This window comes from Spermophilus citellus (genome assembly GCF_964194105.1).
Source record: "Spermophilus citellus genome assembly, chromosome: 3".
Lineage (NCBI taxonomy): Eukaryota > Metazoa > Chordata > Mammalia > Rodentia > Sciuridae > Spermophilus > Spermophilus citellus.
In genome coordinates, this window is record NC_138184.1 from 12,033,548 (window position 1) to 12,176,499 (window position 142,952).

Genomic DNA, 142,952 nt, shown 5'->3' on the forward strand with positions numbered 1-142,952 from the left:
ATACCCGAACTGCCCAGTAAATATTCCTCCTGATCCTCTGGTTGTTTAATAACTTAGGACCCTGTGTAGCCCCGTGCGTAGGCATTCAAGGCCCAAACCAATCAGTTTGAATGTGTACCCCGCTTAGAAGTGACCAATCACCCCCGCCCGCCCTGTTCCCGCCAATGAATGTACTAATTAAGTCTAAGAATTGTTGTTTGATTTTCCCGCGGTGTATGGTGATTTGTTAAAGGAGACTGTGATGTGTGTAAAGTCCCCGCCCTCCCCAAAAAGTGTATTTAAGCACTGCTCAACCCCTGCCCGGGGCTCTGGGCTGCTCTCTCTTCCTGAGTAGGCACGGAGCCCCAGCATGCTGGATCAATAAATCCCCTTCTGCCAATTGCATGAGTGGTCTCTTGGTGGTCTCTTCCTCCGACGCTTCGCCGGTCCCTTACAATAAAGAGGAAAGGTTTATTTTGCTTCCTGGTTTTAGTCCGTGGTCACTCGGCCCCATTGCTTTGGGACAGTGGTGACGTAGTCCATCATAGCAGGAGCCATCAGCAAATTGGCTGCACTGTTAACGTCTGTGCAGAATGTGACTCTCCCTGTACTCTCCATGGCCACCAGCCCCATCGGAGGCACCATCACCTCTTGCCAGCGTGAAACAGAACCCTCCCATGGTTCTGTTTCATGTGGAATAAGAGCTGGACTTAGTCCATCAGGAGGTCAGGGGTGGCCCCCCAGAATCTGTATTTCTAACGTATTCTCAGGTAATGGTGAGGTTGCTGGTCTGGGGACCACCTCACGAGAATCGCTGGGCTAGATCTCCCTGACCCTGGGGGTGCAGCCTTCATACCGTGGTCTTTGTGGACGGCGCTCCTGGAGTTGTGCAGTGCACCGGTTGCACAGCTGCTCCAGGCAGCCCTGCCCGGTCCTGGGTGTCCCCCCTCCCCCCTGACTTCTTTTTCTCTGTGCTTTAGTGGATCATCCAGAGATCAAAGCTGGGAGGAAATCCACAAAGGCAAATTAAGGTCCCACTTCCTTTGCCACTGCCAGAAGTGACTTCCTCTCTTAGAAACTCTGTTCATTCATTTGTGAAATGAAATCAGTAATACCCACCTCCTAGTGTTCCGGGACAGGAACCCCCAGCGCCCCCACCCTGTTCATGGTTTTATTTTTCTTCTTAACATTTATCACCGTCTAAAGGGAACCCATCTGACTCGTTGATCTTGTGTTATTTTGTCAGTCTCAGGAGCAGATTTTGTCCATCTTGTTGACTGACTTATTCCTTCCTCACCTAGCATGGGGCAGGCCCACAGATGTAGGCTGGGATTTAAGTGTGTCCCCAAATTTCATATGTTGGAAACTTAATCCCCAAAGTCATGTTAATGGTAGTGAAGAGACGAAAACCTTTACAGGTGATTTAAAAGAATTTTTTTTTTTTTTTTGGGAAACCTGGCATTGAACTCAGGGGCTCTCGACCACTGAGCCACATCCCCAGCCCTTTTTTTCTTATTTTGAGACAGAGTCTCACCCAGTTGCTTAGGGCCTCATTAAGTTGCTGAGGCTGGCCTTGAACTCGAAATCCTCCTGCCTCAGCCTCCAGAGCTGCTGGGATAACAGGCATGTGCCACCCACACTCAGCTAGAGGTGATTTAGTTTTGGGGAGGAACCCTCGTGAATGGAGGGAATGACTTTGTTTGGAAAAACAAGTTCTCTCTGGTGAGCTGGCTCATCTCACCATGGATATGTTCTGCCATGTTATGATGGTGCCAAAAAGCCCTCCCCAGATGTGGATATCATGCCCTTGGACACCCCAGCCTCTGGCCTCTGAAACCATGATCTAAATAAAACTTTCTACTTTATAAGCTACACAGTCTCAGGTATTCTGTCATAGCAACAAAAAACAGATTCAAGGGGCTGAATATTTGTCAAACAAACCCCAAATGAATAATTGAAGAGGGCATTTGGGGGGGATCAGTCACATGGTTGCATGAAAAGTTCCCACTGCCTGGCACCTAGTAGGTGCCCAATATGTGCTCGCTCTTACTGTCACCATGTAACTAGAAGGTCACTCTCCAAGTAGACATTGTCTAACTGGAAAGCCAAACAAGATGCTACGATGAGCAGCCCTCGCCATGGAGGCATAAGGGGTCCCAGCCAGGAAGACCCTGGAGGCGGCCCGGGGGTCCTTGTTCCCAAGGCCCCAGGGCTCAAGAGTTTCAGCCAGCGCGTGCTTACCCAGGGTTGGGGATGAGAAGGTGACGGTGTTATGGTAGGGTGACATAAAACAGTGTGTGTGCCCGTGGGAAGGGGTCGGGTCTCTGTCACCCATGAGACATGCTCTTCCTGTTTTTTCCTCTATCAGTCACCCGACAAGGAGAGCTTCCTGTGCCCCCACGCTGCTCCCCAGGTGCCTGGTTTCTTGCCTGGGGCTCCCTGCCCCTCCTTCCTCCTCTGCCGCCCATCCCCGGGGTCTATTAGTATTATGTGGCCAAAGCCCAAGAACCTCAGGTGGCCCCGGGGGTGGGGATGGAAATTCTGGGTGATGTCTGCACCTCTGCACGGTCTGCTGGGTGGGAGATGGGATGCTCTGGGTTTTCAGGTCTAGGGTAAGCCCCTCGGGGAAAATTGGCTTCTGCCTACGGGGTGAACACTTGCCTCTAATCCAGGCTCTGAGGATGCCTGGGGATTGCGGTCTCCGGGAGAGTGGCTGGTGGCATTTTGATTCTGATTTTGTGGTACGGGGGGTTGAACCCAGCATTTCACACCAGCTGGATGAGTGTTGTGCCACCGAACTACATCCCAGCCTTCTAAGAATTCCAAGCTGAGACCCGGTCTTGCCAAGGTGCTGAGGCTGGTTGAATTGCGATCCTCCTGCCTCGGCCTCCTGAGTCATGGGGTTACAGATGTGCACCACCACACCCAGCCTGGCTGGCATTTGAAAGACACGTGAGCCTGAAGGGGTCTGACTTTGGGGGTCATCTTAACCAGGACTTGGCAGGCAGGACGGTCACTCATTCATTCTCTGAGCACCACATTACCACATGGCAGGCAGTAACACGCAGTGAACAGGACAGACACAGATCCCTGCCTTTGCAGAGCAGAGCTCCTAACGGCGGGGAGACAGGCAGTGAATAAAATCAGGAAAGCCAGGTGTGGTAGCCACCCCTGTAATCCCAACAACATGGGAGGCTGAGGCAGGAGGATCTCAAGTTCAAGACCAGCCTCAGCAACTTAGCGAGGCCCTAAGCAACTCAGTGAGACTCTGTCTCTAAATAAAATATAAAAAGGGCTGGGGACGGGGCTCAGTGGTCAAGCACCCCTGGGTTCAATCCCCAGTGAGTCCCCCCACCCCCCCAAAAAAATAATAAGATTAAGAAGTGACATAAACAGAATGTCTGATGGCAACAAAATGGTGCTAACTGTTAAGAAGGAAAAATTGGGTTCGGGAATATGAGAAGGGACATCTTGAAATTCTAAATGGTGCTGTTTTGGAAGGTCTCACTGATGATTCTGGACGCAAGACCAGCGGGTGCTCTCCACGGGGCTGGGCACAGCCTCCAAGTCCCTTCCTTGGCTTCTAGGAGACTCCCCCGTCCCCTGTATCTTTAGAGGCCACCTTTCCAGCAAGAATTTCCTGACTGTTGGGAGCTGCCCTGGATGCAGCACCTTTAAGTCCTGATGCACCAGGTTCTGAACGACTACTGCCTTCAGCCTGGCCCAGATCGCAGTCACTGGGTGTCACCCCAGCTGGGATAGGAAGGTGTGGCTCCAGGAGCAGGCGGCACCCGCTGGGGCTGAGTGACACTCACCTGTCCCTTTGTAATCCCCCCCTTTGCCCTTTTGGGGATAGAATGTTCCGTGGAACCTCGCCTGTGTGTCCCCTAGATAAGAATGAAGAATTCCAGAGGCTCGCTCTCTTTCCACCGAACCTTAGGGTCGGGGAGCCGTCACGAAGTTTGAAAAGGCACCTCTGGGTGTGCGCGCCCTCTCTTCGCTGTTTTTCTTAGGTTGTCGGAAGGGTCAGATTTGGGAACCCAGCATAGGGCTCCGGCTAGGACAGGGGGCCACAAATGGAGGCCGCGCGGGGATGTTTTAGGGTAGTTGATAAAGTGTGTAGGGTTCCAGGGTTGCCCTCCTCATGAGCTCGTTATGACTTACTGTGAAGCTAATGTGGACGTTGAAATTCCAGAAGGGTTCTGCTTCTAAAAGGTAAAGTGTCATTTAAATTTTTTGTTTTTATTACTTTCTGAAATTGTTTGGGCGATTTAAACTGAACTAGTAAACCGGCTGAGCCTCTCTCTGCATCCTTATCAAATATTCAGATGGGGTGGGCTGTGACTCACCTGCTCTTTGGGGACGAATACCAGGCTTTAGACACTATTCCCTACGGGGTCTGTAACTAGACCCCACCGCCAGCATATTCTGCCCTTTCAAAAACCTAAATTGTTGAATGTGGGCTACCCTGGGGCCGGCCAATGCTGGCGTCTGCCACTGAGACCCATTTTGAGTGCTTAAAAATTTTATTTTTATGTTTGAGGTGCCTGCATGCTAGGGGAGACGGGAGCCACCCATAGCTCTGCGCCTCCCGCCCTGTTTCGATTGCACCTGAAGCTTTTATAAATGTAAGCATCTAACGGTCGTCTTAGTCCATTCATGCTGCTATAACAAAATGCCTGAGATTGGATCATTTACAACAAGGAAATTTCTTTCCCACGGTTCTGGAGCCTGGAAATCCGAGCAGGAGGCACAGGAGGTTTTACTTGGGTCTGGGGAGGGTATCTTCTCTGCTTCCAGTGAGGGCGCCCTGTCTCCACCCCCCAGAGGGATCAATGCCTTGCCCTCCCATGGCCACAGAGGTGGCAGGCCAGGCAGCTCTCCGTACCCTCGTCCATAAGGGCATTAATGCTGTCCATGAGCACAGAACCCTCATGGCTTGATCACGTCCCCCAAAGCCCCACCTCTTAGTATTACCACAAAGAGGATGACGTTCCCAGCATGGAGGGACACATGGAGGGACACCTACCTTCAGACCACATCCATCGTCCTGCTGGTGCTGCTTGAGCTGCGTGGTATCTACACAAACGCACACGCTGGGGTCACACCCAGGACCCCCACTGAACCACCACCCAGCCTTGCCGTCCACACATTCTGAGACGTTTTCCCTTTCGTTCGGTTCAGTGTATCTTCAATTTCACTTCTGAACTCTCTCTGAGCCGTGGGTGTTATTTAATCTACAAACAGTGGGGGATTTCCCAGATATCACTGTCACCGATCTCCAGTTTTTTAAAGATTTTTTTTATTTGTTCTACTTAGTTGCCCGGGACAGCAGAATGCACTTGGATTCATCGCACACGAGTGGAGCGCAACATTTTGATGCTCTGACTGGACACGGGGGAGACACGCACCACCCGCGCGGTCACACCCGTGCCTAGGGAGATGATGTCCGCCCGGATCCACCGTCTTTCCTACCCCATAGCCCCTCCCCGCCCCCCCCCCCCGCCCCTTCCCAGGCTCTCCCTGATTTCCAGTTATTTTTGTTTATGAAATTAAGCTCGTCATGACTTCGATTCTGTGATTGTTCTTTTTATCAAGACCCCCGTGGACCCCCAATTTCCTTCTCCTGCTTTCTTCTTTCTTCTTCTTCTTCTATGTATGACTAACATAACTTTCTAAAGATATCTGGCTCATTTGTTTATTCGTTTATTTGCAGTGCGGAGGATTAAACAACAGCCTTGTGCATGTGAGAAAAATGCTCCCTCACTGAACTATGTAGTAATTGATTTTACTCACTTTCTTTCCACCGGTGACCGCTCTGACGGTAGGGATTTCCTTGTTGTTTAGGCATGAATCCTTGGTGCCTAGCACACAGCTTAATACTTAGTAGGTGGTCGACACATGTCTGTTGAATGGATGAATGAACAAATTGGACAGGTTAGGAGACCAACAATCAGAGATGTTGTTCTATTCCTCGGAGGTCACAGAGCATGAATGGGGCAGAGCTGGGGTTCTTCAGGGTCCAAAGCCTTATGTTAGACTCAGGGGATGTGCCTGGATTCCACTACCAGTCCCTGAATACCTACTGTGCGCCGGGTCCAGCGGGATGGCATTGGCCATGCGTCCACCGTCTTTACACAGTAGGACCACTAGCCTTTCTTGGGCTTGCCTTGCTCCAGGCCCAGCTGCGTCAGTGAACTCCCTTGATGTGCGGAGATGCCATCAGCTCGTCCTTCTGACCCATTTGCCTGACCCCTGGACATGTCTACGTCCATCTGGAGCCTGCTGCTCGGCGGTGCTTAGCAAGTTGGCCGAGCAGATAGGCTCTTCCGTCTCAGACAAGCCTCTCCTTCCCCCCGTAGAATGGGCACATGCACCCCTGAGGCAGGTGGGGAGGCCTGTGGCATTAGGCCCACCACGGGGGAAAGCCCAGCCCCTGGGGTGCGCTGTCGGTGGAAAGCAGAGCTGATCTGCTGCCCCTCTGGGGCCACCCCGTCCCCACGTGCTGGGGAAGACTTTCCATCGGGAGACCAGGTTGTTTATATCGAGACTCTTAGTGGAACATAAATTCCATTGTGTTTAAGCCACTTTTTTTTTGCGGGGGGGGGGTGTACCAGGGATTGAACTCAGGGGCACTCGCCCACTGAGCCACATCTTAGCCCTATTTTGTATTTTATTTAGAGACAGAGTCTCACTGAGTTGCTTAGTGCCTCACCATGGCTGAGGCTGGCTTTGGACTTGCGATCCTCCTGCCTCGGCCTCCTGAGCTGCTCTTGTTTTGAGGCTGCAAAACTCAACTCTAGCTCGGACCCACGTCTGCAGGATTTTCCTCCTTGTTTAAGCCAGTTTGAGTTGCGTTTCCTTTTACTCTCAGTGGAAATCCCTGAAAGAGGGGTCCTGAGGGGGTCTTAGCTTTTGGGGTGTGTTTTAGTTTCCTAAGATGAACTGAAATAACGTCTCATAAATTCCATGGTTTAAACAACAGGATTGGGTCCCTTCCAGTTCTGGAGTTCAAAAGACCCGAATCGGTTCCCGGGCCGACACCAAGGCCTGGCGGCTGCAGGGAGGAGGTGGAGGGGGTGGGGGGGTGGGGGTGGGGGGGCCCTGTTCTCCAGTTTTTTCCAGCTTCTAGAACCACTTTCTCTGCACTCCTTGTGCGGTCGACTCAGATCCCCGCACACTCGAGCATTCGGTCCTGGGACCTCGTAGTGGGTTGAATTGTGTCTCCCCCTGATTAACTGTCCAAGTCCTGACCCCGTGGAGATGGAACCGACCTCATCTGGGCAAAAGGGACTTTGCTGAAGTCAGTAAGTGAAGCGTCTAAAGATGGGATCGGGGACCTCTGTGTCAGGAACCATCTGTATAAGGAAGCTTTCCTCCTAATTAAAAATGCAATTTGTGAGCGAATCCTTTGAGTCTGTGTGAGAATCCAGTTCCTTGAGGAATCAAGGGTGGGGGACAAAGAACCCACTCCCTCACCGAGGCCCCACCTCCTACGGCTTCCACTACCTCCTGGTGGCTCCACCACCTGGGGTCCAAGGCTTTAGCAGGAGATTCTGGGGGACTTTTAGCTGGGCGTGGTGTCACATATCTATAATCCCAGCTACTTAGGAGGCTGAGGTAGGAGGATCACGAGTTTGAGGCCAGCCTCAGCAACTTAGTAAAACTCTTGTCTCAAAAAAAAAAAAAAAAAAAAAAAAAAAAAAAAAACAACCCAAAAAACAAAAAACAAAACAAAACCTGGGGATGTAGCTCAAGGGTAGAGTGTGCTTGGGTTCAATCCCCAGTACTGCAAAACAAAAACAAGAAAAAGAAACTAAAATCCTTTCTGTTGCCGTCCTGTCCAGGCTGTGCATCGGGACTCACACACAACTTACAGGTTTTGCAGATTCAGCTTGTATGATTGTGGTAGCGGGCTTCAAGATGACCCAGTGACCCCTACATCCTGGCATTTGTGCCCTTGTGTAGTCTCATCCCACAATGACCCAGATCTGGTCCACATGGTGAACTGAGCGCAGACTAGACACAGTGTGTGACTTGTGAGGCTAGGCATGTGGCTTCCACCTGAGCCTCCACCCTGCTGTGGAGACACCCAGTCATCCCTTTGGAGAGACTCGTGGGAAGAATGGAGGTCTCCTGTCCAGAGCCAGGTGGGTGCACGGTCCTAGAGGCAAATCTCCAGTACTGCCTGTCAGGCTTTCAGGTAAAGGCTGCTCCAGGAGACATCTTTTATTTTTAATTAAAAGTCTTATTTAAAGTTCTCTTTATTGGGGCTGAGGCTGCAGCTCAGTGGTAGTGTGCTTGCTTAGCATGCACAAGGCCCTGCTCCATTCCCAGCACAGGAAAAAAAAAAAAAAAAAGGAACTAGTGCTAGTTATGGACTATAGAATATATACCACAAATTCATTGAACATTATAAGAAAGTTTTATGGAATGTCACATCATGCCTTTTTCCCAGGGATCCCAACTAAGGCTTTATCTTAGAGGCCCCTTTCAAAGTATCTGTTCATTTATTTTTATTTTTATTTTTTTAAAGAGAGAGTGAGAGAGGAGAGAGAGAGAGAGAGAGAGAGAGAGAGAGAGAGAGAGAGAGAGAGAATTTTTAATATTTTTTTTTTAGTTCTCGGCAGACACAACATCTTTGTTGGTATGTGGTGCTGAGGATCGAACCCGGGCCGCACGCATGCCAGGCGAGCGCGCTACCGCTTGAGCCACATCCCCAGCCCTGTTCATTTATTTTTAGATTCAAATTTTTTGAAAAAAATTTATTAAGACGTATGAATCGTGTATAGGGCTGAGGTTCCGCCTGGTATTTCCGCGCCTGCACCCAGCACCCGCTGAGCACACCCCGCCTCCTTTCCACCCTCCCCTCGCCCCACACCTTCCCCGTCTCTAGAAATCACTGGGCCACTTTCAGGTTGACTTTTTTAGCTTCTGCCTTTGAGAGAGAGGGAGAGATGCTCCTCCTTCTGTGTCTGGCTTGTTCCTCCTGCAGGGAGACCTTTCAGGTCCACGCATTTTTCTGCAATTGTCTGAGTCCCTTTCTTCTCCACGGCTGGCTGGCTGAGGGACGCAGCCTTCCGTCTTGTCTTTGTGCATCCATCTGCCGGGGAGGGGGCACCTCGGCTGATCCCACCTCTCAGCACCTAAGGAACACGGGCATCTGGGCAACGTTTAGACTGCATCCTGCAAAAGACGAGTCAGAGCCACCCAGCTGAGCTGAGCTGGATCCCCAAGTCACAAAAACTGAGATGACACATGCATAGGGTTGCCTGAAGTCACTAAGTTTTGGGTGACTTAGGACACAGCTGTAGATCACTGGTGCGGGGTCCTAGCACTTCGTTATGGGATGTGGGAGCACTTGGCCCCCGTCATTTCCACGTCTGGCTGCAAACGTCACCACCTCCAGGTCACTATGGAGTGACGCCGCCGTCACTATTGAGAATAAAGTGTAACAAGCCTTTTCTGGCTCATCCCGGTGTCCCCTGACTGGCTTATTGCCCCTCCTGTTTAGGTCAGAGGTCCAAGGAGGGAGGAGATTGGCCACTTTTCCACCTGGCCTTGGCGCTCTGTCTGCGCCCAGCTGTGGGGCCATGGTCACCGTCCTGGGGAGATCTGAACTGGGGAGAGAGAGCAGCTTAGGGCGGGGTCGCAGGGGCTCTTCTCAAGACGGATTTGCATGCATTTGACTTCTAAAGAAAGGGAACTGAGAGGGGCCCCGGGCGCCTGAGCAGAAGGCATAGGGGACAGGCGCTGCTGGGCACCAGGCGTTCCTCTCCTGGTGTCCTCTGCAGCCATGAGCACCCTGTACACTAACACGGGGCGCCACTACCCACCAGGTAGGGCCCTCGCCAGGCGTGGGCTGGGGGTGGGGACCCCGCATCCCCACCCTGGGGCCGTCTGGAGCCAGAGACCAGGACCCGAGGGAGGAGGGGGGGGGTGGCTGGACTCTGACTCGCCTTCTCTCTGGGAGGGACCACAGTGGAGGAGTCTGATGGTGATGGTGACGATTACGAAAACATGGCGCCACCCTACAAGGACCTTCCTCCCAAGCCAGGTGAGACGGCTCTCTCAGGAATGAGGGAGCAGGGCCCCAGGGGGCAGTCGCTGGACACTGTAGCCACCCGGTCATTCTCGGGTTGACCCACCCCAGCCAGGTGCCACGATGGCAGGCGCACTGGGACTGTGCCCTGGAGCTCTGGGCACCAGCTCCACCGAGAAGGAAGGGACGAAGCATCGGAGAAATCCCAGGGGACCGGGGGGATCTGCCCCATGGCAGGGGGTGGAGTCGACGAGGGCACCTGGGTGTGGTGGGTGACCAGCCCGGAGGGGCTGATGAGTGGACAGAAACGTGGGAGCTTGGGAGGTGTCCCTGAGTGAAGTCCCTCCAGGGAACTGGAGGCCGTGAGAGGTTTCTGGGGTTGGTAGTGCCACCCAGGTGTCCTTGGGCAGTGGCCGTCCTATGCAAAATGGGCCTCTCTATCCCCCGTTTCTGAGGTCTAGGGAGGTGAGTGGCTCCGTGTGAGGCAGGAGGTGGGCTGGGTTGTACCGTGGGACGGTCTCGTCTCTGACGCCAGCGCGGTGCCCCCACGGTCCTCAACCCCTCCTCCAAGACCAGGGCCACCCCTCCCTCCAACATGGCCCCTCCTCATCTCTGCGACTCCACTCCCAAATGCAACATCCCCTCATCCCCGCCCAACCGCAACGTGACCTTCAACCTGTTCCCAAACCCGGCAAGGACTCTGCGGTACCCTGACCCTGTGCTGAGTGACCACGCTGCTCCCACACCCTTCGCCACCATCACCCCAGCTTCGCCCTCGTCCAATCCTAGAGCCAGGTCCAACCCCACGTCACTCCGTCCTCACTTCAGCCACCAACCAGCTGTCCTGGCTCACCAGGACCGAGGGGTTTCCAGGACACGGACTTCTCAGTTTTCAGACGAGGAGTTCCCTGGCGGTTCCGATGGTCGGTCTCTGCACTGTGACCCTGTCCCCTCCCCTTAGCCCGACCTTGACTCTGACCTTCTCTTCTTCAGATTCCATGGCTCCCCCGCGGCCTCCCAGGGCAGGTGAGTGGGGCTGAGGGTCCAGAGGCCCCCCTGTGGCTTTGCCCTGCCTTGGCCTGAGCAACCTTCCTCCTTCCCCAGGAAAGAAACCGGAGACCCCTCCTCTCCCTAGCAAGCCCCCGAGGATGACAGGTGAGGCCGCGGGCGGGGTCTTCCTGCTCCCGGGTGGAGACTCTCCTGGGAATGACCCTTGTCTTTCTGGTCCTTCCAGCCCTGGACCTCCCGCCTGTGCCCCGCAAGTCTCATCAGCTGGGTGAGCAGTGGGGGGGCTGGGGGGTGTCGGCCAGATCACGTGTCCTACCTGTGCACCTGCGACACGACAGCGGATCCCGCCATTTGCACAACCGCATGCACAATAAAAAATGTGGGAAGAAAGGAATCCTGAGGGGGAAGCCCAGGGGCTTTCCTCCCAACCCCTCCGTCCTGACTGTGGTTGTTGATCTCGGAAGACAGAATCTTCCGGCAACTTCTGCATAGACCTCTCTCCTCCTTTCTCCCAGGCGTTGATCGGGAGCCTCCTCCTGTCCTGTCGTCCCTAACCAGTGAGTCCCCCTCCCGCGGGCGGCTCCCTTCTTCCCCTCTCGGGGCGGACAGTGTATCTGAGTCAGGTCCAGGGTGAGGCCCTGGGACAGAGAAACCTCTCTGCTCCTCCTGGGGAGTCCAGACCAGGGCCCCCGGGGACCCAGGACATCTGCAGGGGACTCTTCAGCAAGTCCCTTTGGACTTGGAGGAGACACGGACCTGTTCTATGTCCCAGGGGTCCGCAGGCCACCTTGAGTGGGAGGGGCGTGGGCAGGAGCTGCTGGAGGCTCATTCCCCGACCCTGTCTGGCGACTGTCTCTGGACTGTCCTGTGGACAGGGCGACACACCTCCGTCCCGTGCTCCTGGAGAAAGGCTCAGGGTCCCTTCCTCTCACTCTGAAGCATCAGGATGAGACTCTCTGTCCCCATCCACCCCCCCGCCCCCGCCCCCCAGCCACTCCAGTGCCCTGGCTCTATCCGAAGTCCAAGAGTCCTGGGTGTCACCAGGAGGAGAGGCTAAAGGTGTACCTGTGTCTGCTGCTGCTGGTGACGTCCCTGATCCTGAGCTGCCTCAGTCTGATTGTGACCCTGATGAAGTGTGAGTAGAGCCGGGATGGGCCGTGGGGAGAGGCTGGGGGCGGGGCCCAGGAGGACCTGGGGTCAGGCTGGACTCTTCCTCACAGACCAGGAGGTGGTGGAGAGGCTGGGGATGTTGACCTCTCAGCAGATGGCCTGGCAGGTGAACGGTGAGTGCCTCCCCAGGCTCAGCTCCGCATCATCCCCACACCCAACCCCAACACCAACCCTGTCTCCCTTTGCCAGTCGCTGTGCTGGGTGCCGGAGGGCAGCATGGAGAGCACATCAGACATGACCCTTGTCACGTGCTTTTCCCTGTGGAGGGCGTGTGCGAGCGTGCGTGCGTGTGTGTGTGTGTGTGTGTGTGTGTGTGTGTGTGTCCAGACTTCCATTATGGCATTTGGCAGCCACAAGCTACAGGTGGCTGTTGAGCACTTAAAATGTGACTGGCCTGAAATGGGGTGTGTGTTGTCACCGTAACTCACACACTGACTTCAAAGACTTGTTCCTACATAGAATGGAACCTATCCCACCAATACTTTGAAAATGCTGGTTGCAGATTGAAATGATAATGTAGTGTAGATACAGAGGGACGAGTGAAAACAGTATCCAAGTTAATTTTACCGGTTTCTTTTTGACTTAAAAACATGGCTTGGGCTGGGGCTGTCATTCAGTGGCAGAGCGCTCGCCTCACACGCATGAGGCACTGGGTTCGATGCTCAGCACCACATAAAAATAAATAAAATACAGATACCGTGTCCATCTACAACTAAAAAAAAAAACACGTGGCTTGGTTCACTTTGACTTTCCCTTGGACAGCGCAGGTACGGGGGTCATGAGTCAGACATTACCAGTGAATACAGAGTTTTGGACATCACAGAAGAGTCTAAAGGAAGGGGGACGCCCTTGCCTGCCTGTTTTCCCTCCTCCCCTGGCAGTGCCAAATCACCCTCTTCCTTAGCCCCGTCTCCATCCCCTATCCCAATCCCATCCTCATGTCCAATGCGTCTCCAGGAAGCCCACCTCTCCCTTTAGCCTCAAGTCCCCAGGGGTGGATCCCCCTCTAAGCCACTCTAGGACCCCTGGACCACGAGAACGTGGGTTTTGAATTCTGCCATTTCCCAGGAGACCCGGGATGCAGTGAGGAGCAGTCAGTGGGGGGTAGTGGGTGGGCAGGAGGGTGTGATTCTGGGTTCCCAACCCTTGATCTCTCCTGACAGTGACTGGCATGGCGGGGCTGGCTGGACTGAAGAAGGACATTGACCGTGTCAGAGCAGACACCAACCAGTCCCTGGTGGAACTTCGGAGTTTGTTAGGTGAGTGGGGTTTGGGGAACCACCCAGAGATGAGGGACATGGCCGGAGCAGCAGGTTGCAGGACTTCATGGAAATGATTTTTAGTGAAGTTTTATGAGAACGGTGCTTACTGGAGTTGAGAAGGGCACAGCCTGAACAACTGTCCGTGGCATACTAGGTACACAGACTCTGAAGCCTTCTGACAGCATCTCTCTTGTCCCCAGACTGTACCAGGATCACCTGCCCTGAGGGCTGGCTCCCCTTTGAGGGCAGGTGTTACTACTTCTCTCCCAGCACCAAGTCATGGGACGAAGCCAGGAAGTTCTGCCAGGAGAATTACTCTCACTTGGTCATCATCAATTCCTTTGCTGAGCACGTGAGTTGTCCCTGCCGAACCCTTGAGAACCACTCTGCATATTGCTTCCAGGATTCACCCCTCCTTTTCTTACCAGGATAGAGAGAACTTGTAATTCCTTTTGAGTTATTTAAACTTAATAGCAGGCTCTTGCTGAGACACTATCATGTGAAAGGGAAGAAGATGTGTTTTATTTGAGATCAAGTGCTGATGGTGTTTATTCAACCTCTGCAAATCTCAGTTTTATCTCTTCCATGGAAACTGAATGACTCTAAGATAGTGTCTGTCTTCCAAACACCTTACGTCTTGCGTGTATTAGCATATGTAGTCTTCACAACTCTACAGATCCGTGTATCAGCCAGGAGAGGTTAGGTTTTGCTGCAGTAACAGAGAGTCTCCATAGCTCAGCAGTGATCACGCAGGAGGCAAATCATCTCCGAGTTTTCACTTATGCTCACAAAGCAAGTCACATGAGCACTCCTACCCTTGGAGGTGATAGGGAAAGAAGGTCTCACCTGTGAGTATCCAGAAGGAAAGTTGGAATATTTGTAAACAACTTTAATGGTATTTTTCCACCCACTCGGAGCCCTGATACTACTACAATTAGGTAAAATTACGATTTATGCACTTCACAGTTGAAGACACTGAAGCATAGTACGTCTAAGCAACTCACTTTTGGTCACTCAAAACTACTTTCAGAGCTGGGATTTGGGCTCAGGTAGCTGTCTTCAAAGTCCATGACCTTGATCATAAACATCAGAGCATTATGTTTTTGCATGATACTGGATTGAACCCAGCGGTGCTCTACCACTGAGCTACATCCCCAGACCTTTTTAAATTCTAAGTTTTGAGACAGGGTCTTGCTAAGTTACTGAGGTTGGCCTCTAATGTGCCATCCTCCTGCCTCGGCTTCCCGAGTCATGGGATTACAGGTGTGCACCACCACCCCTGACCTCTGGTTTCTTGAAACATCCCTGGAGCTTTTACTAGGAAATACTGTCCAGGTACCTTTTGCTCTTTAGAGTCCCCCAATTTTTTTTTTGCCACCTCCCGGGGGTCCTTGGGGATGAGGTGGAGGGCTCCTCTCTCCAGACCTTGTCTGCATATTCAAAACTTCTTGCCACTGCCACCTCCCCTCCCTGCATATTGGAGACTCGAGGTGGGAGTGTGATTTGCATACAGTAAGATGCACATATTTGAAGCCTGTGTTTTGACCAACGTCACTGCCAATCAAAACAAGACTCATAACGTTCTACCACCCTGAAAAGTCCTCTCTTATCCCTCATCTAGTTAATCCTTCCACCATCTGCAACCACTGACATGATTTCCTTCACCATAAATTAGTTTTTCTGGAGAGGAGTTGCTTTTAACTATAGTTCTTCCCAATCTTCTGTCTTCAACATAAACCCTTCCTTTTCTTCCCAAAGCCCAGATATACCAGCACCAGGAGGCTCCTTCCCCTGCTTCTCTTCCTCCTTCATTTTTTTTCTTCATGAACTTCTCTGCCTAGATGCAGATTAGGAGTGGGTGGAAAAACACCAGGGGAAAAACCTCTTATCGTTTCCTATTGCTAAAAGACGTTATTCAAATGTTGTAATATTAAATGCTAAGATGTCACGGTCGTTGTTAGGTGCCAGTCACTGTGTTTGCACTTTAAGAACATTAACCTATTTTATCCTCGTGCAAATCCTATCCTACGAGGAGGTAGCTCCTGTTATCATCCCATTTTACAAATGGAGAAAATGAGGAACAAGATGTGCATTAATCCATTTTCAGTTGCTGTAACAAAATACGGGAAGCTGGGTATTTTATAAAGGAAAGAGTTTTATTTGTCTCCAAGTTTTAGAGGTTTGAAAGTCCAGAACATCCCGGGGCTGGCTCTGGTGATGGCCCCTCTGACGGCATCACAACTTGCGGAGCATGAGAGGGAGGGATCATACGACAAGATGCCTCCGGAGACCTGAGAGGGGCCAGTCTGGCTCTTTTTACAACAACTCATTCTCTTGGGAGCTAAACCATTCCCCAGGACCAGCAGATGCCTCCAATGACTTAGCCATGTCCCGTCAGACCCGGCTCCTGGATCTTAGGGAGAAAAACCACACAAACCGTAGCGGAGTGGCCCCCTGCCGGAGGAGCTGTGTGGTCACCCTCACGCCACGTGCTGAAGCAGGAGGGTGTTGATCCCCCTCTGCCTGCCGTGGGGACCAGGGGCAGCCTTCTGAAGCCACAGATGAGTGGGAGAGGACTTGGGGGGCTCTCACCCCGAGGCCATTAGGAGAACTGATGGCTGAATGCAGTTTGTATTTGCAGAATTTCGTGGCCAAGGCGCACGGCTCTCCACGGGTGTACTGGTTGGGGCTGAATGACAAGAACCGAGAAGGGGACTGGAGGTGGCTGGATGGGTCCCCTGTCACATTAAGGTAAGTGTCCGAGGCTCCTGGGGTCTGTCTGTCTCTTCTGTGGGCCCTGAGCATGGGGAGAGGAGAAGGTGGGGAGCATGGCTGAGGGTGTTAGGTCCTGGTTCTTTTTTAAAATTTCAAAAAATATACTTTTATTTTTAATTGATACAATATATTTAGTTACATTGTTATGTAATCATACATGTTTATGGGGCACAGTGTTATATTTCAACACCATATATAACGTGTGAGGATCAGATCAGGATAGCTGGCAAATCTGTCACCTCAAATACTCATTGTTTCTTTGTGGGTTTTTTTTTTTTTTTGGCACTGGGGATTGAACTCAGGGGCGCTCGACCACTGAGCCCCATCCCCAGCCCTATTTTGAATTTTATTTGGAGACTGATTTGCTTAGTGCCTCCGTAGGTTGCTGAGGCTGGCTTTGAACTCGTGGTCCTCCTGCCTCAGCCTCCCAAGCCTCTGGGATGACAGGTGTGCACCACCGCGCCCGGCTGTACTAGCTATTTTGAAATATACAATTAATTATTGTCAAGCACAGTTAGTCCCTCGTGGTAGAAAACATTAGAAATCATTCCTTCTATCCAGCTACCCCCCTGTACCAGTGACCACCCCTTCTCCGTCCCTCCCTCCCCGTCCCCCTTCCCAAGTCCCCCCTTCCCAATTCTCTTAGAATTGACTTTTTAGTTTCCCCATAAGGGACGTGGACGTGCTGTACTCTGTCTGTGCCTGGCTTATTGCACTTAGCATGATATCCTCCAGTTCCATCCATGTTGCTAAAAATGATAGGACTTTATTATTCTATTTTATATTTTTATGGTTGAAGCCTTTGGCTCTTCCTGGTACAGGGATCCTGATTTTAAATACAGAAAAATTTCTCTTCGGGTTGATAAATTGTCATTAAGCCCCCGAGGGTCTCCACAGCACCTAACTGAAGGTTACTGCCTGGCACAGAGGGACCTGGGGACCCTGAATGGAGGGGTATGTAGGATCCTGGTCATCTTTTTGGTGCCCCCTCTGGGAAGCCCCTCTTCCCTGCGTGGTGTTGTCCTTGTGGTCTGGGACCCCAGTTCTCTAGAATTCCAGGCTGGTCTACAAGGGTGATTTTTTTTTTTTTTTTTTTTTTTAATGACGACAGAGCTTCTGGTCCCTGAACTGGGTTAGCTTTTTGTTGCTGTGACAAACGCCTGGGAAGAACTTGGAAAAGACAGGATTTATTTTGGTTCAGTTGCAGAGGGTTAGGTCCCTGTCTGCCGGCTCCATTGCTCTGGGGCTGAGACCACGGCAGAGGAAAGGGGTCAGCTCACGGTGGCCAGGAAGGAGGGAGGGGGCAGGCGGGGCCAGGGACAAGCCAAGTCCTCTCAGGATCTGCTTCAGGGACCTACGTCCTCCAGCTAGGTGCAGCCTCCTACCGTTTCCACCACCTCCCAATAACCCCCTCAAGTTATTGATCCGCCAATGCCATCAGACCCCTGTGACCCGGTCACATCACCTCTGACTGTGTGAGACTCTGGGGGACATTTCAGACAAGTCGTAACATGTGCCTTTGAGGTTTCCTCCATTGCAACATCTCAACCTTTTAGCACAACTTTGCAACTATATCAAGCCTCTAGGTTAATGGCTGGGAAAATAAAAAGACTGGCCACAGGTTTGAGAGGAAGATTTGGAGTTGTCAAAATGATGAGCAGGGGGCTGGGGATGTGGCTCAAGCGGTAGCGCGCTCGTCTGGCATGCGTGCGGCCCGGGTTCGATCCTCAGCACCACATACAAAACAAAGATGTTGTGTCCGCCAAATACTAAAAAAGAAATATTAAAATTCTCTCTCTCTCTCCCTGTCTCTCACTGTCTCTCACTCTCTCAAAAAAAAAAAAAAAATGATGAGCAGGATTTTTTTTTAGCTAGAGATTCTTTTTTTTTTTCAAATTTTTTTTTGCTTTATTTTTTTTAAATTGGTTGTTCACAACATTACAAAGCTCTTGACATATCATATTTCATACATTAGATTGAAGTGGGTTATGAACTCCCAATTTTACCCCAAATGCAGATTGCAGAATCACGTCAGATACACATCCACAATTTTACATAATGCCCTATTCGTAATTGTTGTATTCTGCTACCTTTCCTATCCCCTACTATCCCCCTCCCCTTCCCTCACATCTTCTCTCTCTACCCCATCTACTGTAATTCATTTCTCTCCTTGTTTATTTTCCCATTCCCCTCACAACCTCTTATATGTAATTTTGTATAGCAATGAGGGTCTCCCTTCATTTCCATGCAATTTCCCTTTTCTCTCCCTTTCCCTCCCATCTCATGTCTCTGTTTAAAGTTAATCTTTTCTTCCTGCTCTTCCTCCCTACTCTGTTCATAGTTGCTCTCATTATATCAAAGAAGACATTTGGTATTTGTTTTTTAGGGATTGGCTAGCTTCACTAAGCATAATCTGCTCTTAGCTAGAGATTCTTGATAGGAGGCGCGGCTCTCAAAGAAATGAAGTGGCGTGGCCTGGCACTGTGGGGACAGCTCAGGTCCTGGTGTGCCTGCATTCCCCAGCGGGAGGCACTGGCTGCCAACGGCTCACAGTCATGATGTTTCTGGAAATGTGTCCTCAGCTGAATGGGAGGCTGCTCATCTAAGAGGTTACCCCTACTCCCACGGGGATCAGCCCAGGGCCAATGACATCCTAAGAGATGGCTTCCGTGGGGTGACCCTAGGGGGCATCCCGAGCTCCAGGTCAGGAGGAAGCCGTGAGCAGCGGAGCTCACAGCCTGGCTCAGCTCCTCCTTCCTGGTCCACCGCCGGCTCCCGCTCCTTCTGCTTTCTGTAGAACCTCCCTTCACGTACCCCATGCACCCGAGTCCCTGGGTCAGACCCGGCTTTAAGAGTGTGACCCCAAATAGCTCAATTCCTGCAAGGTGGGGAGGATCCGACTGGGGTGTGCAGAGGGAGGGGTCCTGGGAAGTGGAGGAGGCAGAGGAGGCTGGTTCAGGAGGCCCGGGGTGGGCGGTGGAGGTGGGAGAGGCTGCCCGTGACCAGCGGGGCTGGGTAGGACAGGTGAGCTGGGGGGAGGGATGATGTGGCGTCTTCTGGAAGGCAAGGAGCATTCAGATGGAAGGACCCTCGGACCACGATGGCCTTTCCTCTCCCACCACGTTCCTTTCTTTAAAGTCAATAGCTTTTCTGTCTTGTGGGTCCTGGGGATTGAACCCAGGGACATCCTACCATGGAGCTCTACCCCCTCTTTTGATTTATTCATTTTTTTTTATTTTTTAAAATATTTATTGGTGCACTTTGATGATTCATCACAGAGGGCTTCAGTATCGTCACACCTGCGTGTCACATGATTCTATCAGTCTCGGCGCCTAGTAGCTTCCCTTTCCTCCCCTTCCCCACCTTTTTTTTCTTTTTCTTTTCTTTTTTTTTTTTTTTTGAGACAAGGTCTTGCTACATTTCCCAGCCTGGACTTGAACTTGTGCTCCTCCCTGCTCAGCCTCCTGAGTTTCTGGGATCCCAGGCGTGTGTCCCCGTGACTGGCCGTCCTGTGGGTTGTGACCGCTGCCCGGGGGCGTGCGTTTGGCACTGCAGAGCCACGCAGCATAGTCTCAGCACCCGCAAATCCCCTGGGGTCCCTTGGCTCATGCCTCTCTCTGCCCACTGTTTCTTCCCTCCAGTTTCTGGGCCCCACAGGAGCCCAACAACATCTACGAGGAGGACTGCGCCAGCATGAACAACGGCGGCACCTGGAACGATCTCTCTTGTGCCAAAACTACTTATTGGATTTGTGAGCGGAAATGCTCCTGTTGAACCCGGGGCTGAAGCTAGAGGTGGTGGCCCAGCACCTCCCTGCTGGGGGTGAGAATTCCCTGCCGGTCCACAGAAGGCTCTGTGTCTCCAGGGGTATGCTGAAGACATGATTGACAGCTGGGGTGCAGGCCAGCCCTTCCGGTTCAAGCAGAGGGGTGAGCCGGAGGGATGCTGGGGACTTGGTGGTAGGTGCCCTCCCATTTCTGAGAGGTGGAGGACGTTCATCCATTTCCTGATCTTCAGAAGCGATGCTGAGTCTGACATTGAACCTGGGAGGCTCAGAGCATGACGTTGAGCCCAGGATAAAACACCCTGGCTCCTCTGAACCAGGATGAGCTGGCTCGGGCTCCTTGACCGCCTGGCTGATGCAGACCCGCTTCTGGGAAGCTGTGAGGCACGGTGAGCCTTGACCGTTCACTTTCTCAACGTCTTGGGTGTCATTTTGCACAAGCTACGTGACAGAATCAGATCTCTGACAAGACCTGGCCCATAGAACTTCTAGAAAGACGAGACCACCTCCACACAGTATAGCTGGGCCACTCCGTGACCTGGTCAGACCCACAGTACAGTGATGGCACTGTCTGTCTACCTCTGCCCGGGGCTGTTTGTGGGTTGCAAAGGTCTTTGGTGGTGTAGGAGTTCACTCACATCTGGGTGGACTTTCCTGGGGTATTCACTCTGGCAAAGTTAGTGCTTCTCAAAACGTGACTTCACTGTGTAGTCCTGGGCCATGGTGTTGGGTTCACAGGGCTGCAATAACCAAATACCAGAGGCTGGGCAGCTTAAAAAACAGAAATTTATTTTCTTACAGTTCTGCAGGCTGAAGGCCAAGATCAAGGGTGTCAGTTAAGTTGGTTTCTCTTCTTGTCTTGAAGATAATTGTCTTCTCCCTGTGTCTTTGATGGGTCTCCCTTCCATGGGTGTCTATGTCCCAATCTCCTCTTCTTAGAAGGACACCAGTCATATTGCCCTAAGGTCCACTTAAGAACCTCGTTTTACCTCGATTACCTTTTTAGTTACCTGTTTAACCTCCAAATATGATCACATTCTGAGGAACTAGGATTTAGGATTTCAACCTATGTATCTTTTGGGAAAGTAAATCACCCATCAAGTACCAGAAGTACCCTTTGGTCATTCTGACATCCCAAACACACCACTCTGAGGTCTGGCACTGTCCCCTTCTGAGCACAAGGAACTCAACACGGTGGTCCTTTTGGACAACCCATGAATTGTAATGGAATGGATGAAATTCTTGGTCGCCGAGTGCCCTTACCTAGTAGCAAAGTCCTTCCTGTTTGGGTTGAGAGCAGAGAGGTGGCTTTGAGGAGAGCAGGGAAGTGGGGGAGGTGGGGTCCGTTTCACTTCCTGTCCCTCTGTTCTGGTCTCTACCTGTCACCCTCCCACCAGCTCCCCACACAGTCCACAGCCTGCAGAGTGGGCGGGTGTCCTGTTCTCAGCCCTTCTCCCAGGGGACCCTGGGTCCCAGTGACTGTTTACCTGGGGGTCAGGGGAAGTTCCCGTATCTCAGAAGAGGAAACTTGAGTTTCCTCCAAAATATTGTGTTAAGAAAAGAAGAAGCAGGGGGCTGTGGTCACATCTCTTGAGTGGCTCGGGGGTGTGGGGGCCCACGGGGGTGCTGGCCCTTCCACAACTCTCATAACTCTCTAGTTGAAGACAAATGGAAGAGAGGTTTCCTTTTACCATTTTGGGTCCAGAGGAGCAAAGATTGGGTGAATTAAAAATAATAATAGCATAGTTTATCAAGCATGTATTAGTCATCCGTTTTAAGCCTCACCGTGACTGTGAGGTCAGGATAATCAGCGACCCTACGTGGTAGTGGGGAAAACTGAGCCCAGAGGAGTCTTGTGGCTCACCCACGGCCCTTCGGTGGGTAAATGGCACAGTCGGGATTTTACCTAACGGCAGCGTCTGCTGCTTTCAAAGGGATTGCCTGTGAACTTGAATTATCCTCGAGGACCGTGACCTTGGAGCTCCGATCTCAGCTGGTTATTTTGGGAAACTGAACAGTGTGATGTGGTTGGAAACTGACACCCTGGGACGGGAGAGGAGACTAGGGGTTGAATTCTGGGTGAGGTGATGGTTGTCTTTGTGGCTTTTCTGGGGTTGTTACATTGACGATGAGGACCGGGGAGCCACCTGTGACGGTCTGGAGAACTCTGGATCGATTTTGAAGAGAGAGCCTTTAGGATGTGCTGATGGATTAGATGTCGGGGGTGGAGGGTGAGAGAAAGAGGAAAGAATGACTCCTAGATTTTCAGTCTGAGCAACAGGAATTATCAATGACAGGGAAGAAAAAATGCTTAGGAACTCCACCTGCATTTAGGTAGTCCATGAACTTCTGCTGAAGTTCTTAGAACGTCTCTTATCTGGTAAGTGGTGGGTCAGGAATGGAATTGTGTGTGTGTGTGTGTGTGTGAATGGAAACCAGGGTCTCTCACATGCTAGGCAGGTGCTCTACCCCTGAGCTACATCCTCAGTCCAGGAATGGAATCTTTTTTTTTTTTTTTTGGTGGTGGGGGGTACCAGGGACTGAACTCAGGGGCACTCGACCACTGAGCCACACCCCCAGCCCTATTTTGTATTTTATTTAGAGACAGGGTCTCACTGAGTTGCTTAGCACCTTGCCATTGCTGAGGCTGGCTTTGAACTCGCCATCCTCCTGCCTCAGCCTCCTGAGCCGCTGGGATTACAGGCCTGCACTGCTGCTCCCAGCTCAGGAATGGAGTCGCGTGCTTAGGGAATGAGGTCGTGCCCTGTGGATCTCCTTGATCCTCACTTTTTCAGTGACTTCTAGTAGCCAGCATCTGCCATGAGAGTCCCCTGACAGTCCATGTGGCCGGGAGGAATTTTCAGGGTGAAAAAATGCTCCCAGGAACAGCTTTCAACCAAAGCCTGGACTTGGTGTATACCTACCCAGGCTCCCTCACCTCTCAGGAGAATCACCTCCAAAGAGTGAGCTCTAGATAGGCCCTGGAGGTCCCTGGAGGGAGTAAGCTCCAGTTTATGGCAGCTGTAGTTTGCTCAAAACCACGCCTTGTACCCCGGGTCCTACCAGGCTCCTTGGTTTCCCTGCCTCCTTCCTCCCGCCATGCGTGTGGCTGTTCCCTGCCAGCACCTCCAGATCAACTACCACTTGATGGGCGGCGGCTCCACTGACCAGTGTGTCAACCTCTCCTCGGTGTGAAAGTGACGCACGTTGGTAGAAGCTGGATTTCGAATTTAGTTGTCTAGAACTTGTGGGCACTGGACTGAAGTCTTCTTATAGTCTTTTTTACCTTTTCTTAAGAGTTTATTGGAGGTACAAAATAATTTTGGGTCCCAGATCTCATATATATTTAGAAACTATTAACTTATTTATTTTAAATTGATGTAAATTGTATATATTAAATAAAGAAAGTAAAAATGTATGTATTTATCATGTACAATAGATGTTTTGAAATATGTATATGTTGTGGGATGGCTGCATGGATCTAAATACAGGTGCATTACCTCAGATGTTTATTATTATTATTTTTGTGGTGAGAAGAAGTAAAATCTATTATTCCAGCAACTTTTAAGTCCACATACAGCTGGGTGCAGTGGCACACATCTGTACTCCCAGTGACCCAGGAGGCTGAGGCAGGAGGATCAAGAGTTCCAGCTGGCTGGCCATTTCCCAGAATCTCTCATTTCTCTTTGTTTAACACACAGCCCAGAACTTCCTGTAGCCTGTTTTTTTTTTTTTTTTCCTCAATGAGCTAGGAGTAGTTTGTCAGTTTCTGAAGGGCTGCGTACACCCGTCTCTTCACACGCAGCCCTCCATAACCACCAGTTCTGCGTCCTTGGATCCGACCAACTGCTGATCAACACCATTCAGAAAAAAAGTGACAGCCACACGAACACGAAGACTTTTAAATCTTATCATTATTCCCTTAACAACCCAGCTTAAGAACTCCTTCCACAGAATTTGTTTTGTATTAGGTGTCATAAATAATCTAGAGATGGTTTAAAGTCATGGGTTCTATGCAAACACAATGCCATTTGACACAAGGAATTTGGGCCTCTGCAGATTTTGGCGTCCATGGGGTGTACTGGGGTCACCCCCTGCAGATACCGAGGGAGGACCGAACACCATAAGCTATGTGTGCACCTACGTGTAAACCTGTGTCCTGAAAAGCCTAGAATATTGATCTTGCCCTTTACAGAGAAAGCCGACTGACCTCTCTTTAGCATATCTCAACACCACCAGGCCCCGGGGTGGGGAAGAAGTGAGACTCAGGACAAGGGGGCTGCAATCTTTGGAGGAGGGTCTCCAAAGAGGCAGGAGGGGGCAGGGGAGACCACAGCGTGGAGGAGGGGCCAGTCTGGAGCGGGAAGGGCCTCCTTTGCTGAGTGTGAGTGTTGATGCAGGAGAGGCGAATGGGGTGTGTGGTAAGGGGTGTCTGGGGTCAGGAAGTGGAGGGACTTCCATCACTACCTTTATCACCTCTGCAGGATAAAAAAAGAGGTGAAGTCAGGAAGAAGCTGCTTGTTTATGAGACGCTTTGGGAGAAGTTGATAGTTTAAAGGGCTTCATAAGTTTAAAGAGCAAGTTTAGGATGAGTGAGAGTAAGAACCAGAGGAAAGGCCTTGAGAGGGGTCTCCCCATTTGCAAAAAGTCAAGGAGGTGATGGCAACCACCCTGATTTGGGTACCCAGGGCCAGGCATTGACTGAACACACCGCAACACAGAGAAGTACAATCAACACACGTTTATTGAAAGCTTAGTATCAAGCAGAGCACACGCTTCAGGAAGTAAAGGTTAAACATTTCCACTCCCACAGTGATATGCAGAATGAGTTCCCGGGGCCTCAACTTCATTCCTTTTTATAAAGGTCACATTTCATTCCTCATAATGCCAACGAGATCCATGGGCAGGATCTTCCATATGGAGCTGAATGTTCTAGTTTTAGTATCATCTCTTCACTTGTTCTGAAAAAAAAAAAAAGGTCCCCCACAGAAGATTTTTAGATTAATGGTGGATTAAGGGTTAGCAAATCAAACATGGAGGAAAGAGCAGGAGTGAGTGCAAGCCAGCTCCAGCCACCAGGCAGGGATGGAACAATCTAGAATCCTAGGGCAGATGTGTTCTCTAATCTAGGGTGGGTGGACGTCTCAAAATGTTTGTCCTTCAGAATGTGTATGTTGGAAACTTAATTCCCAAAGACATATGCTAATGGTATTTGGAAGTGGAACATTTGAGAGGTAAAGTGAATGGATCATGAGGACTCTGCTCTCATCAATGGATTAATCTATTTGTGGGTTAATGGATTATTGGATTGTGGGTTATTGAGGGAGTGGCTTTGCTACAAAGTGAGAACTCTTTTGTATACTTATTCTGTCTCTTCATGTGATGCTCTGCACCTCTGTGGAATTCTGTAGAGATTCCCCACCAATAAGAAGACTCTCACCAGAGGTAGCCCCTTGACTTTGGACTTCCCAGCTTCTGCAACTATAAGAAATAACCTTATTTTCTTTATAAATTATCCAGTCTCAGTAATTCTGTTATAGCAACAGAAAACAGACTAAGACAGTATCCCACTCCAGAATTTCAATTCCCTGGAGGCTGGTTTTTGTCTATGGAGAAAAGCTGTACTCTAAGCTCCATGAAGGTAGGGACTGTATTGTTTTGCTGTCTTTTGTATTACTTTTCTATCAAGACCATTTCATCCCTCTAGGAAGGTCCCATTATTCCATGCAACCTCTATAGGTAGGTAGAACATCTGGGTGGTAGCAGTCCCCTCTCCTGGGGCCCTTTCTTTTTTTTTTTTTCATTTATTTACTTTTTTTAAAATTTTTTTATTGGTTGTTCACATTACAAAGCTCTTGACATATCATATTTCATACATTAGATTGAAGTGGGTTATGAACCCCAATTTTACCCCAAATGCAGATTGCAGAATCACGTTGGTTACACATCCACAATTTTACATGATGCCCTATTAGTAACTGTTGTATTCTGCTACCTTTCCTATCCCCTACTATCCCCCCTCCCCTCCCCTCCCATCTTCTCTCTCTACCCCATCTACTGTCATTCATTTCTCTCCTTGTTTATTTTCTCCTGGGGCCCTTTCAATGGTCCACCAGTTTCCCTGGGCTCACATCCATCTCTCTGTGGGTCAGTATGTGTTTTGAGGGATGCTGATCACTCTTCTCTGTCTGTGCAAGTCAATTTCCCCCTGTGGCATATACTTGAATGGTAGCATTGCTGGTGACATATTTAACCCATATTTCTTTGCACAGATTCCAAAAGTCAGCTGAAGTGCTCTTAGTGAACGGAGAAGAGTCACTGAAGAACAATTCAGTGGGAATGAGGAACTCAAGCTAGGGTATCAGGAAAGATCGTGTTGTGGTCTGGACCTTCAGTGTCCTCCAAAGGCCCACGTGGGGAAGGCTTGGTCCCCAGTCTGGGGCGCTATTGGGAGGTGATGGAATCCTTAGGAGGTGGGGCCTAATGGGAGGCAGTTAGGTCATTGAGGGCATGCCCTCAAAGGGCTATTGGGACCTCAGCTCCTTTCTCTCTTTCTTTCTTTCTCAGCTGCCACAAGGTGAGCTTCATTACTCCACCATGTACTCCCCACCCTGATGTTTTGCCTTGCCACAGGTTCAGTGTGATGTGGCCAAGTGACTATGGATTAAGACCTCTGAAACCATCAAATAAAACTCTCCTCCTTGTAAGCTGTTTATCTCAAGTATTTTGTCACAGTCACAGAAAGCTGAGTAGCACAGTGCTCTTCCTCATACTCTTCTTCAAAGGGAACTTATGCTAAGACAAGGAGAGGAAGTTTGGGGTGTCCGGGGTGGCAAAACATTAGAGAAAGTCATGGGTTCTCTTACCTCACTCGCTGAGTTTTAAATCGGGGCCAAGCCTGCTGGAGAGCGTCTGTATCTCAGACTTAGACTTTGATTTTGTGACATCACTAAACCACTTTCGGTATTGTTTCCGGACCTGACATATCAAAGGAAATACCAGGATGGTTTTTGTTAAGATGACAAAATAGGAGAAAAGCTGGTGAATCAGTAAGAAGACAGAGATTTATTTCACAATATGTGGCATAACCATGTGATGGAATGTTATTCAGCCTTTAGAAGAAAGATATTTGGCCTGGTGCGGTGGGGCACGCCTGTCATCCCAGCGGCTCCAGAGGCTGAGGCGTGAGGATCACGAGTTCAAAGCCAGCCTCAGCAACAGCGAGGTGCTAAGCAACTCAGTGAGACCCTGACTCTAAATAAAAGACAAAATAGGGCTGGGGATGTGGCTTAGGGGTTGAGTGCCCCTGAGTTCAATCCCTGGCACACACACACACAAAAAGGATATTTGGATGCGCCACTCATGGCTCAACCTTGAAGACCTCATGCCAAGTGAGGACAGACACAGAGGAACACAGACTGTACGATGCCACTTACATAAGGTACCTTGAACAGTCAGATTACTCAAGATGTAAAGTAGACTGGTGGTTGCCAGGACCTTGGCAGGAGGGGATGGGGAGTTACTATCTGATAGGTACAGAGTTCCCGTTTGTCCCGATAAAGAGTTCTAGAGACAGTGGCAATGGTTATATGACATTATGAATATAATGACCATAAGCTGTGCACTTAAAAATTATTCAGACGGAAAAACTACACATGGTGTGGCACATACCTGTAGTCCCAGCTACTCAGGAGGCTGGGGCAGGAGGATCACCTGAGCTCAGGAATTTGAGGCCAGTTTGGGAAACATGGTGAGACCCTATCTCAAAACATTTGTTTAAGTGGTAATTTTATGTGGTGCATATTTTACTACAATAAATAAAATTTCATATTTCAGAAACCATCTTTCTTATTTGGGTTACTCCAGGAATTTAGAACTTGGAAGTTTAAGTGTAAGGAGTTTATTTGAGGGGTGGTCCCTAGGATGCATAATCCAGGAAGTTTCCCCTGGGGCTCAGCTCCCTTGGGCAGCCCCAGGAGACACGTGACCTAATCCAGAGTCAGGGCACCTGAGGGGAGGGAGCCGGGGTGTTTATCCACCAGCTCTGTTCAGTCACTGGCCGAGGGCTGCTCTCAAGCGCCGTTGCTCTCTGGCACCGCCACCTTGTCCCAGGCTTGGGCCACTCACACCTCCTGGGCAGTAAGAAGCCCACAGGCTCCAAGTCATAAATGTTGTAACAGGAAACCTCAGGCATGTGGTGAGAGGAACATAGGGCTGTGGGAAGGCCACTGACAGCGTCTGCCACACAAGGCTTCCCAACCCCGGCACCGTGGAGATCTTGAGTTGGATTGTGCTTTCTGGTGGGGACAGTCCTGTGCACTGGAGGGTGTGGACAGCATCCTGGCCTCCACCCACTAGATGCCCCTAGCAACCCACTCCTAGTTGTGACAGTGGGACACGTCTCCAGACATTGCTGACTGTCCCTTTTAATACGCCCCAAACACACAAGTCAGTGCACAAAAATAACAGAAGCAGTGAGTGTTTCTATGGTTATATGAACAAAATGGGGCCCTCTGAAGTAATGCTCTGAAATTTGCTTTCTTCACTAAAGTATTTTCAGTGTCCTACAAGCCACAAAATATTCTTGTGCCTGGACAATTAGTAACGTGTGGATGTTCTAACCCAGGAAATGTCTGCCCTCTGGACAGCTCAGTTTCTTTATCCCTGAGGAGCTATTTTTCCATTCCAGTTTGATTATGTGTTCAGCGTGAAGAAGTGGGAGGACCTTCTTTTTTTTTTTTTTTTTGTACAAAAGTTTTAAAATCTGGTGTTTGTTTTGCACATACAGTTCATCTTTATTTGGATTAGCATCAAAGGTTAAACGACAGCAATTGGGTTTAAAGATACCAATTGGCTCTATTTCCAATTCTGAAATCAGATGACACTTAGTTCCATAAAATAGAATGAGTGCTCCATGTGGAATTCTGTCAGCGTGCTAACATGGAGACTACACCGTGTATTTTTTTTTCCAGCTTTCCCACTTGTAATAGTCAGCTAATGCTAAATAACAAACAATTTCAAGAAACCTCAGTGGCTTAAACAAATGTTTACTTTTCTCACTCTCAGGTCTGCAGGTCTTTGGGGTTTGGCTGCTCCTTCCTGAGATCAGCGTGGCTTGGTTAAATTGGCTGAAGAATTGGTGTCAAGTGGTGTGGCCAGGTTGCTTTATTCACTCCTAGTTAGAAACAGTACACCCTGTCTCAGCCTCAGGGTGGGTGAAGCGTTCTTTCCCCGTTAGCTTTGGGCCTGGCCACCTGACGCACTTTGTCCAGTGGCACATCAGCGGAGGTGGTGTGAGCAGAGTCACAGGCTTAAAACAGCCCTGCAGGGTACCCCTCACCTCTTTGTAATTTTGCCATTGTTATGAGAAAAACATGCCCAAGAATTGCTCCCAGTTCTGCCTAAGCCTCAGGATCAGTCCAAGGAGCAGATAAGAATCTGATTTGCATCCGGGAACCAAGCCAAGCCGAGCCCAGCCAGGATCACTGAACCCCACCCCACCTGCAGACCTGAGGAGCAGAAAGAAGTTCTCGTGTTCATGCCACTGAGATTTCTGACGTAGCCCGTTAAGAGCGTGAGCTGACTCTTGCGGTGGGAAAACTGGAGGAAAACCTCCTTCCCTGATATAGCAACCGTCTGCTTTCTGAAAGCTACTAACAAATCAGGGGATCTTATAACCAATAACATCTTGCTTTTGTTATTAGCTTTTCTGAGATAGAAGTCGCCTATTACACAACCCATCTAAAGTGTTCAACCCCATGGTTTTATGATGTTCATAGAGTTCTGTAGCCAGCACCTTAAACATGTGGAGAGCTTTATCACCATTCAAGAAACAAACTCCAGAATCACGGTTCCTCCTCCACCCCTCCTATCCTCTCCCCCAGTCTCTTCAGCCCACTCAGTAACTCATCTACTTTCTATGTCCGCCTTCAAGAGCACTTTAAAGTAGATAAATGACAGGGTGTGTTCACATATTGATGACAGACTCGTGAAAATTTAAAGACCTGGAACGTAAATGCCTCCAAAGTTTAAAACACAGTTTTAAAACAACAGAGAAAGGGCTCAGCGTTTACCTGTTGGCTGAGCAGACAGTAGACCAGGAAGATGAAAAAGCCCTGCAGGCTGTTGATGATGGTGAAGAGATACGCCAGGACCTGGCCAGCGGGACCCACCTGCAGGACGCCCAGACACCACGTGCAGCCCAGGATGAGGACCTGAGCTGTGGCTTTGAGGGTCAGCATCCTGAGAGGGGTCAGAGATGGTCACGTCAGAAAGCTTGTAATGGAGCTGGGCGTGGTGGCACACGCCTGTCATCCCAGCGGCTCAGGAGCCTGAGGCAGGAGAGTCACGAGTTCAAAGCCAGCCTCAGCAAAAGCGAGGCACTAAGCAACTCAGTGGGACTCTGTCTCTAAATAAAATACAAAATAGGGCTGGGGATGTGGCTCAGTGATTGAGTGCCCCTGAGTTCAATCCCTGGCACCCCCACCCTGCAAAAAAAAAAAAAAAGCTTGTAATGGACACAGACAGCCCTGTAGTGTAGTTGTTAGTAGTGAGGACTCAAGAGAGACCAGGACTTAAATTCAATCCAGCACTTGCTAGTTGTGGGAGGTCAGGCAAGTTACCTTATCTTCTTGTAACTCAGTTCCCGTATCTTCATAATAGAGATGCTCCTGACTCACCCTAGGATTGCCTCCCATACACTCATGGAAAGTTGAAAATTTCACTAAGTCAAAACCTATGGAACTCCTGAGGCATCTTGTGTTCTGTGGCAGAAACTGCCAGTTTTTTCTTTCTTTTCTGTTTTTTTCTTTCTTTTTCCTTTCAGTATTAGATGACTTCTCCCTTTAAGCTCCCCCTGCCCCTGCACATGGCTGACAATTAGACTACATTTCCCAGGCTTCTTTGCAGTTGGGTATCATCATGTGACCAAGGTCAGCCAATGAGATGACTTTTATGTCACCTCTTTCCCACGGATGGGATACTGACAAGGACAACATCCCAGAGGATGGCAGAACAGCAAAAACAGAAAGCGTGTAAGTCCCTGGTCACTCTGTGGAGGACAGCTTGTCCACCAGCCCTGGACGGCTGAGAGGGACTAACGTCTCCTCCACTCCTTTGGGAAGGGAAGTACTCCAGCTAATACAAGTCCTCGTTAATTGTGGCAGCGGACGGTTACAGTGTCCCCGCGAGCCCCCCAGCATGGCTGCAGAGTGCCTCTGTGGGTAGATGGGCAGGAGGGACGGGCGGGGCCTGGCTGGGGGAAAGAGTGGCAGGAGCCCCCCCCCAACCCCACCCCTGGCCCATCCTACCTCGTGTTCTGGATGGTTGACACCTCACTGTTGAGGGAGGAAAGTTTCTTTCTCAGAAGCCAAAGGACCGAAAGAAAAAACACTAAATTCACCTGCAGGAGCGACACAGACCAGGCACAGAGTACCAGTTAAAATTACGTATGCTTTGTCCACACTAAAGACGCACAGTTCTACCGCCGGGCTCGTAGGATTGAATGCGTAGGCAGCAGGAGGAAAGTCAAACCACAACGGAGGCAATGCACGGCCCCGTCCTGTCTTGCACCCAGCACTTGTGGTGGCCCCTCTTCAGTCAGGAACACGGGGGCCCATACTCACGAGGATGATGGCGCAGACGGGGCCGAGGAACCCCCAGATGAATCCCTGGTCCAGGCGGAGCCAGCAGCTGAGACAACGGGTAGAGGGAACGAAAGAGAGATCGGAGCAAGCACATGTCAGAAGGACCTGAAGTGACACCTTCCCTATCAGAGGGCTTTCCCGGCTCTCCCTGAAAGCTACCTGATGACGATGGCTTTGATTGTTCACTACTGTGTATTAGTGTCCCAGTGAGCATTTTAGAAGCACCGTCCTGTGGAAGTTTCACAGGACTGTGAGGTTGGGACAATGGTTACCTTTGTTGCATGGAAGGGCTAAATCCTGAGGACACAAGGTCCCAGATTATGAGACGGATAAAATTGAGAGTGAACCACAAAACTCCCTCCTTCCAGAACCTTCTGTACTCTTGCCACCATCTTCAACTGTCTCTCTGGAAGGTAGGTGGAAGCTATTATTAAGAACGTGGAACACAGTTGGATTCCCGCATTCTGATCATGGCCCTTTGACACTGTCCCTGAGAGACGATCCCGGGACACTGTGTGGGACCCGGGGTGAGGGTGCCGCTCACCGAGCAGGTGTCCCATAAAGGTGAGGCCTGGATGCTGCTGAGATGGCCACGATCACTGCAGGAGCCCCGTAGCCGACCGGGAACCGGAGCCACTTCATGAGTTTGTTCACGCTGGAGTAGTTGACCACGGTCAGGTTCCGCGCCGTGAGGAAGAGGAACAGCCCCTCCAGCAGCATCCAGGTGAAGGCGGCCAGGTAGAGGTAGTGCAGGGCGCCCGCGATGACCGCGCACAGCACCTGGGGAGGAGAGGTCCAGGAGGGGTGCCAGTTGGAGTGTGGCCCGGGGCCTCTCCCAGGCTGGCTTTGGATTCAGAACACCTGATGTCAGACCAAGGGCATTAAAGTAAGAGCAATGATGGCCAAGGCCAGCACTGGGCACCTGGGCAATAGCCCCTGCAGCCAGACCCAGGACCAGAATATGCTGCTCTGAAATAAGGTACTTGACTGTAAATTCTATAACTTATTCCCCCGTCTAGCTGATACCCCTTGGCCAATGCCTCTGAAACCACCACTCTCTGCTCAGAAGTTACAAACTGATCATTCTTTTCTTTCTTGTGTGTGTGATAAGGACATTAAAAATCCACTCTTTGCAATTTTCAAGACTATAATACATGTTTTTGACTGTAGTCATCATGCTGTATGACAGGTCTCCTGAACTTATTCCTCTGATCTAACCAAAAATTTGTAACATTTGACCGAAGTCACTATAGTTAATAATAATGTATTGTCTCTCTCCTCCCTCCCACCCTTCCTGTCACCAGAGGTTGAGCCCAGGACTTTGCACACGCCAAGCATGCTACTCTACCGCTGAGCTACACCCCAGAACCCTGCATATTCCAACTTGCTAAAAGAGAGGATTTTTAATAAGCGATAAATATGTTGATTAGCCTGGATTATCATTGCACAATGTAGACATGTATTGAAACCTCACATTGTACCCTTAAGTATCTACAGTTATCATTTGTCAAATAAAAATAAAATTTGGAAAGGAATTGCCATTTTGGCATAAGAATTATTTTGAGCCAAAGGCAACTGAAAGAAGCAAATATAAAATAAACAAACAAACAAATAAATAAATAAAAATACAAAAACCAACCAAATAAACAACAAAAAAGGAGCTCTCAGCTTTCCCATTATCTGCTGAAAAAGCAAGACATAAATTTATATACTTATCATTCTTTTTGTGATGAGAACACTTAAGTAATCTATTCTTTATATATATATATAATCCCACCCCACATTTTTGATAACAGAGATTGAACCCAGGGACCCTTAACCACTGAACTATAGCCCTAGCTCTCACTCTTTAAAATTTTTTTTTTAGTTGTAGATGAACACAAAATTTTTATTTATTTATTTATTATTTTTTATGTGGTGCTGAGGAGTGAACCCAGGGTCTCATGTGTGGGAGGCAAGCACTGTACCACTGAGCTACAACCCCAGCCCATCCCTAGCCCTTTTGATATTTTGTTTTGAGACAGGGTCTCATTAAATTGTTGAGGCTGGCTTTAAACTTGGGATCCTCCTGCCTCAGCCTCCTGAGTTGCTGGGATTATGGGCATGGGCTACACACCTGGCCTTCAGTGGTTTTTCAGAGAACATGATACAGTGTTACTAACCCTAGTGACCATGTTGCTCAATAGGTCTCTTGAACTTACTCCTCTTGTCTAAATGAAATTTTGTATCCTTTGACCACTTCTCTCCAGCGCCCCGCCCCTCCTCCGGCCTCTGGAGTGACCTGGGCCGTGCTCTATGTAAACGAGGTCACAGAGCGTTGGTCTCTCTGGGCCTGGCTTGTTTCATACCATAACATCTTCCAGGTTCACCATGTTGCCACAAATGACAGGATTCCTTCCTTCCTTCCTTTTAAATAATATATGCAGACACACATGTGCAGGGGGGTCCTCCTCTCCTCTCTACCAGGAAGGACAACAGTTGATCACTGAGGACAACTCAGATCCTCCTCAGCCTGGAGCAGGGACACACTCTAACCACCATGCATTTCCTGCCTGTTTGCCTTCCCACACGTGGCCCCCCCTTCCCCCCCCCCCCCCCCCGGGCACCCTAAACTTCTCTTCCTTTACCTTGTCCTTCTCCAAAACCTGACCGTCTTGTTGAGGATGCCGTCTAACCCGAGTTCTAAGCCCCCTCTTGGAGAGTTCCTCATTGCCTTGCTCTCTCCCTCGGTACGTGACAAACTCGGGCTGCTTTCTCTTGCTCATAGTCTTTGTTACAGGAGCCCCAGCTAAGATCTCAGGACGGCAGAGGGAAACTGTTTTTCTCTCTTACAGACCTAAGGCCATTTGATTAGAGCCCCGTGCAGTTCAGTACCCTCTGGGATGCCTGGGTACCTTGTGCTGGGTTCTGTCGATGGCCGTGAGGAAGAGCAGGTGGGCCAGCAGGAGGCAGAGCGAGAGCTGCAGGTGCAGGGAGGTGCTGGTGTTCTGGATGGCTCTGCACAGGAGGAAGGTGAGGGCCGCCAGGACCAGGCACAGCAGCGACACGCCCAGCCCCACGCAGGTGATGACGTCCAGCACAGGGTCATTGTCCTGGGGCAGAGGGAGGAGCCTTCACAGCCACGCGCCCTGCTCTGGGGTTCCAGCCTCCCCTCATCGCTGGACTAGGGCGTCCCCCACACAGGCATGATGCCTGATGACAGGTGGGAAGCGTCTACCAGATGACCTTTTTTCTGTTTTCAGCTTTATTGAGGCATATTTAGTAAACAAAATGGACCTGTTTAATGTAGACATTTGAAGCATTTGGACATATGCATGCAAATATGGGTGGCTGGATGGGCCACCCCCAGACACATCACTTTGGCAAGAAGAATTATTTGGAACTAAAAGCACTACCTTCCCCCATCCCCTCAAAAAACCAACAAAACCCCCAAAACCAGAAGGCACAAGAAAAAGCACTTTGACTTCCTCTTTTTCTTCAAAAGAAAGAGACGAAACCTCCATATGGAAGATGATTTCCCTATACCAGGGTGAGAAAGTAACATTCTTCTCACTGGAGAAGTTGAAGCTGAGAGAATTCTGCACAACAGGCCTGCTTGGCTTCTCCCTGGTCACTTCTCCATCCAGTCGACCGCCCTAGCTCTAGCTCCGTGGCTTTGTCACACATTTACAACTTACTACTGTTTGTCCTATTCAATATGCAGAGTCCAACTTAGGATGGTTTGACTTATAGTTTCTTGATTTTTTGATGGTGCCAAAGTGCTGTGCATTCAGTAGAAAGTGTGTGTTGGGTTTTGTAATTTTCTTGGGCTACTGATATGATATAATATTCTCTTGTGATGCGGGGCAGCAGCAGGGAGTGCAGCTTTCAGGTAGCTCCTGTGACCATGAGAGGAAAGAGCCAACACTCTACTCTGCTGACCTTCCCTCTATCTTCATGATCCCTGATTCTACTCCCCCCCAGAGTGACAGACAGGGTCAAGTGACCACAGACTGAAACCTCTGAAGCCATGAGCTGAAATAAATCTTTTCTCCTCTAAGTTGATTTTCTCAGGTATTTTGTCACAGCCGCAGGGATCTGACTAACACAGCAAGGAATCGAGCAATCTTGAACTGAAAACATTCAGGAAAAAATTGGATCTGTACTAAATGGGTACAGTTTTTTTTTTTTTTTTGTTTGGACATTATTCTCTCAACAATACAGTATAACAACTATGAACAGAATTTACATTGTATGAAGTATTGTAAGTTATTTAGATGTGATTTAAAATATACGGGAGGGCGTGGGTTGGTTCTATGCAAATTCTATGCCATCTTAGATAAGGGACTTGGGCTTCCATTGATTTTGGTGTCTTCATGGGGTCCTGGTCCATGGGCACTGATGGATGACTGTCCTATGAGGAAGAGTTAAATGCTCACATCGTACCTGGCTGGTGAAGGCCACGAGGACAGCAAAACTGGACAGGTGCGTGGAATTGCAGACAGTGTGACTCTGGTTCACTTGTGTGAGGAAACAGCCATCCCTGGACCAGTGGCCACCCGCCTCTGTGATCTTCCAGTAGACGCAGAAGGCCTTTCGGCTGCTGGGTTTCATCTGGAAACAGAATGAGCTCATGGTCTTCCTCCTCGGGAGGGATGATTCCCAGGGTTGGTCCATGCCAGGGTGTCCATGTGAAGGCTCATGGGTTAGGAGCTACTCAGGGGACCTCTATTTAAAATCATCTTTAATCGATACCTGATAATTATGCATGTTTATAGCCGGTAATTACACACATTTATGGGGTACACGGTGCTCTTTTTGTGGTAGTGGTATTGAACCCAGGGTGCTCTATCTTTGACCTATGTTCCCAGCTTTTAAAACAATTTTATTTTGAGGCAGGATCTTGTTTAATTGCCCAGGTTGGCCTTGAGTTTGCAATCCTCCTGCTTTAGCCTCCTGAGTAGCTGGGATTCCACGCATGGGCCATCACACTTGACTATGCTGTACTTTTGGGTATATGCATATATGTATATTATATATACCCATACGTTTGAGGATATATATATATATATATCATATATATGCATATGTACTTGAGCATATAATGTATGTATATATCCTCAAGTATGTCACACTTTTTAAAAATATATTTTTTTGATGTTGATGGATCTTCATTTCATTCTTTATTTATATGTGGTGCTGAGAATGGAACCCAGTGCCTCAAACATGCTAGGCAAGTGCTCTACCACTGAGCCCCAGCCCCAGCCCCTATATCACTTTTTTTTTGGTTAGTATATTAAAAATCTTGGCTTTTAACTATTTTGAAACATAGAATTTACAATTGTTATTATTGTTAACTGAAGTCAATCTATTATGTAATAAAGTGGCAGAACTTATTTCCTTATGTAACTGCAACTTTGTCCCATGGACTAACCTCCCCCACCCCTCTCTGCCCTCCCCATGGTCTCTGGTGGCCACTATTGGGCTCACAGTTTCTAGGAGGCCAAGTTCCTTAGATTCTGTGCGAGTGAGACCCTGCGGGGCTTGTCACTCTGTTCTGGCTTATTTCACTTAGCACAGTGTCTCCCAAGTTAACCCACATTCTAAGTGGCTGCCAGGGCACCTGCTGTGTAGCCTCAGCTCTATTTACATAAGGTACAATAAAGCCAGGGCTGTTGGGGGCCAGACTTTTATGATACTTTCTTGGCTTCAGACCTCGCCCCTCCCTGTGGGAGTCCAGTGGAAACAGAGCCTGAGACCTGGTTTCCTTCCACACTGGCTCGGAGCCCAGTCCCTTTACACCAATGCCGTCCCTGATTCTTATAAACACAGGCATCGATCCTGTGGTGAGACGGATGGTGTATGACTGCGATACCACAAGGAGAGAGAGTGAAAATATTCTCAGTCCCTTTCCCTCACTTGCATGGTGTCACTTCATGGGCCTAGGAGGTGGGCTGGCTGGGGGTGGCCTGTGGGGTGGGGGTGGTGGGTGGTGGGTGGGGAAACGGCATGCAAATGGGTTTATGTTCACAAAACCTGACCAGGGCCAGGGCGGCTTCCACCCACCTTCAAGTTCTGGAACGTCAGAGTGACAGACTGGGAGAGAGATGAGTTCCTGGTGGGTGCCACCGCGGCACTCACCACCTGGGAGTTCAGGTACAGCGGGTCCTTCTCATTGGCCTTTTCAAAAAAAGTCGCATTGAGGATGTTTCCCAGAGAAGCATAGGAGATGAAAGCAACTGCACTGGGACCTGAGGAAACGGAAAGGGAGCCTTTAGTGTGTGTGTGTGTGGGGGGCAGTGCGGCCTGGGGCTGGGGCTCCGTGGCCGAGCACTTGCTTAGTGTGCAGGGCCCTGGGTTCAATCCGCTACCTCATCCCCATTGGCCTTTTCCCCATTCCTCGACTCTCTCTGTCGTTGCCTTTGTACGCTGTACCTGCTGCCTCCAAGACTCTCCCTCACACAGCTGCCTGGTGGGTTCCTGGCCTTCCACAGGTTTCTGCTCCAGCATTACCCAATCAAGGCTTCATGGATGGTGTACAAAATAGTTCCTTCCCAATGTCTCTCTTAACCATCTTCATCAGTCCTAAAAGCACCCACACATTATGCCCCTTTATTTAACTAGTAGACCGTGTCCCCTACTAACTCACCAGCTGTGGAAACTCCAGTGGTAGAGATGATCTGTAAACATTTGTCTAATTCAGTGAACACCTACTGTCAGTGTGTGGTTACAACAGAGTACGAGAGACTGGGTAATTAATAAAGAAAAGAAACTTATTTGGCTTGCGGTTCCCGAGGCTGGGAAGTCCCAGGGCATGATGTTAATATCTGCACAGCATCTGATGAGGGCCTTCTTGCTGCATCATCCCATGGTGGAAGATGGAAGGGCAAGAGAGTGCCTTCAAAAGGTGGAGCCTGCAAACTTGGGTCCCTCTTCCTCTTCTTATAAAGCTGCTAATCCCATGACGATGGGGATCTCACCCTTCCGACCTTGTCCCATCCTAGTCACTTCCCAAAGGCCTACCTCCAAACACCATCAACATATGAATTTGGAGATTTACTTTCCAATACATGAATTTTAGGGAATGCCTTCAAATCATAGGACCCATAGGACCCATAGCACCCATAGCCTCCCTTTGATCCAGAGATATGGGATGGATCAGGATGACCTGAATTAGTTACAGGTATTATGCCTTTGATGGTTCCTGTTAGGTCTGAGTGTATTCCCCAAAATTTGTGTGCTGGAAATTTAATCCCCCATGCAGCTCTGTTGGGAGGTAGGGCCTTTTGGGAGGTGTTTGGGTCACCAAGGCTCTGCCTGCATGAACACATGAACAGCACTCTACGAGTTGTTAGAAGGAGTTGGTCTTCTCCCGCCCCTCCTCTCTCCACGATGGAATGATGCAGCAAGAGCCCGTGCATTGATCTTAGACTCCCAGCCTCCGGAACAGCGGGAAACAAACTTCTGTTCTTTGTAAATTACCCAGGCTCAGGATTCTGTTAACAGCAACCCAAATGGACGAAGTCAGACCCCATTTATTATGCTGTTAGCTATCATGTTTCAATTGCAAGTATAGGAAAAACATTGCCAAACTTAAAATTTGGAAGTTTTCCTTATGCAACCCCATTTTTGGTTTGTCTTGAAAAATCAGAAAGTCTGCTGATCCCAGGACAATGGGTAAGAACTATTTCTGTATAAGCTGTAGAAGCTGCTGTAGGGACCCCGACCTACAGGTGGATTCTATGACAAGCAGCATGACCCTCTGAGTGACCGCCACAGGGTGGCTGGTGGGGTCCATTACCACCCACAAACAGACCAGAGCAGGTGGTCAGCTCCTCAGTCCCTACCTTAAGTGGAATAACCAGGTGGGAGGGCACCCCTTGGATCACAGTGGAAGGACACCTGGCAGCCCCCTGGGCCCCAGCAGTAACCTGATCGCTCAGGTATCCTGACAGGTTGCCTTTGTTTTGGTCTCGCTTCTCTTTACCTAGGTAATAATGTGTCTCTTGGCTAGGCCATGGGACCTAGATATTGGGTACAACATCAGTCTGAAGGTTGCTGCGAAGGCTTTTTAAAAAATATTTTTAAATTTTTTATAGGAGATTCACATTGACGTAAATAGATTTTGAGTAAAAGCAGATTTCCCTCCTTAAAATGTGGGTGGACCTCACCTAATCTACGTTGAAGGCCTTGAGAGAAAACAGACTGAGAACTTCCAAAGAAGGGGAACTTCTGCCTCCTGAATATCTCTGGATTCAAGCTGCAACATTAGCTCTTCCCTGGGTCTCCAGCTGGCCTGCCCACTCTGCTGGTTTTGGACCGACTGGTCTCTGTCATCCTGGGAGCACACACCTAGGCCCTCACCCTGTCGGTGGGGTTTCATGGAGATCCCCCACTCATACACCTGCTGGTGTTTTCTGGTGTCATTTTCCAAACAGACTCCGTACATCTGTTCACCCAGGGTCTGCTTTGGGTGAACGCAAAACCAAGACACGGGACGATTAACCCCCCGACCCCCAAATTTCATAGACGTCTTTTCCATGTGGCAGATCAGAAAGTCTCCCCTTGGGGAAGATGTCTTTGTGTATTTTTGAAAGGAAAAAACTCGAATGGCAAAGCCCAAGGGCAACAACCCATTGGGGAGGAGGCTTCAGGGCACATTTCCCAGGGATTTGCCCGAGGCCCCGCTCTGAGGGCCCTGAGTGCCGCTTGCTGGTACCTTGTGCGCGTCCCTGGATGACATCGATGCAGTGGATGTCCACGGAGTTCATCTGGGTCTGTAAGCGGAATGCCTCTCTTTCTTCCGAGCAATTGTCTGAAACCACTCGAGTTTCGACAGCTAGTGAGGAAAGCAAGGGTCAAGTTTACTGATGTTATAAGGACCTTTGAAAGTTGCCTAGTGGGCTGGGGTGTGGTCAGCGGTGGAGTGTTTACCTAGCACCACAAGACCCCAGCACCTCCCCAAATTACTTTTAAGTCAAAATTATAGGCTCAGCACCCAAAATTAAATTCCTTTTAAGTCAAAATAATAGACCCAGGATTGGAGACCATTGTTTATAATAATAATAATAATAATAATAATAATAATGGTAATATTATTATTATTTTCAGTACTGGGTATTGAACCCCAGGACACTCTACCACTGAGCTACTCCCCAGCCCTTTTTATTTTTTATTTGACAGAGATCTCACTAACTTGCTAAGGCAGGCCTTGAACTTGCAGTCCTTGTACCTCAGCCTCCCGATAGCTGGGATTACAGGCATGCACCATCATGCTTCAGTATCTTTTTCTTTTTTTTGGTATTAGGGATTGAACCCAGGGGTACTTAACCACTGAGCTAGCCCTTTTTATATTTTACTTAGACACTAAGTTACTTAGGGCCTCGCTAAGTAGCTGGCTTTGAACTTGCGATCCTCCTGCCTAAGCCTCCTGAACCGCTGGGATGTCAATATCTTTGCGAAGCAGCTTCATGGAGGTGTAATCAAGGTCCAAGAAACCGCACCCATCAAAGTGTTCAAGTCGTTGAGTTTACGCCTGTGAAGCCACCACACGATTGTGCCAGTAGGACATTTCCATCACCCCGTCAGGCTCCCCAGAGGTTCTGCCTCCTGCCTGTCGTCCCTCTCAGCCTTCCTCCTCACACAACAGTCTGTACTCCTAGCAGCTGGTAAAAATGGCTCATGCAGTGTATTTGTTTATTACTTCACCCAGGCTCGTCTTCTTACCCACAGTACTGTTTTGGACCTTCTGGATTTTTTGTCCTGGGGCCCTCAAGGCAGTTTCTAGAACTTTGGATTCCACATTCTGGAGGATAGACGAGGCTGTTGAAGCGACTTCTTGCTTGCTTCCTGCTCCCCAGAAAGTCTGATTGGTGAGAAGTGACTCAAAGTTGTTGACAATCTGTTGGAGCTTTGAAGACATAAAGAATTCTTAGAAACCAAATCTGGTAGCTCTCCTATCCAGGGGGAGAGTGGGAAGGTGGCTCTGGAGCCAGAGGACCCAGGTTCAAATCCTAACTCCACAATTCATTCCTGCTGTGTGACCTTAGGCAAGTCACTCAATCCTTCTGTGCCTAAGACAGACACAGGACCTTATAGAGTTTTTTTTTTGGTGTGTGTGTTTGTTTTGTTTTTTAAGTTGAATGAGTTATGAGACGCTGTGCTTTCAGAACAGCCTTTTTGCCTGGTAAACACCATGTAAAGGCTAGTTATTACCATAGTGGTAAGTTTGAAACAGGCCAGTGATTCTCATCTGGGGGAAAAATCTGCTCCTTCTCCAACCCTGGAGACCTTTACCAGTGGTGAAAGAAATCTTTGGTGTTATAGCAAGGGGGAGGCTGCTCTTGGCATCTTGCTGTTCAATGTCCTATGAAACTAGGACAGCTGCCCACTACCAAGCATGACCCACTGTCCAGGGCCAGTAGGCAAAGCCAAGAAACCCCTGAATCCGAGTTCCAGCTCAGAGCACTCTGACTGGCCTTTCCAAACCAAGGGATGTGACCCTGATGGTGCAGAGCTTGGATACAGTTTGAATGCGCACCCTGAGGGTTCTGTGGCAGAGGCTTGGTTCTCTGTGGTAATGTGAGGAGATGCTGTGGACCTTTAAGAGGCGGGGTCTAATGGGAGGCCCTTAGGTCATTGAGGGCGGTGCTCTTGGGAGAGTGAACTCTTTTAAAAAATTTTTTTTTATTTTTTATTTTTTTATTGGTTGTTCACAACATTACAAAGCTCTTGACATATCATATTTCATACATGAGATTGAAGTGGGTTATGAACTCCCAATTTTACCCCAAATGCAGATTGCAGAATCACGTCGGTTACACATCCACAATTTTACATAATGCCCTATTAGTAATTGTTGTATTCTGCTACCTTTCCTATCCCCTACTATCCCCCCTCCCCTCCCCTCCCATCTTCTCTCTCTACCCCATCTACTGTTATTCATTTCTCTCCTTGTTTATTCTCCCATTCCCCTCACAACCTCTTATATGTAATTTTGTATAGCAATGAGGGTCTCCCTTGGTTCTCTGTGGCAATGTGAGGAGATGCTGTGGACCTTTAAGAGGCGGGGTCTAATGGGAGGCCCTTAGGTCATTGAGGGCGGTGCTCTTGGGAGAGTGAACTCTGATAGGAGAAAACCTGACCTTTGAATTGCTCTCTGGCTTCCTGTTTGGGATTGTGAGCCTCCCCGCATTTCTACTGCCCCCCACATTATTGTGACACCAGCCATCATGAGGTCTTCTCTAGAGCCAAGCTGATGCCAACTTCATTGACCTCTAGAACTAAATAAACCTTTTTTTATATAGTTAGCCTGTCTCAGGTGTTTTATTATAGTAATGAAAACAGATTAATAGAGATGACTAGCCAAGAGAGGTGCTGGGGAAGAAGGAAGGGCCAAGGTGATTTGAAAGAAAAATTTTTAATGCTGAATGTCTCTCCCCATATCTTTGTAGTCAAAATATGGTCCTTGGAGGACCCAGCATTATCTGAAAGCCTGTTAGGAATGCAGAATCTCAAACCCCAGCCCAGGTATGCTGAAGCCAGACCTGTACTTTACAAGACTCTCTAGGGGGTTCATGAGGACATCAAGCCCCAGATGGCGAGTTTCATCAGCGCGGGGACCTTTCTTGTTTGCAGGTCTTTCTCAGGAGGTGGAATAGAGATTGGCAAAGATACTCAGTAAATGCTCCTGGGATGAGTGGATGCTCTTTAGAGGGAAATGGGATCACACCCAAGTGTCGTCAGCAGAGCGACATTTAAATAAGCCACGAAGGTCAAACACTGCCCGATCTCACTGTGGAATCTAAAAATGTTGATCTCATGGAAGTTGAGGATAGAATAGTGGTTACCAGAGGCAGGAAGGGCAGGGGGAGGGGAGGGAGAAAGGTCAGTCCGTGGTTCAATGCCACAGATCGACAGGAGGAAGGAGTTGTGGTGCTCTGTGGAGCAGGAGAGTGGGTACAGTTAATCATAACACACCGAAGAGAGATTTTAAGTAGATTCTCTACAAAGCAATGGTGGAGTCACGGTGTGCATCTGCTAATTACCCTGCATTGATAACTGCTCATGTACATGTGAGAGCATCGCACTGAATCTCATAGATACGGACACATTATGTGTCACTCAAAAAATGAAATAGAGAGAGGGTTAGAGGAACTCTCAGAATTGAGGTTCAAATAAATCTTTTTAACATCTTTCTCTTTTAGTTCAACGAGTCTTCATGAAAATGTGGAGCTTTTTTGTTTTTGTTTGTTTGTTTGTTTTGGAGACAAGGTCTCACTAAGCTGCCAAGGCTGGCTTTGAACTTGCCATCCCCCTGCCTCAGCCTCCCAAGTGCCTGGAATTAAAGGTGTGCCCAGCTCTGAGCTGAGCTTTCTAGTTTGGGAGTAGCCTCCCATTCTCCTGCCTGATACATAAAGTCTATCCCTCTCCTCTAAACAGTGTTTAAAGTCTTCTTGGCTTAAATTCACTTGCACAAAGTAGGTGCTGAAGTCTTTGCCCTTCAGAATTGCTACATTATTTCTAACCCAGAAAGATGACATTTTTTTTGAAATGCATTTTTAGGTGACATTTGCATAACCTAAAATTTATCGTTTTAAGGTGAACACGTCAGTGGCGTGCACACACTCACGATGAACAGCCAATATCCCTCTGTAGTTCTAAAATGTTTTTGTCACTTCCAAATGACTCTCCATACCCAGTAGCCCCTACTTTCCCCTCTTCCAGTCCTGGGCAACCACCAGTCCTCTTTCTGTTCCTGTGGATTTTCTTGTTCTGGACATTTCTAACTTTTTATTTATTTATTTTTGAGATGAGTTCTCACTATGTTGCCCAGGCTGGACCTGGACTCCTGGGCTCGAGTGGTCCTCCCACCTCGGTCCAGAGAAGCTGGGACTACAGGCACCCACCACAGCACATGGCTGGACATTTCATGTGAATGGAGTCATCCTATGTGACCTTGTGCATCTGGCTCCTTCTTGCTTTGGTCATGGAGAAGTGCTCTGTCATGGAGCTACACCCCTTGCCCTGGATCTGGCCTCTTTTACTGAGCACAGTGTTTAGAGTTTCTTCCACCTTGCAAGGCACATGTCAGGACTTGGTTATCCATGATATCCCACTGTCTGGAGAGCTCACCTTTTGTTTCTCCATTTCCTCACTGATGGATCTTTAGCTTGTTCCCACGTTTTGGCTTTTGTGGGCAGAGCTGCTGTGAACAGTATTTGAGTCCCAGTTCTCTTGGGTGTATGCCTAGGGTGGACTTGTCAAATGACATGGCCAGTCTACATTTAATTTTTCTGAGGAACTCAAAGATGCAGATTTGTAACACAGTGTTCCTGTGATGACCTGATGATTGGTGTGCTCGTGACTGCAGTGGGCACTCTTTGAACTCCTATTGTAAGCGTGGTATTATTTCTGCCCACAGTCTGGGGGTGATTGTGTGATGTGATTCTGCACCAGGTAATTGTCATCGGTCTACTGGAGACAGCAATGGCAGTGTGTGTGTAATATGCTGTCTGGGTCAGCACTGCACCAAGTACTTCACAGACCTTATTTCTTTTAATCTTCTCAAATATTGAGGGAGGTGGGTTTCATGATCACCTCATTTTACAGGTGAGTAAATCAATTACTGAGAATATGATGGTTGACTTTGTGTGTCAACTTGACTGGGCCCTGGGGTGCCCAGGTATGTGGTCAAGCATTCTTCTGGATGTTTTTGTGAGTGTGTTTCTGGATGACATTAACATGTGAGTTTCTAGATGGAGCAAACAGATGGCCCTTTCTGAATCCTATATGTAAAAATTTAGATTACTGTACGACCAAGAAATTCACTCTTAGGATAGACCTAAGAGAACTGAAATCAGGGATGCCTACAAGTACTTATTCATAAGAGCACAGCTCGAAATAGTCAAAATGTGAGAACAACCTAAATATTCATCAGGGAATGAATGGATAAGCAAAGGTGGGGGGGGCTCATCCAATCAGTGGGGGGCCTGAATGGAGCCAAAAGACTGTTTTGAACTGGAACATCGTTCCCCCCGCCCCCCCCCCATGGACTCAAGTGAGAAGCATTGGCTCTTCTTATGACTCAAGCCTACCAACCCTTGAGGTAGAGTAATATCCATCTGCTTCCCTGGTGTCTAGCTACAGAGCAGCTGACGGGCTAGCCCACTACAGACAGACTCCAATAATCATGTCAGCTGGCTCCTTATAATGAATTGTTAGCTATCTATGTATCTACTACTTACCATTTATCTTTATCTTGCTGTCTAATATAATAGTATCATAAACTAATACTATGTCATATAATTGTATGTAATATAATATATAATTCATACTATCTTATAATGTATAATTAAATCATATAACTAGCCATATATAACAGTACTATTATAAGAATGTAATATAATTATACTATATAATATAATTAAACAATACATATAATACTGTGTAATGTAAGAATATTGTCTAATACATAATGACACATGATACAGTACATTATTATATAATACAACATTATGAGTAGCTAACATTACACATTCATAATAATACAAGTCTCCTGCCCTAAACCCCCTCCACATGCTGACTTTGGGCTTTGTGAATATCAGTTACCTGGTGTTCACAACCCGGCTAGGTTCCAGGGTTGGCCTTCACTCACCTCTGTGTGGCCGTTGGGTGTCTTTGAGGAGGTGATATCTGCAGAGGACACAGAGAGGTGTTACTGGTGGGAGGAAGAGGGGGGTTCGCCGCTCTGCCCTGCAGGGCTGTGTCCCCCCCTTACGTTCACTGACAGGGTTGCTTGCTTGTTTGGGGCTCACAGCCTGAGGGATTTTTATCGGGGTGATTTTGTGCCCCAGGAGACATTTGGTGAAGTCTGACCTGGGTGGATACCCCTGGACTCTAGTGGGTGGGGCCAGGATGCTGCTCAGCCTCCTACAGCAGCAAGACAGCCCCCTCCAGGAAGAATGATCGGGGGTTACCGCGTGGCGGGCAAACCCCTCCACAGAGGAGGCAGAAGTGTAGGTATTTATTTATCTTCAATTCAGTTTTGCCTGGACACTATAACTGAAATGGCCAAGGAAATGGAAAGTTAGAAGCCTCAGTTTTTTTTAAAGTTAGCCTGAGTATCATAATCCTGTTACAGGAAAGTTCTTTGCCATCTTTAGCCAAGTGACTCAGCTGAAAGCCAAGCTAAAGGTCAACGCAGATTCAGAGCATCCAGTTTGGCTCTCAGCTACCGATGAAGACCTTTGATTGCTGCCTGCGCCTTGTGAAGGTGATCGCTTCTGTCCTAGAAAGCCGGGGAAAGGCCAGCAGTGTTACTACCTGTGACCATCAGGCTGAGTGAAGTCTGTGGTTTTCAGCTGAGTCTATTTGCTAACAAGGGCACAGAGCTTTCCTGTAATATGGATGGCTTTGTCTTCAGACTCCTACCACCTGAGGTGTGATTGTTCTAGGACACCATGTTCATGATAGAAATATGTCATTTTGACGGAAGGCTGAATAAACTTTGTCATGGCGGGAAGTGGCTTCGACCTCCCAACGGTGGTTAAAGATCAACTCTAAATGGGGTCAATCTCTTTAAAAGGAATTTTAAAAGGAATTTTCTTCTCTTCTAAAATAAGGTGAGTCTAAGGAGGTGAAGCCCAGGGGGAGTCTCGGTCAGTTCGTGTCTGGTGGGCAGAGGTGCCTGCTGCCTGGGAAGAGTCTGGTGCGGTTGGAGTTCATTCTTCCACTTGCTCACTTTACAACCACTGATTGAAAGTGTGAGCTCATGGCAATGAACATGAAAGGAAGGGAGGAAGGGGTGGGAACCCTACCCAGGGCTCCCCCAATGTTAATTCATTCAGTATTTATTGAGCATCTATAATATGATTTTAGCATGAACTACATTACAACACTACCATGTAGATTGGCTCAGTCACCTCCCCTTCTCTGTCACTTTTCCCACCTGGACCCACATCTCAGACCTGGAGCTCATCAGGTCCAAGACCCTGGTGAGGATTCCACTTGGGAAATATGGGAATGTCAATTTGAATGCTGCAGGCATCTTACCCTTGGTGCAAAAAATATTGTTACTAAAGCATTATTGTTTCAAATGGCCTTTCAAAGCTGGAAAAATTTTTTACCTAGCTATCTATGTATCTATCAATCAATCATCTCAGGTCCTTGCACCAAAGCGCCCTCTGTAGCTCTAACACTGAGTTACATCTTACCCCTGGTTCCCCCAATATTAATTCATTCAGTATTTATTGAGCATCTATAATGGGATTTTAGCATGAACTACCTTCAATACAACACTACCATGTAGACTGGGTAAACTTGGTCTTTCAAGCATATAAATGTATAAGTGAAAATTGTCTGTAAGGTTATTAGGGTGTCCCATATTATCACAATGCAGATACGACTTTTCACAAAGCAAAAAGTCTATCATTTCTAATTTGGAAATGAATAACACCACAGTCAAAGTGGTTTAACAAAACAATCTATAGAAAAATGAACGGAACAAATCTGCAGAACTTAATGTATAAAATGAGGAAGTTTCTTTTCTTCTGCCATGTTGGGGATCAAATGCAGGGCCTCTTGCTTGCTAGGTACAAGTTTTATTTCTCAAAGAGAGCTCGGGAAGAAGGTTTTCTGACATCTCAGCAATTCCTTTAATAGTACCAAGTCCTGAAATGAAATTCCTCTTGTTCAAAGCATCTGGTGTGATTTCTGTTTTCAGGCTAGATTCTGACTGATCAAGAGGGATAATTATTATTTTCCTACAAGAAAAAGAGTCTTCATGTCCCTCGTGGGCTTCCATGAGACCCAGGTGAGAATACAGGAAGTGAATCATGACTGAATCCTCAAGACAGGCTGACCTAAATTAAAAACCTGTTTATGGATGACCGACCTCACTATCAGCAGACTTTCGAGTTTCTGGTTGTCTCAGTGTCTTTCATCTGCAATGCTTACTTCACAGGATTACTGCAGATGACATAAAGCATGGGCAGCATTTAGTGGAGACCTTAGGATGTGGCACAAGGGAAATAAGGAATAATGACAAGAAGAATAGCTATTAGCATCATTATTTTATTATCAAAGTAGCTTCCTTGATTTAGTTTTGTCTCTCTTCTATGAGGCCAACTGTGGCCAATAGCTCGGGGCTGGTAAAGCTCTCTGTGAAATAAAACAGGACATGAAAAAGAGTGGGTGAAAATCTGAGGGCAAGTTGGCACTTGACGGTGACCATCCTTTCCCAAGAATGCAAAGTCACGTGCTTACAAGACCTGTTTGATTCGTGCATATGGACTTCCCCCATCTAGGTGGTTAAGTTTATAGAATATGGAACTTTTGGTGGGCACAGACCCAAGGGTGGGCACATGACTTAAACTGGAACATTTTGCCCATTTCCAAAGAATTTGCAAGTAGGTTTAAGAGAGGGTTCATTAACCTCTCTTTGGTTGGAGCCATAGACAGGGTAGGATATGGAGCTGAGGGTGGTCATTTTCTGTACTGTGATCTAGGTAGCAGAGCCAGCCTTCAGGGAACGAGAAGAAAGGAACAGACACAAGAGGGTGACTGAGGTGGAGGGAGCGGAGCATGCTGATGGTCTGGGGTCACCTGTTCCGGCTAATTCCAAATCCCAGCTTCATTCTTGGCCTGGAGTTCAAGCTCATCCATGCATTCATAGGAACACACAAGTTAGTCTGAGTTAGTGTCTTCCTTGTGGTTCAAAGGATTCTGTCTCAATCACCACTTTCTATTCCCTCCATCTCTAGACTACACTTGCCCTCCTTACTCCACTATTCCCCTGAACTTGAACTTCCTCCTTCCCTTTGTTATCTACTTTCCAGGAAATAGAAACATAATCTGGTCCCCTAATAAGAAAATCTGTTTCTTTGTCCACCCCCCGCCCCGTATTAGACTCAATGAAAAATGAGAGAGAGGGAGATGAGAGGACAAGAATTGCCTTACTCTGACAAGTGTTCTCATTGGAATTGTTGAATTGCACATCTCCAGAGAGGAGCGCAAATCCAGGCATGCAGCGACAGTGAAAACCTCCTTCGACATTCTTACACTCAGCATTTAATCCACAGTATATACTGATGGGCGGTTTACACTCATCGATATCTGAAAGACAAAAGGAAAATTTGGCCAGTCATCCAATGGACATTTATTGAGCATCTACTCTGTGCCAGACGCTGTGCCCTTTCCCCCAGGGTCTGTCCTGGGTATTGGAGATAAATTCGTTTAGGTAGTGGTTGTCTTTGTTCTTTCTTGGTTGATTTTGCTTGGGTTTTTTTTGAAGAAGGAGACATCGAAGCAAGGATTCAAGTGCAAGCGCTTTATTTGGGAGTTGATTCCAGAAAACATTTGAGAGGGAAGTGGTGAAATGAGAAAGGGAAGGGAAGGCAGATGATGAAAGGGATGTTATTTAGCAAATTTCCCTAGGGGGCACCTGGGGTGCAGTTCCTCTGAGAATCTCTGGGAGGCAATGTAGAGCACACCTGTCAGCAGTATCTCTCCGAAGGGAGAAGACGTTGGCCTTTACCCACCAACAGGCACTGTTGTTGGTGCTCCCAGGAAGCAGCCAGCTTTTCTGCCTCTCAGAGCTGGGGCTGAGTGGTCTCCAGTATCCAGAAAAGACCTCATATTTGGTATGCAGAGGAATGGGGGAAAATGTCAAGGTTATATATGCTGGATACAGACCTATGCCTGCTAGTGTAGACTGAAGTCCCAACCTTGAACCTGTGAGTTTCACCTTGCTTGGAAATAGGGTCTTTTCAGAGGTAGGTTGTGGCAGGCACGGTGGCACACACCTGTGATCCCAGAGGCTCAGGAGGCTGAGGCAGGAGGATGGTGAGTTCAAAGCCAGCCTCAGCAATTTAATGAGGCACTAAGCAACTCAGTGAGACCCTGTCTCTAATAAAATATAAAAAGGGCTGGGGTTGTGGCTCAGTGGTTGAGTGTCCTGGGTTTAATTCCCAGTACCAAAAAAAAAAAAAATAGATGAGGTTCATGTGACTGATGTTCCTCTAAGATGAAGAAAATGCCCTGTGAAGACAAGGGGGGAGAAGGCTGTGGGTGACGGAGCAGGATTAGGGTGCAGCAGCTTCAAGCCGACTGACTCCCCTGAGACCATAAGGCTCAATGAGAACATTCTGGAGGGAGAGAGAGAGAGAGAAAAAAAAAAGAGATGGATGAAAGGATAGAGAGAAAAAAAGAGGGAGAGAGGCTTGACCAAACGTGTCAGAGAATAAGCTGCCTTGGAGGCGGCTCCTCCTGTCTCAGTGGACATCAGTGGAATGGAGTTGAGACCCCTGGCCATGTCCTTCCAGAGCTCCTGACTCACAGAATTATGAGAAAAGCAGAATGCTGGTTTGAAGAGTCTTGTTTTTGGGGTATTTTTAAAAATGCCCCAATAGGTAGCAAGAATAATTATGTTTTCATGAGTGACAACCCCAGGTCTTGGTCAAAGGATGAAGGCTGCAAACTCTCATTTTGTTCCTTCTGAAGGTGTTTCTCAGCATTGTGATCACCTTGGCAGGCCGAGACAGTGAAACAGAGGGGGATGGTTTCTGGTTTCTGGAATCCATGTGAAATGTTCCCAGCCTGGGGCTGGGGCTGGGGCTCAGCGGTAGCACACTCACCTGGCATGTGTGAGGCACTGGGTTCGATTCTCAGCACCACAAATAACCAATAAAATAAAGGTCTATTAACAAGTAAAAAGAAAAAATATTCCCAGCCTGAGCTGGGGACATTTCCTGGCCCCTAAGGCATGCTGGGCTCCATGCCTTAACAAAATCTCTTAGAAGCAGATGAAAGGGTTCTAACATTTTTGGATGGGGTTTTTCTTTTCTTCCTCTATGTACCGCCACCTCTCTGGTTCTCCTAGGTGTGTGACTGCTGGGTCTGGATGGAAGGGTGCCCAAGGGGCCTCCTGGAGAACAGACTTCACACTACCTCCATGGCGGGCTGGGTGGACATTTGGAAATGCCTTATAGGAAACCCAAGGCAGGAAACTGAAAGGAGACGGTCCTGCTATGAATTTTATCAGAGGCAGGTGAGTTACGGGTTGGGAGTGGGCAAGTAAGAGAGGAAGGATTTATCTGGAGAGAGCAGGTGCCACATAGTTAGCTCCCCTTCTCAGCTGAGGAGAGAGGGAGGGGGCTAAGGAGTGCTCCAGGCTTGTTACTTCTTGCATTTTGTGGGGATCAAACGGATTGATGATTGGCTCACAGCGGCCCCAGCAACATCTAGCTGATTGGCTCCTCCACGGAGCTGCTTATTGGGGGACTTCTTTGGCTCCGCCCACATGACCCAGCCAATCAGCCTCAAGAGCAGGAGGATTGTGGGAGGTGGTGAGGTTTGTGTGGGGGTGAGAGGCTTGTGGGAAGCCGGTGGTGGCAGTTGGGCTCTGAGGGTTTTTTCCTGAGGAGCTGTTTTGTTTGGCATTTGTAGTTCTAAAAATAAAGTTAGTTTCTTTTGACAAGTGGCTCCTGAATTGTGCCCAGCCAGACTGCGGCATTTGGTGGCCCGTACGGGGAACGACTGAGGGTAAGTAAACTGCTCGCCCCTGAGGGCAGGGCGAGAGGATGGGTAGCCATTCTAAGATTCCTCTTTTGTTTTGCTTCATTTTTGTTTTAAGTTGCCTGTCCCTGGAGATGAGTGAGACGGAAGAAAAACCGCTCACATCTGAGGAAAAACTATTTGCGTCTGAGAATCAGATAGGGAGAAAGGATGGATGTACATTTCAGGAGGATAGAAAGGCTGATATAATGAATTTTTGTTCCAATTTTATTTCATTCTGTCTTTGTTTTGTTTGGTGTCATCTTGTTGGGTTGTATTATAGTAGAAATACGGGATCAGCAATTAGTAAAAAACAAACCGAAAGACTGTTAAGTAAATTGTTAGAGGAAGGAGGCATCCCAGTAAAATCAAGAGCAGTCAGGGCATACGTTGATACAATACAAAAATGTAGCCGATGGCTTTTTAAGGAGGAGTTGTTAAATATATCACAGTGGGACCATCATGGTGAAGATTTAAAAAGAATAGAAAAGAACAACCCAGGGACTCTGCCAGTTGGCACATTGCCATTGTGGACGTTCGTATCTGGTTTGCTTAGTCCAAAGCCTTCAATTCAGACAAAGGTAGAGGAAGGAGAAGACATATTGATTCAAGTAAAAGAGAAGGTCTTTCAAGCTAGTGAGACAGAGGAAGGAAGTTTAGAGCAGAAAGAGCCATCAGGGGAAAAGTTACAACAGGAGACTGCTAATAACACTTTTCTATCAGAGAGCGTAAGTGTCCAACCAACAGCACCACCTCTACAGGAGACTGCTACTAACAGTATTCTATCACCAGAGGACATAAGTGTCCAACCAACAGGTCCACCTCCATATGCTAGGAGGCTCCCAACCCCCGCAGTTGATAGTTGGGATCCTGAGACAGGATCTCAAGTATGCCCTGTATTTGAGGTAGGAGGGCAGCGAATTTACCAGGGTTTAAATTTCAAAACAGTGAAGGAGCTAAAAGAGGCTGTAACAACCTATGGTCCTCAAGCACCCTTCACTGTAAGCTTGGTCGAATCCATTACCAACTTAAACATGACGCCAGCAGATTGGGCTAATATTTGTAAAGCTGTGCTCAATGGAGGACAATACCTGTTATGGAAGGTTGCCAATGAGGAATTTTGCAAGGAGACGGCTAGGCAAAATGCAGCAGCTGGTTATTCTCAGAGAAATCTAGATATGTTGTTAGGAAAGGGACCTTATGAGGATCGGCAGCAACAAATTGCACATGATCCTGGCGTATATTTACAAATTGCTGTAGATGCAGTTAAGGCATGGAAGACTTTACAAGGACATGGAGGTTTACAAGGTCAATTATCTAAGATAATTCAAGGAGCTAATGAACCTTACGCTGAATTTGTAGATAGGCTTATTCAAACAGCTACCAGAGTTTTTGGGAATACAGAATGAGCAACGCCATTAATAAAACAACTGGCTTATGACCAAGCGAATCGTTGGTGCAGAGATATCATTAGACCATGGAAACAGGAAGATTTAAACACATATATTAAATTATGTAGAGACATTAATGAACAAGAGCAAGTCATGGCAGCTGCAGTAAAACAGGCTTTAGATGCCAGAGACATTAATGAACAAGGGCAAATTGTGGCAGCTGCAGTAAAACAGGCTTTATATGCCAGGCCAAGAACATGCTACAATTGTCAACAAACAGGACATTTTAAAAGGAATTGCCCCATAGGAGGAGGGTTTAACAAAACTAGGTATCAAAGGAGTAGAATACCGGGTATTTGCCCACAATGCTGTAGAGGGAGACATTGGGCTAATGAATGCCATTCTCAAACCACCATAGAGGGTACTCCATTACATTGGGCTAATGAATGCCGTTCTCAAACCACCATAGAGGGTACTCCATTATCAAAAAATGAACAAGGACAAGGTGTTTATCCACAATATCGTGGACAAAGGCATCGGGTTCCATTGCCAAAAAATGGACAGGGGGCCCCAATGCTCCGGGGCCCCAAACCACAAATATACAGAGCACTGGAGGAACCCAGCAACCCCATCAGGGTAGTGCCCAGGACACATTGTCCATCAGATCCCTCATCAGACAAACCAGAGGGAGCGCAGGGTTGGACATCTGCGGCTCTGCCAGATCAGTACTAACTCCAGAGATGGGAGTTCAAATCATTCCCACAGGGGTAAAAGGACCTCTTCCCAAAGGAACAGTAGGCTTGTTATTGGGACGCAGCTCTTCTACTCTAAAAGGACTTTTGATAAGTCCTGGGGTAATTGATCCCAATTATGAAGGTGAAATAAAAATTATAGCCAGTTCTCTGAAGGGTATATCAGTAATTTCACCAGGAGATAGAATAGCACAGTTACTAATAATACCAAGCCTACATGATAAATTTTCCAGTCACGCTGTAGAAAGAGGTTCCAAGGGATTAGGCTCCACAGGTGTAGATTGGGCTATGCTGTCTTTAAATTTAATTTCTCGCCCCATGCTAAAACTAAATATTCAAGGACATGAATTTAATGGGCTACTGGATACAGGTGCAGACCTTAGCATCATCTCTCATCAAGAATGACCAAAACATTGGCCATTACAACAAGCCACTCAAACGCTTCGAGGCCTAGGAGTGGCGACTAATCCCCATAGAAGTGCAATGGTGTTAGATTGGAAGGATCCTGAAGGATGTGAAGGAACTATACAGCCATATGTATTGGATCATCTTCCCATAAATTTATGGGGACAAGATGTCTTAGATCAATTAGGTTTGACATTAAGAAATAACATCAATCAAAATGCACCCCCTATTATGGCTAGACAAGGTTTTAGGAAAGGAAAAAGATTAGAAAAACAAGAACAAGGTATAGCAGCACCAATACAAATAGATCAAGGAACGGACAGACATGGGTTGGATTTTCACAAAGGGCCACTGAGACAATAAAAATTACACGGAAATCAGAAAGACCAGTGTGGGTTCCTCAGTGGCCCTTGACTAAAGAAAAGATACAAGTAGCCCATGATCTGGTCAAACAACAATTAGCGGAAGGACATATACAACCTTCTGTATCTCCCCATAATACTCCCATTTTTGTCATCAAAAAGAAATCTGGTAAATGGAGATTATTGCAAGACTTAAGAGCCATTAATAATGAAATGGTCATTATGGGACCTGCTCAATCGGGGATTCCTCAATTGTCAGCCAGACTGCGGCAATTGGTGCCTTCTTCCCTCGGAAAAGTCTAAAGAGTGAGCCACTGGCTGGCAGCGGGGCCAGGGAGGTGCATCTGTCCACATGCCCTTTCCGTATTCCTTGGGCTAAAGGTAGGTGAGTGTCTCCCCAGGACTGGAGGTGAGCAGAGTGTGGAGGTTGCTGGAGCGGGGTGGCCCCTCGGCGAGTGGAGGGTACTGGGAGACTGGAGGGTTCGCAGGTGAGGAAGGTGCAGGGAGGAACTTGATGTCATCAAGAGAATCGCAGGAGAGTGGTGGGGGGGATGGGGGCCTGCTCCCCAAAGATCTGGCAAAGTTTACCCTCAAAGTATCTGCTGTGTCTCAGGAACATGGAAGCTAAACCATGACCCGAGCCTGAGCCGGGCGAAGACTCCTTGCTCTTCTTCTCCCTCCAGGGTTTCTTTTCTACCAAGATTCTGGGAGGAAGGGCCAAGTGGGGGAAAGAGAAGGGAAGCCAGAGACACTGCCAGTTCCTGACTGCAGGCTTCCCCCCACGAGGGAGCTTGAACCAGGGAAGGGGAACAACCCCCTACCAATTCCCACCCGGAGCTCTTTTTATCCCACGGGATGGTATGTTTTCAACATTGAATGGAGACTGCAGTTGGCATGTTGGGTGACCACAGAACTTTATATGAGAAATGTTTCAGCCAAAGCTTTTATTTCCTCCTGCTTCAGTACATATTCTCTCTCCTTATTTTTTTTAAATGAAACTATGCTTTTCCAGAAGCATCGTCACATTCACCATCCTCTTCAGTCCCCCTACCACTTGTGAAGTCAGAATTGTCAGCCCAGAGGGATAAAGGAGGAAATGGAGACCCAGGTAGATTCTGGAAGAACCTGCCTTTCTTTTTTGGGTACCTGGGGATGGAACTCAGGGTCCCTCGACCCCTGAGCCACCTCCTGTTGGGAGTCACCCTGGCCCCAAAGACTAACTTCCCCATCCCCCGGAGAAGAGCCGTCCAATGGTGAGCCCTGCTGGCTCACATGATCCTTACCCACCAATCAGACTAGCCCTGCTGGCTCACATGATCCTTACCCACCAATCAGAAAGCACCCCATGCCAACTGTCAAACCGTTCAACCATTAAACTGTCATAACTGTCAAACCACCCCGGCTCTATAAATATGCAGAGCTCTTCCTCAATAAACGGGCATTTTCTCTGACAACGAGCCTTGTTCGTTCTTTCACCTCCCCAGCCTTAATTTGTATTTTATTTAGAGACAGGGTCTCACTGAGTTGCTTAGCACCTCACTAAGTTGCTGAGGCTGGCTTTGAACTCAAGATCCTCCTGCCTCAGCCTCCCAGGGGCTGGGTTGACAGGCCTGCGCCACTGCGCCCAGCTGAGAGCACAGCTGTTTCTGACTTCTTCAAGGTGTCTCTTTCTCGGCGCAGGCTGAGTGGCAGTTTTCAGCAGGGCCGATTCCCCAGAATTCTCTCTCCTGCATCCCTCACGATGCCTCCACGACCCTCATGCAAAACGCCCCTTACCTTTACATATCTCCAGGGGGTATGTGAAAAATTGCTTCCCAGATCCAGAAATAAATCCAGGGTTGCAGGTGCAGTGAGTGTTGTTGACGCAGGAACCGTGCAACGGGCACCGATTGCAAGCGCCTGCCGGGAGAAGAGAGGCAGGTCAAACCTCACGTGGCCCTCCCCATCACTCGTCAGCAGAATGAATATTGTTACAATGGCCATTTTGCCAGAGTGATCCCCAGGTTCCATGCAGTCCCTGTCAAAATAGCAGACATTGTTCATGGAACTAGAAAAAAAATCCTAAAATTCACAGTGTCGGGTCAAACACTAATCAGTGCCTAAGAAAGCTCGCAGTGAGGGAAGGTCTCTAAAGATGGGGGTAACAAAGGAAATGGGGAGGGGGAGCTGGCCACTTCCCTCATCCCCAGTCCTCAGGAGAGGATCCAAACAGAGCGACCCTGGTTGGGAAGTAGAGGAATATACCCATAAGACATCTGAAGAGACCCTCCTGGGCAGTGGCCAGCAACCTGCCCTAGGTAGTCCCAATTCTGTAGGCACCGGGAAGTCCTCCCTGTATTCCAACTCCCTGCTGCTGAGGAGGAAGAGGTCAAATGTTCCAAACCTCTCCCTTGAGCTTTCCAAGTTATTTCTTTGGGATGGGTAGAAAGTATGCTTGGGGCATCTGCAGCCCTGGGGTTGAACACACAGGGAAAAACCAAAGACCCAGAATAGCCAAAGCAATTCCTCAGCAGAAAGAGCAATCCATGCTGGAGGCATTCCATATCCAGGTGTTAGAAAAGCTTATATTTTGTATCTTGTTGATTTCTCATTTCTTTCCATTATTATCTGCTAGAAGGCAAGGTATTATCTCTAACCAGAAGAAAGAGGGAAAAACTCAAGTTATTAAAATTCATGAATGAAAAAAGGAAGCGTCACCACAGGAGCTACTGAAATGCAGAGGATCATCAGAAACGATTTCGAAAATTAGAAAAATCTTGAAGTCATTGACAAATTTCTTGAGACGTATGACCTACAGAACTAAACCAGGAGAACAGAGACAATTTAAACATCAGTTTCAAATAATGAAACTGAAGACACCATCAAAAGCCTACCGATAAAGAAAAGCCCAGGATCAGATGGATTCTCAGCCAAATTCTGCAGGACCTTTAAAGAAGAACGAACACCAATCCTCCTCAAATTATTCCATGAAATAGGAAGGGAGGGGGCCCTTCCAAACTTATTCTATGAAGCCATCACCCTGATACCAAAACCAGACAAAGACACATCAAGGAAAGAAATTCAGACCAATATCCTTGATGAACCTAGATGCAAAAATTCTTAATAAAATTCTGGGAAATCACATAAAAACATATTAAAAAGATAGTGCATCATGATCAAGTGGGGCTCATCCCAGGAATGCAAGGTTGGTTCAACATACCAAAATCAATAAATGTAATTCATCACATCAATAGATTTAAAGACAAGAATCACATGATTATCTCAATAGCTGCAGACAAAGCATTTGACAAAATACAGACTACTTCACATACAAAACACTAGAAAAACTAGGGATAGTAGGAACATACCTCAACATTATAAAAACTATATCTGTCAAACCCAAGGCCAACCTGAATAAAGGAAAGCTGAAAGCATTCCCTCTAAAAACTGGAACAAGACAGGGATGACCTCTTTCACGGCTTCTATTCAATATAATTCTTGAAGCTCTAGCCAGAGCAATTAAATAAAAGAAAGAAATTAAAGGGATATGAAAGTCTATTTGCCAATAACATGATTCTATATTTAGAAGACCCCAAAAACTCCACTAGAAAATTTCTAGAACTCATAAATAAATTCAGAAAAGTAGCAGGACATAAAATTAATACCCACAAGTCAGTTGCATTTCTATACACCAATGATGAATCTGCTGAAAGAGAAATTAGGAAAACAGTAGCTTTGAAAAATAAAATACTTGGGAATCAGTCTAACCAAAGAGGTGAAAGACCTCTACAATGGAAACCACAGCACACTGAAGGAAGAAATTGAAGAAGACTTTATAAGATGGAAAGACTTCCCATGTTTGAAGACAAGGGTGGCCCCAGGTCCTCCCCTGATTCATACCCACCTGTCAGGCTCCAGACACTCACCTTTGGCAACCTGAGCCTCAGCTCCAGACAAGCTCAGCAGAAAGCAGAGTCCTGGAACAGAAGGGAGAGTCATGAGAATACTCTTCCAAGGACTGTGTATCAGTTAGCAGAGAGGACATGTGGCAGCTGGTGGCTGTGAAGTGAGGAGGTGGGAATTGTAATTTTTCTGAGTAAAATGCAACATGCCCCGTGATGCAATCTCCCCTTCATCTGGCTTGTGAACGATCCAGTAAAATCTATCTCGATCACTGCTTCAGTTTGTTGTATGTTGCTAATACACAGAACCAGAGAGTGGGTATTTATAATGAACAGAAATTTGACTCATGGTTCTAGAGGTTAGAAAGTCCAAGTGAGGTGCCCGTTATATTTTTGTGGTTAGAGGTGCCTTGCTGCATCAAAACATGCCAGAAAGCAGAACTGGAAGAGAGAGGGAGAGGGGGTGGGGAGAGGAGGAGGGATGTCATCCTTTATAGGAAGCTTCTCCTGTGATAATGAACCAACTCCCATGGTCATGACATGAAATCCATTCTTAAAGGTCCCACCTCTCAAAACTGTTGCCCTGGGGATTAAGTTTCCAGCACATGAACTTTGGGGGAACACATCCAAATCACAACACTCACTAATGTCTCCCCCCATCATTTTATTTTGGTAACCTACACATGACATAAAATTACCCTCATCATTTCTAAGTGGAGTTCGGTACAGCAGCCACCCCCACCCATCTCCATAACTCTTTTCACCTGGAAGAACTGAAGCTCTCAACTCATGAATCACCCTCTATCAGTCATTAATATCTTGGGGTGGAGTTGGGCAAAGCCCAGTCCTATCTCCATAATACCTGGGTCAGTTAATTTTAGTTACGTTGTCTTGGTTGAGTAAAAAGATACCTGGAGAACTGGCCGGGCTTTATACTTGGGTGTGAGTGTGAGGTGCTTCTGGAGATTGGCCTGAGTTGGTGGACTGAGTCGGGAGGACCTCTCCGCTCCCTTATGGAGGGCAGGAACCATACAACCAGCTGAGGGCTGGGCAAAGGGAAGGTGACCTTCCTCTGTCTCCTGGGGCTGGGGCACCTGTCTTCTACGGCCCTTGGATGCCAGACAGGACTTCAAGTTCTCTGACATTTGGATTCTGGGACTTTTGCCAGCAGTACCCTTTCCATCCCCTGGGTTCTCGGGTCTTTGTCTTTGAACTGAGAGTTACACCATCAACCTCCCTGGTGCCGAGGCTTCTGGACTTGGACTGAGCCACACGGACATCCCTGGGTCTCAGCTTGCAGATGGCCAGCTGTAGAACTTCTCAGTCTCCATAATCATGTAAGAAAATTACCTAACAAATCCCTTCTCAAATCTATCTGACCATCCATCCATCCATCCATCCACCCATTCCTCCATCCATCCACCCACCCTGGTTCCTTTTGAAAGTTATAGGGAAGAAACCACGTCCTTCCAGCTTCTAGAGGCTACCTTCCTTCTTCGGCTCATGACCTCTTTACCAATCTTGAGATCCAGGTCTGAGTCTCAAAGTCCAGTAAATTTATTTGGTCATTTTGGGTCAATCCAGACCAACGGCAGGATTTGGGAGAAAAGTCTGGCAGTGATCCTTCAAGAATTGGAGAAAGAGTGATATGAAACCCATCGGGACCTCCAAGAGTCTCTGATGGCTGCTATGACAAATGACCATGAACTTAGTGGCTTAACTCAGCTCAAACATATCCTCTTACGGTTGTGGAGGTTGGGCGTCTGGAATCAGTCTCTCCAGGCTAAACTTTTGGCTTTGCTTTTTCTAGCCTGTAAAAGAGGTCCACGTTCCTTGACTTACTCCACCGTTAGATTCGCCACTGTGATCTCTTCTTTCTGGTTCCTGCCTTCCCCTTGCGATGACATTAGGCCCACGTGGATAATTCAGGATGCTCTTCCTGCTGAAGTTTGGATCTTGAGTGTCCCAAGGCCCACCATCTGTAAAAGCTGAGTTGCCAGCCCATGGTGTAATTGGGAAGTGGAGAAACCTTTAAGAGGTGGAGCCTAATGGGAGGAAGTTAGGTCATTGGGGGCATGCCTTTGAAGGGGACTGTGGGACCCAAGCCCCTTCCTCTCTCTTCCTTTTCACCTGGCCACCATGAGGTGAGCAACTTTGCTCCACAGGCTTTCCCTTAGTGGTGTCCTCCTTCATCACAGATTCAAAGAAATGAGGCCCAGCAAGCCTGGACTGAAATCTCTGATTTTTCTGTGAGCCCAAATAAGTATTTCATCCTTTAAATTATTTATATCAGGTATTTTGTTATAGCCATGGAAAACTGACTAAGATAGCTACGAACTGCTTCATGGCCTGACCCTTCCATGTTTCCTTAAAAACTCCCTTCCTTTTATTTTTGTGCAACAATTAATGTTGCAGCAGACACTTAAGCTTCTCACCTTCCCAAATACAACTAGTTCACAGAGCCAGATGGTAAAATATATGTCTGAATAGAGTAGCTCCTTGTCTGGGCACTGTCACGTTTAAGATGAGTCTTTGTGCAAGCTATTAACCCCAAACTTGTTAATATGGGTGAATGTGTCTTAAATTAGAGTTTCCAAAGGGTCATTCAGCAGAGCGGAAGCCCAGAATTCTAAGAAATTAGAAGTCACCCCTTGACTCATTTTGTGGATGAGGAAAGAGGTCCTCAGGAGTTAAGTTGCTAGGACTCTCGTTGTGCAAGGTTGGTCAGGCTGTTTAACTTCTCTGTTTCCTTATATGGTCCAGCACAGCCTACTTCATGAGATTGTGGTGAGGAGCTAAATTGGGGAACATGTGGAACGTGTTACATGCACCCCATCATTGCTACTTCGATTATCATTTGGATTAGAATCTATTTTAATTCTTGACTTGATGCCCATTCCACCACACAAGCTGCTTCTGTCCAATGATGTGGGCAGAGAGTCCATGGATAACTGAAATTCACAAACAATCCATCTTAGAAATATCCAGGACTCTTCTTCCAGTTGAAAAAAATAAAAGAAAGAAAACAAAGCCACCACAAACAATATCAAAACAAAAACAAACCAACCAAAAAACAAAACCAGGAAATATCTTGCTTGGAGCTTGTCTCACCTTGGATTCCACAGATATATACCGAACACCTTTTATATGTGAGAGTCTCTGCTGGGGTCTGCAAGGGTGAGGACATTTGCCTCCAAGTAGGTGATGTATTTTGATAGTTTCAGAAGCAGGCAATAGACTTTAATATCTAAGTGGCAGTGACACTTCTAGCAATCCACATAACTTCTCCACGATGCCATTTCTCATCTATAATGTGAGGACCCTGTGTCCTAATGAGTGGAAAGCAATTTTAGCCTGAAGTCAGGCTTCTTTAGGTGCCTTTTAAAAAATATTTTTTAATTAATTTTTTTTGTAGATGGACAAAATGCCTTTATTTTATTCATTTATTTCTACATGGTGCTGAGGATCGAACCCAGTGCCTCACTCATGCTAGGTAAGGGCTCTGCCCCTGAGCTACCGCCCCAACCCTCTACAGGTGCTTAATGAAATGAAGCTTTGTTTGATATTGTGGCTGTTGATATTATTTGAAGGATGGATGGGGTTTCAAAAATGGGGTTTCAAAGAGCTGGTCACTAAAGCCATAGAATCACAAGAGACAGGGATTGGAAAGACTGAGGTCTCCAGGCAGAATTCTGTGGGAGAAGCAGTATAGTACAGATCTCAGGCCAGAAGCCTTGGGTATGAATTCTGTCACTGTTATTTGAATAGTTTTCAGCTGTTTGACCTCAGACAAATAACAACCTCTCTGTGTCCATATCTTGTCATCTGTGAAATGGGGATAATAGTGCCCACCTCCCTGGTCTACTGTGAGGATTAAATGGGATTACATGGATGCCCTTCAGTTCAGTGTAAGGTTACATTCTGATAAACCCAGCACAAGTTGAATATCACAAGTTGATACACATAACTTAGTGATCAGCACAGCTTAGCAGAGTCCAACTTCAATGAGCTCAGAACACTTACCTCGGCCTTCAATTGGGCAAAACCATCTCGCAGAAAACCTATTTATAATCCACTGTTGGATATCTCATGCAATATTCCAGTACTGCCCTCAAAAGTGAAGAACAGAACAGTTGTCTAGGTACACTTCATTGCCAGGTTGGAAAATTGCAAGCTGAACCCTCATAATTTGGGGACTATCTGTACATGTTAGATGCATGATGAGTACTCAAAAGTGTTGGTCATTATACTTAATATTCTCGGCACAGGAAAGAGAAAAAGGAGGAGAAAAGAACAGCATGATGGGGAGGAAAATGAATCGGGGTGGCGCTGGTGCACAGGGTATTCAAGGCAGGGAGGGTGGCAATTAGGAGAGGAAAAACAAAAAAACAGAAGAAGAGGGAGATGACAATCTCACTGGACTGGACCTTGTGGAAAATGTCAGGGAGAGTCAACAGCTTAGTGAGATTCGGGTGGAAGCCAGAAATGAAGAGGAGATGGAGAGAATATTCAAAGCAGAGGAAAACCTAGATCATGATTGAACCAAGTAACCCTTGATGGGGAGGGTCACAGGAGTGGCCGCCGCGCTCACGTACCTGCCAGAAGTGACCCCTGCATTCTGTGGTGCAGGCCACGCGGCCAGCTCTGCAGGCCTCCTCCTGTGCCCTCAGCCAGCCACCTCTGCAGTCTCAGGGAGTCTCATGAGAATGGACACAGGGATCGCAAGGTCGACCGAGGCAATTGCTGGTCTAAAAGTGACTTCTCTTCCTCTTTCATCATCAGACCCAAGTTTCTGTGGTTTTCTTTTGTGTGTGTTTACTTCTGACACCTTTTGTGTGCTCGTTTTCTTAGGGTTCCTGGCTGTGGGTTTTCCTGGTTTTGTTGATTGCCTTTGGGATGACAGGATCTGCTGCCTCCAGTCCAGAAAGGCTCTCGGGTTACATTGTGTGGCCCCAAGACCAGAAAGTGCCTTTGGATTCAAAACAGATTTTAAATAATCTGTGGTTTCTAAGTGGGATAAGCCAGAATTCAGGGTGTTTGTGTTGACAATTAAAGGTCCTAGAGGAGTCATTTTCCCAATTCTTGGAAATCTGTGTCCCCCCAAGCAAATGACACTTTCCAGTTCTGACCGGCGTCTCAAAATATGACAGAGGGCGATACATTTTTTTGGTTATTTGGGGGCAATCCAAAATGATGAAAGATTTTGGAGGAAAGGTCTCTCAACCTTTCCCACCTTGAATCAAGATCTACCAGCCTGGTGTGGTGGCCAGTTATGGCCTGGAGTCCCAGCTACTTGAGTGACTGAGACAGAGGGATTGCTTGAGTCCCGGAGTTCAAGGCCAGCTGGGGACCGTAGTGAAACCTGGAGTCAAAGAGAAAATTTTCTAAGACAGTGTTGTTCAATGACCTGTGGTACATCTAGGAGTAGAGCAGAGAATAAAATAGACACCTTATTTTTAAACTTAAAAATTTAACTTATATTAATTGTACATCGATTTCCACACACGCATGGTGTCTGCTCTGATCAAATCCACTCCTCTGCACCCTTCCTAATGGCTAGTACTCAGTACTCTACCTTCAGAGTGGCTTTTATTTAGTTTCCACCTGTGAGAGAGAACACTTGGTATTTGTCTTCCTGCAGACATAGGCTTTCCTACGTACAGCCAAGAGTTGGCGGGCAAGCCAGACCTCTAAAGAGGCGTAATCCACACAGGGCTGGGGCCCCTTCATGCTCCAGTGTACACCAGGGGATGTTTCTGTGAACATTCAACCATCCAAGATCCAAGAAAGAAACACCCAACAAGCCAAAAATTCCACCACTCAATAAATACACAAAAAGCCATTATTCAAGTATCAAAACAAAGAATTTTATTCATAATATGCACAGAAAAAAGGCTTACCGTCATTTTTTCTTTTTTTCCCAAGTATGAAGCTGCTTCATAAATAATTATTTATTTATTTTTTAGTTGTAGTTGGACACAAGACCTTTGCTTATTTATTTTTATGTGGTGCTGAGGATCAAACCCAGGGCCTCACCTGTGCTAGGCAAGTGCTCTACTGCTGAACCCCAGCCCCAGTCTTATTTTTTTCTCTTTGAGTTGTGTTGGAGAAGAGTTTGGGGAACATTTGAATCACTGGATTTTTTTTTTGGTGCTAGAGATCAAACTCAGAGCTTTGAGATGCAAGACAATTGTTCCCCCACAGAGCTGTTGGATATTTTAAAGCAGGTGTGGTTATCTTCATGCTGATAACGCCAAGGTCGCGGGTTCGATCCCCGTACGGGCCACCAAATGCCGCAGTCTGGCTGGGCACAATTCAGGAGCCACTTGTCAAAAGAAACTAACTTTATTTTTAGAACTACAAACGCCAAACAAAACAGCTCCTCAGGAAAAAACCCTCAGAGCCCAACTGTCACCACTGGCTTGACACAAGCCTCTCACCCCCACACAACCCTCACCACCTCCCACAATCCTCCTGCTCTTGAGGCTGATTGGCTGGGTCGTGTGGGCGGAGCCAAAGAAGTCCCCCAATGAGCAGCTCTCTGGAGGAGCCAATCAGCTAGATGTTGCTGGGGCCGCTGTGAGCCAATCATCAGCTGGCAGTCTGAAGGGCAGGGAAACAGCCCAATGAACATCACCGCAGAGGAGCCAATCAGCTAGATGTTGCTGGGGCTGCTGTGAGCCAATCATCAGCCGGCAGCTGGAAGTTTGCTGGCAGCTGGAAGTTTGCTGGGGCCCCTTTGGCCGTGGCTCTCAACATGCTGCTATAACAGAGTCCTCGAGACTGGGTGGTTTATAAAGAATGAAAGCTGGGTGCAGTGGCACACACCTGAAATCCCAAAGGCTCTGGAGGCTGAGGCAGGAGGATTGTGAGTTCAAAGCCAGCCTCAGCAATGGTGAGGCACTAAGCAACTCAGCGAGACCCTGTCTCTAAATGAAATATAAAAGGGTTGGGGATGTGGCTCAGTGGTTGAGTGTCCCTGAGTTCAATCCTTGGTACAAAAAAAAAAAAAAAAAAATCAAGATTTATTCAGCGTGTGGTTCTGGAGGCTGGGAGGTCCATGGGGGTTGAGTGGCAAAGGTCTTCTTGTTGGGGACTCTACAGAATCCCAAGGTGGTGTACAGCAAGAGGGGCACATATAGAGTCAGGGCCACGCTGGCTTTTATTTTTTAATGATTTAAAAAATTTATTGGGGCTGGGGATGTGGCTCAAGCGGCAGCGCGCTCGCCTGGCATGTGTGCGGCCCGGGTTCGATCCTCAGCACCACATACAAACAAAGATGTTGTGTCCGCCAAAAACTGAAAAATAAATATCAAAAGTTCTCTCTCTCTCTCTCTCTCTCTCTCTCTCTCTCTCTCCTCTCTCTTAAAAAATTTATTTATTTTGCATTACAATTCTTAACCACTCTGGCTTTTATAATAGACCCAGTCTTGAGATAACCCCTTAACCCATCAGTCCATAAATGGATTAATCCATTCATAAGGACCACACCCTCATGACCTAATCACCTCTCAAAGGTCCTCCCCTGGATCCCACCTCTCAAGGTCTCACAGTGGGGACTGCATTTCAGGGTGATGATGTTCAAGCCATAGCACGTGGTGATGGATTGGCTTGCATTTTGGGGAGTTTTTAGGAATTTTATGGATGGGAGGTGGCAGGAGAGGATATGAGGATCGAGTCTGATCCGGGCTGAGCTCATCACCAGTGCAATGGCCTCTGGTCATCTTCTATGGCACCTCCATCTTGCAGCCCGTTACCTATCAAAAGACACCAAGCTTTGTCACTCCCCTGCTTGAAACTCTCGGGGATGGAGGCGAAGCTCAGTGGTAGAGCACCTGCTTATCATAGGCAAGGCCCTGCGTTGCATCCCCAGCACTGTTTCCAACAATGGGAATCTCCAGGCATTTACACACCTCAGAGCCCAGATTCAAGCCTCACCCCAGGAAGTGCTGTTCTGTTTTAGGTATAAGAGATGAAACCAAGAACAGAACAGACAAAAATTCCTGTTCTTGTGGCACATACTATTTGTATGTGGCACATACTATTCTATCTGGAATCTACACCCACACCTAACTCTAGGCCACCTAATTCTCAAAACCCAGAAGAGGCATTTCCGCAGGGCTGCCTTCATTACAGCTCCAAGTGTAGCCCATACGAACTGATAGGAATTCCGTCATGGTTAGCTCACGCTGCCAGTAAGCAGGTCCTGAGGTAGGAGGCTGAGGCTGAGGCAGGAGAATTGTGAGTTCAAAGACAGCCTCAGCAATGGTGAGGCACTAAGCAACTCAGCGAGACCCTGTCTCTAAATAAAATACAAAAGGGTTGGGGATGTGGCTCAGTGGTTGAGTGCCTCTGAGTTCAATCCTTGGTACAAAAAGAAAAAAAAAATCAAGATTTATTCAGTGTGTGGTTCTAGAGGCTGGGAGGTCCATGGGGGTTGAGTGGCAAAGGTTTTCTTGTTGGGGACTCTACAGAATCAGTGATTTTCTGGGGATAGGCAGGAGTTGAGATGCATTTGATCTGTTAGGGGAGGGACAGAAGCTGAGACGACCAAGAGTTTTGGAGGAATAGGGATGAGGACGCAGGTGACTTTTGCAGGGTGAGGGTTGGAAAGCACATGATTTGTTGGGGGAATGGAAGTTGGATGTACATAATTTTTTGGGGGGTGATGGGGTGTTAAGGTGAGATTGCAATAAATCACTGAGTTGCTCTTAAAGTAGGAGATGGAAACTTTCTTCACCAGCCAATGGTCCGGATCCACCAGCTGGCGGGCCAAGGGGTAGGCTTCACCTCATAGGTGAGTACACCTATCATAGTCCAAAACAATATTAATCATAAGTGGCTGTTGCTATGATTCAAAACAATAAACAAACGTCATGAGATCTAAAAACATAAGCGGAAAAGGGAGTGGGCCAAAATGACCCTAGTGGAGTACAAGTTCAAGAATGGTTACTAATATCTAGACAATCAATCTCTGACAGGGTACATTGTCCAAGAAAATTAGGCACCAAAGAGAGAACAATTTTACATTGTATAAAATTGCCATTTTGAATTGCCAAACATGCTCTGCCAAGCAACTACTGATGGGTACGGAGGCAGAGCTTTCCCATGGGAGAAGCATTTCTTACATGTGGAGTCTCGGGGCAAAATGTTTGGCCATTGCCCATACAGCCTAGCCCATAAGAGGGGCACCTAACTTGCTGGGGGTGAGATTTTGGACACACATGATATTTGGGGGATAGAGTTTGGGATGCCCATGATTTTGGCAGGTCATTGCGGGTTGGATACATGGTTTGTTGGGGTAGTCTCAGAAGAGGGGTACTGAGGAAGCAGGATCGGGCAGGAAGAGGAGCTAAGCAAGGATGTCTTCCCAGCAGAGGTCAGCCTCAGCATAATCCCATGGGAGTGCTGGACTATGCACCCACATGTGGATCCATCCTGAGGCTCGGGTTTATACAGGCCTGCATCAGTCCTTGGCTGTGAGCTGCCATGGGATGGGGTTCAGACACAACCTGAGACATGCGGGGCAGAGCCCCAGCAGCAGGCACTGTTTGCTCAAACCTCTATCAGGCTTTCCTATTGTCTCAGGCATTGCCACATAGGTTGTGTGAAGGTCACTTCCTCTTCATTTTAGAGTGTTCAAAATAACAATCATTTCCTATGAGCCACGCCATGTTATGATAAAGACGGGGTGGAGGGCATGGTGAGCAGTTTCTGCATGATTTTTAAATTTTTAAATTTTTTATCTTTTTAAAAATTTGAGACAGGGTCTCCCTAAGTTATCAGACTGGCCTTGAACTTGCAACCCTCCTGCCTCCACCTCCTGAGTAACTGGCATGCACCATTGCATTGGTAAATTTTTTACTTTTTTTTTTTTTTTTTTTTTTTTTGCAGTGATGGAGATCAAACTCAGGGCCTTGTGCATGCTAGGCAAGCCCTTTATCATTGTGCTACATCCCCAGCCCAATCTTTTACTTTATTTATTTATTTATTTTTCAATATTTATTTTTTTAGTTGTAGTTGGACACAATATCTTTATTTCACTTATTTATCTTTATGTGGTGCTGAGGATCAAACCCAGGGTCTTGCACGTGCGAGGCAAGCACTCTACTACTGAGCCACAACCCCAGCCCCTCAATCTTTTACTTTAAATTGACAAATAATAATTGCATATATTTCTGGGGTGCAATGTGATGTTTTGATAGATGTACACATTGCAGAATAATTATATCAAACTGGTTAACATTCATTACCTTCCATACTTATTTTTTATAGAGAGGACATTTATAGAGAGAACATTATAGAGAGTCTATTTTTTAATTTGAATTATACAATATTATTAACTATGGTCACTTTGCTACTTGGTAGGTCTTGAACACTTATTCCTACAACTTGTTCATATTTCAAAATAAGTGAAAAGGAGTCTGAAGTCTCTGAACACTGAAATGATAAATGTTGGAGAGGATGCAAATTCTAATTACCCTAAATGGAGCATTACACATCCTAAGCATGCATCAAATTATCATATTGTAATCTAGAAATATATACAAGTATTATAGGTCAATAGGAATAAGAAGGCACACAGTAGCCAAATTATGGAACCAGCCTAGGTGTTCATTAATGGACAAATGAATAAAGAAAATATTATACACACACATACATACATATATATGATGGAGTTCATTCAGTCATAAAGAAAAAGGAAATTATGTAATTTTCAGTAAGATGGATGGAACTTGAGACCATTATGTCAAGCAAAATAAGCCAAACTCAGAAGGTCAAGGGTACTGTGTTTTCTCTCATATGTGGAAGCTGGAGAGGAAGAAGGAAAAGCAAAGTGGGTAGAATCTTATAAAAACCAAAGGGAGATGGGTAGAGTGAGAAAAGGGACCAGGGGGAGGGAGGAGGGAAGAGAAAGGGGAAATACTGGGGGCAATGATATTGGTCAGATTATATTGTTATACTGTGTGCATGTATGAATATTTAACAATGAATCCTACAATTCTGTACATACTGTAATGCACCAAGTTAAAATGTGGGGTTAAAAATCAAAAAGAATAAAGAAGTAAAACCACGTTCACCAACAGCAACAACCCCCACAAACCTCATTCCTCCCGTGTAGTGTTTGGTCTTTACCCCACACTGCCACCTACTGGTGAAACTAAGGAGCGGTACTTGAAGTTGCTTTGAGAGCTGTTAGGAGGCCGAGACAGGTCTAAAACTTCAGGATACCAAGAGTTGAGGCAAACCCAAAGAGATGTCAGCTAGTTACCTTTTTTTTTTTTTGGTGCCAGGGATTGAAGTCAGGGGCACTCAACTACTGGGCCACATCTCCAGTCCCATTTTGTATTTTTTAAAATTTAGAGACAAGGTCTCACTGAGTTGCATAGTGTCTTGCTGTTGCTGAGACTTTGAACTCCTGATCCTCCTGCCTCAGCCTCCGGAGCTACTGGGATTATAGGCGTGCACCCCTGCGCCTGGCAGCTAGTTATTTCTAATGTCTGTGGAGAGTGGTGACTTGAGCCATGGCTTCTGATTCCCTCCTGGCTGCGTTTGCCTGGAACTGCCTGAGCAAAGGTGAAGGTCAGGATGGCCCAGTTGCTATGGTAACACTGGTCCAGAGAAGGATGCACATGAAGGCGCTCAGCTGTATCACTGGGAACCTTGAGCTCAGGAACCAAGCCCTGCGGGTAGAGAATCCTGGGCATAACAATTGGACCTTGAAGTCTCACAAGCTTTGCCGCGTCCTTCAAATTGCCTGCTTTCCTGAAACTTTCCCACGAATAACCTTCTGGTGACAAAACCTATATAATAAACATGCTGAGCTAGCTCTGGGGTCAGTAACCCCTCATCAAGGCTTGGCTGTCCCACCTGGCCCCACCTTTTCCTCCATGTGAGTCTGTTTATCTTTTCTTCATCCCCCATTGCCCCTCCAGATTCAGAATTAATGGCAGGTGCTGATTGTGGCAAATGTCATCTTAAATCTATTATTGTATTCTTATTACACTTGAAAATTCCGGCCCAAAGATACTCAAGTTAATAAATTAAATTTAGTGACCAGTGCATGGAAATGGGAGTACTTTCCACATGAAACAGTCTTCACAGGTACCCAGGCACCCGACCTCCATCCATCCATCCATCAACGTATTTAAGATAAGCTGCCTCAGTGCTCAGCGATTTCCTGTCAGCTCGATTCATTTTACTCAATATTTATTTTCTCACATTTAAAATGGGGTGGATCTTGCCTCCAGATACTCTTTCTTTTCACTGCCAGTTTATTGAGGTTTAGTTGAAGAAAATAAAACCTGTATATATTTAATGTGTACAATTTGATATTTTGAAATAACCCTGAAAATCAAGCTAATTAACATATTTATCATCTCAAATAATTTTTTTTGTGTGTTTGATGAAGACACTTAAGTTTTGCCTTCTTAGCGAATTTCAAGCACACAATGCACTGTGGTTAACTGTTGTGTGTGATCACTTCAGAACTCCCACATCTCACACAGCGGAACCTTCATACCCTTGAGCTCCAGTTCCCTCTCTCCCCTCCATCTGGCCACTGGCAACAACCCTCTACTCTACTATTTATTTATTTTGGTACTGGGGATTGACCTCAGGGACACTCAGCTACTGAGCCACACCCCCAGCCCTTTCAATATCTTATTTAGAGACAGGATCTACTCAGTTGCTTGGGGGCTTGCTAAATTGCTCATGAATGCGAGGCAGCACCCTACCCCTGTGCTACAGCCCCAGGCCCATCCAGTTTTAATCCAGAACAAATAAGGTCACAGTGAACATCCTCATGTGCTAACACACTCAGGAAAGACAGACACTGCAGAGTTCCAGGGTTTGTAAGGTTCCTGTGTCTCCCGTCTCTCTGCCATAGCAGGCTTACCTGCTGCTGCCGTGCTCCTGAGGACACACCTGTGGTGATCAAGGGGCCCCCAGATAAGGGGTCTTGGATCACTGTAGAGAATCGGATGTGACTGCATGCGTGCTTGCAGACGAGATGCTTTGCAGTCCTCGGTGGAGCTTGCCTGCAAACAGGATGTTCTACCAAGTGGGATAGGAGGACTCTGAGAAAAGAACATTACTTGCAAACAAGAATGTTTATCTCTTCTTAAAAAGGAACAGAGCTCAAAATGCTCCAGCCCAAGAGTAGATTCAGACATGATCAGCAAGTTACTTCTGATTAGTAAGTTACTTCTGCACACAATGTTTTGCAAGCTTATAGACCTGAGTCATTGCTGTTGGAATGTTGCCTTCTTTGTTGACAATACTATAAAAAGACTACTGTATTCAATAAAGGAGCTTCTTCTGCTTCTTCTTCCTTGATCATGCTGTCCTGTGTTTGAGTTATTTGCAACAGATCACTGTCTGGAGAGATACGGGGGACAGTACATGTGGCCGTAGCTGTAGCTCACCAATTAGTCTACTGAGGGGCCATGACATTTCTTAGGCAGAAGACATGTGGGGCCACTGTTGATTCTACCACGCGGCCTGCGCAGTGGTTTCATTAATGAGGTTCTAGGCATAAAGTTAGTTAGAAGAGATCGAAATAAAACACACAAACCAGTTACCTTATTTATATTGCTATTTATATTGCTGGTTCCCGCCTCCAGCCGCCCAGCAGGGCAGCGAGGATTACTCTGGGCTAGCAGGAGAGAGAGAGAGCGAACGCGCCGGGGAGTAGCCTTTTATTTGGGGAACAAGAGATTCAGGGGAGAATTCCATCCAATGAAGGTTGAGGGGGGGGCTGCACTCCAAGGTCAGGGTCAGTGATTGGGTCTCCGGGGTCAGTGGTCACGCACACCCCCACACGGATGGGCTCTCTCATCAGGAAAGGGTCGGGAAAGCTCCGACACAGCCAGAGCGCCTCAGGCCCTTAACGGGAGTCACCCAATCACGTGTCAGAATGGCTCCCCACAGTTGATGTCATCAGTGGGTGTTGGCATTGAGCCCTAGGAACACTGAGTGCTTCATGTACTTTGTGTGTATGTGGGGCACACCAAGAACCTCCTCATCCTCCTCTATTTCACACACACACATAATCAACTTACTTTTAATTCACATGTCTTATGAGTCTCATTGATCCCATTTATTTTAATTAGGAAAGAGAGGATTACTAAAAAATGATTGATATAAGGTTACTTTATCAAAAATATAAAGATAGCAGCCAATATTTACTGAGCACTGTAAGTGCTTCACACACAGGTGCTATACCACCCAATCCTTAGGGAAATTCCATTATTGTCCCAATTCCACTATATTTTTAAAGGAAATAAGAAAATTTTTTTTGAGCCAAGTATGAGTGACCATGGACCTGACCCAGATTCAAGTTACCTTGAATAACAGGTTTCACTGTAGAAAAAAATTAGATGAACTTTTATAGTCCCAGAACAAAATAAAGTAATAATCAATGCATTTACCAATTACATGGGTGGGAGCCTCACCTGGGTGGGCTACAGCAAGGTGGGACTCTCTTGCACAGGTTCTAGGTGTTATGGCATTCTCAGCTTTACCACTCACACCATTATCATTCCCATTCAACAGTTTTAGACTGAACATGGAGAGAAGTTAGGTAGATTGTAAGTTGGTTAATAAGAACCAAACTCCAGGACTCCTAACCATTATACCATCATATCCTTGAAAAATATAAAGCAAAACCTGTCAGAAATACACCTGCATTTTCTTTTAATACTTATTTTAATCAGCTTTTCCACTGCTGTGACTGAAAGACCTGAACAGAACTGTTGTAGAGTAGGAAAAGTTTATTTTGGGGGCTCAGAGGTTTCAGAGGTCTTAGTCCATAGAAGGCCGGCTCCACTCCTCAGGCCTCCAGGTGAGACAGAACATCACGGCAGAAAAGTGTGGCAGAGGGAAGCAGCTCACATGATGATCAGAAAGCAGAGAGAGATCTCCATTCACCAAATACAATATCTATACTCCAAAGCCACACCCCCAATGCTCCACCTCCTTCAGCCACACCCTACTAGCCTTCAGTTACCACGCAGTTAATCCCTATCAGGGGACTAATTTGTTGATTGGGTTAAGGCTCTCACAACCCAATAATTTATCTTCTGAACCTTCTTGCATTGTCTCACACGTGAACTTTTGGAGGACAACTCACATCTAAACCATAATATTCTAAAGTTCTTTTTAAATCAATCTGGAATTTATTTATTTTTGAATGATGTGAAATAGGGAACTAATTTGGTTTAATCCTTTAGCCAACTGACCCAATGGCTTCCTTGTTCCAGTGATTTTGATATTTCCTCTAAGATGTGCTGGATACCCACATATGCCCAGTCTGCTTCGGACCTCTGTCTATTCTAACCTCTGTCTATTCTTATGATAAGAACACACTTATGCCCCTAATCTCTTGCCATGGCTCATTATTCAAGTGTCCTCGGATTGCATATTTTCCCCATGCCTGTTTTAAACTGTACTACACCTCCAGCTCACAAGGGTCCTCATCCTCCCCACTGGGCATTCCCTGAATCTTAATAGTCACTCTTAAGGACCCACCTTCAATCAACTTTTCTATGCCAGATTTCTTCATATTTACCTTCACTTCTTACCATTTTTTAAAAAAATGCTAATGTAGCATAAACTTCAATGTGTTGAATTCATTTTATTGGAATTGAGCAACCTCATTTCCTTCTCTGTAACTCCCCTCCACTCCTCATTTTGGAGCACGTTTGTACAAAGCAACATCTCACCTTTGTAACCCTGGCACCCAGCATAAAGCAATGAGCTGATGCTCTAGAGCATTTATTTATGCTCTAAATAAATAAATAAATACTTATTTATTTATTGAAAGAACATACACATAAGTTTCATATATAAAAAAATATTAGGGTACTGGTTTTTCGAGGAGGAAAACTTAGGAATGGAGTTAGATACCCTATTGAAACTTTTCCTTCATAGTTACAAAACAAACATATTACCTTTTGTTATATATATATATTTACATAACAAATATGTAATTTTTAAAAACAAGAGCCAGATCTCCCATGTATTGTCTTAGATCACATTTTTTTACTAGTGAGAAAAGCAAGATGTAGAAGCAATTAAACATATACTCCTACTTTTAATACAAATTAGAAAATTTTTGTTAGAAACAAAAACTTAGGTACGGGTATGTTTTTGTGGGGCGTCTGATTTAGCCAAAGGGGCAAAGCATTAGGTTAGGAGATAGAAACTTAAGTACTAAACATTCCTGACTTGTCAGCGAGCCCCGCCCCTATCCCCGCCCACCAGTCAAGCCCCGCCCCACACTGCTCCTCAAGAGCAGACCCCGCCCTATCCCGGGCAGCCGGACCTAAGCCCCGCCCAAGCCCCATCCCTCAGATGTAGGCCCGCCCCCAGCCCCACCCTCCCGGCCGTGTCGGATCCTACTCTAGAGTTCTAACGTAACTCCCGGGGAAGGGAGTTGGAATTTCTCCTCCTCTGAGGAGACTGAGGAAGGCGTCAGCCTTTCCGCGGCCTCCTAAAGCGCCTCCGATTTCGAGAGCCGGAGTCCTGACACTTCCGTTCCCGGCTGCCCCGAGACCGGAAGCGGAACTGCGCGGCGGCGGCGGGCGGCTGTGGCCGTGCGGGACTGCGCGGCGCGCGGCCGTGGGAGTGTCTCCTGCCGGTCTGCAGGTGCGGCCCGGCCCCTCGGGAGGGCGGGGCGGGAGGGGACTGTTTGGCTGACGCTGGGAGGGGCCGGAGGGCCAAGGACAGCCCCAGACCTGGCTGGAGGCGCTGTGCTCCGCGAGGGCCCTGGTGAGCCCCGCACTGCTCGGGCCTCGCAGCCCTTCGCCCCGTAGCTCGCCCTGGTCTGCTCAAGGTCTGGGCAGACAGGGTTGTCATTCTGTCCAAAAGGAATCCCATAGTGCAGTCCAGGTCTGGCAGCTCAGGAATGTGGTGACATCGGCCCTCTCCCTCTCCTGCCCTCCCTGATTTATAGGAAAAGTGCATTAAGAGGACCCTTCTCTGCCTCAGTTATGCAAGATAACTGTATATTGGTAATTCAGGTTTTATCTTATAAGACATTTAATCTGTCTAGCTTTGCAACTGCAATGTTAGGTCTGGTGTACGTGTGCAAATTGGTTTGAGCGACTTTATTTAAAAATTGAAGAGATGAACTAGATGACAAAGGATTTATTTTGGTGACTGTCAATTTGTGGTCCCTTAGCTTAATATGTGTTAGCTTCACTTCTCTTGTTTCTTCTTTTCTGTTCTTTTCAAGTGGGCTACAGTCCTTACCCCAAACTTGTGAACTACAAATCTTCCAAACATATTGGACTCTGGAAACAAGATAAATTCTGTTAGTACCAGAAACTGAAACTGAGTTGGGATGTCTTTCTTGATAATGGAATTAAAACTAACTTCTACTGAGAAATGAGGAAAGATTAACTCTAGAGGAAAATTAAAGATCAGATTTCAGTTTTATCAATGAAGTATTTGCCAAGGAAATAAATGCCTCTCCTTACCTTTTTAGAAAGAATCATTGTTTCTTAAAGATACTTGAAATTTAGTGTGTGATTTATTTTATATTTGAAACAGGCATTTAAAGTCATTCTCCTGTTTGGTTTTTAATATCTTGTTTTATGGGTTTGCATATGTGTTTGCGAGCATGTGTGGGCATAAGGCTTCTCAGACTTACTGTACTGAATCATTCTTGAGTAGTGTTGACTTTTGGAGCACATTTTCATTGGGGTTCCCTCAATGAATTGGTCTTGTAAAGAGGGAACATTGTTGCGGTAATACATATAGCGCTTGTTCCCCTGAAGGTTTTATCCTAGAGAGGGCAGTTCCCTGAAGGTAATAGTAAGTTTTGCACTGTGTTATAAGTCATAGGGAAGCCCCTGAATTCAATTTTTCTTTTTTCTTTTTTTTTTTTTAACCAGGGATTGAACCCAGGGCCACTTAACCACTGAGCCACATCACGAGCCCTTTTTGTATTTTATTTAGAGACAGGGTCTTGTTGAATTGTGAAGTGCCTCACTAATCTCCTGAGGCTGGCTTTGAACTAGCAATCTTCCTGCCTTAGTCTCCTGAGCCACTGGGATTACAAGCCTGTTCCACCTTGCCTGGCTGAATCCAAGCTTTAAGGAGGGGAGTGACATAATTATGTTTGTGATTTAAACAAAACATTCGCTCCTGGATTGAGTATGGAGTTTGAGATGAACAAGAATGAATACAGTTTATCTAGGAGCCTCAGTAATTTCAGAAGCTACAGGATGATAGAAAGGAGTTGATGACTGTAAAATCAGAAAGGTTGAGATATGTGTAGAAAGTAGGATTGGGAGAATTTGATAGATGATGTGTTTTTTTTGTGTGTCACATGATCAGCAATCTATGGCCCATACATAGGTCAAATATGGTCCACTGCTGGTTTATACAAATAAAGTTTTATTGGAACCCATTTGTTGATGTGTTGTCCATGGCTCTTTTTGTGCTACAAGCATATAGTAAGTAGATATGACAGAGATTACATAGCTCATAATTCCTAAGACAGTTGGTGCGTAGTCCTTTGCAAAAGTTTGTAAACCCATAAACAGTACTTGGTACACATCATGCTCTGTGCTGGTGGCTGGGTGTGGAGTTTTGAAAAGAGTGGGCACAGGTCTATCTAGGCTTATTAGGTTTACATCACAGTTGGGGAGAGGGACAGGCAAAATCACCTAAAGAAATAAATTTGAAACCACAACTTGAAAAGAGCAGTGAAGGAAAAGTAGAGGCTGTTAGAGGTAACTAGAAGGCATGTAAGAGGAAACATGATTCCTTCATGAGATGAGAGGGCCAGGAGGAATCACCAGGGACTGTTGTCTGGAAGGTGGTCTAGGGCCCTACTCTTGCTTATCGTGATAAATTCCCTGTAATGATTCTCAGCTTGGCTGCCTTCCTGGAGGCAAGTGGGATCCCCTGGCTCAAGCCCTGCTTGGTGTTCTGCCTCTGCCACCCTCACACCCCACTTTTTTTCACCTTAGTATGTCTTTTATTGCAGGGAGGACATCTACTGAGATCTTGAACCCTGCTGCTGATGTCATGGTGAGGAGATTGGGGGAATCTGGATGCTTGAGATGGGGCTGATAACCATGTACTCTGGGCTCTATTTTCTCCCCATCCCAACTGAGGGAGAAAGGGGAGAGGGAGTGTGGAGCACCCTCATTCCTGCCCCAGAGGACCTGGGGACATTTTTTTTATGCATGACCTCTAGAGGGAACTGTTATGGGAGGAGGGTCCCTCAACACACCCCAAGGCACTGTTTGCAGCACAGGGGCTCCTCTAGGGCCATCTCTGTCATCCTTTGTGAGAATTACTGAGAATACATGTGGCTGTATAAATCTAACTTGAAGTTAGTTAAGGTTCAGTAAAAGTAAAGACCCAGTTTCTTAGTCACCGCAGTGATCTTCCTCAAGTGCGCTGCAGCTGCACACGCCATCTTGGACACTGCAGGCAGGCATCCCATGATCACAGAGGGCCCTGATGGACAGCACAGCTCTAGGGAATTTGGAGATCAAGGGGCCATGATGTTTCTCAGTTGCAAAAGAAGCCTATTTTAACAAGTATAAACGACTATTAAATTCTTACAGTATACCCCTTGTATCTATAGACCACCCTCAGATACAGGGGGTCTACGGGTCTGTATTTGTGGTTTCAGTTTCACTCATCAACAGGAGGAAGGGTGATTACAGTACGTCAAGATATTTGGGGAGGGGGTGGAAATAGTCACATTTACATAACTTTTGAGGTATAGTGTAATGCCATGCTTGTTCTGTTATTGTTATTGCTGATCTTCCACTGTCCCTAATTTATAAATTAAGCTGTATCAGGGGTATATACGCAAAAGAAAGAACATGTTTTATAGAGGTTTGGTGCTGTCTGTGGTGTTAGTTCTCCATTGGGGGTCTTGGGGTGAATCCCCTGTATATTAGAGGGGTATTATACTCTAAGTATTGGGGGGCATCCTAGGACTTCACCCAAATTAAGAGGTCAAACCCAAATTTGTGATTCCATAAATAAGAAGGTTCAGGAAAAGCCCACAAAGCTGGGATGAACAGGTCCTGCCATCGCCAGTCAGCTGGGTTACCGAGAGAGCAGATTTACACTTGAGGGTTTGTGTAAATGTGAAAGGAAAGTAACTGAGGCGGGCCCTCAGTTCTGCCCCAGCAGCATGGAAGCTGTTGTAGGTGTGTCACAGAGGGTGTGTCTGTGTGTCCAAACGTGCCCTCCTCCGCCACCCAGAGTGATGGGAGGCCAGCTTTTCTGCCCCCAGGTGTAGAGAGAGCTCCCTGTTGCATGTCCCTGTTGCATGGGGGTTCACTTCCTCATCCTTCAGTGGTGGATGGTCTTTGCTGAACCAGAACGTGTGTGCTTTTTAAGGAGTCTGTCACCTTTGAGGATGTGGCCGTGGGGCTCTCCCAGGAGTGGGCATTGCTGGACGATGTGCGGAGGGACCTGTGCAGATATGTGTTCCTGGACAACTACCAGACCTTGGCCTGCAGAGGTGAGGCTGGCATCGCACCGTATCTTGCTGCATGTGTGTGCCGGATACTTCCTCAGTGTCTGCCCTGTGGACGAGCATGTGGGTTAGGCTTGTGGGGTTTATTGTCCACTGGAGTCCCGAGATCGACAAAGCCCCATTTATTGCATTGACTTCATTCTGTCCCTAGTGAGGATATCTGTGGGCCTCACTGAACTTGGCCCTGGATAAGGGTTAGGGAGCCTCTGCCTCGGGCCAGAGAAGAGGGGATTGTGATTTGGGTTACTATTAGGGCATTTTCTGTGCTGTCACAAAACATTGAAGGCTGGCTACTTTGTAAAGAAGAGGCGTGTATTCAGCTTACACTTTTGGAGACTGAAAGTTCAAGATCTGGTGGCCCCATTGATTCAGCCTCTGATAGTTGGCATTACTGTGGTGGAAGTGCCTGCAGATGCAATCACATGGCGAGACAGGAAGCCAGCGAGATTCAGGGCCAGGCTTGCTCTTTTTATAACCACCCCCTCTTATGGGATGGGAACTAATGGGCATCCTCTGAGAACTACTCACCTTCTCTAAGAGACCCAACGACCTACCTGCCTTTCACTGGGCTCCAATTTGTATGGTTCCCTGTCCTCCCAACAGCGCCACAGTGAAGACTGAGTGTAGCACATGAACCCTGCGCGGGCACCCCCAGACCATGTCCAACCCGCTGCAGGGTGCTGAGGAAAGAGCTCTGCTGAGGGCACTAACAGCTGGGCACGGTCACTCTGTTGCCCATCGTACTTGTCAGCCTCCCCACCTGAAGCCCATGTTGAAGCTGAGCCTGGATGAATTTGTTGCCCTCTGCAAGCTGCCAGCCCTCAGCCATGTGCCTCTCTCTAGGCACAGGGACTCCACTGTGCAGGTCCCACCTGGCCTCCTTGGTGGGGACAGGAGCAGAGCCAAGGTAGTAGAATGAGGGGCTCTCCAGACCCCAGGTGGGGGTCAGTACCAGGCTGCAGAGCTGACCCACCTGGCTAGGGTAAGTGCCCTGGGAAGTGTCAGTCTGAGGGCAATTTTGAAGGCTCTTTATTCCAAGGAGAATTATGAGAGGTTTTTCAAGTTCATTTAGCTTCTCTTTTGTTTTCACTTTTGAGCCCTTCTCTAATACTTTCCTTAGGTCTCAGAAAAGTATGTCCCAATTTCTTTTTCTTAAAAGATTGAGATATACTTCACATACAATAAAATTTTTTAAAATACATAATTCATTGACTTTTACTGTATTCATAAACTATCTAATTCTAGAACATTTTCATCACCCTAAAAAGAAACTTTGTCTCCATTAGCAATTACCACCCCCACCACCAGCCCCTGGCAACCATTATCTACTTTCTATCTCTATGGATGTTCCTATTTTGGACATTTCATATAAATGAAATTATGTAATTCTGTATGTAGCGTTTGTTATCTGTCTTCTTTCATTTAGCATAGATTTAAAGATTCATCCATAATGTAGCAAGAATCAGAACTTTATTCCTTTTTAAGGCAGAATAATATTCCATTGTACAGATATGTTTGTTTTGTTTGTTCATGAATCAGTTGATGGGTACTTCCATTTTTTGGCTTGGCTTAGTCCATTTAATTTTGCTATGACAAAATACTTAATGCTGGGTAATATAAAAAGAAAAGAGGTTTATTTGGCTCACAGTCCCAGTGGCAGGGAAGTTCAAAGATCATGGAAGTACAAAGAGCTGTATCCCCGGCACTATGTGTCCTGGTGAGGGCCTCCTTAGCCATATCACAACATGGCAAAGTAGGAAGGGAAACTGCTGTGTGCAGAAGGGACAGGCATATAAGGTGGCCTTGCTTTATAACCATCTGCTCTCGAGAGACCCAGTCTACTCCATAAGACCAGCAATAATACATTCATGAGGGTGGAGCCTCTATGACCTAAATATCTTCCTCTAGACCCCACCTCTTAAGGTTCTGCCCCCTCAATGTTGCCACACAAGTGACCAGATTGCAAGACCTGAACCCTGGGGACATTCAGAGCACATTCAAACTATGGCATGACTGTTACGCAAAATGCTGTAGTGAGCGTTTCTGCCCCAGATGTTAGTTGTCTTGGGTCTGCACTCAGGAGTGGGATTGCTGGGTCATCTGGGAGGCCCACTTTGGATGTTTGGAGGAGCTGTCCCACTGCTCTGCTTTCCCACTGTGGTCGTGGTGGTTCTGATGTCTCCCGTTCTTAGCCACCATTGTTGCTCAGTTCCTCTTTAAACTTAACACTTCCAAGTGTGTCCTTTTTTCTTCAAAACTGGAGATAAACCCAGGACCTTGTGTGTGCCAGGCAAGTGCTCTGCCACTGAGCTGTGCGCCCAGCACTGTGTGTGTTCTTGACTAGTTGCTTCTTACTTGGTTTTCTAGTAACACTCTTCTTTGGAAATATGTCGCAATCCTCATAGAATCTTCAACTGGGGAATCACCCTTCATTTCCCCCTCAGTCTGTTGACTGCTTAAGTTCCTCACACGACCCTACTTGTGGATGCCTTTTTCTCTTTCAGTATCCTCCCAAGTTTAGGCTCAACATGAAAATAAAAAAAACCTACAAATATATACATATATGTTCTCTCTCTCTCTCTCTAGCCCTCTTAATCCAAGGATTCTGCATCTGTAAATTTAATGAACCATAAACACAAAATATTTGGAAAAAATTGCATCTGTACTTTGTAAACACAGACCTACAGTACATACAGATGTACATGCAGACTTGTTTCTTGTCATTACTCTCTAGAGGAGAACAACTATTTATGTAGCATGTACATTCTATTGGGTGTTATTGTTATTATATTTGGTACCAGGGATTGAGCCCAGGGGCACTCAACTACTAAACCACATTCCTAGGCTTTTTGTATTTTATTTAGAGACAGGGTCTCACTGAATTGCTTACTTAGGGCCTTGCTAAGTTGCTGAGGCTTTAAACTTGTGATTCTTCTGCCTTAGCCTCCTGAACTCCTGGGATTACAGCAGCCCCTTTGTGTGGGGAAGCCCTCAGTTAGTGCACCACCATGCCCGGCCCTATTGGGTATTATAAATTTTCTACACAAATAGTGCACCATTTTGTATAAGGGATTTGATTAACTTTAGATCTTGGTATCTAAGGGTAGACCTGGATACCAACCCTGTATAGATATGGTGTGTGTGTGTGTGTGTGTGTGTGTGTGTGTGTGTATGCATAGGTATATATAGGGTTGACTATAAATTTTTCCATTTATATCACCACTTCTTTCTGAAAGTATTTTTTTCCCAATTCATTTTAGACTGGGGGTCTCAATGCAAATCTAAAGAGTCAGCGTCTCTGCAGGGTATTTTGGAAGACATATCACCCAGTGATACACAGATGGTAAGATTCCTGGATTATCTCTAGCTCCCTTTTGCAGCAAAGTTAGGAATCTGTGAACTGGAAAAACAGCACCAGAACCAGGAGACATTTGAGGCTGGGGAATCTCCTCAAAGGGAAGCAGCATCAGAGGGGAGATATGACTTTTGAATTTGGGCAAATCCCTGCTGTCACTCAATGTTCTTTCTAGAAGTTTCTCTCAAGTGCACATTTCCATCAGTGAGTCAGACATTGAGTGTATAAGATGTGATTACTTCTCTCTTTTTAAAAATTTTTATTCTTTTTGGTAATACATGACAGGAGAATGTGTTTTGACATATTATACATATTATACATGGTATGATCTACTTCTCAACAATGATCAGGAAAATGTGGCCAGGTGTAGAAGCCCCCTGAAAACCATGAGCAGGAGAGAGCCCTTCGGTGGAGCAGATATTTGGTTGAAAAGAACTCAAGCCCTCTAAACCAGGCCTGTCTCGAAAATCCTGAAAATGTGCTCCCTACTGGGAGGATCCCTGGTTCTGTCTGGGCTGCTGGCAAACTCTTTGCTGTCACTCACCTCTTGCTGGGAGCAGCCTCCACCTAGAGAGAAGGGACCAGTGAGTTTAACCAGTGCAGGAGGGGTTTCTGGGGGACATGTAACCTGGATTTGACGAGAGACCTGGCGAAGGAGAGGCCACTTTGATTTTAAAGAATGTTGGAAAGTTGTTGGGATCCTTTAGAATCCTTCCTGGAAGGTGCCCCTTTGTGTGGGGAAGCCCTCAGAACTGGCCTACACATTATTGTCATAGGAAATGCAGAGAGTCCGCTTGTTCCCCACTTGGGCTCTGAGTTCCTTCTTCCTCACATGACAGGCCTCCCCACCCCCAAAGCCTGGGTTCCCATTCTTGGGAGTTGGCAAGAGTTAGGGTTGGGTTGGGGTAGAGTGGAGCCCAGAGCCTGGCCTCGCACCTCAGTAGTGTGCACTGCCTGTAGGATGGAAGGGGCTTCTGCTGCGTCAGAGCCCCAACCCAAGATGGGCCTGCTTGTCCCAGAGACAGTGAGGTACCCAGAATCCCTCAATCTGCACCCCGTCTCTTTGCCATGGGTTAGTGTCTGCATCCGTGTCAGAGACGTCCATCCCCATGGACAGGGTGGGATGGCCTGGGTTGTAGAGAACCATGCTCTCTTCCTTTGATGGGGAACCTTCTGGAGCATGGAGAATCCTCCATCCTGGGTAGCCTGGTGTGGGCTGCCGAGCAGCTGAAACCCTTGCTCTGCCTGGCTGTGACAGGTCCCGGTAGTCGACACCCTTCCCTCCCTGCACCCTCTTTGTCCCTGGTTTCTACTTATTTTGGTTGAGAACATCTTCCAGAGGCTGCCTGGGACAGGTACATAGTTTTTGAAAACTTGAGACCCCAAAATGCCTTATTTGAGCTGCTGGATTGAAGGGACCTCTCTGGCTGTGTCATTGCAGTAAGCCCCATTACAGAGGTTCTGCATGTCATCAGAGTCCCCATTCGTGCTTGTTGCGTGAAGAAATGAGTGGACAGGTGTTGGGGAAAAACGGCCTGGGCTCCATCACCTCTTGTCTGTGGTCACTGATGGAGCTTGAGAGTGAAGGAGGGAGAGGGAACCCTGACAGCTGGGGGCTCCTCTCGAGGTTCTGTGGATTTTGTCCTTTGAGTACAGAGTTCTAGCATCTTCCATGGATCTTTCTGCTTGGCCCAGCCCCACAAGATCCCCAGTACTGAGGGATGGGAGGGGCTTCTGCTGCATCAGAATCCCAGGAAATAGGTGGTTTCAGGATGCTCTGAGAGGGCAGAGGAGGTCCACCCAGGGACACTGAGCAGTGCATCCCTGGAGGTATGCAGCCCATAGGTGGCAGAGTGGCTTTGGAGCTGGGAGTCAAGCCCAGGCCTAACAGCAGGACCGCAGCCTTCTTCACAGCCTGAGGCCACACAACTGCCACTGGCTGATGGTTCTGACCCTTTGACTGGTTCTTCTTGTCTCTTCTGGGTACCACCCAGCCTTCTCCCAGTCATCTGGCAGCTCTGTGGCCATGTCTCCTGGGGGAAAAGTGCTTCTGGGCAGGGATAGAATCCTGGGGGAGGGAAGAGCAGCTGGACCCTGGGCCCTGTCTTGTCTGCTCTAGCCTTTCTTCCTGTGGCCTTTCTTCCACCCAATCCCCTACCCCTTCCAAGACCTGGTACCTGTAGGAATGTGTGGGTTCCATGGTCTGAGGTTGGTGAAGAGTGCTTGGCTTAGGTCCCTGCGTTTCCTTACTGCAGCAGAGTGAGCAGAGGAGAGGGACACGGTAAGCCACATCCTGAGCACTGCTCCAAGCAAAGGTCTTCCTCCCACCTGCCCCTGCCTCACCACCTCTCTTCAGGTCCATGCTACAAGGGCCTCCCATCTCCCAGCTGCCACCTCGTCCTGCCTGCTTTACTGACACAGTATAACCCACCTCCAGTGCTTCACTGCTGTCACCCTGCCTAGGGCCACCATCGGTTCTCCACTGAGGGACCACTCCCAACAGGCTCCTAGACCCTCCCTTGGACACTGAGACCAGAGGGGTCTCTTAGAAATGCAAGTTAGGCGGGACATCTTTCTTGCTCCCCTTGAGGGGGCAACTGCCAGTAAAGAAGAGTTCAAATCCTTTCTCCCACACGTTCTATTTCACCATAACCAAATACTAGGCACTGGGTACTTTGTTAAAAAAAAAGTTTTTTATAGCTTACAGTTGAAGTGGCTGAAAGTCCAAAATTGGGTGGTCCCATCTGTTTGGCCTCTGGGGAGGGCCTTGTGGTAGATGGTGTCAAGAGGGAGATGTGTGCAAGTCGGGGAGATCACATGATGAAACAGACAACCAGAGAGAGATTCAGGGGTCACTCTTGCTCTTTTATGATGGTCCATTCTCTTGGGAACTAGCTGGGGACCCGTGAGAACTACATTAATCCCTTCCAGAGTCATCACCCCAGCGACCTAATTACCTTGCACTAAGCCCTACCTCTTAGAGGTCCCAACATCACCACACCGAGGACTGAGCGCCCACCCAGGAAGCTTTGGGGGACAAACTGCATCCAACCACAGCACGTGTCAGGTCTTCCTTCCAGGAATAACTGCTAACTGCCCTCAGGTCCCCTGCACCCGTCTCTGCCCCTCAACCTGCTGGCTGTTCACTGGAGCATTCGCTAGAGCCCCTTCTGTTCTAGTGTTTTCCTCCCTGCAGGAGGCTGCTTCCCTGAGGGGGGCATCTCTCTGCATATCATTTTGGCATGACATGTTATCACAGTGATTAGCTTTGTATTCAGAGTTAGGTGTATCTTGACAAGGTAAAGGGGTGTCTACCTCTCTGGTCACACATTCCCTGGGGCAGGGCCAACCACACAAGCTCAGTTAGGGTGAATGGGTGTGAGCAGTTCCCCCTGGCTGTGTGACTAATCTCTGACCCTGTCCCTCTGTCCAGGGACTGCAGGTGGCCTTGCAGACTCAGAGGGTGGTGACGCCGGTGCCCACGCTGGGTCTCCCCAACCCTTGGGTGGCCAGGGCTTCTGGTGAGTGAGTGATGTATGGTACATGTGGCTGCAGGGCCTCAGTGTTCTGTTTTGTCCAGGAGCTTGTGACCCATTCCACCTCCATTTCTTTTTTTTTTTTTAAGAGAGAGAGAGAGAGAGAGAGAGAGAGAGAGAGAGAGAGAGAGAGAGAAAGAGAGAGAGAGAGAATTTTAATATTCATTTTTCAGTTTTCGGCAGACACAACATCTTTGTTTGTATGTGGTGCTGAGGATTGAACCCAGGCCGCACGCATGCCAGGCGAGCGCTACCGCTTGAGCCACATTCCCAGCCCTCCACCTCCATTTCTTGAGTGTAGGCACTGCCATGGTTAGAGGAGAGACCGTGAAGCTGTCTCATTATCTGAGTGTTCCAGAGGGAGTTACTTGCTAAGATTGTGGGGTGGGACCCTTTGTTCTTTTTTCTGTAATGAGATAGCAGGAGCATAATTATGTGAGGCCAAGCATATATTAATCATGTTGATTTAGCGATTCCACAGTGTATGCTTGTTTCAAAACATCATTACACCATAAACACATATGATTTCTATTTCTCAGTTAAACGACACAACAACAAGAGCAATAACAATAATAACAAAAACAATTTAAAATAAAAGAGAGGGCCCAGACTGGGAAGCATAAAATTATTCTCCTTGTAACATAAAAAGTAATATTTCTGTATAAGCAATTTATCAAGAGTAGTTTGAACACCATTAATTCTTGACTATACAATTTGTGCTAATTTTGAAAATTATGATTGAATTTACTAGAAATGATCTATATTTTAATGATCTGAGCTTTTAAAAAAGAGATTAAAAACCGCATCTTCTGAGAAATGAATAAAGTATATTAATTCAAGTAGACAAATAACATCTTAGCATTAATAGAAAGGTATTGGTTTCTTTTTGTCTGCCTACTAGTGAGAAAAATGAAGTTTGTTTCTTACCAATATCATCCCCTCTTGTGTTTGGACAGGTGTAATTCTGTGTTGCTCTTCAGTTTATCTGTGGTTAAGTCTTTTGGGCTGGACTCTACCTCCTCCCCTCCCTCCCCGGCCCTCCCTCCTCCTCTCCCTTCCTTCATGGTTCTGGGATGGACCCGGGATTTCAAAACACTCTACTACTGAAGGACACCCCAGCCTTCCTTGTTAATTCTTTAAAGGGTATGACTTGGTCCTGTGGTGAGGTGGGAGCCAGGAAATAACAAAGAAACATTGACCCTTCACTCCATGGAGCTCACAGCCTAGATGGCTGTAGGGTTTTTTTTTTTTTTTTTAAATGAAGATTAGAACACAATGGAAGCACAATGCAAGGACTTCATCTTGGGGTGCAGGGAGGAATTCTGGGAAAAGACAGATGTTCAAACTTAAACCAGGGCTGGAGGTGGTGTGTGCACCTGTGGTTGCAGCTTCTAGGGAAGGGATTTAGGGGAGGTAGGAGCATTGCTTGAGTCTAGGAGTTCAGGATGTGAGAAACATAGTGAGGCCCCATCCCCCTCCAGAATAATATAAAATAAAAATAATAAACCACATAAATAGAATCTTAGAATAGGGCTTCTCAACCACAGTCCTCCTAAGTTTGATGCTGACTTTCAGTCATACATTCAGGTTACCTCCACATGATCCCATCATCCTGAGTTTTAACCAATTCCAACAAGAACCTAAGTGTGAAATCTCATCCAAGTATCACTCAAAAAAGTCCACATCTCATCAGGTACATGCTCTAAGTCAGCTATGAATGGGACTCGAGGTGTGATCCGTCCATCTGTGACTGTGAAACCAGAAAACAGGTTGTATGCTCCCAAAATATAGAGGTGGGCCAGGCACAAGTGACATTCCTATCTCAAAGGTGGGAAACTGGAGGGAACAAAGAGGTCATAGGTCAAGGCCAAATTCAAAGCCTAGCCAGGCAATTCTGGGATTTCCAGGCCTGATGATAGTCGCTCTGGCTTGAGGCCTGTCCTCTGGCCCTCGGTTTGAATGTTTCACTGGAGTTTCCTCAGATAAGTGAGGAGGATTGAGCTGCTGGCTGGGCGCACAGCCTGGGTAATAGTGAACCTGGTGATGGGATCAACATCCAGAGGATGGGTGAGGCTGCCCCCTGAGCAAAGCTCTGAGGGAGTTGAGAAGAAGGTCTTTAACCTGTGGAAGCCTCCAGCCTGATACAAGAGATCAAGGAGGAGGCTGGGCTGTGGTCACCAGAGCCCTGGAGGGTGGCAGCAAGACAGGGATGGGGTGAGTCCACATGTTAACTGGATCCCCACTGTGTGGAGGCCACCTGTAATTCTTGCTCAGTTAGTCCCTGGTGTGGTGGGAAGGAAACAGGAGGTGAAGAAATGGGTGCAGAAGTGTGATAGCCTACTACAGAGAGTAAAAATTAAAAAGTAGCCAGGGGGAAAAGCGGGGTGTTATGGCTCAATTGTGTCCCCAAAAGAAGATCCATTGAAGTCATAACCTCCAGCACCTGGGCATGTGACCTCTGCAGATGTATTCAAGGGAAGATGAGGTCATGAGGGTGGACCCTGATGCAGTGTGACCAGTGTCCTTGTAAGGAGAGAGAGATGCCAGGTGAAGGCACAGGAGAAGGCTATGTGAGGATGAGGTGGACACCGGAGGGCGCTTGTGTACGCCGGGGAACACCAAGGTGCACAGCTGCCACCAGAGGAGGAGGAGGCAAGCATTTCAGAGGGTGTGGCCCTGCTGCCTCCTGGATTTGGACCTTAGCTTCCACAACTGTGAGAGAAGACATTTTGGTGTGTTTTTTAGAAAATATTTTTTTTAGTTATACTTGACCACAACATCTTTATTTTGTTTATTTTTAGGTGGTGCTAAGGATGGAACCCAGTGTGCCTCACGTGTGCGAGGCAAGTGCTCTGCCATTGAGCCACTACCCCAGACTCATTTTGGTAGCTGTAAGCCACTCAATTTGTGGTATTTTGTTACTGGGATGACACTAATACAGGGATTGGCCATGGCACAGGTTTACACAGTGAGGGGGAAGGTCCCATCAGGAGGGACAGGTGGGGTGCAGGAGACGAGGGCTGCCCGGAGCTGTCTGCTCATCCTTTGCAGGCCAGAGGGAGGGCTGGTGTCCATGTGAAGGTGGGTAGAAGGGCACGCCCTCCTCAGCCAGAGTTACAGGGTGGTGGTGGTTTATCATTCCCCTTCCTGGGCTTTCTGGGGGCAGGATTAGCCCCTCAGAGCAGAGGATGGCATAGGGACATGGCCAGGCCCTGACCCTCATGCCTCGGCTATTCTCCCCCAGCTCTGCCTGCTCAGGATCCTGCCTGGCTCCAGGAAGAGGAAGATGCTATGGCTCCTGGGTGGCTGACCACCTGTTCCCAGGTGAGTAAGAAAGTCTTTCTTCAAATGAACACTGTGGTGCTGGAGAAGGACTTGCCCCCTTCATGGACCTCCTGGGCCTTCACCCCACAGCCACCAGGAGCCAGGCCTTTGCCCTGGGTAGGGGGCAGCCCAGGAAACAGTTCCACACCCTCATTTAGACCCTCCACAGGCTGCTGAGCACCAGGAGGGAAAAGCCAGAGCTGTCCTTGCTTCACGGCCTTTGTGGTCTCAGTGGACATAGGGTTTAGTCATTTATAAGATATTTCTCTCTGGCCTGCAACATGCTCAGGTCTGCTGGGCCCTGGAGCTGGGAGAGGGTAAATCTGCAAGGCTTCTTGGCTGGTCATGGAGAGAGGCATCCTTTCATGAAGTAGAGGTCTTTGGCAAGGGGCATAACCTCATGCTGCTGTTAGTTATGGAGTGGCGAGTAGATACACAAGAGTTTTAAGTCTCTCTGTGTCTCTCTCTGTCTCTCTCTGTCCCTCCCTCCCCCTCTCTTACTCTCTTATTTTTGCTTTTGGGGCTGAGGCTGGAACCCAGGGCCTTGTGCATACTAAATACATGGTGCGCCCCTAAGCTGCACTCTACCCCCTCAGAGTTCTAGTTTTGAGGCCTGAGCTGAGGGGCAGATACTGGAGACCTCAGAGCCCGATCTGAAGACCCTATGGTTGATGTCTCCCATTCCCAGGCCGACCAGCCCCATCATCCTGTTGAGACTGGGTGGGAGAGGGGGTTATTCCTGGCTGAGCTAGAATGGGTGTGTGTTTTAGGAACCAGTGACTTTTGCGGATGTGGCGGTCGTGTTCACAGCAGAAGAGTGGGTTTTCCTGGACTCTGCTCAGAGAAGCTTGTACAGAGATGTGATGCTGGAAAACTATAGGAACCTGGCCTTCTTGGGTAAGTCTGGCTTTGTTGCCTCCTCACGCAGCCACCATGGGTTCTAGAAACTGTGTTTGGGAGATCAGGAGGCAAATAGGCCAGGCCATTCTCGTGATGCTTCCAGTGGCCTCCCCATGGAAGTGAATGTCTGTTCTCTTCTTGTCTCTCCATGATCAAAAGATTCCAGGATTTTTAAATATCTCTGAGCCAGGCCCTGGGTTGTGTGGACCAGGGAGCTCTGGTGTCCTCTATGTCCCAGTGTGGAGGGTTAAATTTAACTCCTTAGTGGAAGAACTTTGCTGTGTCCCTCAGGATTCAGGCATGAATCTCTAGAACCTCAAGGACTTTGGGATGTCAGTCTACATCTGGGTCATGGTAGGGCATGGTCTTCCCACACTGGGCACCTTCTTTCCCACACGCAGGAGATGAACTAGGCAAACCCAGTACGTTGTCCCCCTGGGAGCAAAGAGAGGAGCTGTGGAGCCCTGAGAGAGGAGTCTTCCCAGAGACCTGTTTAGGTGAGTCCAGGCAGACCTGGTGAGCACCAGCTCTGGGAGGAAAAGGGGCATGAGAGTTGGAAATTGTCAACAGGGGACATTCTCAGTGCCTTGAATGAGAGGGATGTTAGGTTGAGCTCCTTTAGAAAATCAACCTTTCCTCTTTATCTTTAATACTTTCCTCTGATTTGATAGAAATATTTGTCCCTCCTCCTCTTCACATTTACTATTTTTATGCATGTATTTTATCCATACCTCCTACTGTACATTCTTACTAATATTTCCCTTCAATATCAGCCCCAGTCTTCATGGAATCTTTTCTCAGAAAATTGTCTATGATTCTTATCCCTTGTTCTGTGATTACATAACTCTGCACATAGTCAAATGACTTCAGTAATTTTTCTTGGCTCTCTGATACATTCTTCCTCTTTGCAATAGTCTTCCTATGTGTGGGATCAGTATTGAAAAAAAAAAACATAACTAGCCTTTTTATGCTTTTTTGGTTATCTTTATCCCAGAGTTTCTTTCTCTGTGCCTTTAATTTCTTTATTACCTAATTCATTTCAGAACCTCAACTTCAACCCCAAGAATCAATTCCTAGCCAAGATATTTCTGTTGGCACAAAACAGGTAAGATTCACAAGGGATTACTCTTAGACCTCTATAGAAGGACAAGTCTGTGGTTGTTGCTATAGGGTAGAAAAGCAGTGGAAGAGCCCAGAGAGATTGGTGGCAAAGGGCATTTTCCCAGGATGTAGTAGTTTTTTTTTGAGACAGTGAATGTCATGAATTGGGGTAAAACTCTAATGTATAGTAAAACTTTTGTCTTGGGGCTGGGGTTAGCTCAATGGTAGAACATGGGCTTAGCATTTGAGAGGCCCAGGTTTCCATCTCCAGTACTGTAAAAAACCCTTATATCTTTCCATCAGTAATCATTTTCACAGATTGAATGCAGGTATTGAGTGTTTAAAACTTAATTTTGCTTAAATAATTCAGAAAACCTCTGATCTAAGAAGCCCCAGGAAAGTAATGAAAAGAGCTCTGGTGGAGAGTGTCCACCCTGTGCCTCTCGAGGGAACTCTGAGTAGATGTAGGACTGAGTTTCTCCTGAATTCAACTTACATGGGGAACACGATCTCTGAGTGTGATAAAGCCTTTGTCTTCACGTTTTCCTTAACCGACAGGAACAACCTCAGCCTGGAGAAGATCTCTATGATTATAATGAGCCAGGGAAACCCTTTAATACTATTGAACCAATATTTCAGGCAGTTTCTGCTGGAGAGGCCCCCCATGAATGTCAAGAGAGCAGGAAGTCCTTCTTCCAGAACACTCACCTAATCACACCTGAAAAACTCCGCAGCATGGATAAGACTTATGCATGTGACCAGTGTGAAAAGTCCTTCCGCTACAGCTCTGACCTTCTCAGGCACGAGAAGACTCATACTGCAGAGAAATTCTTCCAGTGCCAAGAATGTGGACAGGCCTTCAAGTATTCCTCGAATCTGCGGAGACACCTGAGAACTCACACTGGAGAGAAGCCCTTTGAATGCAGTCAGTGTGGGAAAACCTTCACCAGGAACTTCAACCTGATTCTGCACCAGAGAAACCACACAGGAGAGAAGCCCTATGCATGCAAGGACTGTGGGAAAGCCTTCAACCAGCCCTCATCTCTCCGGAGCCATGTGAGAACTCACACTGGAGAGAAGCCCTTCCCGTGCAGCCAGTGTGGGAAAGCCTTCAGGGAACACTCGTCCTTGAAGACGCACCTGCGGACCCACACCAGAGAGAAACCCTACGAGTGCACCCAGTGTGGGAAGCCCTTCAGGACCAGCACACACCTGAACGTGCACAAGAGAATCCACACGGGGGAGAAGCTGTATGAGTGTGTGACCTGCGGTCAGGTCTTGAGTCGTCTGTCCACCCTTAAGAGTCACATGCGGACTCACACCGGAGAGAAGCCCTACCAGTGCCAGGAGTGTGGACGAGCCTTTAGTGAGCCCTCGTCCCTCAGGAAACATGCGAGGACTCATAGCGGCAAGAAGCCCTATGCATGCCAGGAGTGTGGGCGAGCCTTCGGCCAGTCTTCACACCTCATTGTGCACGTGAGAACCCACACCTCGGGGAGACCCTACCAATGCAATCAGTGTGAGAAAGCCTTCAGGCACAGCTCCTCACTTGCTGTACACAAAAGGACCCACAGTGGCAGAGAGAACATCAGGAAAGGTGGCTTGCCTTTGTCAGCGTCTCACTCCTACAGTGGCCCCTCGTCAGTTAGCTGTGGGTTTGTAGAAGTGTAAACATTTGGGCTGCCATTGTTCTTAGAATACTTGTTAGCATGTGTCTCATGTTTTCACGTCCAGCAGGTGAAACCAGCCCTGGCCTGTTTATTTCTTCTTACATGAAAAGAATGCTTTCTTACTAACACAAGAAAGTGTTTTTGAGGAAAGAATAGGAGTGAATGGGGGTGTGTATGTTTATTTCACCACAAATCCCTAACTGACACATTCATCATGTCCGTTTATATAAACACTTCATGGGTGGTTGAAATTAATGTATTAAGTTCTACATTAGCCCACTGGATCAAGCATATTATTTGTGTAAACACACTTATAAATATTGATTTCTAATCGGACATTTACTGAGAGAGGTATGGTATACTCCCCACGATGGTGATGGAGAACTGAATAATTCCATCAGTTTTTAAGTGTATGTGTATATTTTGAAGCAATGGAATTAAAGAAAGCTTTTCACATTTTGTGCATTTCCTGTGAATTGTTACTTTTATAAACTGGCCCTTTTCCCCTAGTGATGTCTATTCAGCCCTGTGCCCCCCGAGAGCCACTCGCCCTTAGAGCTTGCTGTTAATAGACTGCAGCCTTTGCCGGAGGCGCTGCAGCTCTTGGTCTCCTCAGCGATGCCTTGAGGTGGGTCCTGTGTTCACCCCCATCAAACGTGGAAGCTGGGGCTCAGCAAGTTGAGGGAGTACTCGAGGCCACCGAGTAAGGGACAGGGAGTGACTTTCTCATGGTGCTCTGACTCAGCATGGTGTCCATTTGTGTGTCTTCTCACTGTGTTCTTTTATGTTTTATAATACTGTTATTTGAGGGATGATTTACACCAAAGTTCATACATCTTAGTGTGAACCTTGATGAGTTTTATGTGTGTCTACACTGACTACTACCCCATCAAAACGTAAATACTTCATCACTGCAGAAGTCTCCCTTGGAGACCACCCCAGTCTGTAAGCCCTGTCCCCAGAGGTCACCACTGCTCCGACTTCTACCACCATAAGTTTTCACTTCCTGTTCATGGAAATTGAACCATACAGAGTCCTCTTCAGTTGTTTTTTCCACTGTATGTATCCTGTATTCACGTGGCACCCCTCAATACCATGTCAGTGAGGTTGATCCACGTTGCATGGTAACAGTGGCTGGTGCTGCCTTTTAGGGGCTTGAGCTCTTCTGTCAACAGCACTTCTCCTGGGCCTGTGCAGCTGTGAACTGCCTCAGCGTCTCTGCCTCCATATCGTGTCCACCCCCTTTGCTGCCCCGACCACTGATGAGACTGTTTCTGCTCCACTCTGCATGTAGGTGAGTTCATTTTTGAGGAATGTTTTCCCTAAACTAGCAGCACAAATCTGACTTATCTGAACCCTCCCTAATCTCTCTTTTCCCCCTTCAAGGCTGATGATACTAAGATAAGCATAACCAAGACATTTTCAGGATTTACAGGAGCTCCATGATCAACAGGTGGCCAGCGTGGGGCCATTGGAGAGATGTCTAGAAGTCTGGTCACCTGTCATTTCCTAACCTAACTCCCCTTCTTTCCCCCCTGCCTGAAGATTGAAAGGAGCTCAAGTGTCTGCTGAGTTAAGGCAGTCTTTTAGGCTGCTAGCCCACCATCAGCTTAGTTTTGTTGACTTAGCAAATAAATGATTTTCCTCACCCCAACAACTGCCCTTGATTCATTGGGCCCTTTTCAAGCAGGGGAGTAAACAGACTTGGGTTTGGCGGGAAATGTAAAATTTCCATGTTTTATGTCCTTTCACTGATTACTGTAGCAGAATAATTAAAGAGTTCCAAAGAAACAACTCTATTATTGTATTTATGCCTAACCTGCCCGTGTAATTCCTAACCTCTTTCTTACCCAGTGCTTTGTGATGCTGTGGTGAACAGAGGCATGATGATCCTTGAGACACTTTGGCTATTTCCTATTGCAAAAGTGATCTATCCCATTGCCTAAAGACTTAAAAAATGTCAAAAGCAAAAATGCAGAAAGCAAAGTTTGTTTGAAAACTTACTATACAGAGATAAACATGTAGCATATGCAAAAATATGTATTTGCACTTTATTTAGAAAATTTGGAGTATGCAGATATTTAGTGGGTTTTATTTAAGGTAAAAATTCTTATTTAGATTATTTTCAGAATGAAAACATGATTATTAATGTAGCACAGAGTTTGGGGTTGGGTTCCTTCTCTTATGAACTTAAAGAATAAAGACCCTGGACACAAGAATGATAGCAAAGTAATAGGATTTACTAGAGCAATAAGCAGAAAGCAGAGCTCCCCAAGAGGGAGGGGTCTCAGAGAGGGACAACAAAGTGTGGCTGTTGTCTAGGGGTTTATCTAGATATAGAGGTTTAAGGAAGTCAACCCCTGCCCACTCCTGATTGTACTAAAGGCACTCAGTGTCCATGGAGTGTCCATGCAGCCTTTAGTCCAGTCAAAATGTCCATCAGGCCCTTTTCCTGCCTTGGAGGGCCATGGACCAGAGCCACACAGGTCCTGACTTAAAAATAGCCCTTTTGTAAGTTTCTTAGCAGATATCTGCAGGTGCTGTTTGTACTCAGTACCCAGGAAGTGACCCAGGCCCATCTCCCTGTCTTCCCAGTCTTCTCTCCTACTCTTTACTTCTTACTTACTAACATGTCTGTCAGGAAATTATCTGGGGATCCTTTTTCTTGGCAATTTGGCCACTACTTCATGTCTATGAAGATCTTGAGTGGAATATGGCATTCTGGGGAGCCTTCCACATCCTCAGAAGCCTAAGTCCCACATAGAGCAAGGTCTCTTCCTTGTAGACACCACCATATTTTATTTCCATGAATTTTTTTTGTTGTTGTCAAAAAGTTTAAGGTGAGTTCTATTCCTTTTGAATGTTGTGGATGTGAGCATCCTGGGAGGCTGGTTTTCTTGCTTCTAGAATTTTTGCATGGAAGAGGCCTCATAGGAAGGGGGGGCAGTAGAAGAACGTTTAACAGAGAAAGTGAGGAATTGGGCTGCAGATGGCATCTGGATGTTGAGTTTGCTCAGCACCATGTCGGGCATGGACACATTTCAGGTTCTGCAGGAGTTGAATGTCAATCATGTCCTCCAAGAATCCCTTCACATGGCCAACACCATGGATTTCTTGAAACACACAGTCCAGAGTCTTTGTCCTGTCCTAATGGCTCAAAAGTGACTCAGTGGCGGTTCAGATTGTCCATGGGGATGGAGGATGTAGCTCCGGTGATCTTTCTAATTATTCTGGAGTGATAATTATTGAAAAGTGACATAAGATTATTGAAAAATAACTCAAGTTCCATTTAAAAAAGGAAAGAAAAGATTTGTTAGATAAAGAGATTTTAGCTATACAAACAAGAATGTGAGATGATGGGTAAGTTAATTTCCTTTATTACAGTAACCATTTTATTTTCTGTATATTCATGTGGCACACCTCAAATATACACAACGAGTTTTTAAATTATAGCTGTTAAGCCGTTGTGCCTGGTGGATGACCACTGGAGGGTCTTAGCAACTATCCTGCTCCCTAATTTTTAAATTTTTCAATTGACAAATAATTGTTCAGGTGAGCCTAAGGTCATCATCAGGGTCTTTAGGAGAGTAAGAGGGGCTAGGAGACTCAGATAGGGGTGGGGACACAATGATAATAAAAGGGAAGGAGGTGGGTGGGAGGGAGGGAGAGAGAATAATGTAAGGTCAGTGGACAGGCAGGCATGATGGTGGAGTCCAGGAGGGCAGGGGAAGCATGGTCTGTGGACAGGAGGAGAGAAATTCTGCCAATACCAGGGAACATGAGCTCTGGGAGCAGGTAGTGTGACCTTACCATGCTGGGTCTGGAGGCGTCGGACACAGCCTTGCTAGACAGAGTGTAGGACTCAGGTTCAGTTGTCCATTTCCAGATCTTCTTGAGCCATGTCCTGTACTGCTCCTGGACCTGCAGAGGCAACCCACACTGTGGATCAGCTCACAGAGAGGGGTGTGGGTGGGGAGGCATGGGTGGGAGCTGGGCAGGGGTACCTGTTGGCTGAGGAGGCAGTACACCAGGAAGATGAAGACGCCCTGCAGGCTGTTGACGATGGTGAAGAGGTAGGCCATGACGGGGGCCAGGGGGCCCACCTGCAGGACACCCAGACACCAGGTGCAGCCCAAGATGAAGAGATGAGCAATTGCTTTAAATGTCAGCATCCTAGGTTGGAGGAGAATGGAGGATTATAATGTACCCATAACATAATCAGGCTTTTCTCCTCTCCACCCATGGATGCACCTACTCTTCCCTGTGAGCGATTTCTTGGACTGAACTCTGATCTTTACTCTCAGTGATAACCCACAGTAGAAATGCCATTTTGGGTCCAGGATAGATTTTTGACTTGGACCCAGGATAGTGAATATTCATAAGCTTACTTCAAAAAATTTTATGATGTTCCATGAGGATCCCTAATTTCATTAATCTAGCATTACTGAGGGTGCCCTGTGCTAGGGCTTGGACATAAAAAAAACACAAAGAGAAGCTGGGAGCTGGGGGCAGGGGTGCACACCTGTAGCCCCAGCTCCTCAGGAGGCTGAGGCAAGAGGATCACTTGAGCTCAGGGATTGGAGGCCAGCCAGGGAAACACTATCTCAGAAAACAAACACAGGACAAAATTTCTGTTTTCATTAATCGATTGCTCTGTTCAAGTGGTAATACAACTAAATAGCGATATGCAAAAATTTGAAAGGTTAATCAGAGGAACCCAGAAGAAAGAGCATGAATTTTACACAAGATGCTGAGTGAAGGAACAACCCCGCCCCCTGGAGGATTGAACTGGAATAGCGTTTTTCTACAGGGGAACAGTTACAGGGTGAGAAGGATTCTGAGCTGAGAGTGGGACAAGAAAGTGCAGCCTGAGACGTGGCGACTGTCAGGAGAACAACAATGCTCTTGGCACTCTTGCTGTGGAAGAACTGAAAAAGAGTCCAAGCATTGCTGATCAGCCAACGCCAATTCCTCCTGAGGCTGAGGGAGTCCCAAGCTGGGATCAGAGTTGGAGGCATTTTGTGGCATCAGCAGCAGAGCCACCCAGAAGCCCCCCAGGAGGGACACGAGGGCTGCCAAGGCACATAGATTTGCTCTTGGGCATCATCCACCTCTGTGGGGTTGTGTCCCCTGGTCCATCTCACCTCGTGTTCTGGAGGGTGGACACATCTCTGTTGATAGAGGACAGCTTGCTCTTCACAATCCAGAGGGTCATCAGGAAGAAAACCAAATTGACCTTCAAGAAACCACAGAGGAAAGACAGCAGCATGAATCTGACATAATTTTCCTGTGTACATAAATGACAACATCATAGTGAATCCCACCATCATGTACATTCATGAGAATGGGCTCTTAACTAGATAAGGTATATTCCATGCTTATGTAATTGTATTAGAATGGATTCTACCATCACGTATAAGTAAAATGAACCCCCCCAAAAGAAACCACAGGAGGTTTATGAATATCTTCTTTTCTCTTTTGCAGTTCTGGTCAGGGAACCCAGACCCTAGTGCATGCCAGGCAAGCTCTCTGCCCTTAAGCTATATCCCCATCAGGGAAAGTTTTATTGAATAAAAATATAAATCTGTTATCTCTGCATTCTAGCCCTTGCAGCATCAATTACACCAAAGTGGCTTTTAGTATTTGACAATAGCATTAGAATTTGTAGATGCAGAAGTCTTGGAAAACCCAACCCAACCCGTAACAATCCAGGATAGTCCTGTTCTCATCACCATCCTTATAATCCTGCTCTTCTAGTGACCCTCATGTGGACAGCAAGGAACTCTTATGACATCACTCACACAAGAGATGGCACAGGCAGGTCCAAGGAAGCCCCACACAAACCCCTGTTCTGGGTTGAGCCAGCAACTGAGCAAGAGAGAGAACAACATCACTTTGCTGTGTTCATGTAGGAATCCACGACCAGAGTCACTCCACACCATGAACAACCACAAGGACGGGAAGCCAGACTCCCTGTATGTGTGATATGTCACAGTACACTCTACTGCTTAAGCTCTGAAATACTCAAAATGCTACTTTGGTTCAAGTGATGACTGTGGACATGCTCAAGAGGAGAAGGACAAGTGGGGTCCACATTTACCGAGCAGGGGTGCCATACAGGTGAGGTCTGGCTGCTGCAGACACGGCCACGATGGCAGCTGGGACCCCGTAGCCCACAGGGAACATGAGCCTCCTCATGAGCCTGTTTCTGCTGGAGGAACTGAGCACAGTCAGGTTCCGCGCGGTGAGGAAGAGGAACAGCCCCTCCAGCAGCATCCAGGTGAAGGAGGCCAGGTAGAGATAGTGCAGGGCGCCCGCGGTGACCGCGCACAGCACCTGGGGAGGAGAGAGACCCCAGGGCAGAAGTCAGGGTCTGGGCGTGGCCCAGGATGCCCCCTGCGCCCTGTGGTGGGGGATTCTGCTGTGCACCAGGCGCTGCACTGTGGTGCTTCAGCCATGGGCTGTGTGTGTGCTCCCATAGATCACAGCAGAGCTGGAGAGGTCCTGCTGCCCTGTGATGTCACAGCCTCCCAGTGCTGCCCTGGGGCATTCCTCATGCAGTAGTGGTGACGTCACAGCCTCCCAGCGCTGCCCTGCAGCGTTCCTCATGCAGTAGTGGGGATCCTCTTGTGCACAAACCCCCTGCACTGCTGGTTACTGAACAGCAGGTAAACACAAGGTCGGGCAGGACCTAATACTTACAAATGCCAACCAATGATCATGTGGCGGCTTATGAATTTACTACACTATGCTTTTCACATTATTTTAGAAGTGACTGTAGTTCACAGGGCTTAGTATCTTGTCTCCAAATGGTGCTGATCCTGGGAACAGCTCAGGGCGCACACTGAATGACAGTATAAGTAGCTGAATATTCACCCATCCCTGGGCTCTTAAGAGAAAGAAGCTCATTAAGTAATTCCTTGAATCAAAGCAGAGAAAATAATCAACCCAGAAGGTGGGCAGACCTATAAGCAGGAGGAAAGCAGCAGGAAATAGCAAGGAAGCAAACCCCACAGCCCACAGCACTCCAACAATTGACTCTGTAGGCACGACAACAGAGGAAATGTTGGAGAAGAATTTAGAAAGCTCCTAGTTAAAATGTTGAAAGAGCTAAAAAAGATGTAAGGAATGAACCTGGAGAAGATACAGGAAGTGGAGGATCATTTCAATCAAGCCAGATTCTAAAAATGAACCAAATAGGAATTTTGAAAATGAAGGACTTGATAAACCAAATTAAAAATTCAGTAGAACCTCCTGTTTCTTCTCATAAAAAATGTCTGCTGTAAAACGGGGTGCCCCGTGACGCCAGCCAGTCGCCTCCATCGTGTCTCCTGATTGAATCAGGAGGCCACGTCCTGTGATTGACGGATGCCATCTAGTATTTGTGTCAGGGTTCACCCTACATGGTCCCCTAATGAAGGAACTTCCCCAGGATGCAAGCCCTGTTGCTAAGCAACACGAGATGTAGGTGATGGAGTCGTCAAGAGGGTTCGTTTTCTCGTTGAATCCGTCAACGTGAAATAGGCATCGACCACCTCTGGACTTCCCGGGACCCAGGCTGTTTGATTAGGAGCTGGGCAGCCTGGCTCCTGAGTTCAGCACCCCTGGGCGGGCGGGGCAGGGACACCTGGGTACCTTGGGCTGCGTTCTGTCGATGGCCATGAGGAAGAGCAGGTGGGCCAGCAGGAGGTTGAGCGAGAGCTGCAGGTGCAGGGAGGTGCTGGTGTTCTGGATGGCTCTGCACAGGAGGAAGGTGAGGGCCGCCAGAACCAGGCACAGCAGTGACACACTCAGCCCCACGCAGGTGATGACACTCAGCACGGGGTCGTCGTCCTGGGGCAGAGGGAGGAGCCTTCACAGCCACGTTCTCGGCTGCGGGGTAGGGACCTTCTGCTATGAGTCATTTGGTGCAGCAGATTCAGGAATGGAGGGACGGGGTCCATGTGTGAAGCTGGTAGGGGAGGGGCTCCAGGTTCAGAAGGTTGGACTGTTAGGTTTTCTGAACGGAGCAGGTAAACAGATGTTGTTTGTGTGGATTTTGTTTTTGCAACATATCTGTCAATTTGAAATGGTTTCCCAAGAAAATGTTTGAAAACAAAGTTTGAACCCTGCAGGTGACATTTGTGCATGCTACATTTGAGACCCTGATGTAAAGACAAAATTGGGAAATTAGGAGGCAGGACAGAGGAGGAGCAGAGGGAAAGAATGACACCTGATAAATGAAACGGAGGCAAAACTTTCAAAATAAATGGCTCTGGGTAAAGAGTAATGGGGTGGTGGGTTTTAAGAGGACTTGGAGAAATAGGTGGGAAAATGTAAACTATAAGTTACCATCATCATTAACTTTCTTCATTTAACCAAGTATCTGATCTATTTGTATTATTTTTGTTCTTGAAACATATCTAAAAATTTGAAATTGTTTCCTAAGAAAGCATTTAAAAATAAAAGTTCCTCCAGGCAATATTATCATTGCTGAGTTAAAAATTTTTTTTAGTAGTAGACACAATACCTTTATTTAATTTATTTATTTTTATGTGTGCGGAGGATTGAACCCAGTGCCTCACATGTGCTAGGCAAGATCTGTACCACTAAGCCCCAGCCCCAGTCCACATGTGCTGAATTTTGAAATTTCTGGTGTAAAGTCAATTAAAGCTAATTTCATATATATATATATATATATACACACACACACAAAAACAAAAAACAGATGTTCGGTTGATATGCCTGAATCAGCCATAGGAGAGTGCAGCCCCTGGTCCCTCATCCCTTGTCCTGACACCCCTTGTCCTCTGTGACCTCCTTATAACCAGATCGTTCTTTTTGCAAACCAATAACCATGACCACTCTAGTCTTACAGATCCTGGTAGTGAACAGAATTCTAATTTATCTTTACATCTCCACTCCTTGCTGTGACACAAACCTTTCTCTAGTTATTCAGTCCTGTGATAAGCTAGGTGTTGGGATTTTGCAGGTGGAATTTAGGTTGTTGACTTTTAGATTAGGGAGTTTATTCTCCTGGGTCTGGTGTAATCAGGTGATTGCTTTAAAGATCTGGAATCTTCCTGTGAAAACACATTCAAAACTTGAAAGGGATTCCACAAGAGGGACATTTTCATGCTGGTTTTTAGATGGGAACACTGGTGTTTTGTGAGAAGGCCAACAAGAGAGCCATATGAGGAGAAATGTGGGTGGCTCTTAGGAACTTAGTGTGGTCCCCCCTGACAGCTGCTAAGAGAAGGGAACTGAACTCTGCCTGCAACCAGGGAGCTGGAGGAGGGCTGCAAGACCCAGAAGAGACTGCAGCCCTGGCTGATGTGATCTTGTCAGTCTTTTAGAATCTGTACAAGGAACTCATCCCCCTGTGCTGGGTTGCTGACCCACAGAAACCATGAGGGAACAAATTTGTTTTACTTCAGCAGCGACATTTGCATAAGTGTGCTTTGCAGCAATCGATGCTGAAGGCAGCCTCTCACCTGCACATCATAGTGGACCATGAGGACGGCAAAGCTGCTGAGGTGGGTACAGTGGCAGGTGGTGCTGCCATCTCCAGTGCCCGCTGTCCTGCAGCCTTCAGTGGCCCAGAGACCACATCCATTCTGGCTGTGGTCCCAGAAGACACAGAGCACCTCATGCCTTGGTGCAAGGGTCACTGGCTGTAGGAACAGGACAGGGGTGTGAGCTGGTCTTCCTGTGCTCAGAGATGCTGACCCAGGAAGGGCTGGCTTTCCTGTGTGGGGTTCACCTGTGGGGAGTCCTGCTGAACCTCAAGGTTAAGAGGACAACAAGGGTGTTCCTGGGCCTGGGGCTCTTCCCACACCATGGTCCCCCCCCCCCACTCACAGGATGGGAGAAGGTGAAGGTAACTGGCGAACTGAGGTTCTGGGTGTTGTTGCTGCTCAAAAAGGCTGAGACGACATCAGAGAGCAGGACAGAGGAGACTCTTGGCAGCAAGTCCTCGTGTGTCCCATGGGGAGCCACCTGCTTCTCAGGCTCCAGGACCAGGGGAGCCTCAGCCAGCAGCTTGCCCATCCCTGGGGTGGAGACCAAGCCCACCACAGAAGGGTCTGCAGGACGAGGCCACGGGTGAGTCTCAGGGTCTCCTCCTGGGCCTCCTCCTTAGATGGCCTCTCCTCCTTTTGACTTGTTGTATTATAATGATACATAATAGCGGGACTTGCTGCTCCACATTCACACGTGCACACAACAGAATGTGGCCCCATCACTCCCCAGAACCTCCCCTTTGGATGCTCTTCTAGTGACCTTTTCCCACCCACAACACCCTTTAGTCTTGAATTCTGTATTTTGGGCATCTTTTCCCACCCTGAGGCCTCTTCCAAACAGGATGGTACTGGTGTAAGGTGGACATTCCACCTTCTCCCCATCTCAGATGTTACCTGTGTAACCAGATTCCTGTGCCAGATTCCAGTTCAGCTGCATCTTTGCCTGATTCTGACTCAAGGTGACATTGCCATCTCCTCGATCTTGTACCTCTAGGGACAGTTCTATGAGTCATGGGAAGAAGAAGAGTTATGTTAGGAACATATATATATATATGTGTATATGTGGATATTGTATATGTACACGTGTATATCACATATATCAAGGACCTACGTGTAACCTCCAATTCACTATAACCACACACATGTATATGTGTATATATATACACAAATATATATACACATACATATATGTGTGGGGGGCCGTCACACTGAATGGCTAGCATTTTCCTCCCATGATCGGTAGAGGCTCTGTCAGTCACTTTCGTAGTGGCCCTAGACACTCTCCCGATCCTCAAAGTAGCAGAATGTGTCTTCATGCATAGGTGTGGCCTCCCACAGCCCCAGGGGTCGAGTTACCTTTTCTGTCCTTGTAACCCTGTCCCTCTTGACCTTTTTTGGATAGAACTTTCTCAAGAATGAGGGTCCCTCCAATAAAAATTCACTTGCAAACGTGCTAGCTCTCTCTCGCCAGCCTCTCATGACTTTTCCTTGCTCTCCCCTTTGGGGGACTTGAGGCTGAGAGTGGAGGAGCTGTCCTGAAGCTTGATTTAAAGTTATAATATGTGTCTGTGTTTTATTTAGTATCCCAGTAAATTCACTCAAGCAACCTTTAGTTTAGCTGCCCGAGCTGGTCGGGGGCAGCATATATGTATATAATAATTCTTTGTTTCTTCAGATTTTGTATATATGTGTATTATATGTGTTGTGCATACATGTGTGTATATACACACACATATACAAAATCTGAAGCTACAAAGAATTATAACAGAGCAAATGTCACCAACTATTTAGATAACTTAGGTGAAATAGACAAATTCTTATGGTCGCACAAACTACCAAAACTGACTCAAGAATAAGTAAAAAATCTGAAGAGACCTATAATGGATAAAGATATTGAATCAATAATGAAATACCTCCCTGATGAACATCCGAGATAGATGGCTTTGATTGTGAATTTCACCAGCCATTTATGGAAAAATGAACATGACTTCTTTTTAACCTCTTTCAAACAACTGAAGACGGGACAGTATCTAGTAAGTCCTGGAGGCCAATATTACTCTGAGGCCAAAACCAGATAAAGACATCACAAGAGACCACACTGGCCTCTACAGGGCCCAGGCGCACAACATGCCTTGTTCACCCCTCCCCCAGTGGGGCAGAGACCACCAGAGCCTAGCCTTTCATGCAACACCACCCCTTCGGGCCAGCAGACTACCGTGGGAGGTCAAGCCCAGCGGCCTAGATCTACCCACTCCAACTTACACAGGTCCCAGATCTAGGATGCAGTAGCATCCACTGAGGGACACCAGCAGGGTCTGGAAGCCCAACATCAAGGTGAGGTACAGACAATCTGCATGGGTACTACAAGAATATAGGGAAGAATCTGTAATATCTCAGATCCACGCTGCAAGAAAGGAAGACGCATAGACGACATGAAAAAACAAGGGAGGAAAGTGCCCCAAACAAACCAGGACACTATAATAACAGAACCCACAGACAGTGCAGTTGATGAAATGTTGGAGAAGGAGTTCAGAAGGTTCAGAGTTAAAATGATCTGTGAATTAAAGAATGGCCTAAATGAGCAAATACAAGCAAAAATTGATCACTCCAACAATGAGATAAGAGAGCAAAGACAGGTAGCAAAAGATTACTTTAAGAAAGGGATAGAAACCCTGAAAAAAAAAACCAGTCAGAAATCCTTGAAATGAAGGATACAATAAATCAAATAAAAAACTCAATAGAAAGCATAACCAACAGACTAAATCACTTGGAAGAAAGAAAATCAGATAATGAAGACAAAGTTTATAGTCTGGAAAATAAAGTTGATCACCCAGTGAAGAAAGTTAGAAACCATGAACAGAACATCCAAGAATTATGGGACAGCTTCAAAAGACCAAGTCTAAGACTTATTGGGATAGAGGAAGGCACAGAGTTTTAAACCAAAGGAATGCACAATTTCTTCAATGAGATAATATCAGAAAATTTCCCAAGAATGAAGAACAAATTGGAAAACCAAATACAAGAGGTTTTAAATTAAAACCCTATCTCTCACCATGCACAAAACTCAACTCAAAGTGGATCAAGGACGTAGGAATTAAACCAGAGACTCTCCATCTAACAGAAGAAAAAGTAGGCCCTAATCTTCATCATGTGGGATGAGGCCCCAACTTCCTTAATAAGACTCCTATAGCAAGAATTAACATTTATTGTTTCTTGGTTTTAACAAGAAATAAAACCAAGAAACAATAAATGGGATGAAATCAAATTAAATTGTTCTTTCTCAGCAAAAGAAACAACCTGTGAGGTGAATAGAGAGCCTACATCTTGGGAGCAAATCTTTACCCTTCACACATCAGATAGAGCACTAATCTCTAGGGTATATAGAGAACTCAAAAAGCTAAGCACCAAAAAAACCAAATAACCCAATCAACAAATGGGCCAAGGACCTGAAGAGACACTTCTCAGAAGATGATGTACAATCAGTCAACAAACACATGAAAAAATGTTCATCATCACTAGCAATTAGAGAAGTGCAAATCAAAACCACTCCAGTCAGAATGGAAGCTATTATGAAGACAAACAACAATAAGTTGGCGAGGATGTGGAGAAAAAGCTACACTCATACACTGCTGGTGGGACTGCAAATTGGTGCAGCCAATATAGAAAGCAATATGGAGATTTCTTGGAAAATTGGGTATGGAACCACCATTTGATCCAGCTATCCCTCTCCTCGGTTTATACCCAAAGGACTTAAAAATATTATACTACAGGGACACACCTACATCAATGTTTATGGCAGCACATTTCACAATAGCTAAACTTTTGTGGAGCCAACCTGGATGCCCTTCAGTGGATAAATGCATAAAAATGTGGCATATACACAATGGAATATTCAGCAATAAAAGAGAATAAAATCATGGCATTTGCAGGTAAATGGATGGAGTAAGAGAAGATAATGCTAAGTGAAGTTAGTCAATCCCAAAAAACCAAATTCTGAATGTTTTCTTTGATATAAGAGGCTGATTCATAGTGGGATAGAGAGAGGGAGCATGGGAGGAATAGATGAACTCTAGATAGGTCAGAGGGGTGGGAGGGGAAAGGAGGAGGCATGGGGTTAGAAATGATGGTGTGATAATCATTTTTATCCAAAGTACATGTACAAAGATATGAATTGGTGTGAATATGCTATGTATACAACCAGAAAAAAAATAAAATAAAAAAGAAGGTTAAAAAAGAGGCACAAAAATACATGTATGAAGACATGAATTGGTGTCAACATACTTTATATACAACCAGAGATATGAAAAATTGTGCTGTATATGTGTAATAAGAATTGTAATGCATTCTGCTGTCATTTATTTTTTTTAAATAAAAGAATACAAATAAAAAAGAAAGAAAATAAGAAACCTATATCTCTTATGAACATAGACACAACAATCTCTAACAAAATATTAGGAATAAAATTAAGTAAGAGACTCAGGACTTGTACATAGAGAACTACAGAAGGTTTTGAAAGGCATTAAAGACCCCAAATGAAGGCAAGGACACCTTGTGTTCACGGATGGGGAAACTATATTGGTAAGATGGTGACATGCCCCAAAGAGATCTAAAAAGGCAATGTCATCCCTATCCATGTCCCAACAGCCATTAATATTATAATTTTCTTAAATAGAAAAACTCCCCTTAAAACTAACACAGCATTGCAAGAGATCCAAGTAGTTAAAGCATGGCTGAAAAGAGCAACAATGGTGGAGGACTCACACTCCTGATTTCAGAACTGACAGCAAATGAGCAGAGCCCAAAGCAGCGTGGTACTGGCATGAAGACAGAGGGAAAGGTGAGCCCAGAAATAAACCTACACCTCTGCAGTCAGTTGGTTTTCAGCCAGGGACCAAGACTACTGAATGGGCATAAGAACAGTCTCTTCAATGATTGATGAGGGATTACTGGATATCCAAGGAAAAAGAAGGATGTGGACCCCTACCTCACACCACACACACGGATTAACTCAAAATAGAACAAAGGCCTCCATCTAAGAACTGAAGCCCATAGGAGACCTTGGATTTGGCAATGAATTGTTAGATATGATGTTGAATGCACAGCAATGAAGGAGAAAGTAGATAAAGTAGACTTCCTCAAAATTGAAAACATCTGACATTAAAGTGAAACGATTATCACAGATGTGAAAAGATAATCTATAGGATGGAGAAAGCATTTCCAAGTTGCACATCTCATAATGGTTTCCTGTCAAAGTAGATGAAAAGCTCTTGCAACTCAACAACCAAAGGACCAACCCAATCACAGATGCACAAAGGATCTGACCAGATATTTCTCCAAAAAGATACACAAATGGCCCAGAGGCACATGAACAGATGCTAACCATCACCAGTCAACAGGGAGTTGCAACTCAAACAGGCAAGGAGACATCACCTCAAATACAATAGAAAGGCCATGATAAAAACCAGCTGAATCAGAAGTAACATGTTTTGCCGAAGCCATGGAGAGGGGATCCTTGCACCCCGCTGGTGGTACTATGAAATAGTGTGGCCATTCTGCAATCAGTCTGGTGGTTCCCCCAAAACTACACATGCAATTACCATGTTACCTACCAAGTCCAGTCCTTACAGACACACCAAAGCACTGAGAACAGTTTTCAAACAAACACTTATACATCAATATTCTTAGTGGTAAGGCACAATAGCCAAGAAGTGGAACTAACCCAAATGTTCATCAGTGGCTGAGTGGGTCAGCACAACACCCATAGGATGGAATCATATTCAGCCATGAAAAGGGATGGAGTGATGCTATGCCATGCTCAACAGAATTATTCTAGGAGAAAAAGCTAGAGGGACAGGTCACACTTTGTATGATTGCTTTTTACTAAATGGTGGAATAGGCAGCCCCATTAAGACAGCAAGCAGGTGAGTGGATGCCAGGGTTGGGGGAGGGGAGGAGTGAGGGATGAAAACTGAGGAGGCACTGAGTTTGATTTTGGAGAAAACTGTCTTGGAAATGGAGGTGATGGCTGCATCAGTTTGTGAATGTTCTTAATTCCACTGAAATGTCGAACCCTGGATTTTAAATGGTGAACTTAATTTGTGAAATTTGTAAAATGAATTTTACCACAATAAAACAATTAATACCAAAATATCAAGCAAGATTAGTTTACATTACTCCAAATTAGCTTTTGGAAGCTGTTTCTATTTTGTTACCTAAAATTCTTAGAAAAAAAAATTTTTTTTTTAGTTGTGGATGGACACAACACCTTTGCTTTATTCACTTATTTGTATGTGGTGCTAAGGATGGAACCCTGTGCCTCTAGGCAAGTGCTCTACCACTGAGCTACAACCCCAGCCCCCCTAAAATTCCTTATTGTCATTTTCTGCTGATAATGTATACTATATTGTACATGTGTACTCTTTTTGGTTTTATGCCTTTTTCACTGTTGTGATTATTTATGTGAGTCACTGAGGTACAGTGTGGCCACTCAGCTCTAGTGGGATCAGAAGAGGAATGAGGCTAGGAACAGGGGCTGGTGCAGACCCAGGGACTTACGTGTGCCTGCAGAATAATTGAAGGTCGCTGTCCCCTCAGGCAGACCCCTGCTCAGGTTTCTCAGGGCACTCTCCAGGCCTGTCAGCAGGTGAGTGGCCACGCAGTGCTTCTGTGAGGGGGGCAGGGTCTCCAGGTCCCCAGGGGTCTCCAGCAGCTCATCCACCTCCTGCATGATCCCCTGGAGGGATGGGGGCACAGAGCAGGTGGACTCGGGCCAGAAGGACCACATGAAGAGCTTGACCACTCAGCCCCAGAAAACAGACCCAGACACTGTCCAGTTGGGGATAGAGAGAGCATGGTTTGGGACTCCCTGGGTGGTCCTTGCTCCTCAGAGGTCAGCCCTGGTTCATGACTGTCAAGGATGACAAAGACCAGGATGAGAGCAAGAGGAAGACAGTGCACGTGGGCGTCCAACAGTGTGTGTGGCTCCCAGTGTCCTCTTCCGCCTGCCCTGGAGAGGGGCCAGCTCAGAACAGGACCCCACTGTGCTTGGGCCTGTCCCCCTTCCCCCAGACCACAGCTGCCCCCTCCCTCTATGGGAGGTCTCCCCCTGCTTCCCCTGGATCCTGCCCTTACCTGGATGGTGTCCTTGGCCTGATCTGGCTTGAAATCCCTGTGCAGATTGTTGACTTTGTCAAAGAAGCGGGAGAGACTCTGGGGAGGTGAGATGAGGGGTCACGGGTGGGTGGGAAGCTCAGGGCCAAGGGGTGGACAGGGTGCTGCCTCAGGGATTCCCACCTCCCTGTCCTGGCTGGGGCGCTCACCTGGCTGTGGACTCCAGGGGGCAGAGGCCAGGTAAAGAAGGGCTTGACTGCGGGGACAGGACAGTGGTTCATTAGGAGGAGTGCACGTGTGCGTTCGTGGGTGTGTATGAGCATGTGCACGTGGGTGTGCACGTGTGTGGGGTGGGGGAGGTTCTGGGGTCAGGGAAGGCTGGGAACCTTTGCAGATGGTGCTGTTCCAGCCATTGACGCTCCCAGGAATCAGCTCCCAGCCTGGGCGGCAGTGGCACTGGTACGACCCCAGGGTGTTGGTGCAGATGGCGGACTGGTGGCACTGATGCTGCCCAGAGCTGCACTCGTCCACATCTGGGGACAGAGACAGAGGGGTCAGTCCTGCCTCAGCCAGGACCAGTGCTCTCTGCTGTCCGAGCTCCACCCCCTTCTTCCCGCCATTAGTGCCCTGCCAGGCTGCGGTGCTGCCACCTGGCGACCCACACCTTTGAGAGGTGGGTGCCAGATCAAGGGGTGTGCGAGCCCTGTGCAGGTGCAGACTGTGAGGCTGCGGGTAACTCGTCACCCAGTTAGTCACTAGCTGCTGCCCAGGGCCCCGGGAGCCTCCCGACAGACCCCAGCTCCTCCCCCAGGACCAGGTCTTTCCAGTCCAGCCCCCGGAGCTTTAGTTGGCGCAGGCGCAGCAGCACTGGACGTGGTCGGTTTGCCCGGGAGGGCTGCGATCCCGGCTGTTCTGCGGGCCTCTGAGTGTGGCCTCTGAGCCCCACCTTCGCACACAGTGTTCTTCAGGCCGTTGGGGGATCCGCGCACCGGCTTCCAGCCGGGTCGGCAGCGGCACTGGTAGCTGCCCACTTGGTTGAGGCAGTGGGCGGATTTGTGGCACGGGTTTTGTCCAGAGGCGCATTCATTCACATCTAGGACAAAGCAGGGGGTCAGTCCCCGCCCCTGATCGGCTCCCACGCCCCTACTCACTGCACCCACTTCTCCATCATTTTGCTGTCCCAAACCAAGGACCTCTGCATGTGCCTCACTTGGTGACTTCAATTTCAGAGCACCCTAAGGTGGCCTCCTTGCATGAAGGGCACAGCAGTTTACAGGAGGTGGAGCCAGAGGGAAACTGAGGCCAGGGGGTGGAATTTCCAGACCAAGGACTCTGGTCGCCCTCTTTCTGGCCATGGTGGATGCTCCTTGTCAGAACTGAAAGTGACTCTCTTTTACTCTCAGGTGACAGACCAGGAAGAGCTGAGGCCAGATGGCCCTGCGGCCTCCCTTAGGCAGAGCCTGAGCCCCTTGGCCGGTGGGAACCTGCAGGTCTTCTCCCTCCTTGGGCGCAGGACCTGCCTCTGCTGCACCCCTGGATCCTGTCCACCCTCAGGGGTTCTCCTGGGGCCTCTACCTGTGCACAGCTTCGGGTCCTCTGGGTTGAGCTCAAAGCCAGGAAGACACTTGCAGGTATAGTTGCCCTGAGTGTTGGTGCAGGTGCTGCGGCCCTTGCAGATTCTGGGGTTCTGCTTACATTCATCCACTTCTGCAAGAGGAAGAAGAGGGGCAGGATGTGGGCAGCCGGCAGCTTCAGGTGGCTTGATGGGTTGGATGCGAATGTTGTGATCAGAGGGTTTGGCTCTGTCAGCCCAGGCTGGGAGTCAGCCAGGTTCCTGGCATGGAGGCATGGGGTGGACCCACTGTGTCCCCAGGTTCCTTTCCTAACCCACAAGGAGGCTCTTCATGGGGAGCATGGTCTCCAGACCCTCTATTGTCCTTCCAGTGCCCTCTGCCTCCCTGGGAGGCAGGGTCAAGGCCAGCTGGGTCAGGGTGTCATGGCCACATGTGTCCTGGCTTGAGGATTTGGAGCAGAGGCCAGATGGGTCCTCCTGGGACCCCAGTGCAGGGGAAGCACTGAGCTCCCAAGTGGGGCCTGTCTTGGCTTCCAGGGTGGCCTTTGGCCTGATTTTGCTAGTGTGACTGCTCGATGGCTGAGTTGTCCCTGGGTCCCAGTGACCTAGCAGGACAGGTTCTCTCATCCCACTAGCTCTGAGAGCCCAGCTCCAAAGAAAGGAACCAAGATCCGTCCCTGAGCCAGGCCCACTGGGAAAAGACTTAATGGCAGGGATAGGAGTGAGGACCATGCCAGAGAGCCCAGGGTTGACATCCAGCCAGGCAGCTCTGAGACCATGCAGGTGTCTTCCTGACCCCATGAAGGCATCCTTGTCCTATGGAGGCCAGCTGGGGGTGGACAGCAGCAGTGAGTGGAGCCATGGGGACTGGGAAGGGTGGCAGGCATTTCTGTCATCTGTCTTTCACCTCCACCGGGACACAGACCTGTGGCCTGCTGCGTGGGACCCACTATCTGCCTCTGTCCCCAGTGGTCAGGCCCCTGGCATCTGGATTGACCTCCTCTGGAGAGGGTTGGGGCTGGGCAGTGGTTCTACCTCATCCTCCCTTACTGTGTGTTCCAAGTGGAGCATCTTCTTCCACCCGATTCAGTGTCACCCTGCCCACCCCTGTCCTGACACACCATCCTTCAGTGTCCTTAAGCGGACCAAAGTCAGGATGGAGAGAGCAGCGTAGAGAAATGAATGAGGCTGAGAGGTGCAGAAGGGCGTGGCAGATGGGGGCGTGGCAGGCGGGGGCGTGGCTGGTGTGTCTGGCGGAGGAGGGCGTGTCCGAGGAAGGCGTGTCCGAGGAGGGCGTGTCTGAGGAGGGCTTCATTGAGAAAGCGTGGGGCACTGGGAGCGTCCTCTCCAGGCCAGAGTATTGGCTGTGGACTGGACCTACCCTCGAGTTTCCTTCCTCCTGAATTTCCCGACTGGGTCCCTGGGTCCATGGTGGCTAGGGGGCCCAGGAGTGTTCCAGGTGGCTGAGTCCTTGTGGGCCCCGGAAGGGGCAGGGCTCATTCCAGCAGCTGCTAGCATTGGGAAGAGGTCCAAGTGGCGCTGGAAGGAGCTCGCCACAGGCTCCTGGGATATCTTGACCCCTCCCCCTTGCTGTTCATGCAAAACAGATGCCAGATGGGCACAGGGTGTTTTGAAGGTCCAGAAGTGGCCCTCTGAGAAGGGTTCTGAGTTTTGGGGAGTGAACAGATATGAGCAGTCAAGGGTCTTGCATGGCTCTGAGATGCCTGGAGAAGGTGGGGCAAGGAGCCCAGGGAGTGGGTACCAGGTCTGCCCATCACTGACTCCATGGGCTGTGAGGCCAGCGGTCCTATCTTCAGGTGCAGTGAAGACCACAGTGTTGAAGGGTGAGGAGGGAACGAGTAGGGCCCAGCTGAGCCCCTCACTGAGCTGAGCCCACGGGGGCGGGGGTGTCTTGCACCTCACCCCTGCTCACCCTGCCTCTGCCTATCCACCTGAATGAGCTCTGCCCCCTCACCCCACAAGCCCTGGCTTCTTTCTAACCTAGCAACACAGCGTGGGGCACAGAGGGCGTGCCAATAACGATAGCCACCATCTGAGGCCGAGGGCTTGTACTTAGGAGGATCCTGACCCTTAGGTGCAGTTGTCCAGGCTGCTCACTGCGTCAGGGTGCCCAAGCCCATGGTAAGCAGGGGCTGAAAACCAACCCACTTTTCAGTCATCAGATGCGGCTGTGTCCACCTGGAGAGGAGGAGCTTTTTGAAAATTCATAAAAAAGCTTTTTCCCTTTGGTCAAGGCTTGTACATATGACACAATGTGCACCCACGGGGATCCTGTCTGGTCAAAGTCTCCTTTCATCCTCAGTTTAGCCAGGCTGTCTTACAGGCACCTGTAATTTTCATAATCCTCCTGGGAGACACAGGAGGTAGGCACTGTTATGATCACCTTCATGATATAGATGGGTAGACCAAGTTCAAAGAGAGGTAGTGATTTGACTAATAACATGCAGCTAACAGGTGGCACAGGCACAGGCAGCCAGTCGCAGAGCTGGCCCCTGACGTTCATGCTACCCTGCTTCTGTGCTGGGCGACAGGTACACACACCTGCCTGTCTCAGACCAGGGCACCACTCCTGTAACCAGGGTTCTGCCGCCTAGATGTCACAGGAAAGGGCCTGGCAACCTCAACCCTGATGATGGGGAGGTGGGGGAAGGGCCTACCTTGCAGCTGTTCTCCTCTCGTTAATAAAGGATTCTTGGCTCCAGAAATGAGCACACAGCCTGGGCTGCACATGCAGCAACTGTGCCCTGTATGACCTGGCCGTCTGCAGATTTTCCACAGGGCACTCTCATGGCCCTCATTTGGTGATGTCTGCAACACGACGGGTCAGAGGCTCAACTCCCAAAGTTGTGCTTTCTCTCAGGAAAGAGACCCTGGTGCTCAGCCTGACCCTGCTGTGAGATGTGGACAGACCTAAGACCTCAGGAGGACCTCCTGAGGCCGGGCTGCCCTGGAAGTCCCAGGACCACTCTGCTCTCTGGAGCAGAGCCCGAGGACATGTGGGTTCAGATTCTGTACCAAGGTGGGGCCTGGCAAGGGATCTACATCTCCTCTCCATCCTGGAGTGGCAGAGGGAGGCCCAGCCATTACCTGGAACCTCCCCAGTGGGAATTTTTGCACCACTGGGGTCCTACAGGTGGTCTACACTCAGGAAGAAGGTGGCAGTGATGGCCACTCTTGATGCCTAAGCAGTGGGGGTGGGAGACCATGGCCAAGGGCTTCCCAGAGTGACACTCATCATTAACACCTGAGGATAAAGCCAGGTGCTCAGAAACAGAGCAAAGCTGGGCACATCCCATGACTTGACTTCAGAATCTCCTGTGAAGCTGTAGTGACAACACAGTGTGGTTCTGTATGGGGACACACACACAGCCATGGAGCAGAACAGACAGCCCAGAAAAACCCACGTATTTACAGCTGATTTTTGATGAAGGTGCCAAGAACGCACAATGGGAAGGACTCTTCAGTAAAAGGTCTGGGACCCTGGACATGCCAACCAGGAGGACATCAGACCCTCCCCTCACACCACATAAAAATCACCTCAGATTAAACAGTGAAGGTCAGATTGGACCTGCCCAGCTGCTTAGCGGAGAGCACAGGGGAGAGCTGGTGACGTTGGCCTGTCAGTGATGGTTTGGATGGGACCCAAGGCACAGGCAGCAAAATACAAATGGACCAACGGGATCGTAGCCAACTAACAGCTTTTGAAAAGCAAAGGAAACAGTGGACAGAGTGAGGGACAACTCAGGGAATGGGAGGCACACTCACAAGCCAAGCATCTTATTAGGTGTCAATATGCAAAGTATCATGAGGAGCTTGATCAAGCAACTCAGCAGTAAGAAACCCGCTCACCCCATCCGCCAATGGGCAAGTGACCTGAACAGATGCTTCTCAAAGGACGACAGGAGAAGGGCCCAGAGGCCCAGGAGAAATCCCCCGCCATCGCCAATCCTCAGGGGACTAGAAATGAACTGTGATGAAATGTCACCTCATATCTGCTGGGTGGCTGTTGGGGAAGCCCGATGTGCACATGGGTGGCCAGCAGTCAGAGCAAAGGACGCTGTGCACACCATGGCTGGGAATGAAAGTGAGCCCCCCTGTGACGGAAGGGAGTGGGGATGGTCCTCAGATATTAAAAATAGAACTACCTCTGAGCCACATCTAAATCTCTGCTTATTTTTTATTTTGAGGCAGGGTCTCAGTAAGTTGCTTAGGGCCTTGCTAAGTTGTTGAGGCTGGCCTGAAACTTGTGATCCTCCTGCGTCATCCTCCAGAGCTGCTGGATCCCAGGTGTGTACCACTGGGTCTGGCCAATGTTCTGTATTCTTGAAATCACCAAGGGATTAGATTTGAGGTATTCTCAGCATGTGAGCCTTCCCAGTGTGCACACATGTTTCAAAATATCATTCTGTATATGATGAATATCTACAATATTTTTATTTGTCAGTTAAAGAAATAAAGGAAAAAAAATAAGAAAACACTCTTTAGAGGGATGACTGAGATGGTTGTGTAACAGGAATGTCCTCAGTGCCACAGAACTAGTGTACTGGAACATGGTTAAAATGATAAGTTTTATGGATGCAGATTTCATCACAATTTTAAAAAACCACGCCACTGAGCACCAACAAGAAGAACTAAAGCAAGGTGCTCAAGCAGGTGAGGTGGCACAGGCTGTAATCCCAGTGACTCAGGAGACTGCGGCAGGAGGATTGAAAGTTCAAGACCAGCCTCAACAACAGGGAGGTCCTAAGAAATTTAGCAAGACCCTGTCTCCAAATAAATAGTGAAAAGGGCTGGGATGTGGTCAGTGGTAAGGCCCCAGGGTTAGATCCCCAGGACCAAAACAAAAAACCAAAAATAAAACAAACCCAGGTGCTCAGGCCCAGCCTGCATCCAATTCCAGCTGCCTTTCCTCACAGCAGCACAAATGCACCCTCGATCGTCCCCAGGAATCCCCCAGCTCCTAGTGTGGCACTCAGAACTGTGGGTGGACACTGACAGGCCTTTCCTAGGTGCCCAGCTTGTCTCCGGGGAGTCTTGCTGTCCCCACCCCTGGAGGAAGTTCCCCCTTATCAGAGAGGGCCACAGACACGAAATGAGGAAGCTTCTGGAAGCAGCTCCCAGCTGAGGCCCGGGGTGTTTCCTGGCGTCTTATCTCTCCTGGTCTCTAAACGTGAGGGGAACATGCTCAGGAAGCAGGTCCCCTTTGAGTGCCACAGGGACCCACAGGACAGAGGCCTGAGGTGAATGGCCAACACAGCGCCTCATGAACCCCAGACAGGAGTGAGTGACAGCTCATGGCAGATGGCCCTGGGTGTCCCAGAAAGGGGCCAACGGTTCCCGGAGCCCAGAGGATTCCTGGGTCAGGATGAGGCAGGGAGGGCTTCTGGTCTCCTGGGCCCATTTTGCACCTGAGGATGCCCTGCTGGGACCCCTCATCCGGGCTGTGTGGATCCACAGCAGGACGGGCCAGGACAGGGCTGATGCTCCCTAAGGACCCCTGTCCAGCCCCCATGGGGCGATCACAGACCCCTCCCCTGTTCCCAGCTGGTAGCAATGGCTGCAGAGGTGTGCCATAGGTGGAGGGGACGAGGTGGGGTGGGGTCACGTGGGGACAGCTGGGAATGAGGTGCAGCAGCACCCCAGGGGACCTTCCACCAACTCCCACATTTCCCCACATCCTGGGCTCAGCCTCCCCCCCCAGCTCCCTGGGTTCCCCAGTAATGAGCCACTGAGAGCCCCCACCTCATGGGATCTTTGGGCTCCAGGCTCCTGGGGGCAGGTACAAGGAGGGCTCCAAGAGAGGAGGTGGTTTTGCTGATCCCATGCTGCTCTCGGGTGGCCAGTCCAGGCTTCGGACCCAGGGAGCTGACCCCTGCCTCTGACCTTGGCCTCCACACCACCTCCCTCTCTGTGCTGGTGGGACAGTGGCCTGGAGTGGGCACCACCTCTGTCAACCAGGGCCTTGGCCCCTGTGTGCCACAGGATAGCTCTGTCCCAGTCCTCTGGCTGACACCCCTGGATCCTGACCCAGGGGACAATGCTGAGGTGGGCATGGGCTGGAAGCTCCTCATCCCCCCATTGGCAGGCTGATACCAAGTCCTGGGGCCCAGGCCCTGTTCAGCTCAGAAGCCATTGCTAATAGCACTTTCTGGGAGCCAGGACCTGCTCAGTGCCTTTGGATCTCATTTCCCTCCTCATGACACTCCCCTCTCCTACTTTGTTCCCCTGGTTCTGGGGACTGACCCAGGGATTTGTACCTGGTAGACAAGTGCTCTACCACTGAGCTACGGCCCAGACCCAGGACTCCCCTTCTGCAGATGGACACACTGCAGCACAGAGAGGTGAGGTGACTTGTCTGAAGTCACAGAGTGAACCAAGAGCAAAACTACGTCTGGTTTGGTTTTGATTTTCTCAGTGCTGGGGAGGGAGCCCAGGGCCCTGGTCATGCCAGGCAAGGGCTATGCCCGGGAGCCACACCCCAGCCTCTACCTTTGTTTGTAGCTTTAGAAGATCAGGGCTCCTTCCTGTGGGTTATTCTTTTTTTCTCTCTCCCCCACTTTTTCCCCACCTGGGATGGGGTCTCTCTGTTTCCCACGCTGTCCTTGGACTCCTGGGCTTGAGTGATGCTCCTGCCTCAGCCTCCCAAGTAGCTGAGACCACAGGCACTGGCCACTGAGGCTGGATTTTTTTTATTTTATTTTTTTAAAAACACAATGATGTCATCACATCACACATGTCCACAGGGTTTCCTGATAAGCACCCTGGTCATTGTCACGGGAAGAGCTATCATGATGGCGCCAAGCAGCTGGTCCCAGAGTGCCCTGACCCTCCCCTCCTCTCTTGCTGGTGTTGGGTGCACGCACAGCTGCCCCATCTCACAGTCCAGACGCTGAGGCTATAACTGGGCGCTGTCCCCAGATCAGCTCTGGTGCCCTGAACTGTATGTGGGGTGGGGGTGAGGGGTGGGCCTTACCTTGACATGTGTTCTCACTCTCATTAGTGAACTTTTTTGCCCCAGAAAGGAGCCCATAGCCCGGGCTGCACATGCAGTAGTAGCTCCCCTCCATATTGTGGCAGTCAGCAAATTTTCCACAGGACACTTTCATGGGTGGCACACATTCATTGATGTCTGCAACATAATAGGACCAAGGGTCACCTCCCATAGATGTGTGGTCTTACAGGCAAGAGACTCCTGTCCCCTTTCTAAACCAGCATGGGGTCTGACGTTGAGTTAGTGTCTTCTGGACAGAATCCTGAGCTGTACTGCTGAGGCTGTGCTGTAGCTGGAGCAAGCCCTTCCTAAAGACCACACAGTCTGCTCTGTTCATCTCAGTCCTCTGGCTGTGTCCACTCCCAGTTTGGACACAGGGGACAATGCCAAGGTGGGAGTTGGGCTAGAAGATCAGCATCATCCTCTTCAGATGTAAGGGCAGGCTCATGCTGAGGGCCATTGCCAAGTAGGAATGACGCATCGAAATTTCCTTGCCAGCGTACCCCATGTTAAATGGATTTCGCTGTTGACATTGCATGTAAGGTGACCTTGTTCAAGGACCAGGGCGGATCCGGGTTTAGAGCTGATCAGGTTTGAGGAAGTATCCCGGTCCTTGGGTTTAAGGCATTCCCGGTTTAAGACAAGTTTAGGGCGATCCCAGTTTAAGACAATATGGGTTTTAGGGAAGTTGGAGGTTGAAGATTATTGCTGCTGGAAATAGGGCATTCCTGCTACCTGAGCCCCCATTGAGTTCTCGGGAGATTCAGAAAGTGGGAAAGAAAGCCTCGTGGAGTAGGTGAATTGGGCGGCGGCAGAACTGGGATTTCCCCAGAACGTGTTTGTTGAAGGCCGGTGTGAGTTCGGGAATAAAGAATTGCTGTTTGAATCTACAAGGTGTGTGGTGGCTCGTGATCCTGTGCCCAGCCAAAACATTGGCAGGCTCAGACCAACTCCTGGGGCCCAAGTCCTCTCTGTGCAGGAAGCCATGCCATTCCCTGGTCTCTCTGCCAACTTACTCTTTCCTTTCTCTTTTTTGTCTTTGATGATGGCGTTGAGGTCAAAGGCTCAGCCCTTGAACTTACCCGTGACCCCACTGGCACTGGGCACCTGCAGTCTCTGATGTGCCCTGCCCCTCCCCCATCCTCTTTACCATCACAGATCTCCAGGGGGTCAGTGAAGATCTCTGTAGACGAAGAGGCAAACCCCGGCTTGCAGCGACAGGCGGTGGCGCTGACACATTCCGAGTTAGGAGGGCACCGGGGGTTACAGGCTGTGGGGGCACAGACTGGTCAGAGGCTGGGAGGGGGCAATGTGCTCCCCAGAGGAGGTCCCAGGATGTGGGGAGATGCTCTGAGCCTCCCTGCCCAGGCCTCTCCTCCCTGGGCTGCAGGTGCAGGGCCCCTCCCAGGCTCTGGCTGTGGACACACAGCTCCCCCACACTCACCCTGAGAGCCCTGGGCTCCGGCTCTGGAGAGACTCAGCAGGACACACAGCAGCCCTGTGACAGAGAGGGCAGGTCAGCGGGCCCAGCAGAAAGAGGAGGCTGGAGGCGATGCACTGGAGGACAGGGGCTGTGGACCCTCCTGGGCTCGGATCTGGTCCACTCCTCAGAGGGACCCAGGTGGCGCCTCCCAGAGGGTCTGGGGGATGGGAAGGGGGCTGAGCCTGGCAAGCTCTGGGCTCCAGCCGTGGCTCTCCTGGCCTGTGGGTGGGGGACTGGAGCCTGGTGGCCCTGGTTCAGACCCTGGAGCACAGGCAGGCTGCCTCACTGCCCTGCCTCAGTTTCCCTTTCTGTGGAGTGGGGACAAGATGACACCCACGTCCTAGGGTCACATGGGAACAAACCCCAGTGTGTCAGGTGTTTACCACCATCACTGACCTTTAGGTAGGAAGGGAGGGTCAGGGCCAGCTGGTCTCTCAGGTCCCCTGCCTGGTCTCTCAGGTGCTCTGGCCCTGTCCCCTTCCTGGGACACACACCACACCAGCCACCTGGCCTGCAGCTGTGGCTGGAGCACCTGAGAGCCACATCTGCCACCACCACTGTCAGCCCCACGGCCTGTCCTGGGACCCCGTGGTGCCCTATTACCCCCCAACAGGAAGGTGCTGTGGGCAGGTGCTGGGCTCAGGCTGAGGGGGCCTCCTCCTGCTGTTCCTGCCACTCAGCAGCTGCCCCCTCCTGGGGCACATCCTGGGGACCCTCCTCAATCAACGGGGCCTTAGGTACATGAGCCTCTTGCTGTTCAACAGAGAGACAGGTGAGGAGTCAAAGAGAGTCTGGTTCTCAATCCCTAAAATAAAGCCTAGGGGTATTGGTGGTTCCTTCTTGGTCAATTTATCTAATGCGCTGCCTGGACAGCTGGTCAGGCTCTAAACATTGCCGTGAGGCCTTCATCAGAGGAGACCCCATTGAATGTGAAGATGCAAGTAAAGCAGGATCCCCTCTCCTGTGTGGGGCTCATCTAACCCATGGCTGCCCTAAGAGACCAAGACTGGCCCCCTAGGAGGACGGAGTTCTGGCCCAGACTGCTTCTGGACCTGAGATGGCACATCAGCTCCTCCCTGGTCTCCATCCTGACACTTCCTCCCTGGTCTCCATCCTGCCACCTCCTCCCTGGTCTCCATCCTGCACCTACCTGGCAGAGTCTGGACTTCTCAGCCTGCACAATTGCATGAGCCATGTTCTTAAAATAACCAAGTTCCCCTCTCTCTGTAGCGCCCCATTGGTCCTGTTTATCTGGAGAGTCCTGCTGCATCAGGGAGTAAATGAGAAACCCCCCTGTGTGCTAAAGTTTGTGCTAGGGAGTAACTTTCTAGGAACAACTTTCTCCTTTGAGAACTCAATAATTTAAAAAAAGGAGCTGACATCCTTTACAAATACCCTCCCTGCTCTCCCTAACAGCAACAGTGAGAAAAACAGCCAGAAATGAAGGAAAGGACTTGCTGGTGGCTCCTAGCTCCCTTTCTTGCCTGTCACATGTCATGATTCCACTTACCATGGAGCAGTCTTAGACATCCGCTCCTCATGGTGCCGAGACCAGCCAGCCCAGTGACGGAGGATGTTTGGTTCTGGTTGGAGTTAAGAATGCTTCCTGTTTAAATATGACTCGTGACGAAGTTGACCACAGTGAGGAAATCACGGTCTGGATGCTTTCTTCCTCCGATCAGTTCCCTGGTGAATTTCTCAGAACTTCGAGGTTTGTTGCCAAATATTCGCTTAGTTTGGGTAATAATCGTGCTGAAGATCTCTTTGGGTGACACACATCTTTCGAGACAGGAAGGTAGGACACTGTGCATTAGAAGCTCAAGCATGAAGGATCATTCTCCTGGTCTTCTTGCCCCATTAGGACCTTGGTTCGGAATGAATAGACTTATCTATTTATTACCTATCCCTAGACTTACTTGTGTAACTTACATGAAAACAAGGATCATGATTAAATATAGAACACAGGGCTTCAGTAGATGGGACAGGAGAAGTCAAACAGCCCAACACGTGACTCTCCTCTGGGGCAGGGAGAAGGTGAGTCTGTGTAAGTTTGTGTGTTACTGTTTCCTTCCACCAAAAGCACTGTGTCCCCAACCAGAGACAAGACTTGGCATTCCCAACACTTACACCTAGAAAGTCTGAGAAGGCAGGTCCCGCAGAGCCACCTGGTCCCCACACTACTATTGTTTGTTACAAATTTTAGCATTATTTTTTCTGTATTTATCTTTCATAATCACATTGAAATAAAAATGGGTAATTGCTGTGAAAAATCAGACTATTCTTTTGAATACCCAGAAGACACCTTATTCTTTGCAGTCTTTATTGTTAAGTGTGCTAGTGTGCCGTGCATACACTGTAGGTTAGAATGTCCCTGCCCCCAGGTTACACCAAATTCTGTATTGCTTCCTGGCCCAATCTGAGTTCACTTGCAGAAATCTCATCTGTTATAAATATGGTGTGTGTTCTCCCTTATAAGTTCTAAGCTGACACTTGTAGCAACTAAATAATATTAATAAGTATATGCACTATTGAAAAAAATCTTATATTCCCAAAGGGGACTGTTATATTTTCAAATCACTTCTCCTAAACTCAGGCTCTTTACCTTGCATCTGTAAAAAGATACAATATTATACTGTAAGTATTAACTTGACAAAAATTAATACTTACAGTATAATATGTAGTATGGACTGGTGTGTCCTCTTTTTAAAATTTATACTGACATACCCTATTTATTTTGCTATTCTTTATTGATGGTTGCTTGTATGTCATGAAATTTTTCACTCTTGCAAATATACTGCAGCCAACCTAATAGCTTTCGGTAAACATGGGATTGTTTAATGTGATGTAGATCAAAAGAAGTGTGTTTGGTGGGCCTTAGGTATGCACCACTTAAATTTTCATAACTGGTACCAAATTGCTGAATAAAGTGTCTACATGAATTGACTCCAATATCTACTATCAGGAATATCCATTTTACCCCTGATCTAACAACTATTAAATATAATCAATTTGGCAGATTTTCCTAAACTAATGCTTGAAATATTAGCTTCTTTTTAAAAATTAATTTCAATTTCCTTGATTGCTGTGTATTTATTTACCATTTGTTTTTCTCTTTCAGTTAAGAACGTATAAATTTCTCTTTGTCCCAGTGGCTCAGGATGCTGAGGCAGGAGGATTTCAAGTATAAAGCCAGCCTCAGCAACTCAGCACTAAATAATGCTGCTATGAACACTAGTGTGCAAGCATCTGTTTGAGTCCCAGTTTTCGATTCTTTGGGGTGCACATGGATTGGGTCAAGATGCTGCGTGATGTGATAATTCTCTGTTTAACTTTCTGAGGAACTGCCAAACTGTTTTCTACACTGGCTGGACCATTTTCATTCCCAGGACTAGTGCATGAGGATTCCAGATTCTTCCCATCCTTACCAATATTATTATTTTCTTTTTAAAAAATGTTAGTTTTTTCTTTTCTTCTTCTCTCTCTCTCTCTCTCTCTCTCTCTTTTTTACAAATGGTACAGTTCTTCATTCTTGGTGAAATTTCTACTTATTTCTACATTTTTAAAAAACTTTCTTTCCTACATCTATGAACTTGAACAATTTCAATGTTTTCTTTTTATCTGAGTCATTCAGAATTAGAATTCGTTGTCGTGCTTTTTATTTTTTTAATTTTTATTGAGTTTTAAAAAATAAGTAATAGTGGAATGCATTACAATTCCTATTACACATATACAGCACAATTTTTCATATCTTTAGCTGTATATAAATTAAGTTGACACCAATTCGTGTCTTCATACATGTACTGTGGATAATAATGTCCATCACATTCCACCATCCTTGCTGATCCCCTGCCCCCTCCCTTTCCCTCCCACCCCTCTGCCCTATCTAGAGTTCGTCTATTCCTCATGCTCCCTCTCCCTATCCCACTATGAATCAGCATCCTTGTATCAAAGAAAACATTCAGCATTTGTTTTTTTGGGATTGACTAACTTCACTTAGCATTATCTTCTCCAATGCCTGCCATCCATTTACCTGCAAATGCATGATTTTATTCTCTTTTATTGCTGAGTAAAATTCCACTGTGTATATATGCCACAGTTTTTATCCATTCATCCATTGAAGAGCATGAGGTTCAAATTTTGGTCTTCACAGTTTAGCTATTGTGAATTGTGCTTCTGTAAATATTGATGTTGCTGTGTCCCTGTAGTATGCTGGTTTTTAAGTCCTTTGGGTATAGTCTGAGGAGAGGGATAGCTGTGTCAAATGGTGGTTCCATTCCCAGTTTTCTAAGGAATCTCCATTCTGCTTTCCATATTGGCTGCACCAATTTGCAGTCCCACCAGCAATGTATGAATGTGCCTTTTCCCCTCACATCCTCGTCAACACTTATTGTTGTTTGTCTTCATATTAGCTGCCATTCTGACTGGAGTGAGATGACATCTTAAGTAGTTTTGATTTGTATTTCTCTAATTGCTAGCGATGATGAACATTTTTTTCATATATTTGTTGATTGATTGTATGTCCTTTTCTGAGAAGTGTCTGTTCAGGTCCTTGGCCCATTTGTTGATTGGGTTATTTGTTTTTTTTGGTGCTTAGCTTTTTGAGTTCTTTATATATCCTAGAGATTAGTGCTCTTTCTGATGCGTGAGGGGTAGAAATTTGCTCCCAGGATGTAGGCTCTCTGTTCACCTCACAAATTGTTTCTTTTGCTGAGTAGAAACTTTTTAGTTTGAATCCATCCTATTTATTGATTCTTGGTTTTAATTCTTGTGCTATAGGAGTCTTACTAAGGAAGCTGGGGCCTAATCCCACATGAGGAAGATTAGGGCCTACTTTTTCTTCTATTAGACATAGAGTCTCCAGTTTAAAATGTTGCTTTTTATATTACTTATTCACAACAGAATTGTCAATAATGTGTAATGGTCATTTCAGGGCCATTGCCAAATGTGCAACCTAAACACATATCGTTTCTTTGTGCTGAGATCATCCAAAAATCTTCTCTTCTTGACTAAAAACAATTACATTCTTATTAGCTTTAGTGACTCTAGTATGTAACAGAACACCAGAACACATTCCTCCTGACTGTGACTTTGTGCCTGTTGACGACCTTCACTACCCTTGCTCTTCCCTGTCCAGCCCTGGTAACCATTAGTCTCCTCTCTGCTCCCCAGACACCAGCAGTTCTGGGTTCCACCTCAAGGGTATTCTGCAGTCTTTGCCTCTCTATGTTCATTCTGGGCTGTGAAGTGCATCTCACTGTGGTTTTGCATCAGGTTCAAATTTTGGCCTCCATAAGTAAAGTTTGGTTGGGAGACAGCCACACCCGCTCCTTTGGTATCTATGATGGTTGCCACCCTCATGGCAGGGCTGAGTCACTGTGAGAGACCATGTGGCCTGTGAAGCCCAAGACATTGACTCTCTGCCCCTTCACAGAAGTTTGCTGGGACCTCCACTCAAGCAAGTAGGCAAGGTGAGAACCATGTTAGTGAGTGTGTGTGTGTGTGTGTGTGTGTGTGTGTGTGTGTGTTTGCATGAGCTTCTCTAAATCAGAGCTGCTGGGTGGGTGGGGGATGTGATGGACAGAAGGACAGTCCCCCACAGGTGTCCAAGCCCTCCTCTGTGCAGCCTGTGATCTGTGGGAGAACAACCTCGCACATGCCTGAGTCACACTCCCTGGGTGGATGCTGAGGCGCTCAGTCACAGAAATGTGGCAGAGCTTTCCCTACCCTTCTTGGGTTTGAGGGACGGTGTCTGGTACATGGGTGTGTCTTCCTACAGCCCCATGGTGGAGCTATGTTCACCTGTTCCTTTGTAATATAACCCCTTGCCCTGTTTAGGATAGAATCTTCCATGGAAGTGCCTTGTATGTGTCCCCTTCTCTTACTGTGCCCTTGGGTGTGGCCTACCCAGGTGTCAGTCAACCTGCTGACAGTGGACATCATGAAGATACTCAGCCCCCTGAAACCTGACCCCTTGCCTCATTTAAATAACTTCTCCTCAATAAAAGGGGTCAGCGCTTGCTCTTGCTCTCTCTCTTCCTGCGGACCCTTAAGGTCAGAGGAGCCATCACAGTGATCCCAAAGAAAAAGGTACTTGTGTCTCTTTTGTGGTTATTTTGTATAGCCCAATTAGCCCAGTTTACCTGGAGTGACCCCTGAGCCATTTAGTCACGAGAACAGAAATCTGACAGTCATCATTTCACCCCACCTTTTGTATCTATGAAAATTGTCCTTAAAACCAACCAAGCAAGCAAAGAAACTGTCACTCTATGCAATCACCCTCAGCTCTGTTCTCTTTAGTTATTGCAAGGGCTAGCTATTGCTGCAGAACAAGCAGTCCTCAATGCAAATGGTTTAATAGGGTCTTTATGGGACTTACCTGTTGGGGGTTTTCTGTATTTGGCTCAGGAAAAGAATATGCATGTTCACAGGAGAGAAATCACAGGATGGGCAGGAAATTCATCTCCATTGTGAGTCATTCTTTGATCTTGGGAACTGAAGTTATTCTGAGCCTGAAGGACACACAAAATGGAGGATACGGGTATTGGTCTTTTAGTACCCTTCTAGTGCTGTGGCAAAATTCAGAAAGGGGAGGAATATTTCACTTAGAACGATGGAAGGGTGTTAGCAAGGATGGTGCAATGTGATGGACATCATTATCCAAAGTACATGTATGAAGACACGAACTGTATATATACTTTGTATACAACCAGAGATATGAAAAATTGTGCTGTATATGTGTAATAAGAATTGTAATGCATTCCTCTGCATTTCTTTTTAAAAAATCAATTAAAAACAGGGTTAATATTTCTAGGCAGCACTGCACATTTTCAAGCAGATCAGTGACTCAATAATGCAACCTACAAAATGCTGACCAATCTCAGTGAGTGAACTCCCCAACACACGAACACCAACATTCCACACCTCAGTGATTATACTTGCAAGATGAAAAGACATATTTTATGTAGCAATCCAATGTGTAATGTAGATGATTTTCCTCATCATATTTAAAGACCTCTCTGATTCTGAGGCCAAAGTAACCAAACTTTCATTTTAAGTTTTTCTTTCCACGTAGACTTCAAGTGGAGACCTGTATTTGAAAATAAGCTTTGCCAGTGATTATGGTAGAGACTGTGGACACCAAGCTGGGCAAGAGAAAAGAATCCCAATGGTGAGAAGAAAAGCCAAAGCTCAGCCATGAATGGTCTATAAGAATCAGCCTCATCAGGAAGAGCAGCTGAGATGGGGACGCGCAGAGGCATGAGGGACCCACAAGGGCAAAGCCATGCTGTGGGGTTCCCTCCAGTATAGGATTATTACACAGGCCATCTTAACTGTCAAATGCATTCCCCCACAGGAGTACCATGCACGACTGTGTGGTTTAGTATCAATAAAAGAAAAATTACGCCATGTGATCCATCATGGGAGAAGAAATGGTTTTCAGAAAAGCATGTCATCCTGTGAGATGAAAGTGAATTTCCAATATCTCTAAACCAGGATTGAAAATCACTTTGAGGGAGTATGCAGATGATAAATAGGAAGACTGCTTGGATCTCAGAGGGAGCAGAGAGCTTAACAGGGTGAAGCTGAAATCAAAGGAAGAGAAACTCCAGAGAACAAGGAGAAGGAACAAGTCTTACTTCTCTCTCTCAGATCAAAGTATTGAAATTTGTTTTCCTCTGAGGCTTTGAGCTCTGTGATCAACAGCAATCAAACACAGACAGGTCAGAGGGGAAGGGGATGGAGGTGCTGGTCCTATGGGGGTCCAGTAGGAGAGGTGAAAGGTGACCCTTGAGCAGAGGCCTGCAGGAGAGGAGGGTGCCCTCAGGTGGTCTGCATAGGCTTGGGCCTGGTGGGAGGGCGAGCACTGCAGGGTCCTGAGGATGGTGCTGGCCTGGCACATCCATGTGTAAAAGGAGCCCTGGGGGCAGCAAGCATGAGCTGGTGGGTGCACAGGAGGCCCCGTCTGTGAATGCTGAGGAGGGAGCTGCCTCCTGGCTGCTGTGGAGATGCTGAGATCCTCAGGAGGGGCCTTCGTTCCCCTGCCCTCTTGTGACTGTTGCTGGAGGCAGCTTTACTGAGGTGGCTGACCCCCGAGGAGCTGCACATACTTTATGTGGATGAGAGGATAAATTCAGACACACGTGACCCTGGCTGTCCCTTTACAACTTCAGTGTCATAGATGTGCCCATCTCCTCCACAAGTGTCCCCAGATCCCTTGTGCTTCTTATTTTGTGTTTTTTTTCCTTTGGCAGGACCTCTTCCCTAAGGTCTACCCCAACAGCGAATTTTCACCTCTATGATATTATACCATTACAATCATTGTGCTGGTTCTATGCTGCACAGCAGGTGTCTGGATATCAATCCCATGTACAACTTTACACCATGGACACACAGCCCACATGTCCCCCACTCGAGGTCCTGACACCACTGTTCTATTCTGTGTGTCTATGAGTCTGACAACTTGAGGTATCTCATGGATGTTACAATCACACATTGTTCTGATGTCAAAGGTACCCTGTGGACCAGAGTGGGTCCCTCCTCGTTTCTCCCTGTTAGTTGGGATCAGGGGTCTGTATTATCAAGGTCTCAGTTTAGCAGACAGCACCATACAAGAGGAAACATTACAGCCCCACATCCTTGATGAACACTGAAGCATAGAATCTACAACAAAAGAATTGCAAAATGAGTTCAACGGTGTGTTAAAAGGATCATTCCCAATTTGGTATCTATGAGTGAGTGCCCCTGATCTAGACTGATCTCCATAAAAATCTGCACCTCTTTTGACATTCTGTCATCTTCCTACAGAGGATTTATCCCTGGGAACATTGTAACATACAGGCATTTATTTTTGTGTATCCTACATTTTCCTTTATAAAGTAAGGTCCAAACAAGAAGAGATTCTCCCTGTTCTGTTCATTTTTTTTAATCAAAGGTGGAAATTTATATAGAGAAACATTAATGAAATTTAGAGTTTCTGCCCAGAACAACACATGGTTTCAAAACAATTTCTTTTAACGAAATAGATTGAAAATATAAAACAAAATTTCCATCAAAAGAACTAAACCAACAATCATTTAACTCCATCATCATGAGTAATTTGAGATTGAAAAAGACCTGGATATAAAATGATAAAAGCATATTTTTTTTAGGAGTAGTGAAAGAAGTGGTGTTCAAAGGTACAATTTCATCCTCTAAAAACCTAAGTGTGTACTACTTAGGACACTGGACATAACGGCAGGAGTGATGGAGTGAGTCACAACCAAGGTTAGAGCATCACCACCGCTCCCTTCATGAGATCCCAACACGCACATGGGCCAGGAGTGTCACCTGCATCTTCCCACCTATTCCCAGCAGTAGGCCCATGAGGCCAGGTGCCTATTCCAATCTTGCAGAGGGGACATCTCTGCAGATGTAACGAAACTCCTGTGTATGAAACATGTGCTCATGAGATGTTCACTTGAATACAATAGAGTACTTTCTACAAAAAAGGCTGATTGATGCTTATAGAATAGATACAACCCAAAGGCCAAAAAGCAATAGTTCAGAAAAACAGATAAGAAATAAGATGCAAAATGGTATAAGAGGAACTTGATTAGCATGGATCATGAAGAACTTTAAATATAAAAAGATATGGAGGGGGGTAAGCAAGGGGAACCACTCATAGGTTTGGCCACATAAAATTAATAAGCTCACCTGTTCCCCCTCACACTGTCAAAACATATATAAAGAACTACATGGCAAACAGGACCTTAGTGTAAATCACTTCTAATTCTTTCTTTGAACTCAGAATATAAAGATGCCCATTCTCTAAAAGCAAAGAATTTGCAATACCAAAGACAGAAAAAGGCTCACAATCTAAAAATTTGTTTAGCCTCTATAGTAAGGAAAGAATTGCAAATAAAGCCCTTCAAGTTTTTACTTTAACCCGTCAAATAAAAGTTATTCCATGACCACCCAGCAAGAGAGAGGATGGTGTGAGATGTGTGTCCCCTGAAGGATGGTGGCAAGGCAGTATTTGTAAGCAGCCCATTAGTCTCCCCTCTTTTTAAAAAATGTTTTTAAATATTTATTTTTTAGTTGTACACAATACCTTTATTTTGTTTATTTATTTTTATGTGGTGCTGAGGATCGAACCCAGGGCCTTGTGTTAGGCGTGTGCTCACCACTGAGCCACTACCCCAACCCTAGTCTCCCCTTTGTGATGAATATGGAAGTGGCTTGAATACACTCCAGGCTGAAATTAAAGGAAGAAATGCCCTCAGCTCACTGCAGAACCTGCCACCCCTGAGACTCATTTTGCCCAACCTGGTACTGGGGAGCTCCCTGGATATGTTCTCATTTTATGGAAAATACTTCATACACTTTCCCAGTCTTGTCTAATTGGACTCTGTTCCCATTATATGTTGTCAGCAATGATGTAAGCACTGCAGAGTCTGAGAGTTGCTTCTCTTTTTAACATGTTAACCAGTGGCAGATGAGTGAGTCAGCACTCAGCTCTCTCAGCTCTGGGCTGGGTCGGTCCATGTTGTCAGCTTCTGTTCTTGATGAACGTTTCCTGCAGGACCTGCCTCCAGTGATGAACTGAGTGTCATGAGCTTTCCTCCTGGCCCTCCCAATTCTCCTGCTCCAGGGCACTGGTCTTCCACCAGGCAGGATGAGGGCTCCTGGAGACGGGTGGCAATGGCTGAGGAAGTTGGGTTGTTACAACTTGGGGTTTGCACTGGGCCTAGCAGGTTGAGAGTGGAGAGTTTGAGAAACACATTTCCAGAGAAGAATCTTTCCAACTTCCGTGAGAATATGAATCACTTGGGGATCTGGTTGAAATGCAGGTTGTGATGTGGCAGGTTGGTGTGGCCAGAGGTTGTGGTTTTGTAAGAGCTCCCAGTTGGCATTGAGTCTGCCAGTCCTGGCTGGTGGACTCTCTTGTTTTTTGATACTACACAGAAAAATTGTGATAATGGCCTATAACAGAATGTTCTCAAGAACCCATGCACTGTGGAGTGACTGCTCCAGCTAATCATCACGTGCATCACTTCCTGTAGTTGATATTTCTGTGGTGAGACACTCGATATCCACTCACTACTGTTAAAGATTCTGTTGCTAACTATGGTCACCAGGTTGTGGGTCTCCTGATCTCTTCCTCATGTCTAGCTGAACCTCAGATCCTTTGACCAACATCTCTCCCCACAACCCCACAAACCACATCAGTCCCCGGTGACCACCATTTCACTTTTTTATTTTTATGAATTAATGATTTATGATTCTACAAGTGAGAGAGATCATGCAGCATTTGTCTTCCTGTCTCACTTTCAGTTCCATTTTCATCTGTGCTGTCATAATTGACAGAAGTTCTTCCATTTTTATGGTTGAACCCTACTCCCCTGAGTATTCATATGGCGTTCTCTTTATGCATCCATCCATGGATAGACACCTAAGTGGATTCCATATCTGCCTACTCTGGTCGATGCTGCAGAGATATGGAAGTGCAGAAGTCTCTGAGATGTCACCTTCACTTCCTTTGGGTGACCATTTCCAGTGGTGGGACTGCGGGGTCACATGGTGGTTCCATTATTTTTCACTGAGTCTGTGGTCCAGCGTCAGAGTTAGGTGTACATGTTCTGAGGCCTTCTCCACTGTGAACTATCCACTACCTCAGTTCTGAATTTAGGTGGTCAGATGTGGTCCCTGTTGAGCTCAGCTTCTGCCTAAACAACTTGACATTTGCATCCTGAATGTTTTCCTCATGACAGGAAGTCCAACTTACTGAACTTGGCTCCTTATTTATAAACTGGGTCGTTTCCCCTTCTTCACGGAGTTTCCCTCAGAACCAAGCTGTATGTTAAAGCCCACAGAAAATGACCTGCCTAGATCAGATGCTCCCCAGATAGCAGCCATTGTGACCATCACCTTGTTCCTCATTGGCCCAGGTCACTGTGATGTCACAAGGGTTGCCTGGCACAGAAAGGCCAGCATTGAGCTGCTACTGGGAGACAGGGAGTGGTAGTTGAGGGGATGTCCTCCCAGGACCTAGACAGGAATCTCAGAGCCTTGGTCCACCACTCTGTGCTGTGTTAGACTCATGGACATCATCTCTTAACCACTCATGATGGCTCCAATTTGGCACAGTAAGTGTATTCAGACTCTTTAATGCTATTTTAGGATGTTCCACTCTTGTGAAAATGTACAAAACTGATTGTTTGTTGGCACATCAAATTATTTCTCTGTTGCTTCTCATTATTCTTGGCTCAAATTCATAAAACATCATTCATGCACTTTTTTAAAAAAGGTATTTTTAGTTTCAGTTGGACACAATACGTTTATTTTGTTTATTTAATTATTTATGTGGTGTAGGTCTTGAATCAGTGCCTCATGCATGATAGGCAAGTACTCTACCACTGAGCCACAATGCCAGCCCCTATTTAGTAAACTTTTGATGTCATCAGAAATATAAACTGTTTTCCTCTCTGATTCTGCACCACAGAGAACTGGTTACAAATTTTCCAATTAGTCATTACGCCCACATTTTCTCTTCTTTCGGCCTCAGGTTCCCCAAATGGGAGAGCAAGAGGAAGTCACGAGAGAGAGTGTGAGCACGTTCAGAAGGATTGTATGGGGGGGGGCCCTTGTTCTTAGAATGTTCTATCCCAAAAGGCCAGAAGGGGTATGGTTACAAGGGACAGGTGAGTGTAATTCAACTCAAGGGGTGTCACCTACATCTGAAGACAGGCCATCAACTTCCATAACTGGGACAATGCCCAAGTCACTAGGAAATCTAGTGATGGGTCAGAGCCTGTCACTTCAGGATGGAAGGTTCGAGGCATCCAGAGTGGCTCCCCACATGGGGGTCCATGTGTATCACCTCCTGAGCTCAAACAGTTCTTGTGATCCAAAATTCTGATCTAAAGGATGGAGAACTAATTTTAAAAATGGAGCTGCCACCTGACCAGCCTGGGCAGCTAAACTAAGGGTCACTGTAGTGAATTTCCTAAGGTATCAAATAAACCACAGACACACAATTTACCTTTAATTCAAGTCCCGGGAAGGCTCCTCTACCCCTGGCCTGAAGCTCCCCAAATGGGACAGAGAGGAATGTCACAAGAGGCTGTTGAGAGAGACAGTGAGCAGGTTCAGGAGTGGTCCTCTATTTTGGAGACTCGCTTTCTTTAGAAATTTCCATCCAATAAAGACCAAGAGGGGCGGGTTACAAGGACAGGTAAGAAAACTCGATCCCTGGGGATGTAGGAAGGCACGCCCACGCATGAAGGCACATTAGGTGACGTTTTTACGACTTTCAGATTGGGGCCTCATCTATGGCCTCTTTGATGTGGCCAGATCCCGGGAAGTGACCCACAGAGCCTCACCAATCAGGAATGAAAAATGCTCGTCACATGCTGTGACGGCCTCCCACATATTTCCCCTTTTTTATTTGAAAAAAGCAGGTGATGGGTCACTTTTTCGAGTCCCCAAATCCTTGTTTGAAGGCTGGCCATCCTATAATTACAATACAAAGAGAATTAACAGCAAGAGAACAATACAAGAATGTACCATGCAGAGTGTAAGAATGTTTCCAGTTAATTTTCGATCAGCTAAGGAAGTAGGATCTGAAAATCAATCTTACTATCCTGTATATCTTGAATATGATGATGGAGATCCAAAAGATTCAAGTTGTTATTATTTTTTGCCAAAGACCCCCCAAATGGTTTTTAACCTTCTCCAAATACTGTTGGGAAGCATTGTGTTTGGCCACAGGAACACACACATACTCACTGCTAGTGTGACATTTAAGTCTTTCCTTGAACTTCAAAGCCAAAAGTTCATGACCTATATTTATGACAGTTGCCTCTAAGGCATTTAGCTTAGTCTCAATCCTTTCATCAATATTTATTTTATTATGGGGAGCCTTGGAAGTATTCTGAGCCAAATTATTAAGAAAATTTGAATGTTGAATGTTTTAAGATATAGTCACCAAATCTGTGACCGTTGAAGCAATAAAAGAAACCAAGGCGACAAGTCCTGTTATTATGAACCCAAGAGGATGTTTAGGTCTCACTCACTGGGCATGTATTTGCTGTAAGACTTGAAAATCAGCATTCGTGTACCAAGGTTCTGAAATCTTTTTTTTTTTTTTTTAGGATTTCTTTTTTTTTTATTGGTTGTTCACAACATTACAAAGCTCTTGACATATTATATTTCATACATTAGATTGAAGTGGGTTATGAAATCTTAGCTGGTAATAAGACAAACGAGGGCTGATGGAGTGTCAATGTCCCTTTTCCTGTATTATATCTGGTGGCACAATGAATTATATTACATTTCCTACATGTTACAAGATGTCTTTCATCTTTCCGTTTAACTTTTACATTTCCAGAAATTAAAACGCAAGGAGATTGAACACAGGGTCATAAACCATAACAAGAACCTTCTTTACAGTTCTTGCCTACAAATTCTGGTAAAGGTTTGTCAGTAAAATGTAAGAATTCTGAGGCAGCAATTAAGCGACAAACATCTTTCTGAATGCCACCTTCACTGAAGTTCAGGAGTTGCTAACAAATCGTTCCAGGGTCATGGCAGTCTCTTGTGTAACTGCCTTTGTCAATTTTAGGAGACCCATCCAAAATAGACCCATTCTTTCTAGACACCTTATGGTGTACTGGAAAGGTATTTATACAATCTATCCACTTAGGAAAGGTGCCAATTTCTATCACAGACTGATTAGGACAATGAGATATTTGTGGACATTCTGCTGAGATGACTGGATTGTTATGAGAATGTCCCATTTTTTTTGTGTGTGTGTTATCTCATTTAAATTTTTTTAAATTTATTGTTGGTCGTTCAAAACATTACAAAGTTCTTAATATATCATATTTCACAATTTGATTCAAGTGGGTTATGAACTCCCATTTTTACCCCGTATACCGATTGCTGTATCACATCAGTTACACTTCCATTGATTTACATATTGCCATTCTAGTGACTGATGTGTTCTGCTGTTTATCCTATTCTCTACTATCCCCCTTCCCTTCCCCTCCCCTCCCCTCCCCTTTTCTCTCTCTACCCCCTCTACTGTAAATCATTTCTTCACTTGTATTATTTTTCTCTTACCCCTCCTTTTCTCTTATATGTAATTGTGTATGACCCTGAGGCTCACCTTCCAATTCCATGCGATTTCCCTTCTCTCTCCCTTTCCCTCCCACCTATCATCCCTGTTTAATGTTAATCTTCTTCTCAAGCTCTTCGTCCCTACCCTGTCCTTGGTTACTCCCCTTATATCAAAGAAGTCATTTGGCATTTGTTTTTTAGGGATTGGCTAGCTTCGCTTAGCATAATCTGCTCTAATGCCATCCATTTCCCTCCAAATTCTATGATTTTGCCATTTCTTAATGCAGAGTAATACTCCATTGTGTATAAATGCCACATTTTTTTATCCATTCATTTATTGAAGGGCATCTAGGTTGGTTCCACAATCTTGCTATCGTGAATTGTGCTGCTATGAACATCGATGTAGCAGTGTTCCTGTAGCATGCTCTTATTAGGTCTTTAGGGAATAGACCGAGAAGGGGAATAGCTGGGTCAAATGGTAGTTCCATTCCCAGCTTTCCAAGAAATCTCCATATTGCTTTCCAAATTGGCTGCACCAATTTGCAGTCCCACCAACAATGAACAAGTGTACCCTTTTCCCCGCATCCTCGCCAGCACTTGTTGTTGTTGGACTTCCTAATGGCTGCCAATCTTACTGGAGTGAGATGGTATCTTAGGGTGGTTTTGATTTGCATTTCTCTGACTGCTAGTGATGGTGAGCATTTTTTCATGTACTTGTTAATTGATTGTATGTCCTCCTCTGAGAAGTGTCTGTTCAGGTCCTTGGCCCATTTGTTGATTGGGTTATTTGTTATCTTATTATCTAATTTTTTGAGTTCCTTGTGTACTCTGGATATTAGGGCTCTATCTGAAGTGTGTGGAGTAAAGATTTGTTCCCAGGATGTAGGCTCCCTGTTTATCTCTCTTATTGTTTCTTTTGCTGAGAAAAAAGTTTTTAGTTTGAGCAAGTCCCATTTGTTGATTCTAGATATTAATTCTTGTGCTATGGGTGTCCTATTGAGGAATTTGGAGCCCGACCCCACAGTGTGTAGGTCGTAGCCAACTTTTTCTTCTATCAGATGCCTTGTCTCTGGTTTGATATCAAGCTCCTTGATCCATTTTGAGTTAACTTTTGTGCATGGCGAGAGAAAGGGATTCAGTTTCATTTTGTTGCATATGGATTTCCAGTTTTCCCAGCACCATTTGTTGAAGATGCTATCCTTCCTCCATTGCATGCTTTTAGCCCCTTTATCAAATATAAGATAGTTGTAGTTTTGTGGATTGGTTACTGTGTCCTCTATTCTGTACCATTGGTCCACCCGCCTGTTTTGGTACCAGTACCATGCTGTTTTTGTTACTATTGCTCTGTAGTATAGTTTGAAGTCTGGTATCGCTATACCGCCTGATTCACACTTCCTGCTTAGCATTGTTTTTGCTATTCTGGGTCTTTTATTATTCCATATGAATTTCATGATTGTTTTATCTATTTCTACAAGAAATGCTGTTGGGATTTTGATTGGGATAGCATTGAACTTATAGAGAACTTTTGGTAATATCGCCATTTTGATGATGTTAGTTCTGCCTATCCATGAACAAGGAATATTTTTCCATCTTCTGAGGTCTTCTTCTATATCTCTCTTTAGGGTTCTGTAGTTTTCATTGTATAGGTCTTTCACCTCTTTTGTTAGGTTAATTCCCAAGTATTTTATTTTTGGGGGGGATATTGTGAATGGAGTAGTTGTCCTCATTTCCGTTTCAGAGGATTTGTCACTGATACACAAGAATGCATTTGATTTATGCGTGTTGATTTTATATCCTGCCACTTTGCTGAATTCATTTATTAGCTCTAATAGTTTCTTTGTAGACCCTTTTGGGTCTGCTAGGTATAGAATCATGTCATCTGCAAATAGTGATAATTTAAGTTCTTCTTTTCCTATTTTTATGCCTTTAATTTCTTTCGTCTGTCTAATTGCTCTGGCCAGTGTTTCGAGGAGTATGTTGAACAGAAGTGGTGAGAGAGGGCATCCCTGTCTTTTTCCAGATCTTAGAGGGAATGACTTCAATTTTTCTCCATTCAGAATGATGCTGGCCTGTGGCTTATCATAGATTGCTTTTACAATGTTGAGGTATTATCCTGTTATCCCTAATTTTTCTAGAGTTTTGAACATAAAGGGGTGCTGTACTTTGACCACGAAGCTGCTCATTGGGGGACTTTCTTTGGCTCCACCCATGCAACCCAGCCAATCAGCCTCAAGAGAAGGAGGAGTGGGGGAGGTTGAGAGGCTTGTGGGAAGCCTGTGGTGGCAGTTGGGCTCTGAGGGAATTCCTAAAGAGCAATGTGGTGCGGTGTGTGTGTTGTAAATTAAAGTTCGTTTCTTTTGACAAGTGGCTCCTGAATTGTGCCCAGCCAGACTGTGGCATTTGGTGGCCCGTATGGGGATCTGCTGAGGGTAAATAAGGTAATCTGCTCGCCCCTAAGGGCAGGGCGAGAGGATGGGTAGCCATTTTAAGATTCTTCTTTTGTTTTGTTTCTCTTCTGTTTTAAGTTGCCTGTCCCTGGAGATGTGTAAGATGGAAGAAAAACTGCTCACATCTGAGGAACAGATAGGGAGAAAGGATGGACGGACATTTCAGGAGAATAGAAAGGCTATAATAATGTTTTTTTGTTGTTCCATTTTTGTTTCGGTTTTGTTTGGTGTTATCTTGTTGGGTTGTATTATAGTTATAGTAGAAATATGGGATCAGAAATTAGTAAAAAACAAACTGAAAGATTGTTAAGTAAATTGTTAGAGGAAGGAGGCATCCCAGTAAAATCAAGAGCAGTCAGGGCATACGTTGATACAATACAAAAATGTAGCCCATGGCTTTTTAAGGAGGAGTTGTTAAATACATCACAATGGAACCATCATGATGAAGATTTCTTAGAAAAGAAAAGCCCAGGGACTCTGCCAGTTGGCACATTGCCATTGTGGACGTTCGTATCTTGTTTGCTTAGTCCAAAGCCTTCAGTTCCGACAATGGTAGAGGAAGGAGAAGACATATTGATTCAAGTAAAAGAGAAGGTCTCTTGAGCAGTCAGACAGAGGAAGAAAGTTTAGAGCAGAAAAAGCCATCAGGGGAAAAGTTATAGCAGGATACTGCTACTAACACCTTTCTATCACCAGAGGGCATAAGTGTCCAACCAACAGTGCCACCTCTGCAGTAGACTGCTACTAACATCTTTCTATCACCAGAAGACATAAGTGTCCAACCAACAGCACCACCTCCATATGCTGGGAGGCCCCCAACCCCTGCAGTTGATAGATGGGATCCTGAGACAGGATCTCAAACTCAAAAAGACTTATGATAAGTCCTGGGGTAATTGATCCCAATTATGAAGGTGAAATAAAAATTATAGCCAGTTTTCCAAAGGGTATATCAGTAATTTCACCAGGAGATAGAATAGCACAGTTACTAATAATACCCAGCCTATATGATAAATTTTCCAGTTGTACTGTAGAAAGAGGTTCCAAGGGATTAGGCTCTACAGGTGTAGATTGGGCTATGCTTTCTTTAAATTTAGATACTCGATCCATGCTAAAACTAAATATTCAAGGACATGAGTTTAATTGGCTACTGGATACAGGTGCAGACCTTAGCATCATCTCTTGTCAAGAATGGCCAAAACATTGGCCATTACAACAAGCCACTCAAACGCTTTGAGGCCTAGGAGTGGCAAATAATCCCTATAGAAGTGCAATGGTATTAATTGGAAGGATCCTGAAAGATGTGAAGGAACTATACAGCCATATGTATTGGATCATCTTCCCGTGAATTTATGGGGACGAGATGTCCTAGATCAATTAGGACTAACATTAACACATAACATCAATCCAAATGCGCCCACTATTATGGCTAGACAAGGTTTTAGGAAAGGAAAAAGATTAGAACAACAAGAACAAGGTATAGCAGCACCAATACAAATAGATCAAGGAACAGACAGACATGGGTTGGATTTTCAGAAGGGGTCACTGAGACAATAAAAATTACTTGGAAATCAGAAATACCAGTATGGTTTCCTCAGTGGCCCCTGACTAAAGAAAAGATACAAGCAGCCCATGACCTGGTCAAACAACAATTAGCAGAAGGACATATACAACCTTCTGTATCTCCCCATAATACTCCCATTTTTGTCATCAAAAAGAAATCTGGTAAATGGAGATTGTTGCAAGATTTAAGAGCCATTAATAATGAGATGGTTATTATGGGACCTGCTCAATCAGGGATTCCTCAATTGTCTGCTTTGCCAAAAACCTGGTATGTTTTAGTTATAGATATTAAAGATTGTTTTTTTTTGAATTCCGATTCATCTTGAGGATAGTCCACGTTTTGCATTTACTATCCCTGCACTGAATCATGAAGGTCCTGATCAGAGATATGAATGGAAAGTACTCCTTCAAGGGATGGCTAACAGCCCAACTATGTGTCAAATTTATGTTAACCAAGTAATCCAGCCACTTAGAAATCAAAATCCTGAACTACAAATATTTCACTATATGGATGATGTATTATTAGCACACAAAGAGAAAAACAAATTGCTGTAATGTTATGCCACACTTACAAACTTCTTAAAAAATTATAATCTAGAGATAGCAATAGATAAAGTGCAATTAAATTTTCCAATTAATTATTTAGGAGCTCTATTATCCTCAACCATGATCTGTCCACCAAAAATTCAAATACGCGTAGATCAACTCAAATCACTTAACGACTTTCAAAAGTTATTAGGAGACATAAATTGGATAAGGCATTATCTAGGTATACCAACAGAAGAGTTGGGACCTTTATTTGATATCCTAAAGGGTCCATCAGATCCAAATTCACCCCGAATGTTGACGCCTGAAGCAAGAAAGGCATTAAAAATCATTGAAACATATATGGAAAATATGCATTTGGATAGAATTGATATAAGTTTTCCTTTATTATTTAATGTAATACCAACAAAAAATATTCCTACAGGAGTATTTTGGCAAGAAGGTCCATTATTATGGATACATTTATCTTATTCTACCACTATTCTTACTAGGTATCCTGAGGCTGTAGGACAATTAATACTCAAAGGAATAAAAGCAGCAAAGGGAGTGTTTGGAATTTCTCCCAATAAAATTATTACTCCATATACTATGGATCAAATTGATGAGTTAGCTAATGAGTTAAATACTTGGACAATAATCATGTGCAAATCTAATGTTTCATTTGATAACCACTTATCATCTAATCCTTTATTGTCTTTTTGGTCATTGCATCCTGTGATTTTTCCAAAAATGACAAGAAAAACACCTATCATGAATGCTCCAAATATATTCACTGATGGGTCAAATAATGGTACAGCAGCAATAGTTACCCCTGATCAAATTTTTACATTTTTAGTACCCAAACAATCAGCTCAAAAGGTAGAGCTTAATGCAGTATTACAAGCTTTTGTGATGTTTAAAGATTCTGTATTCAATTTATTTTCTGATAGTCAGTATATAGTTAATGCTATAGTATCCCTTGAAGATGCTGGTAGGATTTCCCCTTCCTCTACTGTTTTCTCTTTGCTTTCCACTATACAAAGTCTAATCTGGGACAGAAAAGATCCATTCTTTATAGGACATATCAGGGCACATACAGGATTGCCTGGAGCCCTTAATTTGGTCAATTATTTAGCAGATAAAACTACACATGACATACATATTTTCTCTACACTAGAAGAAGCTACAAATTTTCATAAAAAAATTCCATGTCAATGCTAATACTTTACAAAAGCATTTAAAAATAACTAAGGAACAAGCTAGACAAATAATAAAACAATGTGAAAATTGTGTAACCTTTTTACCACAAGTTAATCTTGGAGTCAGTCCTAGAGGACTGATACCTAACCATATTTGGCAGATGGACATCACACACTTGCCAGAATTTGGAAAATTAAAATATTTGCATGTTACAGTTGATACTTCTTCCAGATTTTTGATGGGCTCCCTTCATGCCAGAGAAAAAACTAAAGATGTTATAGTTCATTGCTTACAAAATTTTGCCAGTGGGTGTTCCAAAACAGTTAAAAACAGATAATGCCCCTGGTTATACTTCTACCTCTTTTAAACAATTTTGCTCAACAGTTGACATTACTCATATAACAGGAATCCCATACAATCCACAGGGACAAGGCATAGTTGAAAGAGCTCATCAAACTATTAAAATGTACTTATTAAAGCAAAAAGAGCAAATTGGAAAGGGGTATATATTCCCCAAAGATAAACTTAAAATAACCCTTTTTACTCTAAACTTTTTAAATTTGGATTCATCAGGGCTTAGTGCTGCGGAAAGGCATATGTGTCCAAAAAATGTACATAAGCCCAAGGTACTTTGGAAGGATATTCTAACAGGACAATGGAAAGGTCCTGACCCAGTAATTGTCTGGGGTCGAGGGTCTGTTTGTGTGTTTTCACAGGGAGCACAGCAGCCAATTTGGATTCGAGAGAGATTAACTAAAGTGATTTCCACAGACCAAAAAGAAGATGATTTGGCTCAAATCCATAAGAGCTGATATCCAGAACTCCAGTTTGGCTACCCTTACATCTTTGACAGAACCAGGATGCTTTTTTTCAATATCTATTTTATTATTACCCTTTCCCACATCATGAAGTTCTATTTTGTTTTTTGAGCTCATACAGACCTAGGTTAATGTTTTGCTGATCAGTTCTATTTTTTGACTATAGAGTTTTTAAACATTGCAATGGAGATTTCATCTGTAAAAAGCTATAAGGCCTTTACTATTATGTTATGTGTTGTATGTATTATATTATGTGTGCACACTTGTGTTTTATGTTGTATGTTTGTATGTACGTATGTCCATATATCACATATGATGAGCGCTCATGAAAAAATGTATCCAATTTTTTTTATTCACGTGATTTAAATGGTTTAATTTAAATTGGGTAAACAGCTGTTGAGGATTGTTTTAATATGTGAACAACAAAGGAGGTTAACAGATCTTTTTTTTTACTTTCACCTTTCCTTTTCATTATATTTAATAATTCTGTTCAAGATAATGTAAATTGTTCAGAAAATTGTTTTCTTTTAGTGCCTTCTGGAATGTTACATAATTTTTTCTTTAGCCATTATTGCCAGAATTCCTATCTTCATCCCAGTGCCAGTGAAGACAAAGATAAAACCAATCTACAGCTTCTGCTATTTTTGCTGTTGGTGTCATTGGTGGTACAATTTTTCCAAAAGGAGCTGTCAATTGGCTTGGTGTATCTTCCTCCCTTCTGCTTATGATGGTCGTCTAGCTAAACTTTGGGGGCCAACAGAGGTGAGGCAAAGACCTATCCACAGGTGTGGCTGTATGCTGTACCGGTAGTCAATGAGGGGTAAGATCCAAATGCAATGGTACCAACTTAAGACAGGAGGCTGACGCCTTGAGGTTAGCTCATCTGATGATGGGTATGGACTATATGTAGTATTGGACAACCTAAGGCAGGCATGGTCCCTAAGCCATATGCTTATTGTTTAAACAGAGAGGGGGAGATGTTGAGAGCCACAGCCGAAGGGGCCCCAGCAAACTTCTAGCTGCCAGCTGATTGGCTCATTTGTGGTGATGCTCATTGGGCTGTTTCCCCGCCCTTTCAGACCACAGAGCTGCTCATTGGGGGACTTTTTTTTTGCTCCGCCCATGCGACCCAGCCAATCGGCCTCAAGAGCAGGAGGAGTGGGGGAGGTTGAGAGGCTTGTGGGAAGCCAGTGGTGGCAGTTGGGCTCTGAGGGAATTCCTGAAGATCTGTGT

General features: G+C 46.8%; 4 protein-coding genes across 4 annotated transcripts; 2 read left to right on the plus strand and 2 right to left on the minus strand.

Annotated features, from left to right (window-relative positions):
• The first annotated feature begins 9,734 nt into the window (after positions 1-9,734).
• On the plus strand, positions 9,735-20,552 carry CLEC17A (C-type lectin domain containing 17A). Its single transcript, XM_081287411.1, has 12 exons — positions 9,735-9,818; positions 9,962-10,036; positions 11,015-11,047; positions 11,126-11,176; positions 11,256-11,297; positions 11,545-11,586; positions 12,021-12,164; positions 12,250-12,312; positions 13,363-13,458; positions 13,662-13,813; positions 16,103-16,212; positions 19,878-20,552. The coding sequence occupies exons 1-12, from the start codon at positions 9,776-9,778 to the stop codon at positions 20,008-20,010; spliced, it is 984 nt and encodes a 327-aa protein (XP_081143537.1). The 5' UTR covers positions 9,735-9,775; the 3' UTR covers positions 20,011-20,552.
• Positions 20,553-24,773: 4,221 nt separating this feature from the next.
• On the minus strand, positions 24,774-63,711 carry ADGRE3 (adhesion G protein-coupled receptor E3). Its single transcript, XM_081285636.1, has 16 exons — positions 63,584-63,711; positions 59,013-59,063; positions 56,884-57,006; positions 49,603-49,758; positions 46,301-46,338; positions 41,371-41,554; positions 40,364-40,483; positions 37,711-37,895; positions 36,091-36,258; positions 34,560-34,757; positions 32,210-32,445; positions 31,645-31,711; positions 31,330-31,421; positions 30,094-30,262; positions 26,887-26,998; positions 24,774-24,981 (listed from the first exon to the last, which is right to left on the minus strand). The coding sequence occupies exons 1-15, from the start codon at positions 63,603-63,605 to the stop codon at positions 26,888-26,890; spliced, it is 1,920 nt and encodes a 639-aa protein (XP_081141762.1). The 5' UTR covers positions 63,606-63,711; the 3' UTR covers positions 24,774-24,981; position 26,887.
• Positions 63,712-75,501: 11,790 nt separating this feature from the next.
• ZNF333 (zinc finger protein 333) lies at positions 75,502-93,989 on the plus strand. The gene is made up of 11 exons (XM_081285417.1): positions 75,502-75,638; positions 77,989-78,032; positions 79,368-79,491; positions 82,767-82,849; positions 86,295-86,382; positions 89,199-89,288; positions 89,642-89,721; positions 90,492-90,618; positions 91,023-91,118; positions 91,665-91,726; positions 92,362-93,989. Exons 2-11 carry the CDS (start codon positions 78,030-78,032, stop codon positions 93,391-93,393), a joined length of 1,785 nt encoding a protein of 594 aa, XP_081141543.1. The 5' UTR covers positions 75,502-75,638; positions 77,989-78,029; the 3' UTR covers positions 93,394-93,989.
• Positions 93,990-96,264: 2,275 nt separating this feature from the next.
• LOC308644463 (adhesion G protein-coupled receptor E2-like) lies at positions 96,265-121,650 on the minus strand. Its single transcript, XM_081285634.1, has 20 exons — positions 121,581-121,650; positions 120,032-120,085; positions 119,738-119,857; positions 118,570-118,725; positions 111,578-111,709; positions 110,949-111,095; positions 110,389-110,535; positions 110,212-110,258; positions 110,024-110,101; positions 109,448-109,625; positions 103,787-103,894; positions 103,236-103,456; positions 102,866-103,045; positions 101,028-101,225; positions 99,493-99,728; positions 99,194-99,260; positions 98,537-98,628; positions 97,397-97,565; positions 97,203-97,313; positions 96,265-96,622 (listed from the first exon to the last, which is right to left on the minus strand). The coding sequence occupies exons 1-20, from the start codon at positions 121,609-121,611 to the stop codon at positions 96,614-96,616; spliced, it is 2,481 nt and encodes an 826-aa protein (XP_081141760.1). The 5' UTR covers positions 121,612-121,650; the 3' UTR covers positions 96,265-96,613.
• Between the last annotated feature and the right edge of the window lie 21,302 nt (positions 121,651-142,952).

Coding starts and splice junctions, on each gene's coding strand:
- ADGRE3 (XM_081285636.1), bottom strand. CDS start 63,605: ATGCAGGGGTCACTTCTGGCAG. Junction 59,064..63,583: donor GCAGGGGTCACTTCTGGCAG/GTACGTGAGCGC, acceptor CTTCTGTTCCAG/GACTCTGCTTTCTGCTGAGC. Junction 41,555..46,300: donor CACCCAACGGCCACACAGAG/GTGAGTGAAGGC, acceptor ATGTCTTCAAAG/CTCCAACAGATTGTCAACAA.
- CLEC17A (XM_081287411.1), top strand. CDS start 9,776: ATGAGCACCCTGTACACTAACACGGGGCGCCACTACCCACCAG. Junction 11,177..11,255: donor CAAGCCCCCGAGGATGACAG/GTGAGGCCGCGG, acceptor TGGTCCTTCCAG/CCCTGGACCTCCCGCCTGTG. Junction 13,459..13,661: donor GGAACTTCGGAGTTTGTTAG/GTGAGTGGGGTT, acceptor TCTTGTCCCCAG/ACTGTACCAGGATCACCTGC.
- LOC308644463 (XM_081285634.1), bottom strand. CDS start 121,611: ATGAGGAGCGGATGTCTAAGACTGCTCCATG. Junction 101,226..102,865: donor TGGTCCACTATGATGTGCAG/GTGAGAGGCTGC, acceptor CCTCTGCCCCAG/GACGACGACCCCGTGCTGAG. Junction 99,261..99,492: donor CTGTATGGCACCCCTGCTCG/GTAAATGTGGAC, acceptor TCTCTTGCTCAG/TTGCTGGCTCAACCCAGAAC.
- ZNF333 (XM_081285417.1), top strand. Junction 82,850..86,294: donor CACCCAGTGATACACAGATG/GTAAGATTCCTG, acceptor CCCTCTGTCCAG/GGACTGCAGGTGGCCTTGCA. Junction 91,119..91,664: donor CTTCCCAGAGACCTGTTTAG/GTGAGTCCAGGC, acceptor AATTCATTTCAG/AACCTCAACTTCAACCCCAA.